Raw genomic sequence first — 144,179 nt, forward strand, 5'->3', positions numbered from 1 at the left:
GGAACATCTTCAGGATCTCTGAACGCAGAGACATCGTTCCTTTATTTTTCACCAATATTCTTTCTCCCATTCCCAACCTCTTTGTAATCGGCTTTTCTGTTGTCGCTAGTTGTATTAATCTACAGTGTGACCCAATGTCAACATGTCATCTCCATATATAATGTGCATGTCATTATTATATTCATTGTAAAAGGTTGAGTCTCCTATCATGCTTCACTTCTATTGTTTTTTTTGTTTGCATAAAGGAGTTGTCTTCAGACTTTGACCCTTAAACCAAAAGAAACTTGGGCAAGTGACCAAAAGTTCTTAAAGCCAAAAGGAACGTGTGCCACGTATGGATAATTTTCTCATATACAGATTCTAGTCTATGGGGAAAATTATAATTTTTTTCAGTATTCTTGTATGTATTCTTTGGAGAGAAAAAAAACAGACATGGCAACACATCCATATACACTGCTCAAAAAAATAAAGGGAACATGTAAACAACACAATATAACTCCAAGCAATGCTGCGTTTACACGTAACGATTATCGTTCAAATTTTTGCAATAACGATCGCATTTGAGCGATAATCGGCTCGTATAAACACAGCAAATACAATAGAATAGACAATAGAAAGCTTCAAAGTTTATCAGCATTTTTCCAAATTTTCAGAAGAATTTCAAAATCTGATTTTTCAAAAGACCAGTTCACGTTTGAAGTGTATTTGAGGGGGCTGTATATTATGAAGGCCCACAAAGCACCCCATTTCAGAAACTTTTCATTTTCATTGTAGAAATTATATTGTGATCTAATATCTCTCATAATAGAAAACCTATTTAAAGAGAAATGCACCACAATTTTTATTGCCCCATTTCTGCAGTTTATAGCAATAAATGATATGTGGCCCTACTGCGCAATTTGACACAACCACAAGTATAGTGAGCATATGGACATCACTGGTGACAGACACAATGTGCCGTGAAATTTAAAAATTTAATTTTTTTACACTAAAACTTGGTCTAGCCTTATATTTTTCAGGCTGACAAGGGGTTAAAAGGGAAAAAAAAAAACATTAAATTTGTAGAGAAATTTCCCCCGAGTACAAAAATACCCCACATGGGAACATAATGTATCATGCACGCGCAGGACACGCCTCAAAAAGGAATGAGCACCATTTGGCTTTTGGAAGCTGGATTTGGCCAAAACAGTGGAAACACCCCACAAGTGACCCCATTATAGAAACTACACCCCTCAAGGAATGTAACAAGGGGTATAGTGGGCATATGGACCCCACTGGTAACAGGCACAATGTGCTGTGAAAATGAAAAATTAAATTTTTTTACACTAAAAGGTTGGTGTAACTTTGAATTTTTCAAATGGCAGAGGCAGGGGACACTATCACCTCCGATCCAGGGGAGAGGGTAGGGGGAGAGGGTGGCAGGAAAAGGGAAAGGGTGGCAGGGGCGGAGAGAGGGTAAGAGGGGAAGGTGGCAGCGGAGAGGGGAGAGGGTAAGAGGAGAGAGGAGAGGGTGGCAGGAGGGGGGGGGAGAGGGAGGGTAAGAGGAGAGGAGCGGCAGGACCGAGGGGAGAGGATAAGAGGAGAGGGTGGCAGAACAGAGGGTGGCAGGGAAGCAGAGAAGGTGGCAGGAAAGAGGAGAGAGGGTGGCAGGAGAGGGGCGGCAGGATGGAGGTGAGAGGGTAAGAGGAGAAAGGAGAGGGTGGTAGGACAGAGGGTGGCAGGGGAGGGGAAATGGTGGCAGGAAAGAGGAGAGGGTGGCAGGAGAGGAGAGAGGGTGGGAGGAGAGGGTAGAGGGTAAGAGGAGAGGGTGGCAGGACGGAGAGGGTGGCAGGATGGAGGGTAGAGAATAAGAGGAGAGGGTGGCAGGACAGAGGGTAGCAGGGGAGGGGAGAGGGGCGGCAGGACGGAAGGGAGAGGGTGGCAGGGGAGGGGAGAGGGTAAGAGGAGGGAGGCAGGACAAAGGGTGGCAGAGGAGGGGAGAGGTTGGCAGGAAAGAGGAGAGGGTGGCAGGAAAGAGGAGAGGGTGGCAGGAAAGGAGAGAGGGTAAGAGGAGAGGGTGGCAGGAGAGGGGAGGCAGGACGGAGGGGAGAGGGTAAGAGGAGAGGGTGGCAGGGCGGAGGGGGTGGGGCTGGCAGGACGGAGGTGGTGGGGCTGGCAGGACAGAGGGGGGGCTGGTAGGACAGAGGGGGTGGGCTGCCAGGACAGAGGGGGGCTGGCAGGACGGAGGGGGGGGGGGGCTGGCAGGACGGAGGGGGGGGGCAGGACGGAGGTGGGCTGGCAGGACTGAGGGGGGGAGCTGGCAGGACAGAGGGCGTGGGTGGCAGGGTGGCGGCGGATCAACAGGGGGCGTCGGCAGCACGAGGAGGAAGCACTGGGGAGGCGGTTGGGGGTGCGGAGGAGGAGGTATCACGAGGGGGGGGAGGTGGAAGCACAGGGAGATCAGCTAGCAGCAGGGAGCTGCTAGCTGATCTCCTTGATACCGAAGGAAGAACGGAGGAGGAGGCATCTCGGGTGGAGGAGGCACCTGGCGCCTGGCACACTCCAGGACCGCACCGGGCGCTGGGTGCACACTGCTCCCATCATCTCCTCTGCTGCGGATTATCAGCAAGAAGAGAAGGAAAAAATTATTTTGTATGTTTGCTACACCCCTACAATATGGTGGCTAAACCCTGACTCCGAGTGCACTACTGTCTCTGCGCCTGAGGGTAAACAAGGGAATAAAATAGTAAGTAGGCTCTCTAGGAATAGGTATATGATATAGTATATATGGTCAAGTAAATATGTTGGTTGTAGGGATGAGCGAACCAAACCGTTACGAACCAGATTTGTTACGAACTTTGCAAAAGGTTCGGTTCGGTACCGAACCGAACTTTCAAGAGGTTCGTGACGAAGTTCGTTAAAACCGCAACGGCGTCGCAAAACTGTATTGTTTTCACAGAATGGAAGAGGATATAAGGAATTATTACTCCTATAATCCCTTTTATTCTTTTTTTATGTGAATATCAAGGTGTGTGACGTCACTCCAGGAACAGGAAGTGCCTGAGCGTCCATGCTCTTTCTCATTGTGTGTCTAGACTGCAGAGAGAGACAGGAGCTCCATGCTAGTTAGGGAGGGAAAGCACATAGATAGATAGGCAAACAAGTAGATAGCTACAGGGAGGTAGAGAGAGGTAGAGAGAGGGAGAGATAGGAAGTAAAAAACTTGTGATATCCAGAAAATAGTCAAACACTGAAATATCACAAAATATCTTTTTACTTGCTCGAAATAGTATAAAGCACAGGATAGTGGTTGAGGGGGGGGGGGGGGCAGAGGGTGTGTGACCACTAATCACAATCATTTATGCCAACAACAACCTTAGTATAAGAGGGAGTGCAGGCAGGACGCCCACAATTTATTCTTTAACGTCAAGCCAGATGTTGGTCTCCCTGCCCAGGCTCAATAGGGCCCTCTTGGCCTCTTGGTGGTGGAGTCATGGTGCGTGCCTCCGTCAGATGAGCTTCTTTATTCTCTTCATCCGATGAGGCCTCTGCTGTTTGTTGAGCTTCTTCATCTCTGCTGACAAATGAACAGTGGAAAAAATCTGTTATTACCAACATGTTAGCAACATTGTAACAATTCTCAAGAACCAATATGCATCCAATGCAGGATTTTACTTAGGCTTTTTGTGTCCTTTTTTATCCAGTATGTCCAATGTGTTGTTAGCCTTACCTTAGCGCATAATCTAGACTATTGATCAACATTCTCACGCTGCTCCCCAAAAATGATGCTCAGGGAAAATAATATGTCTGCAAAGAAATAGTAATTTATTCTCTTGCGCTAATTAGCCCTTGTCTCCCTAAAAATCTCACTTGAGAAATGAGTGGGACATTGTTAGGTCATATGTAATCATTGGGGCACATTTGTCGCCATTTATCCTGTCCGTGCTTTGTAGCTAAATCGAACTCCAGTTAGGTCTTACATCATCGACTTATTAAACAATTTGTAGTATCCAGTTAGGGCACGCTGCATTTATAAAGAATATTGAGTGTACAGCAGGGGGAGCATTATTGTTAGTAACTTTATTATTATCCAGTTCCAGAAATATATAGTTCCGCCTGCAGGAAGCTCGATGTATATAATCTCTGTCTACGTAACACATGTCTATGGGAGGCATTTATTAAGTCCGGCGTTTTTTACGCCGGACGTAAAAATGCCCCCGCAGCTCCGGCGCTACGGAGATTTATGTAGAGGCGGACTGCCTCTACATAAATCCCGTGCGCGCCGTTGCGCACCGCCGAAAACCTACGCCAGCTGAGGACTGGAGTAGGTTTTCGGCGTACATTTTGGCGGAACGGATAAATCGCGCGGACTCTGAGTCCGCGCCCTCCGTTCCGCCCACTTTCCGCCCCTTTTCCGCCCCCTGGCGTACTCGGCGGAAAGTGCCGATTTGCGAATATTTTATTCGCAAATCGGCCATTTGCGTATAAAAAAATACGCAAATCGGCACTTTCCGCCGAAAATCATCCGTTCGCCGGATGATACATGTGGCCCTATATGTCTGCACACATAACAGACTGAACTAATACTGACATCATCTGATCCTAGCTGGACAGATGCAATTAAGACACACACTTACTGGCGCCGTCTGCTGGCATTCAAAATGAAACGCAGCATTGGGGCAAAACGCAAAGAGCCGAGTTCTTCTTGTGAGGCCCCACACCTCATCAGCTGCCGTCGCTCCCTGATGAATCTGTCCCTCGCACTGGACCACCTGGTCTCCACATGTTTGGCTGAAAGCAAAAAAACCTACAGACATTAGTAATATATGAGCGTCAGGTGACCATAACAGTAGAGTTTCTTGTTTGACATAGTGGGTAAATAACTTACCAATGATCAACTTCTGTAATCTACTATGCTTGTCCCAACCTGGGTACACAATCCGGGCCTCCTCCCTCCATGCGGCACTCCGCCATTGCCGGCTTGTGTACCCAGGCGCAGGGCCGTCCCATAGCAGTGGCCGAGCATGGACCTTAATAAAAAGATAAATAAATAATATAAACCTTTTGCAAACAATGCTCGCTTGGTAAGGTAATAGCTAGTCGAGGCTTTTTCCTTGTTAGGGTACAAACACACACACCGTATACGCAGCAGATACGCAGCAGATCTGCAGCAGATTTGGTGGTGCAGATTTGATGCTGTGTTCAGTTATTTAGATCTAATCTGCTGCGTATTTGTTGCGTATTTGCTGCGTATACGGTGTGTGGGTTTGTACCCTTACAGGCAATGTTGCTGACTAAATATGACGTCACTTATGTGGGTGGGTTATGGAGCTTCCTGTGCTGCTAACTCCCTCCCTCCTCCCTCTCCCTCCATGATGTCTGCTGCCGGCCCATATCATATACACAGTACACAACTACTCCCATCATGTGGTCATAGTGTAAGCCTCAAATATTCCAAACATAAGGTAATAGTGAATTCGACACCACAATCCGGAGGGGGGAGGGGGGAGTGAGTTAGCAGCACGGGCAGCCCACTAACACAAACCATAAGTCACACCCTCGTTTCTCAGCAACATGTGATCAAACAAAGAAAATTCCTGGAAGAGATATTACACAAACATAGCGAATCAAACATAATTAGCGGCACATTGGCTACAATTGGAAATACATTGCATTATGTTTCACACAGACACATAGCCTAAGGGTACAAACACACACACCGTATACACAGCCTATTTACTGCTGCGATACGCAGCAAATACGCAACAAATACGCAGCAGATTAGATCTAAATAACTGAACACAGCATCAAATCTGCACCATCAAATCTGCTGCGTATCTGCTGTGTATACAGTGTGTGTGTTTGTACCCTCACAAATATAAATGTATAGTGCGATATAGAGCTAACCCTTATGGGCAAGCCATAGGAATTACACACAATCGTAGGGACGTGAACTACTATCAGCAATGTATGGTGACCAAAGTAGTCACACAGGGCAATAGGTGGGGGCAAAAATCCATAATAAACATAAAGATCATTCATGACTAACCTGTAATAGAGAAATTAGGAAGGAAAGAGCCTTTAACAACACATATATAAAATGAAGCAATGTAAAGTACCGGGACAGAAGGTAAGCATTATTGAGAACAGATATCTGATATATTCGAAGACCAGACCTGTACATTTAATGTTGACACTAACTCTAAAAAGTACATCAAGTGACTGTCACACACATCGCTTCTCAGACTCACAATGATAAGCCAAAAAGCGGTAAGCTGTTAGAACTCCACCTATGTCAACATTTATTAACTCATTAATGGCAAGGCGTTATCAAATACTCACTTCTAAGATTAGTCCATAAGTGTCGATGAGTGATTTATCGATAACCATATCTGCCTCCATCGATTTGCCTTCACAGTTCTAAATAAGCTAATTGAAAGAATTCCTTTCACTCTTCAGATGTGAACATACAGAAAATGGCGAAATAACCTTGGCATATACACACAGGAACAAAAGAATGATATATTTGTTATTTTGTTTCTCAAAACAATCATGTGACCCCCTAGATGCAATTGTATCATGGCCAGTGAACCTGCTTCGTAGGAGTAAGTAGATTTAGTTTGTCAGAACTTTGTAAGCCGAGGAACAAAAATAGAAATATAATCATCACTAGCAGTAGTGGATTATAATAGGGGCGTTTTGGGCGGCAACCCGTGGCCCTGAGCTCCTGGGGGGCCCATGACCACCCAAAAAGACTTATACTTTCAGTGGTGTACTGTCTCCTGGCTACACCTCTGCCATGATTTGCAAAAAAATCACAGTTTTTTTATGGCAATTTTGCACAAATCAGGACATCATGACATTATGACACTATTGTAGCTGCAATTATTCAGCCGTTAGAGCAAGGTTCGTTTTCGGTTCGGACCGATCCGAAATTCACGAAAGTTCGCCGGATCGAACCGAACTTTTCAAAAGTTCGCTCATCCCTAGACCTGACCAATACCGCCATACTGTGACTGGATAACATCGCCACACCAGACCTGACCAATACCACTATACTGTGACTGGATAACACTGCCATACCAGACCTGACCAATACCGCCATACTGTGACTGGATAACACTGTCATACCATACCAAATAACACCGCCACACCAGACCTGACCAATACCGCCACATTGTGACTGGATAACACCGCCATACCAGACCTGACCAATATCGCCATACTGTGAATGGATAACACCGCCACACCAGACCTGACCAACACCGCCATACTGTGACTGGATAACACCGCCAGACCTGACCAATACCACCACACTGTGACTGGATAACTCTGCCATACCAGACTTGACCAATACCGACACACTGTGACTGGATAACACTGCCATACCAGACCTGACCAATACCGCCATACTGTGACTGGATAACACCTCTATACCAGACCTTACCAATACCGCCATACTGTGACTGGATAACACCATACCAGACCTGACCAATACAGCCATACTGTGACTGGATAATACTGTCATATCAGACCTGACCAATACCACCATACTGTGACTGGATAACACTGCCACAGCACCTCCACCAACTCTATACTACAGGTATACAGAACCCCAAACTATACACTACAGGTATACAGGACCCCAAAACTATACACTACAGGTATACAGGAACTCCACCAACTATATACTACAGGTATGCAGGACCCTCAAACTATACACTACAGGTATACAGGACCCCCAAACTATATACTTCAGGTATACAAGACCTCCACCAACTCTATACTACAGGTATTGAGCACCTCCACCAACTCTATACTACAGGTATACAGGACCCCCTATACACAATGACACTTTATACCCGGGCAGCGCCGTGTACATTTTCTAGTTATCACTATATGGGGGACAATGCAGTGGGACATTATAACTATATGGGGGCAATGCAGGGGGACATTATAACTATATGGGGGACAATGCAGGGGGACATTATAACTATATGGGGGACAATGCAGGGGAACATTATAACAATATGAGGGACATTGCAGGGGGGCATTATAACTATATGGGGGACAATGCATGGGGACATTATAACTATATGGGGGGGTTAAAGCAAGGGGACATTATAACTTTATGGGGGACAATGCAGGGGGACATTATAACTATATGGGGGACATTGCAGGGGGACATTATAACTAAATGGGGGGGACAATGTAGGGGGACATTATAACTATATGAGGGGACAATACAGGGGTATATTATAAATATATGGGGGCAATGCAGGGGGACATTATAACTATATGGGGGGGTTAATGCAGGGGGACATTATAACTATATGGGGGGGGTTAATGCAAGGGAAAATTATAACTATACGGGCAGGTTAATGCAGGAGACATTATAACTATATGGGGAAAATGCAGGGGGACATTATAACTATATGAGGGGGTTATTGCAGGGGGACATTATAACTATATGGGGACAATGCATCGGGACTAGGGATGAGCGAACTTTTGAAAAATTCGGTTCGCTTCGGTTCGATCTGGCGAACTTTTGTGAAGTTCGGATTCGTATGAACTGAACCTAAAATGAACTTTGCTATAACGGCTGAATAATTGCAGCTACAATAGTGGGAGTCTGATAGGGTATAGTTTCGTTTAGTTGCAGTTGTTATTACAATGAAAAAAGTGGAAAAAATCAAAGTGCAAAAATAGTGAAAAAAAATTAGCCAAGGTGTAAGTGATTACATGGGACATAGGACACAAAGTTCCTTGGACCCAGTAGGGTGGAAAACAGACATTTGACAGTGGAACCAGCAGCAGTAATAGTACTTTATTGGACCCAGTATGGTTGAGAATAGACAATTGACGGAGGAGGAGGAGGCAGCAGCACTTGATTGCACCCAGCCCAGTATGGTTGAAAAGAGACTATTGGAGGAGGCGGCACCACTTGATTGCGCCCAGGCCAGTATGGTTGAGAACAGACTATTTAAGGAGGAGGCAGTACCTGATTGCACCCAGGCCAGTATGGTTAAGAACAGACAATTGACGGAGGAGGAGGAGGCAGCAGCACTTGATTGCACCCAGCCCAGTATGTTTGAGAACAGACTATTTGAGGAGGAGGAGAAGGCAGTACCTGATTGTACCCAGGCCAGTATGGTTGAGAACAGACAATTGACAGAGGAGGAGGATGTTCAGCCTTGGAGTGGTGGCCTGGGAATCCTCGCTGATGATGTTGTTCAGCGCACTTTCCAGAACACACACGAGTGGGATGATGTTGTTGATCCCATAGTCATGCCTGCTCACAAACAGAGTCGCGTCCTCAAAAGATAGCAACAATTGGCAGGACATGTTCGAAGAAACCTGTGCACTATGAGGTTTATCACATGTGCCATACAAGGTGTATGCTGCACTGCAGAGACAATGTTCCTCCCTTTGTGGGCTACAACACTCCCCACCGTTAGTTGACCTTTGGTCAGCCATTCATATATCTCCTCCCTGATGGTCCAGAGAAGCTCCTGCCCACTGTGGCTCCGTTCACCCAGGCTCACAAAATGGAGGACAGCCTGAGAGCGCCAGGCCTGACATCATTGGTAAGACACCGGGGCAGGTTAGACTGCAGTCATAGCGGCCGATGGTTGCAAGGTGGTCGAGGCAGAACTGGCCCGCTAAAGCACCGGGGAGGTGACAGTGGCAAGAATGGGCTAACTTTCTGGGGGAATGTTGACCCAATGGGCAGTAACAGACATGTCCTGCCCTTTCCCATAATTAAAGGACCAGACATCCGCACTGGGGTGCATGGTCTTGGACACCAAGAATCCCAATGAGTCGCCAACATTTTTCTACACAACTGTGCAGTGATGAGTCAGCCGATGGGACTTTTTTATTTCCCCTGGGACAGTGATGGGAGTTTTTTTTTGGACTGTTTTTTTTTTTCCTTTAACTTTTTTGGCTAAACTGGGTTCTCCTATTATTTTTTTGAAGCTTTGTTGTAAAGATATAAACAGAGATTTTCACTTAAAGTAGATCAGCTTGAACACTGAAGTTGCTTTTATGAGTCTTAGTTGATACTCACAGACAGCTGTCACATTACATTTTTGATTAGGCAGCACCCAGGTATATCTGAGGAGACTAATTTAAGGTCTCACCCTAACAGGAGTGACGTCACACATCCAGGATACAAGGGATTATAGGAGCAATAATCCCTTGTATCCTGGTCTATTCTGTGATTTTATTTGTTGTTGTTGTTTTAACTAGATTCGTTACGAACTTTCTCAAAGTTCAGTTCGGTAACGAACCAAACTTTTTGCAAAGTTCGTAACGAATCTGGTTTGTTACGGTTCGGTTCACTCATCTCTAATTGGGACATTATAGCTATATGGGGGACATTGCACGGGGACATTAAACTATATGGGGGCAATGCAGGGGGACATTATAACTATATTGGGGACATTGAAGGGGGACATTATTACTATATGGGGACAATGCAGGGGGACATTATAACTATATGGGGGACAATGCAAGGGGACATTATAACTATATGGGGACAATGCAAGGGGACATTATAACTATATGGGGGCAATGCAGGGGAACATTAATACTATATGGGGACAATGAAGGGGGACATTATAACTATGGGGGACAATGCAGGGGACATAATTAGTGTATGGGACAATGCAGAGGAACATTATTAGTGAATGAGGCAATGCAGGGGGACATTATTTTTGCTATATGGGGCACAGCAGGAGGCATTATTACTATATGGGGGCACAGCAGGGTATCTTGCATACAGGGGGCAACCTAGATACCTACTGACTTTAGTGCATCAAACAGCAGAATTATTACAGTTTGGGAGCCAATGGGTGGAAAAAAGTGTAGGAAGGCTGGTGGCTGGAGCCCTGTGCACATAGCAAATGCCGGCCTGCTCGGTGGGGCCCTTTAATGTGCACCTTTTGCCCTCTGGTTAAAGCGGCCCTGAAAGTAGATACTGCATCCCTGCGATTTATGGGCTGGAAAGTGTAGATTGCACAGAAGGTAAGGCGACAGGCATCAGCGGCTCCTTAGGTGTGAAACAGTTTGGATTGCAAGATTAGATGCTACTGGCCATAAAGGCTTAAATGAAAGGAACAATTGGAGTGTTCTCTTGTAAGATGTTTATTATTATCATTTTGCTTCACTATTTATGCATACTGCACTTTGCTTACCTGTATGTAAGCAATCCCCTCCCCGGTAGTGACATACCCTGGACTTGACAAAGCGTTGCGGCACAAAAACGTTTGTCTGCTGAGTCGCTCCCGCACCCTACCATCTCCTTCTCCCTGTGATGTCAAGTTAATAAAGCCGCACAAGAAGTCATAACTGGTGAGTGCCTTGATCCTTCTTTTTTTTCATTGTACATTATACTCTCTCCCTCATCTCGGCACCCCGGTACTTGGACATTGCGGTGCATTGCCGTAGGTTTCTGTATGGATTGCACACGTGCCGTCGCCCGGCCCGCAGGGTGCAAGAAACGGCCCTGAAAGTAATTATATGCACAAGCCTGGAAGACAGAAATGGCTGCACATCGCACCCATAGTTGATACAAAAGCCTATCAGCTACATTAAAAACCAACATCAGAAGTTAGTATATAATTTGATCAAACCATATTGCCTTATGTACCACATGCAGGTCTGTTGTTTAGCGTAGCTCCCTAGGCTAAACAACACTGTGCCGGTCAGGGCGGCCAACCCCTGCAAAACAATCGCAAGCAGGGAAGGGGGGCATAGAATGGCCCTGCAACCCCACTGTCACAGGACCAAACCCCCAGGGCCCCCCAAAACCCCTCTTTCTCCGCTTGCGGCGCCTGGTGGGTTTGAGAGAGAGCTTTATATCGTGCTTCGTGACTACTGAGATTGGGTATCCACTCTCAGCAAGTCTCCTCTCCATCTCGTCAGCTTGGAGGGCAAACGACTCATCAGTAGGGTGAGAGCTATCGTAATGGAGAAGGGAGTTGTAAGAGGTGGGCTTCCTATAAACCGATGTATGGACTTCATTATCTTTTACACTATCCAGCACCTCCAAGAATTCTAAGGACTGACCTCCCAACTTGGAGGTCAAGAACATATTGACCTGGTTGCATTAAGAAATTGAACAAAATAGGAAAATTGGGCTTCTGAACCTTGCCACGCAATAAAGATGTCATCCACAAAACGATAAAGTTTGAGAAATAGAGAGGTTATCTCTATAAAACTGAACTTCTTGTATTTCCTCCCTCTAACAAACCTAAACCCGACATCTCCCGCTCAGTCTGTGGTACTAGCATCACTCCTGTGCATCAAGCTCGATGTCTGGGGGTTATGCTAGACTCAGATCTATCCTTTACTCCCTACATTCAAGGTCTTGCACGCTTCTGTCATCTTCATCTCAAAAACATCTCCAGAATCCGCCCATTTCTCACCACTGACGACGCTCAGACTCTGACTGTCGTCCTGATCCATTCCCGTCTTGACTACTGTAACTCCCTGCTAATTGGTCTTCCTCTCTCTAAGCTCTCCCCTCTCCAGTCTATCCTTAACGCAGCAGCCAGGCTCATCTTCCTCTCCAGCCAATATACCGACGTCTCCCCTCTGTGCCAGTCCCTGCACTGGTTACCCATTAAATCCAGGATCCACTTCAAGCCCCTCACCCTCACCCATAAAGCTCTCCACAACTCTGCCCCTCCATACATCTCCTCCCTCATCGCCACCTATCATTCTTCCCATGCTCTGCGTTCTGTAAATGATCTAACTTAAACATCTTCGAAAATCACAACCTCTCATTCCCGCCTCCAAGACTTCTCTCGTGCTGCACCAGTTCTCTGGAACGCCCTACCCAAAGACATCAGACTCATACTCAATATTCACAGTTTCAAGCGTGCCCTGAAGACTCATCTCCTCAGGCTCGCTTATAACATTCCCTAAACTTGTTTCCCCCTTCTGTTGTTTCCCTCCCTCTATCTCTAACGGTTCCTGCACTTTTTATGTTTACTTGCAATCAGACATTGGCGTTGTTGCTGGCTCATCCTGTATTTCTAACTACGTACAATGGCTGGACCATGGACAAATAAAGCACTTATGCCTGGTGTCAACCCAAGTTGTTAGTCTGTAAGCTCCAACCAGCAGGTCTCATTTATACTTTGTATTTTTTATATTATTTTTATTCTAATTATTTAACTGTGTATTATGTACCTCTATACTGTATGCATAGAAAAAGCGCTGCAGAATCTGTTGGCGCTATACAAATAAATTTATTATTATTATTATTATGTGTTTTTGTGAATCTGATAAATGGATTTGTTGTACTAAACACCAGATCGTGTTCCATTTTTGCGAGGAACAAATTGGCAAATGTACAGGAGATGTACAGGAATGCCCATGGCAGTGCCGATCTTCTGTCGATACTACTTGTCCTCATAGCGGAATGCGTTGTTGGTTAGAATAAAATATACTGCCTCACTAATAAAGTCACCCATGGCCGCAAACTGCCGCACTGGGCGACGTACCAATTCACTGCCTCTACACTTGCATCATGTGGGATGCGGGTTTAGAGGCTTTCTACATCAATAGAGGCCAAGGCACAGTCATCAGTCCATGAAACATTGTTCAGAATTTTTTTAAATTCACTGGAGTCTTTGAGGTACGTAGGAGTGTGCACAAGGATGGGGATTAGGAGCCAGTCTATAAACTGTGGAAGGCTTTGTGTTACAGAATTGACTGCCGATACTATTGGCCGCCCAGGTAGAATCTCCAAGGATTTATGTACTTTGGGGAGAAAATACCACCTGGGTGGCCTAGGAGCATCAGGGAGGAGTTTTTCTGCTTACTTCTTGTCATGCGCACCTGTTCTACTGTGTTTAGCAGTTTTCTGAGCCCTTCTTGAATGCCTAACATGGGATCCTTGTCTAGGATAGTATAAGTACTACTGTTCCCTATTTGGCGTTGGGCCTCTCACTGATAGTATGTTTTGGACATTATAACTAGGCTTGCTTGAACAGCGGAAAAAGCTAGGTTAGATCTAACTCGAACCGAACCTTCCGCATTTGATTTCTGATGCCTTAATGCTCCGTGCGGAAGTAGGAGCCATCCCGGGGACCGCCTGGAATTCCGGGATTCAGCCTAGGTATGCCTCTTATCTAATCCTGCACCCCTGGTTAGTAGCCGTCAGTCCACGGAGAGGCTTGTCCACTAATACATACCATGGATCCCTTGTCATTGTGAGTGTGGTGCGGGTCAGCTGTGTCTCATATTCGCATTATAGTAGTTATATTCTTGTATATAGGAGCAGTATTATAGTAGTTATATTCTTGTATATAGGAGCAGTATTATAGTAGTTATATTCCTGTATATAGGAGAAGTATTATAGTAGTTATATTCTTGTATATAGGAGCAGTATTATAGTAGTTATATTCTTGTATATAGGGAGCAGTATTATAGTAGTTATATTCTTGTATATAGGAGCAGTATTATAGTAGTTATATTCTTGTATATAGGAGCAGTATTATAGTAGTTATATTCTTGTATATAGGGAGCAGTATTATAGTAGTTATATTCTTGTATATAGGAGCAGTATTATAGTAGTTATATTCTTGTATATAGGAGCAGTATTATAGTAGTTATATTCTTGTATATAGGAGCATTATTATAGTAGTTATATTCCTGTATATAGGAGCATTATTATAGTAGTTATATTCCTGTATATAGGAGCAGTATTATAGTAGTTATATTCCTGTATATAGGAGCAGTATTATAGTAGTTATATTCCTGTATATAGGAGCAGTATCATAGTAGTTATGCGGTTCAAGGAAGAAAAAGAGTGCTGCACCTCACACCTATGGCTGATACTAGTGCCCCTAGGCTAAATAAAAAACACATCAGAATTTTGTGTATGAATTGATGAAGCCATACTGCCCCATGTACCATCGTGCAGGTATCTGATACACATGGGTCCCTACACTAAGTCCACACCGTGCCAGTCAGTGGCCACCAACCCCGCAGGCGTGCACAGTCAGGGAACGGGGGCCGTGGGACGGCCCTACGACCCCCATGTCACAGGACCAGACCCAAAAACACCACACCAGAACCCGGCCAGCACCACTGGCAGGGAAGGTCGCCCCCAAACAGAACAAGTCTGGATGAGGTATTGCGCGCACCATAGCTGCTGCAGACAGAATGGGAAAAGACAGGAGGGATTAAAACCATGTGCACTCAGGTGTCTCCTGCTAATTGCGGTCATGTGGGTCTCACCAGGAGGAGTGCAAAACACGGAGAAAAGAGAGAAACAAAATGCGGTTCAAGGAAGAAAAAGAGTGCTGCACCTCACACCTATGGCTGATACTAGTGCCCCTAGGCTAAATAAAAAACACATCAGGACCAGAGGACCTGCGCGGTGGTACACGGGGCAATATGGCTTGATAAATTCATATACATACACTCTGGTGTTGATTTTTAATATAGGCCTAGCGGCATTAGTATCAGCCATAGATGGGATGTGCAGCCGTTCCATTCTCTCCAGTTCGTGTTTTACAGTTCTCCCTCTCTGAACAGCTAGCACTCCTTTATAAGACCCACATGACCAAAATTAGCAGGATATGCCTGTGCTCACATGTCTGGACCCTATGTCTTCCCCATTCTGTGAGAGCAGCAATGGTAAGTGTAATACCATATCCATACTTGTGTCGTTTGGGGGCAGCCTTCCCCGCCGGTGGTGCTGGCCGGGTTTTGGTGGGGCTTTTTGGGTCTGGTCCTGTGACATTGGGGTTGCAGGGCCATTCCATGGCCTCCCTTCCCTGCACGTGCACGCTTTGCGGGGTTGGCGGTCGCTGACCGACACGGTGTGGAGTTAGCGTAGGGACCCATGTGGACCAGAGGACCTGCGCTGTGGTACACGGGGCAATATGGCTTGATCAATTCATATACAGACACTCTGGTGTTGATTTTTAATATAGGCCTAGCGGCATTAGTATCAGCCATAGTTGGGATGTGCAGCGTTCCATTCTCTCCAGTTCGTGTTTTACAGTTCTCCCTCTCTGAACAGCTAGCACTCCTTTATAAGACCCACATGACTAAAATTAGCAGAATATGCCTGTGCTCACATGTCTGGACCCTATGTCTTCCCCATTCTGTGAGAGCAGCAATGGTAAGTGTAATACCATATCCATACTTGTGTCGTTTGGGGGCAGCCTTCCCCGCCGGTGGTGCTGGCTGGTTTTTGGTGGGGCTTTTTGGGTCTGGTCCTGTGACATTGGGGTTGCAGGGCCATTCCATGGCCTCCCTTCCCTGCACGTGCACGCTTTGCGGGGTTGGCGGTCGCTGACCGACACGGTGTGGAGTTAGCGTAGGGACCCGTGTGGACCAGAGGACCTGCGCGGTGGTACACGGGGCAATATGGCTTGATCAATTCATATACAGACACTCTGGTGTTGGTTTTTAATATAGGCCTAGCGGCATTAGTATCAGCCATAAATGGGATGTGCAGCCGTTCTATTCTCTCCAGTTCGTGTATTATAGTAGTTATATTCTTGTATATAGGGAGCAGTATTATAGTAGTTATATTCTTGTATATAGGAGCAGTATTATAGTAGTTATATTCCTGTATATAGGAGCAGTATTATAGTAGTTATATTCTTGTATATAGGGGGCAGTATTATAGTAGGTATATTCTTGTATATAGGAGCAGTATTATAGTAGTTATATTCTTGTATATAGGAGAAGTATTATAGTAGTTATATTCTTGTATATAGGAGCAGTATTATAGTAGTTATATTCCTGTATATAGGAGCAGTATTATAGTAGGTATATTCTTGTATATAGGGAGTAGTATTATAGTAGTTATATTCTTGTATATAGGAGAAGTATTATAGTAGTTATGAACTGGAGAGAATGGAACGGCTGCACATCCCATCTATGGCTGATACTAATGCCGCTAGGCCTATATTAAAAATCAACACCAGAGTGTCTGTATATGAATTGATCATGCCATATTGCCCCGTGTACCACCGCGCAGGTCCTCTGGTCCACACGGGTCCCTACGCTAACTCCCCACCGTGTCGGTCAGCGACCGCCAACCCCGCAAAGCGTGCACGTGCAGGGAAGGGAGGCCATGAAACGGCCCTGCAACCCCAATGTCACAGGACCAAACCCAAAAAGCCCCACCATTTTCCCATTCTGTTTGCTGCAGCTATGGTGAGTGTAATTCTTTATCCAGACTTGTGCTGCTTGGGGGCGACCTTCTCCGCCGGCGGTGCTGGCCGGGTTCTGGTGTGGTATTTTGGGTCTGGTCCTGTGGCATGGGGGTCGCAGGGCTGTCCCATGGCCCCCGTTCCCTGACTGTGCACGCCTGCGGGGTTGGTAGCCACTGACTGGCACGGTGTGGACTTAGTGTAGGGACCCATGTGTATCAGATACCGGCACGAGGTACATGGGGCAGTATGGCTTGATCAATTCATACACAAAATTCTGATGTGTTTTTTATTTAGCCTAGCGGCACTAGTATCAGCCATAGGTGTGAGGTGCAGCACTCTGTTTCTTCCCTGAACCGCATTTTGTTTCTCTCTTTTCTCCGTGTTTTGCACTCCTCCTGGTGAGACCCACATGACCGCAATTAGCAGGAGACACCTGAGTGCTCATGGTTTTAATCCCTCCTGTTTTTTTTTCCCATTCTGTTTGCTGCAGCTATGGTGAGTGTAATTCCTTATCCAGACTTGTGCTGCTTGGGGGCGACCTTCTCCGCCGGCGGTGCTGGCCGGGTTCTGGTGTGGTGTTTTTGGGTCTGGTCCTGTGGCATGGGGGTCGCAGGGCCGTCCCATGGCCCCCGTTCCCTGACTGTGCACGCCTGCGGGGTTGGTGGCCACTGACTGGCACGGTGTGGACTTAGTGTAGGGACCCATGTGTATCAGATACCGGCACGAGGTACATGGGGCAGTATGGCTTGATCAATTCATACACAAAATTCTGATGTTTTTTATTTAGCCAAGCGGCACTAGTATCAGCCATAGGTGTGAGGTGCAGCACTCTGTTTCTTCCCTGAACCGCATTATAGTAGTTATATTCTTGTATATAGGAGCAGTATTATAGTAGTTAATGCAGCCGAGAGGTACTACCGTGTTTCCCCGAAAGTAGGACCCCCCCGAAAGTAAGGCAGGGTGAGGGTTTCGGGGGGGTCCGCCAATGTAGGGCACCCCCCGATTGTAGAGCAGGGTAGCTGGGAGGGGGGAATGTAAGGCTGCATATGGGTGGGGTCCCTGGGGAAAGTACAGGAACTGCTACGGTACCTCGCTCCATCCAGGAGCCGCCCGTATTCCGCCTTCAGTAAATGGCCTGCGGCGCATCCTGCTGCTCGAGCTGCGATTGGCCAGTCAGCTCGAGCTGCGATTGGCCAGTCAGCCGGCTCGCAGCTGATTGGCCGAACGTCACCTCGTCAGCCCGGTACCGCAGAGGAATCGCGTTGAGACAGAAGAAAGGTAAGGTGTGTATGTGTGTCTGTGGAATGAGAAGGAACAGGGGAAATGGAGGGGAATGAATAAGAAGAAGGATAGGAAAGGAATAAGGAGGAGTGGGAGGAAGCATGAGAAATCCAAAGGATCAAAGAGGAATAAGGGGGAAATGAATGGGGATGTATACAGGAGAGGAATATGGAGGAGCGAGAGGAAGCATGAGAAGTACAGGGGGAATGAGGAGGAATGACAGAAAAAAGGAAGGGGAATGACTAGGAGGAAAAACAGTAGAGGAATTTCCCAATGTAAGGCCTCCCCCGAAAGTAAGGCAGGGTGGGACTTTTGGGAGTAAAATTAATGTAAGACAGGGTCTTACTTTCGGGGAAACACGGTAGTATCAGCCATAGGTGTGAGGTGCAGCACTCTTTTTCTTCCCTGAACCGTATTTTGTTTCTCTCTTTTCTCTGTGTTTTGCACTCCTCCTGGTGAGACCCACATGACCGCAATTAGCAGGAGACACCTGAGTGCTCATGGTTTTAATCCCTCCTATCTCTCCCATTCTATCTTTGATAGCTATGGTGAGTGCAATACCTTATCCAGACTTGTGCTGTTTGGGGGCAGCTTCCTCCGCCGGTGGTGCTGGCTGGGTTTTGGTGTGGCATTTTTGGGTCTGGTCCTGTGGCATGGGGGTTGCAGGGCCGTTCCATGGCCTCCCTTCCCTGACTGTGCACGCCTGCGGGGGTGGTGGTCGCTGACTGGCACAGTGTGGACTTAGTGTAGGGACCCATGTGTATCAGATACCTGCACGAGGTACATGGGGCAGTGTGGCTTGATCAATTCACATACAGAATTCTGATGTTTTTTATGCAGCCGAGAGGTACTAGTATCAGCCATAGGTGTGAGGTGCAGCACTCTTTTTCTTCCCTGAACCGTATTATAGTAGTTATATTCTTGTATATAGGAGCAGTATTATAGTAGTTATATTCCTGTATATAGAAGCAGTATTATAGTAGTTATATTCTTGTATATAGGAGCAGTATTATAGTAGTTATATTCTTGTATATAGGAGCAGTATTATAGTAGTTATATTCTTGTATATAGGAGTAGTATTATAGTAGTTATATTCTTGTATATAGGAGTAGTATTATAGTAGTTATATCCTTGGTGACGAACCGAACTTTTTGCAAAGTTCATAACGAATCTGGTTCGTTACGGTTCGGTTCGCTCATCCCTACGTAGTACCCATTCAATGTGTTTGGGTGTGATTTAAAGTTTACTTGTATCACTGTGTATAAGTATGTTATAATATGATGTTTTATTGTTGGAATGCTGAAAAAATTGTGATGTTTTATGGATTTGTAATGCACAAAAGTTAAAGTGGATGGATGCTTTGGCATCTGCACCCGTTACTCCCATTTACTTCTACGGGAGTTACAGAAGCTGTGTAGAACAGCTCATTCATCCGGCACCACTGGCTGCTACAGAGACTAGATAGGACTTGGAGAGCCCCATTCTAGAGATAGGAGTGGGTTTCTGTGATGGGAAACACAATATACAGTATCAGGCTATGTTCACACAGCGCCAAAAAAAGAAAAAAAGTGTCCACCTTTTCTATTTAAAAAGATGACCTTTATTGCCAGAATGTAATTGACTTCAATGCAATGCATTAAAGTCAGTGGAATGACATTTGTTCACTTGTTCACACTTGAGTTTTCTTTTTTTTTTTTTACTGTCCTTTCATCGATTTTACTATTAATTCAATGGACTTTTTCATTAAAGACAAACCCAAAGGGCGATCAGTCCACCCGAGCTAGAACAATATACCAACAGCCGTCATTGCACTGATGGGCAGCCAAACAGCAAAATAACGGACGTCATTTTTTCTTTTCAAAAACGGAGAGGAAAAAACGTTGTGTGAACATAGCGACAGACATTTATTACCTATACTGCGGATATGTCTGTGATGGGAATACCCCTTTACTATCAACTCATCAAATATACACTATATTGTTTTAATAACAAGACTAACATTTGAAGCAAAAGTTTAATGTACTATCATAACACCACGCCATCTGTTCCATCTTGTATGCTTATATACACATATTTATTCTATAGACCGAGGCTTGAATCACCGCTACAGCCCCAGTCTCTGCATTATTGTCCTCTACTGTCCATGGAAGGAGGAGTTGTAGATGTTCAGGAGCAGCCACTGTACGTAGTTACAGCGCTCTCCTCTGTGGAATGAAGGGAAAAGAATCAAACTGAGGGCAAACAATGAATACAAATACTATAACCCCACCAACAAATAACACTTCATACTATTGGCTATAGGTCTCCAATTTTATGGTCTTGAAATTACATTGTCCCATTTGTCAACGTTGCCTCTCCAAAGCTAAATTTTCTTTCCTCCCTTCCTTATCGGCATGCCCCTGGGCTGCATGGGGAGAGAGGAGCTGCTGGCACGGATGTTCTAGTCCCCGTCCCATTGAATCCCCACCTTGTCGCTAAAATAAAACTTTTTTTTAAGCCGGGGGTGGGGGGGACACATAACAACCATTCCTTACTTGCCTATCTCCCCAGGCCTGGCCTCGGGACCCCCGCCGGAACGCATTTTCCCCCAAGTTGCGATGACGTCCCAATTCGAGGGGAAAATGACCATCCCGGCTGATGGATTGGCGGCTTAGCCAATCACTGAGTGGCTGAGCGGCTAGTCAATCAAGCTGGTTGTGACATCCGCTATGGTTGAGGCCCCTGAGCTCGGCGGGGGTACCGGAGCAGTCATTGGGTTCTGAAGAGGCATAGGGAGAGGTAAGTTGAGGTGGTTTTTTGTTTCCCCCCCCCTTCCCCTGCCTTAAAAAAAAAAAAGTACTTGGTTGGATTTCTCCTTTAACATAAGTCCGACCGCGAAACCAGACATGGCATGCTGACGACTAGAATACGGTACTAGCAGTTTGGGGTGGGTGACGGCCGGTACAGATTCACTTTAAGCACTTACATATTCCCACAGATTACAGCTGATCACTGTGATTCTTGGCAGGGAGATACTTATTGTTATAAGACCCTTCTAGGGGCTGTGGTTTTCCGGCCTCTTTCTCACCTGTCTGATAATAGTCGTATACTTTTATATTTGCTGGTTTCAAGTCCTGAACCAGGTGTTTTCGAAGTATTAGAAAGCGACTTTGGTGTGATGTCTGGTCAAGCTTAGGAAAGATATAGAACAATATAATGTATTTGTTAATTTATAAAGAATGCAATTTTATATAAAGAAACTAAAATGACAAAACATGCTGACCCCACTATAAATCAGACCACCGGCCTAATGTCATGGAGGTTATGAGGTTCGGCCAGGGGCGTAGCTAATGTCTCTTGGACCCTGGTGCAAGAGATCAACTTGGGCCCTCTCTTTCTAGATGCTATTGGTATATATATATATCTCAAGACTGATATTACCAATAATATTATCACCATACATATTACCGCCAAACTGTTACTAACCAAATCCTGTTTACTGAGGCCAATATTGCCAATATTAACAGTACACAAGGGGAAATATTACCGCCACACCACAACCATCACCACCATATTGTTACTGACCAAATCCAGTATACTAAATCCAATAAAAGCCAGTACCAGATAACAAGTAACTAATACCACCACATACTAACTAACACCACTGCTGCTACTGAATAAGATCAGTGTAGTTATATCAAGTGACTCACAGGGGACGTCTTCTCTGATCGGAGTTCTTCCCTTTTCATCTTCTTCTCCATCCGTCCTGGGTCATCATAAGAACTTCTCCGAGCCACAAATCCACAGAATCTGCCAGACAGACATATTAGGCTCCTCACTCTGACACCATCCTCATCTCTCTACACACTGCACATCTGTACTGTCCCCTTTACACCCTCATTTTTTAGGTAGCCCTGACACTATGTGACCCCCCCTCTGTGCATGCCCTATTGTATACACCCCCCGTGTAGTCCACCTTATAGATGGCCCCCCATTTTATCCCCCTTACAAATGTCCCCCATGTTGTCCCCTCCTTCTGCCCCTTCATCACCATACTACTACCCCTTTCTTTCATCCTCCTGCCCCTCCATCATCATACTACTACCCCTTCATCCTCCTGCCCTTTCATCATCATACCACTACACCCTTCATCATCCTCTTGTTCCATCATCATACCACTACACCCCTCATCATCCTCTTGTTCCTTAATCATCATCATCATACCACTACACCACCCCTCATCATCCTCTTGTTCCATCATACCACTACACCCCCCATCATCCTCTTGTTCCATCATCATACCACTACACCCTTCATCATCCTCTTGTTCCATCATCATACCACTACACCCCTCATCATCCTCTTGTTCCTTCATCATCATCATACCACTACACCACCCCTCATCATCCTCTTGTTCCTTCATCATCATACCACTACACCCCCATCATCCTCTTGTTCCTTCATCATCATACCACTACACCCCCATCATCCTCTTGTTCCTTCATCATCATACCACTACACCCCCATCATCCTCTTGTTCCTTCATCATATCATTACACCCCTCATCATCCTCTTGTTCCTTCATCATCATACCACTACACCCCTCATCATCCTCTTGTTCCTTCATCATACCACTACACCCCTCATCATCCTCTTGTTCCTTCTACTTCATCATCATACCACTACACCCCTCATCATCCTCTTGTTCCTTCATCATATCATTACACCCCCCATCATCCTCTTGTTCCTTCATCATCATACCACTACACCCCTCATCATCCTCTTGTTCCTTCATCATCATACCACTACACCCCATCATCCTCTTGTTCCTTCATCATCATACCACTACACCCCCCATCATCCTCTTGTTCCATCATCATACCACTACACCCCACATCATCCTCTTGTTCCTTCACCATACCACTACACCCCCCATCATCCTCTTGTTCCATCATCATACCACTACACCCCTCATCATCCTCTTGTTCCATCATCATACCACTACATCCCCATCATCCTCTTGTTCCATCATACCACTACACCCCTCATCATCCTCTTGTTCCATCATCATACCACTACACCCCTCATCATCCTCTTGTTCCATCATCATACCACTACACCTCTCATCATCCTCTTGTTCCATCATCATACCACTACACTCCTCATCATCCTCTTGTTTCTTCTTCATCATCATCATCATACCACTACACCACCCCTCATCATCCTCTTGTTCCATTATACCACTACACCCCCATCATCCTCTTGTTCCATCATCATACCACTACACCCTTCATCATCCTCTTGTTCCATCATCATACCACTACACCCCTCATCATCCTCTTGTTCCTTCATCATCATCATACCACTACACCACCCCTCATCATCCTCTTGTTCCTTCATTATACCACTACACCCCTCATCATCCTCTTGTTCCTTAATCATCATCATACCACTACACCACCCCTCATCATCCTCTTGTTCCTTCATCATCATAACACTACACCCCCCATCATCCTCTTGTTCCTTCATCATATCATTACACCCCCCATCATCCTCTTGTTCCTTCATCATCATACCACTACACCCCCATCATCCTCTTGTTCCTTCATCATCATACCACTACACCCCTCATCATCCTCTTGTTCCTTCATCATATCATTACACCCCCATCATCCTCTTGTTCCTTCATCATCATACCACTACACCCCCATCATCCTCTTGTTCCTTCATCATCATACCACTACACCCCTCATCATCCTCTTGTTCCTTCATCATATCATTACACCCCCATCATCCTCTTGTTCCATCATCATACCACTACACCCCTCATCATCCTCTTGTTCCATCATCATACCACTACACCCCTCATCATCCTCTTGTTCCATCATCATACCACTACACCCCTCATCATCCTCTTGTTCCATCATCATACCACTACACTCCTCATCATCCTCTTGTTTCTTCATCATTATACCACTACACCCCTCATCCTCCTCTTGTTTCTTCATCATCATACCACTACACCCCTCATCCTCCTCTTGTTCCATCATCATACCACTACACCCCCCCATCATCCTCTTGTTCCTCTATCATCATACCACTACACCCCCATCATCCTCTTGTTCCATCATCATACCACTACACCCCTCATCATCCTCTTGTTCCATCATCATACCACTACACCCCTCATCACCCTTTTGTTCCATCATCATACCACTACACCCCTCATCATCCTCTTGTCCCATCATCATACCACTACATCCCCATCATCCTCTTGTTCCTTCATCATCATACCACTACATCCCCATCATCCTCTTGTTCCTTCATCATCATACCACTACATCCCCATCATCCTCTTGTTCCTTCATCATCATGCCACTACATCCCCATCATCCTCTTGTTCCTTCATCATCATGCCACTACATCCCCATCATCCTCTTGTTCCATCATCATCATCATCATACCACTACACCGCTCATCATCCTCTTGTTCCTTCATCATCATACCACTACACCCCCATCATCCTCTTGTTCCATCATCATCATATCACTACACCCCCCATCATTCTCTTGTTCCGTCATCATCATACCACTACACCCCCATCATCCTCTTGTTCTTTCATCATCATACCACTACACCCCTCATCATCCTCTTGTTCCATCATCATACCACTACACCCCAGTCATCATCCTCTTGTTCCTTCATCATCATACCACTACACCCCTCATCATCCTCTTGTTCCATCATCATACCACTACACCCCCATCATCCTCTTGTTCCTTCATCATACCACTACACCCCCATCATCCTCTTGTTCTTTCATCATCATACCACTACACCCCCCATCATCCTCTTGTTCTTTCATCATCATACCACTACACCCCCATAATCCTCTTGTTCCTTCATCATCATACCACTACACCCCCATCATCCTCTTGTTCCTTAATCATCATACCACTACACCCCCATCATCCTCTTGTTCCATCATCATACCACTACACCCCTCATCATGCCCTTTAAAACAAAAAAAATCTATACTCACCTGAATGGTTTCTCCAGTCTTCTAGCCATGCGCGCTGGCGGGCTTCCCGCGGCAGGGGGCAGGGCAGGGCTTCCCGCAGCGGAGGGCGGGGCTTTCCGGGACCTGTTTTTTTGCCCACAAGATGCTCCCAGCCCCGCAAGTCAGCCGGGGGCCCGTCCCAGCCTCCTCTTGTGATCGCAGGCAAAACATTGCTTGCAGTCACAAGAGGGAGTGGGAGGGGAGCAGTGCAGTGGCAAGGGGGGGGGGGGCTCACGGGCCCCCCCTTGGTAGCCGCTACGCCACTGGGTGCGGCCTTCATGGATGGGACTTGTTTCTATAGCACATCCCACAGGAGATCGATCAGATTGAGATCTGGGGACTTTGAAGATGAAGTCACCAACCTGAGCTCTTTGTCATCTTCCTCATTCCTGATCAATGTCTACAGTGTGGCCCCCAGGGCATTATCCTGCTGACCACTGCCATTAGGAATCCTGGCACCATTGTAGGGTTTTCCAGGAATAGAAAAAAACAGGGTCGTAACTAGAAATGGCTGGGCCCCATAGCAAACTTTTGATTGGGGCCCCCCTACCCCAAATCCACCCCCACACCATCAACACACCCAGATCTACACAGACTCTGTACTCCACATAAATTACAGTGCAGTTATGTTAAGTTACTCACAGGGGACGTCTTCTCTCATCAGAGTTGTTTCCTTTTAACCATCTTCTCCATCTGCCCTGGGCCATCATGAGAACTTCTCGGAGCCATGAATCCACAGAATCTGCCAGAGAAACATATTAGGCTCCTCACTCTGGCACCATTCTCATCTCTCTACAAACTGCACATCTGTTTTGGCCCCTTTGTGCCCTCTTTCAGTGGGTAGCCCTGACTCGTTGTAGTATATGAATATATCTATCCTTTATAGTATATGCCCCCCTCTGTGTAGACACCTTATAGATAGTCCCTTGTTCAGTCCTCCATATAGATGGCCCCATGTGCATCTACTATAGTAGAGATCCCCCTCTGTGTAATCCCTTTATAGTAGATGACAACCTCTGTGCATCCTCTATACCAGGGGTCGGAAACCTCGGCTCTCCAGCTGTTGCAAAACTACAACTCCCATCATGCCTGGACAGCCAAAGCTGTAGTTTTGCAACAGCTGGAGAGCCAAAATTACCTCTGTGTAGTCCCCTTATAGTTGACCCCTTATGTTGTCCATTCCCTTATATAGCCCCCTTATGTTGTCCATCCCCAGCCCCTATATAGCCCCCTTATGTTGTCCAGCTCCCCCATATAGCCCCTTATGTTGTCCAGCCCCCCATATAGCCCCCTTATGTTGTCCAGCCCCCCCATATAGCCCCCTTATGTTGTCCATCTCCCCCATATAGCCCCCTTATGATGTCCAGCTCCCCATATAGCCCCCTTATGTTGTCCAGCCCCCCCCATATAACCCCCTTATGTTGTCCAGCTACCCCATATAGCCCCCTTATGATGTCCAGCTCCCCCATATAGCCCCTTTATGTTATCCAGCCCCCCCATATAGCCCCCTTATGTTGTCCAGCTCCCCCATATAGCCCCCTTATGTTGTCCAGCCCCCCCCCCATATGGCCCCCTTATAATGTCCAGCTCGCCCATATAGCCCCCTTATGATGTCCAGCTCCCCCATATAGCCCCCTTATGTTGTCCAGCCCTCCCATATAGCCCCCTTATCGTGTCCAGCCCCCCCATAAAGCCCCTTATGTTGTCCAGCTCCCCCATATAGCCCCCTTTTGTTGTCCAGCTCCCCCATATATCCCCCTTATGTTGTCCAGCTCCCCATATAGCCCCCTTATGATGTCCAGCTCCCCCATATAGCCCCCTTATGATGTCCAGCCCCCCCATATAGTCCCCTTATGATGTCCAGCCCCCCCCCCATATAGCCCTCTTATGATGTCCAGCTCCCCCATATAACCCCCTTATGATGTCCCCCTCTGATAAATAGAAACAAAACACAACTCACCTAACCACACGCTCCCCTGTCGGTCGCCGGCGGTCTCCTCTTCTCTCTTCCTCCGCCCGATGTGCAGCTCTCTGGTGAAGTCCCGGGCAGTGCCATCACTGAGCTCAGTGTGCGCGGTGGCAGCGGCTGGGACTTCTGGTACAGGGAACGCAAACTGGAAGTCCCAGACGCCGTGGCGCACACTGAGCTCAGTGATGGCGCTGCCCGGGACTTCAGCAGGGAGCTGCTCATTGGGCGGGGGACGGCCAGAAACTCTTGTGATCGCAAGCAAAACGCTGCTTGCGATCACAAGAGTGATTGACAGAGCGGGAAGCCTATGGTTTCTCGCGCTGTCAACCACAACACTGAACACCCGGGAGGCCCGCTCGGCCCCCGGGTGCTTCAGGCAGTCTGCTCTGGGGGGCCCAGGCCACGGGCCCCCTGGTGCCAGGGGCCCCGTAGCGGCCGCTACGGCTGCAGGTCCGCCCCTGGAAAAAACACAGCTACTTTCTTGCAGAAATAGCACCACCCCTCCACCCAGGCTGTGTGTGGTATTACAATTCAGCTCCATTCACTTTAATTGAACAGAGTTGCAAAACATACACCCAAACTGAGGACAGGAGAGATGCTGTTTCTGGAAGAAAGCAGCCATGTTTTTCTAAACCTGGACAATGCCTTTGCGTGTACAATGTTTAGGTAAGTGGTACATATCACAGTGACCTCCACGTGATGCCAGGACACAACTTTTCAAACAGAACATTGCCCATCACATTACCCTGTCAGTTTGTCTTCTTCCTATAGTGTATCTCGGTGCCATCTCTTCCCGGGTAAGTGACACACGCGCACCCAGCCGTCCACATAGTAGATGCTGTAGATCGTCCATTGCTCCATGATTCAGGTGACAGGTCTATTACTGTCATAGCTACTGTAGGCACTTTTAGCAGTGATCAAGGTTCAGCCCTGACAATTTGATCAGTCAGCAGGTACACGGACCCATACCCAGCAGTTTCTCAGCAGTTTGCTCTACAGCAGCTCTTCTGTGGGAACGAACCAGACATGCTAGCCTTCACTCTCCCCACATATAAAGTAGCCGCGGGCCCCGTAACTAGAGGTGAGCGAAGCATGCTTCATTTAGCTTTGTAGAATGCAGAACCCTTGGCTCTTGAATCGCGATGTCTGCTCGCTCCGTGGAGACAGCATGAAGGCTGCCTGGAAAAAACATGGATACAGCCATAGGCCATAGGTTGTATCCATGTTTTCCAGGGCTGTAGCAATGTTTTCAAGGCGGTCCTCAGGCTGTCTTTACCTGGTTGGTTGGCACTCACCAGTGGCGTAGCTACTATTGAGGTGGGGTAGGCAGTTGCTATGGGGCCCATGCAGGAGGGTAGCTGGGGGGAGAAGGTAAGAGCGTGTGTCCTTCTGCTTAACCCCTTATCTACTGCAGTGTGTAAGTGACCCAATGTTTACTTGCACAGTGCTTTGTTTTGTGCATAGGTGAGAGGGGCCCCTTAAAATTTTTTGCTATGGGGCCCAGTAAATCCGAGCTATGCCCCTGGCACTCAACACCATGTACCACAATAGCCCAACAGGACCGGCCATTCCAGAGATATCATAATAATTTGGTATTTGTCAAAGTCGCTCAGATTCCTACCCTTTTGGACTCTTGACATTGTGTTGTACAAAATAACGACCTAATATATCTCACCCTCTGACGGGGGCCATTGTCATTAGAAACACACTGTAGTAGCAAAGGTTATTATATTTGGTTTCCTAGAAAGCGAACAATACAAAATGTTTAATCTATTCTTACATGACCTAAGAAACGCACTGACCTGCTCCAGGTAAATGATGACAGAATTTTGCTTGATTTCAACTCTCTTGACCAGAGGTAACTCCTTGATCTGTTAAACCATCGAAGATTATTAATTAACCATCGACCTTTACAACAGAACGCAACATACAGTGTTTTTTTTTTTGGTGTTTTTTTTTTTTTACTATTCTGGGATATACACTATGTAGATATAGAGATTAAAAAAATTGAAACAACCCCCAAAGAACATCTTATCAAAGAAGGTCATGGTAATAGGACAAACCACAGATCAGACTATGCTACTGTCTAACCTCTAATCCTGTTTGATCATATAGCTGGTATCCGGAAAGCATTTCCACTTCAATAAGGACCATGTTAGTAACCTTTCTATTTCCAATGTATCTGTGGCAAAAGAGATGGACCGCCAAAAAAAAATTACAGTCAAAACCATTCAGAAATCTTAAGGGTAAGTTGTGTAATGGGATGGAAAATTGGATAGATCATATATAGAGATGTATATATATATTTATATTAAGATGAACTTTTACCTGAATTGTATGAGAAGTTGTAATAGTTCTGGGCCAGAATTACAAGTCCCCGTTGCACTAATGGTAAAGTCGGAGGATCCTAATACCGTCAGAACGTTATATTTTAGGACACTCTGTTAGAGGTAAAAGAGTCTGAGGTTAAACAATAAAGTTAAAATCCGCTGAGTACCACATACATATATGTAACGGAGAACAATTAGTAAAGTAACTTACATCCCTGCACCATTTTTCTTCCCCATGAATCTATTCACGCTTTAGTTTCCTCTCTGAGAAGTGTTGGAGGCGGCTATAAATCACGTGATTGTGGCACTGCCACGAGGAGGTAGCCGATAGAGGGGGAACCCCTGGGCTGGCTGAGATGGAGGGTAGATCGCCCCTCTGCGATCACATTGCAGGCAGGCATTCTGTCCACTAGACAACCACGGATGGTAGAGCTGCCACAAGGAGGTACCCGGTAGCGGCATAACCCCAGGGCTGCCTGAGATGGAGGGTGCATCGCCCCTCCACGATCGCATCGCAGGCGGGCATTCTGTCCACTAGACAACCACGGATGGTAGAGCTGCCACAAGGAGGTACCCGGTAGCGGCATAACCCCAGGGCTGGCTGAGATGGAGGGTAGATCGCCCCTCTGCGATCACATTGCAGGCAGGCATTCCGTCCACTAGACCACCATGGATGGTAGAGCTGCCACAAGGAGGTACCTGATAGAGAGGGAACCCCAGGGCTGCCTGAGATGGAGGGTGCATCGCCCCTCCACGATCGCATCGCAGGCGGGCATTCTGTCCACTAGACCACCATGGATGGTAGAGCTGCCACAAGGAGGTACCCGGTAGCGGCATAACCCCAGGGCTGGCTGAGATGGAGGGTGGATCGCCCCTCCATGACCGTATCGCAGGCGGGCATTCCGTCCACTAGACCACCACAGATGGTGCAGCTGCCTGATAAGGCCAGGAAATGCGATTTTACCTACCTGCACCGTACCTATATGACTACACATATATATAGGCCTCTTGCTCAGAAGCTCCAACACATTAGAGAGTCCCTGATAGGGTTAACGTATAGTTGGAACATTTCTTACCTTGGAAAACGTCGGATATAGACACTAGAAAGAATGTTTAGTCTCAAGAACTATTTCCCTCAGAGACATGTTTATCAGCGTTCAAGGACATTCTCAGAGGAAAGCTGCCTGTCTGTTACAGTGGGAATAATGTGAAAGTATCATTGCAGAGAATGTATTGTTCTAACCTTTTTGACCTTTTTGAATAATAATAATGAATACTAATATAGATGCCATTGCGCATGACTGAATATCTAAATCACTAGCACCGCCTCATCTATGCCTTATTAGCATTTGTTACCACCCTATATTTTATCTGTCTATAAAATGTGATGACCATAATAAAACTTGGGCCATTTTCTCCAGGCTTATAATCATGATACATTGTCTTATCTGTGTCCATGACGTATAAGTGACGAGCTGGTAATACTGCAGGTTACACCTCTAGATATAATTTAAAAACCATCCTTTACCTGGGTTTTTGGCTTCTCTCCATAGAGAAAGGTCAACATATAAATTTAACCTTATCATTTGGCGCCCTTGGCAGGGACTCAGCCGCTTGCAAACCAGAACGCAGATAGACGGGATGTGGTGATTTATCCGTCATCGGACGCGCAGATATAACTGGCCAGGTAAGAAAGACTTTCCCTTTCTTACGTACTATCTGTGCCTCAGGGGAACGGATCTAATGAGATTCCCGTCACACCTGCGTTCTCTATATGTTTGTAAAGCTGAGTCTATTTGTTAGACAAAGAACTCTGTAACCCAGGATAGGACAAGGTTAAAGTGCTGCATTGCCGTCGCAAACTGTGGTGTGATTGAGATAAGCTGTTGCTGTATTTATGCTGAATTAAGGAAAGGGATTGCCGAACATGATCACTTGTATGTCCTTTTGGGGAGGCTGTGATTAATTCTTAACCCTTGTAATACAGCATGGCATCGAGAACAGCTGCGAGGTCACAGACAGTAGGCGCATAACTTTTGGAGTAAACGGGTTCCTGATAAGTGATATCTGTCTCGAGCAGCGGGAACAATACTTGTATTGATCCCATTATTTGTGCTTGTACTGTGGTAGAGAGCAGGTCAGAAGATCTGTGACTTACCCCCTTGCCCCCTAGGAGGAATTAGCAACGAGGGACAGTAGGCTGCTATAAAGCGTCGCTATAGTGTGTCACTATAAGCGTCTGGGTCTATAGTAGCTGTACTTGCCAAGACCTAAGGTTTAGGTTTTAGTCCCCAATACGCTACCTAGGGATTGGATGAGCAAGGATGAGACAGTTATTCTCTAAAAGAAGGGATCCCCAGTCTCCACAAGAAGTTTATGTGAAGCTGATGTGAAGCTAAGGAAGATATAGTTAGCGATGGGCATGAGAAGATGCAGTGCAAGATCTAGAGCAGATCTTTAGGCGGTTTGATATGAAGGCAGATACATGCCTTAGCCCCACCAACCTCTGGCTCTCTGACCAACACCTGGGAAACCCCTTACACTCCTGTGCACACTTATTTTTGCCTTGTTCAGTAGGTAACCAGACCTACATGTAACATGCAGGGCAAATGGGTCCTTGGAATTTCCAGGAACCTTAGGGTCAATGTAAGTACTATCCCTAAGGGGGGAATCGAGGATTAGAGTTCTAAGAGAGGAGGGTGTGGAGTAGATAGATGAGAGCCAGAGGGTCAGACAGAAGGAAAACATTTAGGATAATGGGTGGGAAGCACAGGTCCAGCTGGGTGGACATGTGCCGGTGACCAACAATATCTAGATAAGACAGAATATTGTAGTGTGTGTGGCAGACCCAAGCCACATCATTATGTTACACCATTGTACCCAGTTTATATCTGTATACAAACCCCAGATCCTGCAAAAAGCCAACCTACCTCCAATGGTGGCGTATAGACCCTTTGTTCTGCAGGAATCTTCCCCTTGGTCTGCTGTCAGCTGGTAGTTACTTTGATTTAAAGTGCCCCTGACCTGATTGTAAGACCAATGCCTTTTGAAGTGGGCAGCCTAAATTCAAATAGTGTATATTGCCATATTAGTGTCTAAGTACAATGCCACGTACTCAGACAAGGAGAACAGTCCAGCTCATTGCTAGATACAGTACTGAGAGAGCTGAAGAGGTTAATGAAGGCTGCATAGTGTAGCAGCATACAATGATTTGGCACATGAGATATTTTGTTTTGTTTTATTTTGATTTGTACAAGGTCTTTCCCTTAAGCGGCTACAAAGGGAGTGTAATGTCCTCTCCTACATTATATACTGTTGTATTTCAGCCAGTTTTGCTAAGCTGATGTCCCCTTTAGAAGTATGTTATGTGTTACAAAATGTTGATCATTTTCTGTTGTCCCGACTGTGGAACATTTGCTTATTTGTGTACGCCATCTGTATTATAATTGTGACGTCTCAAAACCATGCCTTAAGCCAACACCCCTATATCCGGTTATCTAGTCCGGTGGCCATTTTAGCTCCTGGCATTGCTGTCCTCCGCCCATACTGCTTAGTGTCACTGAGGGGGCGGGCACAGGACTCTCCGATAGAGTCTAACAACTGTTTTGCACATTTATTAATGAATATTATTACCTGAAAGTTAGGAAAGTTAGACAAAGGTTTGTTGAAAGGAAAAGTATAGAGACTGTTTGAAGGAGTCGAGTCTAGTAAACCTATTGTATAAGATTGTTATACGTAAGTGTCAGTAGGAGTCAGAGGGAAAAAGCACGTTTATTAGGAATGTCAAGAGGAAAGTGATAATTGGTAAAGATCAAACGCAGAATTTTGTGCACTTATTAAGAGCCCGGAGTAGTAACTTACTACTGTAATATATATTTCTTTATATATATCGGTGTATATATGTGTACACATCTATCCTAATAAGTTCTACGCAAATTGTTTTTTTTCCTACCAAAGTTATAAGTATGTGTGTCACTGTCCAAGGTTACAGTCTGGTGCATAAGAGCACAGCGCTGATATCTTCTGTAACTGCAAGGATGTTTGAAAAATTTTTAATCTATGATTTTACTGCGTTGCCTCTTGATGTGGATTCAAATGGGGGAGGGGATAGAGGTGAATGGAAATGGGAGCAGCCCATTCCGATGGAGTAGCCAATTTTAATGTTTTAAAAAAAAATTTTAAGCACCGTACAAATTTTTTATTTTCGAATAAGGATGTTTTTATTACTTATTGTGTTTGATATTTTAAATTGTGAAAGATGAAGATGTAATTGAAAGCCCAATATTAATGAAAGTTTAAAAGTTTTCATTGTAGATTATCTCAGTCTTTTAAGAGATGGATGACACAAGACGCAAGGATATTTGGTGACCGCCATGCAGCGTGACGTTCCACTGCAGAAACCGCTCCTGCCATAAGCTGGAGGTGAGGACAATCACTGAGACATGTAGGATGGTTGAAGGTAACTGTGCAGATGTCTATATGAAGCCCACCATTATGGGTTAATTGGCAGATTAGAGATTTGTTTGGTCCCTGGGCTTACCAAAAACACTTGTAGAAAAAAAAACTGTTCAAAGAAGAAGAAAAGCTGCCATAGAGCGGCTGACGCAACGTTCACGCAGACAAACCCTGAAGCCAAAAGGGTGATGGATGATGGATAAAGCTGGTGATGCGGTGGTTTCTGTGCTCTTCCCAAGGTAACAGCGTACAAAGCGTACAAGGGAATGGGGAGATGTTTCCGGTCTCTTCCTGAGGTAACCGTACATAGTGTACAGGTGGAGGGGAGATGTGGATCTGTTTGTTTTTAAGTCTTTTCCAGAGACGATCAGCAACAAGCTGTGAGACCAGCGGATGGAGAGGAGGTACAGGGTAAAGATGGCATGCAGACAGTAAGTAACTCACTGTTTTTGCCAACCGCCTTGTATCTCACTGTAAGTTATCTGACAAAACCAGCAGAAAGAAGCCATGTGTAATGTGGTGTATAGTATCCTCACATTGGGCGGCCCAGGGGTCAACAAATATAGCAGAGAGGGTTGTGTACGGCTGTATTATCTACACCTGCCATAACCTACTGTAAGTAACACCGTAAAGTGCCTGTCTGCATAGTCTGTCATCTTCCTGCCTGTTTCAGGGAATGTAAGTGGACGTCATCCAGCTGCCACAGGTGGTCCATATAGGTATGTCCTTGTCTGTACTGGTGTCTTCTTTACAGGTCAGCCAAAGCTATGGGAGAGAACAAAGCCAATGTCTGAGGTTATACGAGTGGCCTATATATAACTGAGGCCAAGAGTCCAAGTGTCTGTAAAGAGGCCTGTAAGTCAAAAGATGGGTTTAAGGATAAAGGATCCATACCAATGCTACTATTACAAAAAGGATCATATGATATATTATTCTCATAAAAAGGCTTTGAAACCTTAGGTGATGTATCGTTTACACTTTGTTTTTATTTCTATGGTGGTTATTTTATGTGTAATATGTGATGATCTCAGGGAGACAAGAGACAATTCAGTAGGATGCAAATATTATATCGGTAATAAGCGCCCAGTTACTTCATATTATTGGTGTATGTATTATACTATATGATTATATACAGGAAGAGATGTGACCATGCGACCAGTCATTAGTCCTGTGTGATCTAATCATAAAGGTACAAAATGAAGTAAAAAGACTAAAAAGAAGTGGAAATTTTGAGAATCCGGACTAAAGATTGTGAATTCACTAATTGGTTATTATAAGTGAATCTAGAGGTTACATAGTAGGTCACATTGTGGAGATTTTATTGCATTTATCTGTTATGCTGTTTTTGGTTTATGTATCAATGAACTTTTCATTTTTGCTTTTGCCATGAGATAAGATTTGCTCACATCTAAACTTTTCTTTTTCAGAAACTTTTTAAAGTTAGTTTTTGTGACTTTCCAATTCCCACATGATGCCGAAGTGGTAGAGTCCTTATGATAGAGTCACGTCTGTTATATACAGTAATAAGACAATAAGGTTTAATTATTTTGGATATTAAAAAAATCCAGAGAGGTATTTGTCATATATACATATATTAGTTTGGGTATTGATAATAAGCTTTTATTTGTTTTGTTGTAACTAAGCTGTATATTGATGTATACTGTACAGACTCACCCATTGTTTAGTATTTTCTTTCGGTTATTGCAGATCTACCTACCTCATCTGCTGTAAGTTTGTTCCGCCATCTATAACTTTCAATAAAATGTATGGTACTATTTTTGTCTATCCTATGGTGATGCCCATAAACTAATGGGAGTCCTTCAGGGTCTCATCCAAGTGGTCTTATGCATAATACTGATCTGTTAGTCAGTAAAAGTGTTTATGTGTATTTTCTTTCGCATAAAACCTCGAAAGAGGAGAAGATCAATTCTTAGATAAAGAGTAACTAACTGTGTTTTCCCTTCCTTTTCCGGTTCTCTTGAAATCTGTGTCGCCTGGACATTTCTGGAGGTTGGATGCTGGACAAGTACTTGGAGGATGGGTTCACCCTATGGAGAAGATGTGACCCCCTGAGCAACCCGCGGCTCAGACAGTATCTTTGGAACCTCCGGCTATGTACCAACCACAGTGATTCCAGTCCAAGGCTTAACGGATGTCAAATGGGGGACTGATAAGGCCAGGATATGCGATTTTACCTACCTGCACCGTACCTATATGACTACACATATATAGGCCTCTTGCTCAGAAGCTCCAGCACATTAGAGAGTCCCTGATAGGGTTAACGTATAGTTGGAACATTTCTTACCTTGGAAAACTTCTGATATGGACACTAGAAAGAATGTTTTGTCTCAAGAACTATTTCCCTCAGAGACATGTTTATCAGCGTTCAAGGCCGTTCTCAGAGGAAAGTTGACTGTCTGTTACAGTGGGAATAATGTGAAAGTATCATTGCAAAGAATGTATTGTTCTAACCTTTTTGGCCTTTTTGAATAATAATAATGAATACTAATATAGATGCCATTGCGCATGACTGAATATCTAAATCACTAGCACCGCCTAATCTATGCCCTATTAGCATTTGTTACCACCCTATATTTTATCTATCTATAAAATGTGATGACCATAATAAAACTTGGGCCATTTTCTCCAGGCTTATAATCATGATACATTGTCTTATCTGTGTCCATGACGTATAAGTGACGAGCTGGTAACACTGCAGGTTCCAACTCTAGATATAATTTAAAAACCATCCTTTACCCCGGGTTTTTGGCTTCTCTCCATAGACAGAGGTCAACATATAAATTTAACCTTAACATGCCACAAGGAGGTAGCCGATAGAGGGGGAACCCCAGGGCTGGCTGAGATGGAGGGTGGATCGCCCCTCTGCGATCGCATCGCAGGTGGGCATTCCGTCCACTAGACAACAACAGGTGGGGCTATAGTACGGTATAAATGCAGCTGCCACAAGGAGGTAGCCGGTAGAGGGGGACCCAGGGCTGGCTGACATGGAGGGTGTGCAGCTTGCATGTTTGAAGTGCTTTGTCCGTATATTATACATGTGCGAGTACAATGAATAGAACTTTTATGGAAAAAGCATGGATTGTGCTCTTCTATGATTGCTGCTGTCTGTGTTGTGTCGGTTGTCAAGAAGTTCCAAAGAAAGACCTGAAGTACAGATTACAAACGCCCTCTGTCCTGCCCGGCCTTGGGGTTCTGCCCTTCCAGCTACCTACTTGGAGCAGTGTGCTTTGCTGATCTTGTATTTTTGCTCTCATTTTTGCTTTGATGATCTAAATATAAACCCCATAGTAAGTCACCTGAATATACACGCAGCCAGTCCCTTGAACAAGAAGACCATATTGCTCGGGAATGTCTGGCAGGGGCGCCGTCTGGAGGAGAAGAGAATTGGTTTTATCCACCTTGAACACCTTCAAAGTTTCTTCCTTCTTAGAAACCGAGACAAGTAAGGAGTCTTCAGGACTGAACTTTATCCTTGCATACTTGGCCAGAGCTTGAATTGCTACTACTGTGTCCTGTAAGAGACAGAGATAGGAAAATCAGTCCTGAAAGGAGCAAAAGACACAACAAATATGAACAACAGGCCCGGACTGGCAATCTGGCATTCCGGGCAAATGGCCGCTGGGCTGCCCAGATTGCCAGATCGGGGGGCCGCCCGGCCTGCAAAAAATGTTGTGCCAAGTTTACATAGCAGCGCCACGGCCGCGCTACTCAGAGTGTCACTAGCTGCAGCGCAGCTCCTCTCCCGGCAGCCTTCTCCTCTGCCATCTTCCTCTCCGCGCTTCCTCCTCGGTCTCTCTCCGCTGTCATCTTCCGGCGTGGCAGTGAGGTACAGACAGGCTGTCCTTCCCTGGAGGTCCCGACTCCCGTCAGCCTCTATCGTTTATCTATCAAGCGCAGGCAGAGAAGTACAGACACTCTGTCCTTCCCTGGAGGTCCCGACAGCCTCTATCGTTTATCTGTGCAACACACACATAGATGAATGATAGAGGCTGCCAGGACCTCCAGGGAAGGACAGAGTGTCTGCCTGCGCCGGATAGATAAACGATAGAGGCTGCCGGGAGTCGGGACCTCCAGGGAAGGACAGCCTGCCGGAAGATGACAGCGGAGAGAGACCGAGGAGGACGCGCGGAGAGGAAGATGGCAGAGGAGAAGGCTGCCGGGAGAGGAGCTGCTGGGGATCGGGTTACAGGTGAGTTACTGTTTTGTTATTTTTCCGGTGGGGGCACTGCGCTGCATACTGTGGGGGTGGGGCGGCAATGATGGATAGTATATGGGGCACTATTGGGGGGGGGATTGGCTACTATATGGGGCACTATTGGGGGGGATTGGCTACTATATGGGGCACTATTGGGGGGGGATTGGCTACTATATGGGGCACTATTGGGGGGGGATTTGCTACTATATGGGGCACTATTGGGGGGGATTGGCTACTATATGGGGCACTATTGGGGGGGATTGGCTTCTATATGGGGCACTAATACTATGGGGGGATGACTATATGGACACTGATACTTTTGGGGTGGATTGGCCACTATATGGATGCACTATGCAATAATACTATTGGGTGATAGACTACTATAGGGGGACTATTGGGGGGGGGGGGATTGGCCACTATATGGTGCAATAATACTATTGGGCCATTGGCTATAACGTAGGCCACTATATGGGGCAATAATACTATTGGGGGGATTGGATACTATATGAGAAATTATTGGGGGATTGGAAACTATATGGGGTAATATTGGGGGGGATTGGATACTATATGGGAAATTATTGGGGGATTGGATACTATATGGGGTACTATTGGGGGGATTGGATACTATATGGGAAATTATTGGGGGATTGGATACTATATGGGGTACTATTGGGGGGATTGGATACTATATGGGAAATTATTGGGGGATTGGCTACAACGTAGGCCACTATTGGGGGGTTTGGCTACTATATGGGACACTATCGGGTGATTGGATATTATACGGGGCACTATATGAGGGATTGGATACTAAACGGGGCACTATGTGAGGGATTGGATACTATATACGGGGCACTATGAGGTATTAGATACTATATGAGACACTAGTGGGGGAATGGCTACTATGGGGGGCACTATTGAAGGGAAAAACTTGTATATGAGGCATTACTGGGAGGAGTTAGCTACTATATTGGGTGCTAAGGAGGGGATTAAAAATCTTTATGGTGCACCATTGGGGAGTTACTACTATTTTGGACACTTATAGGATTACCTACAGCATGGGGGAAATAATGGGGTAACTACTGTACGGGGGCATTATTGGTTTACTACTGTGCAGGGGCACTATTATGGGGTAACTTCTGTATGGGGCAGTAATAAGGGGTACTGTTAAGGGAACTATTACTGCATGGGCTACCGAGGAGGGCATTATTAGCATTTGGGGCACTTCGGATGGGCAGCTTGTATAGAGGTGGGTAGGTGGTGTTATGAAAGTGCAGAGCCTAAAATGTGTGTCTGACAGATTCTGTGGAGATGAGTGGTGACCAGAAGACGTCATCATGATGTCCTGGTCCAAGTGGGGAAGACAACAAAAGAGGAAGACTCCAGTCAGAGAAGACGTCCCTTGTGAGTCACTCAATGTACTGTAACAGTGCTGTACTGTGCTCACTGTATGGAGGTATAAATGGTCTACAGAAAGGGTTTTATACACAGTATGATGGTATTAGTCATTATGTGGTGGTGATGTGTGGTCATGGCATGGCAGCATTATTTGCTCCCTTTATAGTGTTATTGGTAATATTACCTTTTGTTTTATTTAGTAAGATTATAATGGTAACATATTACTGTATGTGGTGGTAATATCTGGTAATGGTGTGGTGTTATCATTTAACACTCATATACTGTTGGTCTGTTTGTACTGGATATGGTCAGTATGATGGTACCATGTGTGGGATTATACTTGTTCATTGTATACTCCCCCCATCCTTTATGGTGCATCACCTTCTCAGTCCCTATAGTTTGGTGAGGAGGTGCACACTATAAATAATGGGAGTAGGGTGTTGGTGCACTAGAAAGAATTGGGGTTCAGGGGTGTTAAGCCATGTGGTTATTGTGTGGGGACAGGAAGTCCGGGATCTGAATTTCTTTTGGTATTTGGGATATGTTAACATGGTGGTCTGCGTTTACATGGGTATGAATTTATTAAGGGGTCTGGGATATAAATTTATTCAGATGTCTGGGGTATGATTTTTTTTTAGGGTGCTTGAGTCATAGTTTAGAGATGGGATGAGAGAAGATGAAAGTCCCTGGCTGATGGAGTCCCTCTCCGCTCTCCTGACATCTCTTAAATGAAATATCTGTGCTGCCCATGAGTCCTGGAGCATCATAAGTTAGATTAATAATTAAAAAAGCATTGTTTTATCAAGTGGGTGAGTGCCGGGATATCTCTTCTAGTTGCTGCATCTTACACACAACTCTGTGTTGTGCTTTTCCTCTATAATTCCTCCCAGAAAGGTGAGATAACAGGCCTGGTCTATATGGAGACTTTTAGAGACACAATAATATAATATAACTACACACCATGTATGCCGGGCCTGAGTGACATCTGGGTGTTACCAATCCTCTGCTCACCAGGATGGGTCTCCAAGTCTGATAATGTGAGTGGTGATAGGACGGGGTCAGTGTTTAGGAACGAGGGGAACAGGAACAACAAGTCAGAAATTTATACATAGATTTCCAGGAGGAATAACAGGGGAACAGCACAATACAGAGGCAGGAAGGAAAGATGCCCCGGAATTATTTCAGTACTATAACTTTCTTGAGGTGCTGTGTTTCTTGAAGAATGGGCTGAATAGTTTTCAGAGCAAAAATACCTTTAACTTTATTATTATGAATGACAACTGACAGGAGAGCGCACAGATCCTCAGTTATTGTTCTATATTCTGCATCTGATCGCTGCTGTACTCTCCATAGTCTGCTGGGTGATATGACTCTTCAGCACCTGCGTACACCTGGTATCTGAAAAATTTGGTGTAATGGGTGCGGGGAGATTTATATGTGGGCTGGTGTGGGGTTTGTGTGCCAGGGCTGCTTTTCAGTGCCAGTCCGGCCCTGATGAACAATGCCGGGTGCGTTACCTGTGTGGAGTAGAAACCCCCATAGGGATTCTGCTGTTTGATTAACCAGCTGACAATCCGGGAGGCTTTTAGGATATCATTGGATGATGGGGCAGTAGTCAACGCCAGCAGAACATAGGAGGATAACTCTACGTTGGCTGAGAATAGTCCACCAGAATACAGTGGAATGTACTCCCAGTACAGGTCAGCACCTGAGAGAGAAAGAAAGTCAATGTACAGCACCTTAAAGGGGAACTATTAGCAGGTGAATCTAACCTGCTGCTATGTCCCTATTGCACAGGAGACGCCAAGGAGAAATAGGTCTCCTACCTTTCTCCTCAGCGCCATTCTGGTGCAGTTAGTAGCTTGCTCTGGTACAGGCCTTCCATGTCCGTGTTCCGTGTGGAACACAGAACGTATGAATACGGCCTGAGTAGCAATGTTCACAGATTCTCAATAGCGTTTAAGGGGTATGAAGACTTTTTCAAGGCACTATAGATGTCAGTACGCCAGTACCCTCCTGCCATGTGCCCTCCATAAAACTGGTGTCTTATATAGCAGAAAGGCCTATGGGCTTCCTCAGACATCAAGGACGGGTACAACTCCCTTCTCTGCACCGGCTATTTAATGGGTGCCAACACTTTAATCAATCGGACCTCATGCAGTGTAAGGACATGTTCACAAGCTGTATGAGACCGGCCGTTCCGTGACCCGGCCTGGTCTCATTAAAGATCATCCTGGCCAGCACTGCAGTACCAGCCAGATGTTCTTTAGCCCCACTGAGTTCTGATGCAGGCGCATCCATGCACGCTCGCATCAGAACTCCCCACAGCACACTATGGAGCGTGCGGCTCCATTGCGTGGAGCATGTAAAACGCATCTTCTCGGCTTACTCTAGAGTGAGCCGAGAAGAAGCGTTTTACACGTGAAACGGCTGTCGCTGTTTAATTTTTGCGGAAAGCACCTTTTGCTGATGCCTTTTCTCTCCCAATAAAGCATCTTTTAACCGATACTGGTGAGTGCCGCCTTCACTATAATTTCTATGGCAAGATACCTCTAAAAGTAACTGGTGGGAAAACCACAACCATTTCCAACCAACCACGACTAGAGATGAGCGAACCTGGAGCATGCGCGAGTCGATCCGAACCCGAACTTCCGACATTTGATTAGCGGTGGCTGCTGAACTTGGGTAAAGCCCTAAGGCTATATGGAAAACATGGATATAGTCATCCAAGTTCAGCAGCCCCCACTAATCAAATGCCAAACGTTCGGGTTCGGATCGACTCGAACCCGAACCCGGTTCGCTCATCTCTAACCAAGACCAAAACTACAACCATCAAACATCCATTTATTCCTATGTTCCTGCATGGGGTAATGGCACAACAACCCGTCACATCATTTCCGCTACATGGAGATATATTCTAGCTATTGTGGTTTGGGGAGGACCAGTCTCTAACAGTTCTGTATGATGGGATGGGATCAGTGACGTCTCCCTATAGAGCCAGTCATGCTGGGGCTGCTATCATCCACCATCAGCTTGTCGTTTCTGATAATCGGTACCACCTTTTGCCCACGGATCCTGATTATATTACCTGAGGACTTGGAAACCTTCATCAGTTTGTCCATCAGTATCGCTTTGCTTTTTAAATCCTTGGCCAAGGCAAAGGTGTACGCTAGTAGTGCCATAGTGTAGGGATTGGAAGACAGAAAAATTTTGGGTTTCAGACAGGAGAGAGCGCGAAGCAGCACAGGATCCTGGGAGATTTTAGAGATGATATTATTACTTTATAATGCTTTATACTGCCGATCTGTTAGGTCAGGTTGGCTGCTGTATACAGTATATGTGATGGCAGCAGAGTGTCGGCCATAACTGCCTAGTGTCAGGCATGGTAAATATATGCAGGTAGTTTGAGTAACGTGCATTAATAATTAAAGGGGTTGTCCAGGATGAGAAAAAGTACAGCTACTTTCTTTAAAAAAACAGCACCACCCCTGTCCTCTGGTTGTGTGTGGTATTACAATTCAGCTCCATTCACTTAAATGGAACTGAGCTGCAAAACCCCACACCCAAACTAAGGACAGGACAGGAGCTGCCACTAAAGGATACCTGTAATGTTCTTATAAGCCTGGATAAGCCCTTCAATGTGAGTAACATTTATTGATCTTTACCAACAACCTATTTTCAGCTCCTTACTCACATTTAGTCGGGTCCCGGCTTCCAGAAGGGCGGCTGTGATGTAAGCGCTGAGTGAGACATCATCTTCTACTCTGCCCTGAGAAACATAAGTAATTCATACACTTATAGATGAAGACACTATATAGTCTTTTAGGAGGGATGGTATTATTATAAGTAGAGAGAGTACTGTAATTATATTCTTGTATATAGGAGCAGTATTATAGTAGTTATATTCTTGTATATAGGGGGCAGTATTATAGTAGTTATATTCTTGTATATAGGAGCAGTATTATAGTAGTTATATTCCTGTATATAGGGAGCAGTATTATAGTAATTATATTCTTGTATATAGGAGCAGTATTATAGTAGTTATATTCCTGTATATAGGGGCAGTATTATAGTAGTTATATTCTTGTATATAGGAGCAGTATTATAGTAGTTATATTCTTGTACATAGGAGGCAGTAATATAGGATATTTAAAATGAAATGAACCATTGCCTCCTCTGAGAATCTGTAGTCAAGAAGAGTGATGTCACTCAGGACTGCATCTATCCAGTACAGAACTTTTGTGCTAATATATGGTGTTACTGTTCGGGACACCAGGCTAGCTGGAAAACTAACTGGAAAACTTTTTTGCTGTATGGTGTGACCCGTGATAAACAATCTTGAATTACACCGTGATCTCCGCATAATGCGAACCCACTTGGTATGGAATCCAGGTAGGCGTCTGTTTCTGACGTTATTGTATAGCGCACATGTTATAGACACACGTGTTTCACATTATTGAAGTTACGCTATAGGACCCAGGAGTATACATATGTAGATACTAGATATAACATGGTGCCTTATATAGTATACCACAATACCATCTGATATTTTTATGGTCCATTGCCTTTTCTATATGCTAAGCAATATGTAGGCGTATCATAGTGGATACATTGTAGTATCTCTGGATGTGATATAACATACAAAGCTGAGCTGGGAGTGAGGGCAGAGAGAGGTGGTGTGTGCTCAAGTCTGGAGTACACCTATGTGATCTGTCTAGGAGGACTGGTTGGACTGTGTTCAGACACATGGACTGTGTACAAGGCAGCTGCTGCTGTGAGGTCTGAACCAACACTTAGAACTTCTGTTACTGCTTTAACCCCTTAAGGTCAAAGCCAATTTTCGTTTTTGCGCTTTTGCTTATTCCATTTTAAGTTTAAAAGTCCATAGCGCTTGCATTTTTTCACCTAGAGACTTATATGAGCGCTTATTTTTTGCGAAACCAATTGTACTTTGCAATGACAGGCATTATTTTTCCATAACATATGCTGCGAAACCGGGAAAAAATCATTTGCGCTGTCAAATTGAAAAAAAAACTAATTTGTTTTGATTTCGGGGAGTTTTGCATTTACGCCGTTCGTCCCATGGTAAAACTGACTTGTTATGCATGTTCCTCAAGTCGTTACGATTACTATGATATATAACATGTATAACTTATATTGTATCGGATGACCTGTAAAAAATTCAAACCCTTGTTAACAAATATACGTTCCTTAAAATCGCTCCATTCCCAGGCTTATAGCGCTTTTATCCTTTGGTCTATGGGGCTGTGTGAGGTGTCAGTTTTTGCGCCATGATGTGTTCTTTCTATCGGTACCTTGATTGCGCATATACGACTTTTTGATCACTTTTTATTACATTTTTTCTGGATTTGATGCGACCAAAAATGCGCAATTTTGCACTTTGGAATTTTTTTGCGCTGACGCCGTTTACCGTGCGAGATCCGGAATGTGATTAATTAATAGTTCGGGCGATTACGTGTGCGGCGATACTAAATATGTTTATTTATTTGTTTATTTATTAATTTATATTTATAAAATGGGAAAAGGGGGGTGATTTGGACTTTTATTAGGGGATGGGATTTTTTATTAATAAAAACACTTTTTTACTTTTTTTTTTTACTGTAACTAGAAGCCCCCCTGGGGGGCTTGTATATACATAGCACTGATCTCTCATAGAGATCAATGCTGTGTATATACACAGCAAAGATCGATTAGATCGGTCATAGATTACTATGGCCTGCTGCAGGCCATAGCAATCTATTGCCGAGCCGGGATCAGCGTCATTCCGACGCAGAGGCCCGGCACGGGCAGAAGAACGGATCTCCCCCCCGCGATGCGATCCGACCCACTAGACACCAGGGATAGTGTGCATAAAGCACTTCAATGCAGCTGTCAGGTTTGACAGCTGCATTGAAGTGCTTAATTAGCCGGTGCGGCAACGGGACCCGCGCCGGCTAACAGAGGCACTGCCCGGCTGCACGTGTCAGCCGGGATCAGCGCCGTTCAGAGCGGGGTCCCGGCGGGACCCCGCTCTGAACACCCCCCGCGGCACCATGACGTATCAGATACGTCATGGGTCGCTAAGGGGTTAAAGGCCAAGCTGGAACTGCACTTATGTGTGATGGCAGCATGAAGGTAATGCTGGATTTTTGTTCCATTTGTTTTTGTGGTGTGAATAAACACTAAGATTTGAACTGTGAATTGCCTATTTTCCTCTGTCTGCTACCGCTACCTAGCTATACCTGAGCAACTCCCCTACAATATATATATATAATTTTTTTTAAGAGCCTGACAACTACTGCATTACATGATGAGAAGCTCATATCCTTTATTTCTTTGTTACCTTCATGACTGTTTGAAACAATTGCCCCCGGCGGATGAAGCAACCGTCTCTTTTCTGCTGTTTTTTCAGCCAGCTCATTCCCTGTTTCAAGACGTCCTCATCAATAAATGCATAGCCTCTAGCCCAATAAAAACACTTCATCACGAAGGCAGTGAGCCTGTGGACATAGAGTAGGATGTAAAGTATGGCAAACCATAGGATAATACAGAGATGGAATACAAGACAATGTGTTACCTCAGCCTAACAGTCATCTTAGAGTCTTTTTACACCTACAGATAAATCGCTTAGGCACTCAGTCGGCGAATGACAAGTGATGATTTTTTTCCTTAAACGTTAGCCATTTGGACGAGGATGTAAATCGCTATGAAACGTCATTAATGTGAATATATAGTGTGAATTATCATAATTTCCTTTGTACCAGGAAGTGGTGTATTCTTTCCAGCCTGAAGAGCAGGAATGCAGAGGTTTTCTATGGGGACTTGCTGCTGCTCTGGACAGTTCCTTACATGGGCAGAGGTGGCAGCAGAGAGCACAGTGTCAGACTGGAGAGAATACACCACTTCATGCAGGACATACAACAGCTGATAAGTACTGGAACACTGGAGATTTTTAAATAGAAGTAAATTACAAATCTATTTAATTTCTGAAACCACTTAGATAGATATATAGATATACTGGGAAATTTTTCTAATAAATGTAAATTACACATCTCTGGCACCAGCTGATTTGAAAATTTTGGTGAGCTACCCCTTTAAATATTAGGCAATGGTCTCGATAGGGAAAAGGAGCCTCAGTACATGACTGAGGATTCAAGTCAGAAAACTTCCCCTGAAGGAAAACTGACCCATCTATAGACAGATGATTTAGGTTTCTTGCCACGTTACAAACCAAGGAGTTGGCTGGCTGCAAAGAAAGGGACAAGGGTCCCAAAGCATCTGTCTACAGATGGGTCACTACTTCTTCTTTGATATTGTTCTAGCTTGGCTTATCGAATCCCTAGTCATGTCATGAGAATACCCAATAAATAGAAGGGAAAGCTACCTCGAAAAGGTGAGAATACAAGAGAGTCGCTTTGCCTGGTTTCTTTCCACAATGTGTAGGTTGTCAGACTGGGAGAGGAGACTAAATTTAATGTCAGGGTCCTACTCGAAATGAAGCCACCTCTTTGTAGTAGATCAGGGACATCATTTGAGCAAATAGTTTGCAAATAGCCTTACATCTATATTAGAGATGAGCGAAAACAATTCGATTGAGATGGTATTCGATCGAATATTGCGGTATTCGAAAGATTCAAATACAATCGAGTAGTGTGACGAATACGCAGGAAACATTCGAAAGCCCTCCCATCGCACTTGTCGCTTTTTTTAATCCAATCACCATGCAGGGAGGCCGTGAGGGACCCTGGGAGTACGCACGCAGAACGAAAACGGCGTCTACCCTCATTGGATGGCTGAACCACATGACCTCGAATATTTAATAATTGACTAATGCCCCTCGACCGCAGATGAGCTTTCAACCTAGCCAGGGAAAGATCTTGGAGCAGGGAGAGATAGGTTTTAGTAGCGTTTTGGTTAGGCAGGATTACTACAGAACCCAGAAGTCCTTTTCAGGGCTAAGATCCAGCGAAAAAGTCATCTCTGGAGTCTGCATCCAAAGCTTCTCAGTGCTAAGAAATAGATGATATAACAGCAGCAGCAGGTGGATTCATTCCAGTACCCTGTGTGTACAAGTGACTTATAGTGTCCCTGGTTTAGCCCACTAAGGACACGTAAACGTTATACATATTGTGCCAGTTGCCCAGTAAAAGGCAAGTGATACCTATTGTGCCAGTTGCCCAGCAAAAGGCACATGTAGCTATTGTTCCAGTAGCCTAGTAAAAGCCTAGTAACGCTTCGCAAGAAATACGAAGGAAATGTGTGAACATTGCCAAAAACATTTGTAAAGAGTTCGCAAATATTTTTCATTCGCAACTGTGAAGGGTGGCACATTATACTGCGATTTTGGGGTGTTGGGTTCACCCAGGCTTGCTCCCCCTGATGTCACAGTGTCATTCCGGAGGTGTTGGCATTGTTTAGGGAGGTTTCATGGGGGACTTGGTGACCTCCAAATGGTTGAATTTGGATTTCCAAGTGCCAAGAATTTTTTTCCAATAGACTATAATGGGATTGAATATTCGTTCGAATAGTCGAATCTCGGTGCCTATTCTTTTCGAATTCTCGAAAGTCTAATATTTCACTACTCGCTTATCTCTAATCTATATGTTTATTTACTATAGTTATTATGCAATTTGTATGTTTTATATCTACAGTAGTAATATATGTTAGCAAAGTGCACAGTGAGAGGTGAGCTGCCGACCTCTTTGTTTTATACCCCTTCTTCCCAAATTGAGAGTGACACCGGTATAAAGATAAGATGAGCTTATGCCATTTACAAGAGACTAATGTCACAGCTTTCCTCTTCCCCACACCTTCACATTGATCTGAGCACAGAACATGCCTAAAAAACTCTCCCATAGAGGTGAAACTGATTAAAACAGGCTAGAAAAAGGATATGCTTTGATATCAGTAAAAAAAAAATAATCTAGATTTGACATTAACTTTTGGACAAGGGGGAGGGGGGATTAAAAAGCATATTTACCAGGTGCTTCCTTCTTCACTATCCAATCCAAATGCGCTGTATGAGCCATCCTTTCTTTTGTAGGAGAGTTGTCGCTGATATCCTAGTGACAGGGAAAAGTAACAATAAAAGTTTATGGCTATTCGGAACAACAAAAACACAAGAAAAGTGAGAGATAAAGAACATTTAGGAACCAGAAATTAAAGCTTATACTACTCACAAAAGTTATGGATATTTGGCTTGGCATGAAAGTAGGGCAAAATCTCCAAATTTGCAAATATTGAGTACCATCCCACCACTGTAAGGTGGCCTCATGCCTGGGATGGAGCCTACACTGTACCCTGGCCTCTCCTTGGCTAATAATAAGCCTATGCTCTGGGCACACAGGATCCAACTAATACTAGTGAAAATACCCCCCAGGGTGGGATGGGTGGAGTGCATGACCAAGTAGAAGCAGCCCCTTGCATAACATCATTATTTCAGTCATTGTGCCTCTGCATCAACAACGCAGCCCTGATTTAATCTTCTTGGAAGACAATGCTCCAGCACATCAAGGTCGCATTATAAGGTAGACTGGGGTACCTGAAATGGAGTGGCCTGCACTTTTTGTTGGAGTATACCCTCCACTGTTGTTGGCTTTTGTATCATTAAATTATTTGAGGTGCTTCTACCTAAATGCCGTACTTTCATGATACTATGGTAACAAACAAGAGGGCACTTCCTATTGCAATACAATCAGCAAAGGTGAGCACACACAAAAATTATATTAAAATGAACTCACCTAGCCGAATTGTGCACAACTCTATAGAAGCGTGTTGCGGTATACATAGGTAACCGCAGTTCAAAGGAAGAGGAATCACCACTGGTGTAAGGAATGAGACGGACCATCAAGTCAGGAGCACAAATGACTAATAAGCGCAATTAATAAATCATTTGTGCTCCTGAATTGATGGTCCATCTCTACCATGTCTAACACGGACTGTGGTAACCACTCACCTGCACTTGGGATTTCATAGAGGATCAAGTGGCACGATAGGTCTAGATCGAGCCGTTCTGTCATATCACTGTAGCATGAACTTTTTATGTTTTCTATAAATTTTACCAGCAAGCCAAAAAAAACCTTACTTTTTGTGAGGAGAGTAATTGATCTTTACTGAAAATCTGATTCTTAGTAGAAACAAGTTTTGGATATGAGATGAACCCTCACTACCTCTTTAAAACAATTCCGACCACAATAAACACAGACTATTTAATAAATGCATTTTTTAGCCACAACTTTATTTAAATCACAGGACTAAGACAATTACAGGAGTCAAACTAAGTGCTAGACCATTGAGATTCTGACATCATTAGGCTATGTTCACACTACGTAAGTTTCCGGCCGTAGCGCGTTCCGTGAATAAGTGGCCGGAGACTTACTTAGTTTGCGTATAATGGAAAGTATACGAAGTACGGCTGCACAGTTCACACTACGTACAAACTTTCGCCCGGATCGTAGGCGGCGGCGTTAAAAAATGAACCAGACCATTGTTTGCGGACGAAAATGCCGTAACTTAGGCCCGTAGCGTTACATGCGGTCCCGTACGTAGTGGTGATTTCTTCATTTTTGCAGCTTTTTGTGCCGATCCAAAAGGTTCTGTGGGGTGTCCGGGGCTAGGCGAAGATTTCCAAGTAAAAGACCGCTGTCAGATCGCTACGTAGGGCACTCGGGAAGCGTAAGTAGACTTCGGGCGTAAGTTCGCGGTCCGTACATAGCCGGCCGCAAGTAGCGTATATCTCCGGCCGGAGTTTACCGCGTATATGTCCGGCCACGAAAATATGCGGCCGGACATATACGCAGTGTGAACATAGCCTTAAAGGGGAAACCCTACTAACCTTACTCCTATGCCTAACTATCATGTCTGACCATGGATGACGTTATTATGACATCTTTAATTCTGGCCACTTCTATGGCTAACCCTGTTTAACACCATAAAGTTTCATGTCCTCTAGTTAAAATGAGTCCACAATAACTTCCTCCTATATCACCAAACCAAAGCTGTGATAGTATATAAAATATGCCATATGTTTTTGTAACTGATGTATTTATCTACACATCTTTTGCACACTTAATTTAATGCCATTAATGTTTAACCTGGAACTACATGTTTAGGCAAAAACTGTAAGAATTGTGCTAAACGCAGCTAATCCTAAACTTAGAAAAAACCCTATGTGGAGGAAACCCTTTAGGAATCCATGGCTGAAGGATTGACCTTCCCTTGAGCTTAGAGGGTTAATGCCAAACTGTAATTGATCAAATGATAAAATAAAATTTTAATCATACTAGCTATACAATGACAACATAAAACAAGAGATATAATACTTGCATTGATATATATGCAAAACAGTTGTAGAACAAAGAGAGGAAAAGGAAGAGAGATCTATTCCTAAAGACCACACTCCTAGGGGACACTAGGGACATATACTCCTCACTTAAAGCAGAACCACTTGTGCTTAAATGTATACCGCTATACAGTGGTCCCTCAAATTACAATATTAATTGGTTTCAGGGCGACCAATGTATGGTAAGGCCAAAAATCTATGGAAAACTGGTAATTGGTTCTGGAGCTCTCAAAATGTCATCCAAAAACGAGAAAGAAATAAAGATTATAAGGAAAATAAGCAGATAACTAATATGGGAAAAGCAAGTCCTTACATACAACAGTCAGAAGGAGATACTGGGGACTGTACATTACTTTCTATGCAGAGAACCAAAGCATTTCCAGGGTCCTGTACAGATCACGCAGGATCCCACAAAAATAAATTGAAGCCACATTCAACCGTTGCCCAAAGGAGCAACTTATCCTGGCAGAGGTAAAGAGCAGTACAGGACATGTAGTATCACACTATACTGTAGAGAGGTGCTACTAGACAGCCAACCAGTGCATGCACTTTACTAATACTGGGGGTTCACCAGTACAATGACCACTTTTCTTGGTCGATCATCTAGTTAGTCACAAGTTCCGCAGATCCTGACTCTCTGTAGCGTTGTATGTTGACCTACGATGTAACCCGAGGCCATCCTAAGTTGAGGGACCACTGTACAGGCAAGACTGCAGGAGTTTCTATGCAAAGACTATCTTTGTCATAGAGATCAGCTCCAACAGTACCAAATGTTATTTAAGAGATAAGAGATATCTCACCATTTTGCAGGTAACGTATGGCTTTGGCTTTCTGAGTAGCCTCCACCTGTCTTGTGGCTTTTAGATAATCCAGCACGTATATAATGGTCGCCATGGTCGCCATGTTTTGCTCTCCGCAGCCATATGGCATTGTGATAAGATGATCGAGGTTCTGCAGCGCCGTCCCCAGAATGTCACCTGAGACAAAATGTTCACATATAGCATCTTAAATCCCTTTACAGATGAAATTCTGAGCTACCTTATGTTTTATACTCCAGTCACTTGCAGAATGGCATTGGAATTCTTTAGGGTCTATTGTTAGATTGTATGGGATCATATTGTAGACGGGCAGATAATTCTCCAATATGAGCTTTGATTGACTATATACAAGTGGATTGTTAATAGGACCGGATCGAATGATCACTGGATTGTTTGTGTGGTCCTTCCCTAAGATGTTCTGCTGACACAAGATGAGATCCCAAGGCCTCTTACCCCAATGGGTTTATGTCTAGACTGACCAGTCAAAAGTAAACGTCCCCCTTTTTGTGGATCATACCATCTTTTATCAAATGGATCTCTATTGGGATTTAGATTCTCTCACCCAGCACAGAGACGTATGCGCTCTCGGATTTCTCCACCGATGTAATTGGAAGCGTAAGTGAGAATAATCTTTTTGTGCTGTCTACAGAATCTAATACAGAGAAAGACATGTATTTAGTATATGCCATACTTTATGTTTATATACAGTAGACATCGAAAAATAAAGGCTGCCACACACATGTATAAGGGTTATCCAGCCATAACATTAAAACTAGTGGATAAAGAGAGAGATAAAATGTCACATGTCAAATGATCGGTCAGTTTTTGAAGTTGATATTGGAAATTTGACAAGTGTAAGAATTGGAACGACTTTCACAAAGGTGAATGGGGTCAGACTATCTCCAAAATGGTGTGTTCCTAATATGTACCAAAGGTGATCTAAAATAGGACAACCAGTGACCAGGAAAAGGGCACTTTTATATGTGACTGGGGAATAGTCTGATCCCAGAGAAGACCTGCTGCAGAACAGACTACTGGAAGAGTTCCTGAAGTCTGTGATAGAAAGGAGTCACATAGGACATGGCAGCTTGTTGTGTATGGGGCCCCGCAGACCATTCAGAATACACTTTCTCACGCCTGTTCACTACCAAAAGCGACAACAATGGAAAGTTAATAATTGGAATGGGCGTTCATGTTAAAGACCAATAATACTTACTGTTGTTGGTGCTCAGCAAACGTATAGTTAAAGTCCAGTGATAAAGTCTTCTTCAGAGGAGAACATGGAGCTGCAGCACTCACCAGTAAAACTTCTTTATTTCCACCTCAGGGTTCATGGCACAAATGGGGGTGCTCGTTTTTTTTCTTTGTCATGAGCCCTGAGGTTGAAATAAAGAAGTTTTCAGGATATTGGTGAGTTCCGCAGCTCCATTTACTCTTTTGAAGAAGATGGTATTCACGTTGATGTAACCATGATATGTACCACCTAGAGACCATGTGCCCCTTTCTTTCTGGCAACTGGACCCCCTAATGGCAGTAGCCTCAGCAGGATAACAACCAATTCGCTGCAGACGTGGTACAGGAATAAGGAACATGACAAAGAGATCAAGGTGGCGACTCTGCCTTCAGATTCCCCAGATCTCAATCTGACCATCTATGGCAGGGATGGGGAACCTTCGGCCTTCCAGCTGTTGCAAAACTACAATTCCCATCATGCCTGGACAGCCAAAGCTACGCTTTGGCTGTCCAGACATGATGGAAATTGTAGTTTTGCAACAGCTGGAGAGCCGAAGGTACCCCATCCCTGATCTATTGAACGTGCTGGAAACAAATAATTCTGATCCATGGAGGCCGCATCTAAGAGTTGACAGGGCTTGCTGCTGACCTCCTGGCTCCAGACACCAGAGAAAACCCTCAGAGATCTTGTGGAGTCCAGGCCTTGATGGGTCACCATGAGGTGGATCTACACAATCTTATGCTTTAATGTTACGGTTGATCAATGTACAGTAAATTAGTGGTCAAAAGCCACTAAAAACTACAAACTCTTCACACTCAAACTTCAAAAGAATTTATCCAAATGTTACCGTTCAGACATATGTACATGTTCTCGGTAAACTCTTTCTTGATGCCTCTAGTCTAGATCGGGAAAAAAAACGAGACCACTTAAATAACAGGTACATACAGTAAATAGCAGAAAAATATTTTTTTAAAAATCAGTTCCTTTATAAATGGATCCCATCGTAACATGATTGGTAAGCTATGTTCATACAGTAATACTGCAGATCTCTAACACTTACTTTGACCAGAAGTTGTCTTTGCAGGATGTCTAGCCTTCCACCGGCAGGCACATAGGGAGTCATCCCATTACATAAAACACTGCTGTTCACTGATTCTGCTGTCACCGTAAGGTTCACCAGTCCTAGGGCACATATGTGTATATAGGATAAAACCTTAGTGCAAAGCTTGTCATGCTCATCTACGAAAGAGCTTCAGGACCAGGCAGGCCACACTACTCTACAGCATTATACACTTATAAATTGACGATCAAGAAGGATTAAAAAGTTATTGGAAAAAAATGAAGAAGAATATGTGGGTCCATTGGATGCTTCCAACAGAGTCATCCTCCTAGACTTTCTTAAAGAACCTGCCTGACCACATGGAGGATTTTGCCAAAAGATCTATTAAAGTATCCAGTGTTTAACAAAAAAGTTATATAGCCCCAGTCCCCCACAGCTCCACTTCTTCTCCTTTTACTCTCCTGACCTTTTCTCTTCTTCCTCCTTCTAAAGAAGCCACCTCTGTCAATCACTGATGGCAGTGGTGGTTCCCGGTCATCAGGCCTGCACCAAGCACTCGTCTCGGACACAGGAAAAATAAAGAAGATCCAGAGACTGGAGGAAGGACAAGAGCTGTGGGGGATCAGGGCTGGGCAACACAACCAAAACAGTGTCCCAGGTACTCCCACCATGTAGCACTCACCTGTGGTGTTGACAGTGATATCCCAGTTATAGGTCGCTGCTTGATTGGAACAAACACAACTAGACTTCACACAGTTCTGGCAATCTTTCACTGAGAAATCCGTAGAATTGAGCAGGGTCACCTGAACCTAAGCAACAGAGAACATAAGATGGTGAAAACATAGAATGTTACTTTATATTGTAGAATATCTATAGCTTTACAGATTTAATGGTAAACCCCTAATGGAAGAATGTTGTTAGAAACAAAAAGTATCCGATTGAATCTGTGATTACAATATTACATGCATTGTGGTTGACAGCAAAATATTTTATTTTTTTTAAAGTTTGGAATTAAAAAAAAAAAAAAAAAAAACTGTCAAAAACATTTCTATATTCTACCTTGGAGACCAGCGTAGTTCAGCGCTGAAAATTTTAGACGCAAGGTCGCTGTAACAGAACAGTAGAACACTTCTATATAGGGTGAGCATATATAGTGCAAAAATATTTTTTACTTTTTTAAAAATCTTTTTATTATTTTCTACTTCCCTACTTCCATACAACATCTTGTGTATAACATTATTAAATCGTGTACTACTTTACATGTAAAACGGGTACTGATGTCAGAAAGTTATACAGATTTATAAATTACAAAATCCCCATAGAAAACCTCTACTGTTCTGGACATTTCCAGACATGGACAGAGGTGGCAGTAGAGAGCACTGTGTCAGACTGGAAGGAACACACCACTTCCTGCAGAACAAACAGCAGCTGATAAGTACTGAAAGACTGAAGATTTTTAAATACAAGAAATTTACAAATCTATTTTGGTCAAAGTTCCAACCTCCTTGTTTTGCCTCTGAGCTCAACCTGAGAATAAAGCTTCTAGTCTGGAACGGTCAAGCCAAATGAGAAGATTTTACCCCCAGTGCCTCTGAACCCGCAGTCAGTCATTTTTTCCTGAAGTTCCTGTGAGAGAAGTCAAGCTACAAGCAGAGAAAGCCCCTGAACCTATAATAAACTCATGCTATAAGCAAGAAAGTTCCCTGAGAGCTTCTGAATCTGATCACAAAAGTGTTCAGCTGCTTCAAGTCACTACTACAATTCTGTGGAGCAGGAGTTGCAATTTTACAATGTACAGTTTTCTTCAGACCAGGGTTGGATAAATTGCTGCTAAAGGGCTCCCTGGCATTCACTTATGTCTTCTGAGGCCTATGGTCAGAATCAGTGCTGATCGACTGCCTTGACGCTGATTATGGGGGTCACAGCGGTCAGAGCACCACCTATCTGACACTGAACAACTATCCAGTGGAAAGGCTAGGCAAAAACTTGTAATCGTGGGATAACCTATGGCCTATAAAGTACAGTCCCCAACATTTTATGACCCAACCAAAATAATAATGTAAGAACATGTAAGAAGGCAAATTTGGAATTTAGTTTTAGAGGATTTTTAAAGATATGTTGACAAATGCACAAGTGACATAGTATATATGAACTTTTATTTTTAGATTGTGTCATGCTTCTTAGGCTCACAAACAGAAATTTTTAGGTTTTTAGCAAAATATTACAATGTTTCCGTCAGTCTTTTTTCAATCAAAATCAGGAGTGGAATTGACAGGAAAAAACGTATGGAAAGATTTCTGTTTCTGTGGTTTCTCCTGGTTTTGATTGAAATACTATGTGTGAACACAGCCTAAAGCAAAAATAAGCTTGAAGGTACGGGAGTATAAAGTGCTGACTAGAGATTAGCGAATTTACAGTAATAACGAAGCAAAGTTTGCAAAGCGCTCATCAGCCGTCTGCCTTTTAATTTACTGCTGCTCTCCTGGGTGCTGGGAAAAGCTGGATCTAGTCCTGGGAAATTGGAAGAAGTTTCCCAGGACTGGGTATAGCTTTTCCCATCACCCGGGAAGAAGCGTCACAGAGCGGCAGTGAGTTATAAGGCAGCCGGCTGATGAGCGGATTGCAGAAGTGCTTCTCTTTTCTATAAGAGTGGGTTCAGACTACGGAATTCTCACGGATAAATTTACGCTCATGGCCACGCGCCTTTCCACCGGCTCCATAGACACCATTCTATGGGCTGGCTGATTTCGCTATCCGCCGAAAGAATTGACGTGTCAATTCTTTCAGTGGAATGCGGAATCCCCCCGTGCATAGAATGGTGCCTATGGCATGGACGGAGAGGCGCGGCGGAATTTATCCGCGAGAATTCCATAGTCTGAACCCACCCTTACTGTAAACTCACTCATCTCGAGTGCTGACTGCCATTTTCCCAATTTGCCAGATGTCATGTATAGAATGTTTTTGTTTTTTTTAACTTATTCTATATATGTCAGTACAGTAGTGTGAAGGTTTAAATTGCTTCGAGCTCACAGCATTATAATGAATGAGGATGAGGGGAGTTCCGAAGTCCATTCCGTAGCACATCATCCGTATATATGGACCGTGCACGGAACCTGTGAATGACCCCTTGCATCCCCTTATAACTCACCATTAAACACTGTGTGAGATAATTGTAGACAGTAGCATTTAGAGATAACGTCTCTCCTTGGACCATGGAATAGGGCAGAGCAACATCTACAAAGAATGGTTTGGAGACAGTCAGAGAAGCCTCAGGGGAAAGGGCAAAACCCTTGTCTCCCATACAGAAGGCTGTGGCACTGAATTCTGTGATGGCGTCTGGGACCGTGACGTTGATGCTTGATCGATCATTTTTGCTATAAAATAAAAGTGTCACAATTAAAGGTCTATTAATATTTATGGACACCCACACAAAAGATCATTGAGCCTCATCACCAAACCAGATCATAAAACTAAATAACTAATATTCTAAGAAAGAAAAGCAGAAACAAATCCAAAATACATGATACATAAATCCTAGAAAACAACTGATCTTTTAAATAAGTAAGTAAATGTATAGCATCCCGGACGAGCCCCCAAAAACAATTACATCAATTGACATGTCAATTCTTTGAGCTGAGAGGCACGGAGAGTGGAGGCGCTCGAGACCTCCAATTAAAAGAGATAGCAGCACAAAGTCCGCAGGCGGGGGTTCCAAGCAGAATCTCTGCACCAATTCTGTAGTATGAACCGGCCATTTCTGTCATTTCTGACTTTGGGAACCCCAAAGTCAAATTTCAATGAATTCACTGCAAGTTCCCCCTAAATGAAGCTAGCTTTCATGATTAGATGGGTTACTGGAGAAAATCTTTCTTTTAAATCAACTGGTTTTTATATATATATATATATATATATATATATATATATATATATTTTTTTTTTTTTTTTTTTTTCACTGTTCAGTGATTGTTGTGTTTTGTTGGTATATATATATATATATATATAATTTTTTTTTTTATTTATATAACTTTCTCCCCATACTTATCAGCTGCTATCTGTCCTGCAGTCTAACACAGTGCTCTCTGCTGCCACCTCTGTCCATGACAGGAACTGTCCAGAGCAGGAGAGGTTTACTATGGGGATTTGGTACTGCTGTGGATAGTTCCTGACATGGACAGAGGAGGCAGCAGAGAGTGCTGTGTAAGACTGGAAGGACTACACCACTTCCTGCAGGACATACAGCAGCTGATAAGTTTGGGAAGACTTGAGAGTTTTAAATAGAAGTGAATTACAAATCTATAGAACTTTCTGAAACCAGTTCATTTGAAAGAAAAATATTTTATTCGGAGTGCCCCTTTAACAGAGATTTGTATTGAGTTTATCTACAGTAGTAGTCCTTCAAATTACAATGGCTTTGGGCCGTACAATGGCCTTTCTTGGGCAATCATCCTTGCAATATGCCACATGCTGATCAGTTGTCTCGTAGCATCCCCGGGCTACAGTACAGGGATACACTCTACCACTAAAGCTAACATGCACATTAGAGTTATATTGATTTTGATTGGCCATATAATGTGTATGTGGGGATGGGGGAAGCTAGTTACAACCAAAAGAGCATTCAGGCAACAGCTGACAGGCCGCTCAGCCAATCACTGACTAGGACCACCGCGGCCACTGATTGGTCAGCTCAGACCGGCCTCTCTGAAGCTGCAGCCATGGCGCGGGGAGTGAAAGCAAGGTACTGGAGAGGACCAGGAGCGTGGAGATGTAATGTATAACAGTTTATTCAATTGTTAGCTGTCGGCATCACTATTACACATAGAGATGGGCAGTCTGCGGCCGATGATTTTAGGTCTGGACTTAAAGACATGATCAGCCGATTGTCATCGGCTGATCGTTGTCTCTACTACACGGAGTGATAATCGGCCTGATAATAGGGCACTTACACAGTGTTTACACTTAGGCTAAATGCACACGTCCATTGTTCTGTCTGCAATTGCAGACAGAACAAACAACCTATGGTATTCAATGGCCCCGTTCACACATCCGTAAGTGTGTACAGGGCCGCGATCTGTGCTGTAAAAAAAAAGACATGTAATGCGGACCGCATTTTGCGGCACGGATCGCTACGCTAATGAAGCGCCAATGTAGTGCTCCGTGAAGCACTACGGATGTGTGAATGTAGCCTAAAGGCCCTATTCCACGGAATGGCTATCGGCCGTATCAGGCCGTTATGGCCGATAATCGTCCCGTGGAATAGAGGGCAACGATCAGCCGACATCGTTAATGTCGGCTGATCGCTGCGTCGCTTATTTATCAAACATGTTGAAAAATTAGCGATTTTAATAGCAGCGACCTGCTGCCTGCCCTGCGGAATAGGAGCGACGGCAGCAGACCGCTGCTATCCTCTATGGGCTGCCTGGATGATCTAGCGATCACCCGGGCAGCCTCCTCGCGGCCCCTCCCACACTCACCCACTCGCTGCCGACACGCGGAATAGCGGCGGCAGCGAGCGGAGAACGGGGAGCAAATAAGTGCTGACAGCGCACGTTTGCTCCTCTGCATCGCCCCGTGGAATAGGGGCTTTAGTGAGAGAAGGTCATGACCCAAAGTTGCTGTCAAACGCAGCTAATCTCACAATAGACATCTGTACGTAAATGTAACAAAAGCGAAGTGTGAACCCGGCCTAATCCTTATAGAGCCATGGTAAATACTTCACCTGATTCTACTACTGCAAATAAAAGAATTATGAAGAATTTAAGGGATTTCCAATAATTACAGCAATAAAGTGTTATTTTGTTTAAGATTATTACCCAACGCGGACAAGTTTCCAGAGCCAGGTGTCGGGAAATGTTTTCCTAACCACGTCGCCATTCGATACAGGAGATGGGTTTGACAATATATTAGCTGCGGGAAAAAGATTTGGTGAAAAATTTCAGTATACAAAGTGACAATCTAATTTTCTGATTGGTTTTTAATTTTGAAAATCTTAAAGGGGTTATTCAGTGCTACAAAAACATGGCCACTTCCCCCCTACTGTTTTCTTCATTTTCGGTGGGGTTTTGAAACTCAGTTCCATTGAAGTAAATGGAGCTTAATTGCAAACTGCATCTGAACTGGAGACAACAGTAGGGGGGAAAGTGGCCGTGTTTTTGTAGCGCTGGATAACCCCTTTAAATTCTTTGTCTTAAATTGTTTAAAATGTTATTATTTGAAGTGATCTGTTCATTCTAAATTTTAGCTACTTTCGAAACATACAGTAATTTAGATTGATTCCCACGTTAGGGCTACGTTCACACAACGTAAACACCAGGCCGTTTCGTGACCCCGGCCGGTCTCAGCCTGGATCATCCCGGCAAGTACTTAAGTACCGGCTGGGAGAGCTCCGGCCGCATCAGCGTGCACCCGCATCAGAGCTTCCCATAGCATACAGTCAAGCAAGCGGCCGGAGCCGCTTGCTTCACTGTGTGAACTGACGGGTCTTTCTGCGGCCGGAATTCACTGAATTCCGGCCACAGAAAACGGACATGTCAGTTTTTTCCGGCGCCGCATGGGATCCCGGCCGGAGCGTATACGATGTGTGTACGCTCCAGCCGGGATCCCATTGAAAATAAGGCTATGTTCCACCCCTCAAAACTACGGCCGTAGTTCTGCGGAGAGAACTATGGCTGTAGTTTTATGTAGTGTGAACATAGCCTAGAGGTGTAACTTAGTTGCTTTGGGCTCTGTTAAAGCCTATGTATCCACAGCTGTATGCATAATTCTGCTGGAAACCGTCAACAAGCTTGTTGCAGCTTTAATCCTGACTGCTTAGTTAAAGGGGAACTATCATCAGGCTAGACATATCTAACCGGCTGATATGTCCATTACCTTCTTCCTTGGCTCCATTCCTGGGCTGATAACAGTGTAATCCTCGGTCCAGAGCCCCGTTAGGAGCATTACCCCACCCCTTCTAACAATAATCAATGGAGCAGGTGGACCAGATCAGCGCTCTGGAGGCGGGGCAGTGTTGCAAATCAACTGGTTTCAGAAAATGATATACATTTGTAATTTACTTCTATTTAAAAATCTCAAGTCTTCCAGTACTTATGAGCTGCTGTATGTCCTGCAGGGAGTGGTGTATTCTTTCCAGTCTGACACAGTGCTCTCTGCTACCACCTCTGTCCAGGACAGGAACTGTCCAGAGCAGGAGAGGTATTCTATGGGGATTTGCTGCTGCTCTGGACAGTTCCTGACATGGACAGAGGTAGCAGCAGAGAGCACTGTGTCAGACTGAAGAGAATACACCACTTACTGCAGGACATACAGCAACTAATAAGTATGGGAAGACTTGAGATTTTTAAATAGAAGTAAATTAAAAATCTATATAACTTTCTGAAACTAGATGATTTGAAAGAAAAAGAATTTTGCTAGATAACCCCTTAAAGGAGAGTAAGCGTTATGGGACACTTTTCCTGCTTATGCTGTTAATATACTGAAAATAAAGGACAATCTCTTTACTTTTCCTGGACCGTTTTTGTTGCGCACTCCCACAAAATGGACAAGTCTTATGCAAACTTAGCAAAAAAGTTGGCCTTATGGGGGTTCCTACAAACTGTAAAATAAAGTCAAAATAAAGCCACAAAATTTTGTGGAAAAATAAGTCTGTTTCAAAACAAGCCGTATTTCTAACAGATCAATTATAAAAAAAAAGATTTTTTTGTGACCAAATAAGAAATTGTACCTGTATAAGGCTATGTTCACACAACGTCAATGACCGGCCGTTCCGGGACCCCGGCCGGGTCACGGAACGGCCGGTTTCTGCACAGATCATCCTGGCCGGTACTGCAGTACTGGCCGGATGATCTTTATGGCCGCAGTGTTCTGATGCGGGCGCATCAGCGCGCGCCCGCATCAGAACACTCCACAGCACATAATGAAGCAAGCGGCCGGAGCCGCTCGCTTAACTGTGTGAACTGACAGGTCTTTCTACCACCGCAATTCACTGAATTAGGGCCGCAGAAAACTAACATGTCAGTTATACTATGTGCATGCGCTCCGGTTGGGATTCCATAGAACAAGTTCCACACTGCATTAAGTACGGCCGTACTTTTACGTAGTGTGAACATAGCCTAAGACTGTAAAGTTATAACCTATTGTCCTATAAAGATAAACAATAACCATGAAAGGTCTCTGGTTTCTTACTGTAATTAAGAGTAAATGGTAGACGAAGCGGCGGTGGCACTTTGCAGGTTACTGGCGGCGGCTGCAGGGTGTGAGTGTTTGTCAGTATCTTCAAACCAACTTCCTGTTATAGGAGAAAAAGCAATAGAGAGGAACGATGGAAGAAATGTTAAGTATATATACAAGTAACTGTGTAATGATGGAATGGAATACTATCATTTCCAACCTGCAACATATAAGTTCCTGTCGGGAGGTCCGGTAACCTGTCGGGAGGTCCGGTGCATGCCACTCTGCCTTCCGGGGGGTCCTTCTCCTTTCTGGGGCTATCCACTGCCATGCCTGCAATCCGCCACTCCCTGTCCGCCCATCCGCCTCCTCCCTGCTCCCCGTCTATATGCCCTGCCGCCATATGCCCTGCCGGGAGATCCAGGGAGGACCTTCTGCCTTCCGGTGCCGCTCACCGCTGTGCATGTAAACCGGCGCTCTGCTCCCAGACTGCCCTTCTGCGTCCGCCCGCTCCTCTCTGCTCTCCGTCCAGGACCTTCTGCCTTCTGCACCAGACCTCCCGACAGGCAGTAAGGAACTTGTATGTTGCGGGAGGGAAATTATAGAATGCCATTCCATCATTTCCCTGAAAGGAGTCCGGGATTTGATCAAACTCCTCATATACCCGTTTCTCCAAAAACAAGAACTACTCTGTAAATAAGACCTAGCTTAATTTTGCCGGCTTTTTGGAGTAGGCCTGAAATATTAGCCCTACTGTGAATATAAGCCCTAGTTACAGTCAGCTGACACCGGGTGCTGAGCATCAGCCAATCAGGGCCAGACTTGTTATGCCCTGCCCAGATGGCTCAACACAAGCTGCAAGGGAGGCAGGAGTGGTTAAGACAGGTATGGGGGACAGAGGGTACATAGGCCAATTACAGAGGGGGGAGGGTATAAACTATGGGGACTACCTGCAAAGGGGGGTGTATACAGTATGGGGACTACCTGCAAAGGGGGTGTATACAGTATGGGGACTACCTGTAAAGGGGGGTGTATACAGTAAAGGGACTACCTGCAAAGGGGGATGTATACAGTATGGGGACTACCTGCACAGGGGGATGTATACATTATGGGGACTACCTGCAAAGGGGGATGTATACAGTATGGGGACTACCTGCAATGGGGGATGTATACAGTATGGGGACTACCTGCAATGGGGGATGTATACAGTATGGGGACTACCTGCAAAGGGGGATGTATACAGTATGGGGACTACCTGCAAAGGGGGATGTATACAGTATGGGGACTACCTGCAAAGGGGGATATATACAGTATGGGGACTACCTGCAAAGGGGGATATATACAGTATGGGGACTACCTGCAAAGGGGGATGTATATAGTATGGGGACTACCTGCAAAGGGGGATGTATACAGTATGGGGACTACCTGCAAAGGGGGATGTATACAGTATGGGGACTACCTGCAAAGGGGGATGTATACAGTATGGGGACTACCTGCAAAGGGGGATGTATATAGTATGGGGACTACCTGCAAAGGGGGATGTATACAGTATGGGGACTACCTGCAAAGGGGGATGTATATAGTATGGGGACTACCTGCAAAGGGGGATGTATACAGTATGGGGACTACCTGCACAGGGGGATGTATACAGTATGGGGACTACCTGCAAAGGGGGATGTATACAGTATGGGGACTACCTGCAAAGGGGGATATATACAGTATGGGGACTACCTGCAAAGGGGGATGTATACAGTATGGGGACTAACTATAGAGGGGGAGCTTACAGTGTATGAGCCTAACAACAGTGGGACATACTGTATGCAGCTAACTACCATATAGCGTGGGGCTATAGAGGAGGGGTATACAGTGTGAAAATAAGACCTACCCCAAAAATATGCCCTAGCCTCTCTTCAGAGAAAAAACAGTCCCTGTCTTATTTACAGAGAAACCCGTCTCCTTGTAATATAAGGCGACACTTTTGTAATCAGTCTCCATTTACAAAACAAATTTCAACTAGATGGGAGATCAATGAGTGGAAAAAATCATGGGAGGGGACAGGGAAGATGATGCTGCAGAGGAGAGAGGAGTAAAAAGACTGTAGACCGTATGAAGAACATACTTGAAATAACATGAACGCGTCCACAAAACTACCAGCCACTGCTTGGAACTCTCGCAAATATAAAGACCACCCACAGCGTTGGTCGGATCCCTCCTGTATGACGTCCGAATATCCACCTTTTATTGAGCTTTTAACCATATCAAATACCTAGAAGGATGACATGAAAGAAGCCTTGTTTTCTTTTATGACAACAAGTAGCATACCCCATAAAATGGCCCCAATTCTATCAACTATCCAGGTTGTTGCTTGGCATTCCTAGAGATCTAATGTAATCTATACTGTAACTAGAATGGGACTATGCTGCAGTACCCTTCCCCACCGCTACTAATAGTACGGCCAATGTAAAGGTGGCCGTACACTTTTAATGACTGTCAGTTAGAGATAAGCAGAACTTGAGTATGCTTGGGCCCACCCGAACCCGAGGGTGCAGCATTTGATTAACAGCACATGAAGAAACTGAATGCAGCCCTAAGGCATCCTGGGAAACATGGATACAGGCTGTATCCATGTTTCCAGGACTCACTAAGGCTGCACCCAACTTCTTGCTCGAGTTGCGCTCACCTCTAATGTCAACCGAACGTTTGATCAGCCAACAGCCAGTAGCGGATTATAATAGGGACGTTTCGGGCGGCAGCCCGGGGCCCTGAGCTCGTGGGGGGCCCATGACACCCAAAAAAACTTATACTTTCAGTGGTGTACTGTCTCCTGGCTACACTTCGGTCATGATTTGCAAAAAATCACTGTTTTTTTATGGAAATTTTGCACAAATCAGGACATCATGACATTATCTATCCTTTACTATGAACGCCAGGCTAGTGCTGCCATATTTACAGTGGGGTGGGGGGGCCCAGGCTTGGTGAACAGCCCGGGGCCTATGGTAAAGTTAATCCGCCCCTGCCGACAGCTATCTCTCCAGACTCCCCCCCCCATGTACACGAATATCCCCTCAGCTGAACGATCACGTTTCCTCTACAGTGGAGGGGTGAGCCAAAGCCAGACAACTCTGGAGACTCCTAATCCCTCCGAGAAAATAAGTGTCAGGCAGTAAAAATCCGCCGCGGAATCGCACCGTGTTTACTTAATGACGACTAATGGTAAGTACTTGCTGATATATACGTGTGAACTGTGTCTTACATGGCAATGCTCGGAAACATACGGCACTGATTGGCGTCAGACCCCTGCCCATCAAATATTGGCACTGAACACCTAATTAGCATATGCTTTACAATACAAATTATATTTCCTTTCTACTGTTTTTATCTCACATTTTCCTCTTACTTTTTCGGTCGTCAACTCCTTGTCTTCATTGTTGATCTGAAGACTTTTATCCACTGCTCGGATTGCACACAAAGATCCGGCTGAGGATTTAATATGAAGCCTCAACTCAGATTTCGGGCTGGTTATTGTCCGTGAAAACCTCAACGAGGCCTGCAAGAGAAAAGACAATAGGCACGAGGGGGTGAGAAAGAAAAGAACACTGCAAAATCTCTCAAGCAGCATAAAAATGATGACAGGCTCCCTTCAAGGAGTACCAAATTTTCTCTTGAAATTTTTTAAAAATCATAAAATTAAAGAAGTCTGGCAAAATGTTTTATTAAAGTATTGTATTGCCCCCCAAAACTTATACAAATCACCAATATACACTTATTATTATGGGAAATGTCTATAAAGTGCTCTTTTCCCTGAACTTACTACTGCATCAAGGCTTCACTTCCTGGATATCATGGTGATGTCACTTCCTGGATAACATGGTGATGTCACTTCCTGGATAACATGGTGATGTCACTTCCTGGATGACATGGTGATGTCACTTCCTGGATAACATGGTGATGTCACGACCAGACTCCCAGAGCTGTGCGGGCTGTGGCTGCTGGAGAGGATGCTGTGTGTGTGTGTGTGTGGGGGGGGGGGGGGGGTTGTTCTGTACTGTGTTTCTGTACTTCATGGTTGAGCAGTTCCCAGAAAAATATTGGTTCCAGAATGCAATGCTTTCCCTCAGCTGTTCATCACAGTCCTTCATCCTGCTCATTCCCCGCCTAAATCTGTTGCAGAACATCTAGGCCGTGTTCACACATTGCAGTTTCATTGTGTTACTGAATTATTTGCAGTACTTTATCATTTAATTGTTGTCCCACCCACACAGCACACTGTATTCTCTACCTGTAACACCACACAGCACGCTGTATTCTCTACCTGTAACACCACACAGCACGCTGTATTCTCTACCTGTAACACCACACAGCACTCTGTATTCTCTACCTGTAACACCACACAGCACACTGTATTCTCTACCTGTAACACCACACAGCACGCTGTATTCTCTACCTGTAACACCACACAGCACGCTGTATTCTCTGCCTGTAACACCACACAGCATGCTGTATTCTCTACCTGTAACACTACACAGCATGCTGTATTCTCTACCTGTAACATCACACAGCACACTGTATTCTCTGCCTGTAACACCACACAGCACGCTGTATTCTCTACCTGTAACACCACACAGCACACTGTATTCTCTGCCTGTAACACCACACAGCACGCTGTATTCTCTACCTGTAACACTACACAGCATGCTGTATTCTCTACCTGTAACACCACACAGCACACTGTATTCTCTGCCTGTAACACCACACAGCATGCTGTATTCTCTACCTGTAACACTACACAGCATGCTGTATTCTCTACCTGTAACACCACACAGCGCTGTAATCTCTACCTGTAACACCACACAGCACACTGTATTCTCTACCTGTAACACCACACAGCACACTGTATTCTCTACCTGTAACACCACACAGCACACTGTATTCTCTACCTGTAACACCACACAGCACGCTGTATTCTCTACCTGTAACACGACACAGCGCTGTATTCTCTATCTGTAACACCACACAGCACTGTATTCTCTACCTGTAACACCACACAGCACACTGTATTCTCTACCTGTAACACCACACAGCACATTGTATTCTCTACCTGTAACACCACACAGCACGCTGTATTCTGTACCTGTAACACCATACAGCACGCTGTATTCTCTGCCTGTAACACCACACAGCATACTGTATTCTCTACCTGTAACACCACACAGCACACTGCATTCTCCACCTGTAACACCACACAGCACACTGTATTCTCCACCTGTAACACCATACAGCACTGTATTCTTTACCTGTAACACCACACAGCACATTGTATTCTCCACCTGTAATGCTGATATTGGAATAAAGTAAAAAAAACTTTTAAATTTTTTTTTTCTTTCATTTCCACATACATACTATGATCAAGCATCTTTTATCTTTAAAGTTGAGCCCCACAATAAGGACTTTATCCGATATTATGTTACATGGGATATACTGTTTATGCCTTGTTTTTTTCTCCAGGTGGGATTGGCAGTGCCGGCTCTGGTCCTCTCTTCCATTTAGCATAATATACTTGTGTTACTGCATCATTTTTGTGAAGACGTATGGTGAGAGTTCCGGCCGGCACTAACTACAAGGTACACCCAATGTGGGAAACCCGGGACTGGAGTATATAGCACACAGACTGTATCCAAACCGTGGAGCGGCGGTGCAGAGACAAAAAAGGCAGGATAAATGAACAAGGATCAAGAAACAGAGTCTCGCACTCACCGGACTGAAGATGCAAGTGGTTTATTTCCGATACATCAGAGTAGGCTAGGCGGGGAGAGGGGAGATGGTGAAGCAGGTGTGTTCAGCAGGAGCAACAAAATGTTTCACGCCTATAGAGGCGCTTCGTCGGACTATCTACACAAAGAAGTCTTAAAATATTGTTTACTTAAAGCCATTGTACCACCTTAAGGGCAATAATAAGATTTGGTGAATCAGCTAGTGCGGTGAATCAGCTAGTGTGGACCTTTTCTGAATTGGTCAGCTGGTTCCCATTACCTTTGCCATATTCTGAAATGCGAATGAGGTCCGTTGTACTCTGGAGGCCCTTCCTGTCACTGCGCCCTGATCTCTCGCACCGTCATCAGAGCGGGTATTTCCGCTGTCATTGTGTCCTGACCTCGAGCACCGTCATCAGAGTGGGTATCCCTGCTCTGATGACAACACTTAAGACCAGGGTGCAATGACAGGCCGGGCAGGAAACTGAAGGCGGGACTGAGAGAAATTAGAGGCGGGTCTGAATGAAAAAGGAAGCGCACCACACCTGAGGGGGTAGAGATATCTTGGAGTAGCTTGCCACCAATGCACAACGGACCTCATTTGCATTTCAGGGTACTGGGAAAGATAACAGGAACTAACCGACCAGTTCTAAAAATATCCACACCAGCTGACGTAAAGGTGGTATGTAAATCTTATTATTGCCAATAAGGTGGTACATTCACATTGAGCAGGAGCTGAGCTGCAGTTACAGGTAGACACTGCTACACGGTTAACGACAGACAGTCAACGAGACTGCTTCCTTTCCCATTCACTGTGTAGTGCAACAGCCGATCAGTCACTGGTGAGCTATTCTGTGGATTGCTCGTTGGTCTATTTTGGCAAAAACACCCCTTTAAAGTAGGAGTTCCACAAACTTTAAAAACGCGGACAGGCGTGGTTGGTTAAGAGAATAACAAACAAATGAACTCACCCATACCCGTGCCTCTGTAGCGCCGCTAACAGATCCTGTTTACATCAGCCAAGATCCTGCAGCTTCACTAACTGCAACATCACGATTGCCTGCCCAGCCAATCAGTGACTGGGGCGGGACACCACCACAGTCACTGACTGGCTGAGCAGGCAATTGCTCAACCAGGCCATAACATTGCTGTTCTGTTTCCTGAAGAAGATGAAAGCTGGCGGTGATGAATGGGACTCCAGGGCAGCGCAACAGAGGCACAGAGACAGGTGAGTTCACTTATTTGTTTTTTTTCTCACCCACCCACCCTCGCCTGCCTACCTGCCGTTTTTACCATTCATTGGACTTCCTCTTTAAAGGGTAAATATCAGCAGGTTAGACAAATCTAACCTACTGGTAGCCCCCTATAGCGCCAGGGACGCTGAGGAGGAAGGTATGTGTGTTTACTTACTCCTTCAGTTTCCTTCCCCCAATTCTCAACTGCTGCTTTCTGCTGAAGATACAAAAATCTGTATGTGTTCCTAAAGCAGAGGACAGTGGACCCCAGCACTGGAGCAAGGGGAGGTAGGTGCATGTTGTTATGTTCAACCTGGCTCTTTGGGAAAAAAATAGCCTGAGCCCAGACTTCTCCTTTAATAGATAGTAACAAAAACGATGAGGTTTCCTGGAGCCGAGCCCCTGCTATGTACTTTGATTTCTAACTTATATCTTTAAAGGAAACCTGTCACCCGGGATTCTGACGCTGAGCCCTCTCGACCCCGCGGTGCAGCCCTGGATACTTACCCTTTGCTGCAAGTTCCGCTACTGGACCCAGTCCCGGGACGGAGATCTCGCCGTCGGCAGCCGTGCGCGCGCTCCAGAAATGAGTCCAACGCCCATAGAGAATAACGGCTCCAGTCATTCTCTATGGGCATCGGACTCATCTCAGGTAATTTGCCTACAGCGCACGCTCAACTTCCGGCGCCGTTATCTCCGTCTGGGGACCGGGTTCAGCCCACAAAGTCCTTCTATATCAAAGAAAACACAGGTTTCCTATATTTACAATGTCTCACCTCATTCGGAAAACACTTCTCCACGTTGAAATGCAGTCTGTCAGCCGTCACAGATCCGTTTTTTAGGAATAGAAATCCCAAAATTTTAGGAGCTGGTCCAAAGTCGGACGTGAATTTGATCGGGATTTTGAAATGTCCATGAATCGCTAGTAAAAGGGTGGAAAAAAAATGGATTTGACGTACCTGCCTGTAAATAATGTAACCAGCAATCTGTTTGAGTGTTCTAGGTACACTGTATATCATTTAGAGGGACAGTAATAATCAAGATTCCCACCCAATATTCTCGTAAGCTGCATCTGAGCTTCTGGCCCAGACAGGATTCACCCACGGGCACTAAGGGAGTTTAGCTTATTACATAATGATAAGCTAGATCATCCCCTTAGGGTTCTATTATACGGGCCGATGGAGGCCCGATAATAACTGTAACTGTACTGGGTCTATTACACGGCCAGATAATTGTTTAACAAGGGCTGCATGGACATAGTTACCGATGTCCTTGCAGCCCTTGCTTAAACTGTATACATTACCTATCCATGCTGCAGGGCTACTTTTGCAGTCTGCTTCTCCCCGGGTCCCACGTGCTCCAGCTCCAGAGCGGCCTGTCTCAGCTGACAGGCTGCTCAGCCAATCACTGGCCGCGGCGGTGCCGGCCAGTGATTGGCTGAGCGGCCTGTCAGCTCAGACAGGCCACTTTGAAGCTGGAGCGTGCGGGACCCGGGGAGAAGCAGACTGCAAAAGTAGCCCTGCAGCATGGATAGGTAATGTATACAGTTTAAGCAAGGGCTGCAAGGACATCGGTAACGAACGGACGCGCACGGCTATTACATGTAGCAATGTGCGGTCGGCTCCCGACAATTAGAGGTCCAAACCTATATCAACGATCAGCCGATGATCGTTGTCGTCAGCTGATCGTTGTGTTTATTACACAGAACGATAATCGGCTGATTTTATAAGGGGAAAAAAAGAAGAGTTAAAATGTCAGCACTGTGTCCACAAAGCTCTGTATTAGGCTGAATTCTGTTGGATGACTGGGTCGCTCCTACCCCTCTGGTTTCAATGTTTTTGCGATGGTGGTCACCGGGTTGGGCGCCCACCGATTTTTACTTAGAGACCCACATGTATCAGGAACCTTGACGTGGTGTGTGGGCTTATGCACTTTGATCAAAATGTAACTAACTCCTGATGTTAGTAGTATATACTGCTGAAAAGGATCAGTGGTGTGTATATGGATGCGTCCATGTGTGTTTTTTCTCTTAAGAGTATCATTATATATTATTATATTACCATTTACATTCTTGTATATAGAAGCAGTATTATGGTAGTTATTTTCTTGTATATAGGGAACAGTATTATAGTAGTTATATTCTTGTATATAGGAGCAGTATTATAGTAGTTATATTCCTGTATATAGGGAGCAGTATTATAGTAGTTATATTCCTGTATATAGGAGCAGTATTATAGTAGTTATATTCCTGTATATCGGAGCAGTATTATAGTCGTTATATTCTTGTATATAGGAGCAGTATTAGGCTCGATTCACACGTTGTAAGAGTGCGGCTGTATTTGCGGCTGTAATTGTGCGGCGGTATTTTTGGTGGTTCGTGTGTATGCTTGGAAGTATAGGATATGCGGCTGCACAGTGCACACTATCTCTGAATCTACGGCCCTATCGTAAACGGACCCGTAAAAAATGAACAAGACCATTGTTTGCGGCTGAACATGCGGCCGAGGATTGACAGGCGGTCTGTACGGAGTACTTCAAAAATAGCCGGCAATGATGCCGAATGCCGATGCCTCTAATAGTTAATATATTAAATTAATCAAACACATTTTCTTTGTAATCAAGACACTTTCGTTGATCAATAATTTATTTCTAACGAATCCATCATTTTGCAATTAAATATACTGTTAAAAAAAATAGATATATAAATAAATGTATATTTATCTATATATTTATTTTTTGACAGTATATTGAATTGCACAATGATGGATTCGTTAGAAATAAATTATTGAACAACGAAACTGAATTTATTTCAACGAAAATGTGTTTTATTCATTAAATATTAATTAGTACAGGAAGCTCCATAAGCCGTTAATTCATATGCCGGCAATAGAGCTTTCTGTACTAATCATCACTTTACTTTAATGAAAACATCAAATGTTTCTTCTAATTATGTTATGACAATAGCATTATTAGAAGAAACATTTAGAATTATATGTGCGCTCAGCTGATTGGCTGTTCGGCTGAGCGCACATATAATGAGCCGGTCCGCAGTACAGTCACTTCATTGTGCTGCGGACCAGCGAAGAGGACACATCGGGGTTTGTATACAGCTCTCCCCAATCCCTCCCCAGCACTGCACCCCTCCCAGCAAGGAAGGGGGGTCACTTAACCCCTTCCTTGCTGGGATGGGTGCAGTCTGACATCAGTCTGGCCCCCAGGGGGTTAAGGGGGATGCAATACATCCTCCCTTAACCCCTTGGGGGTCAGACTGTAAGCAGCGATCTGTAAAGATGCTGCATACTGTAAGGAGCACAACACCGCTCACAATGATGGGTGTTGTGCTCCTGTTTGTGTGTTTTTTGTGTGTTTCTCCCTTTTTGTTTTTCAGATATCGGTATCCTGGGGATTACGTCGGATTCCATGGACTACGTCGATGACCAGCGTTTTTTTAATGTTTTTTTAAATAAAATGGTCAATGAGGGGTGTGGGGGTGTTTTTATTTGAATAAAAAAATTTGTAAACTTGTGTCTTGTCTTTATTTCTTTACTTTATAGACTTAGTAGTGGAAGCCATCTAATAGACGGAATCCATTACTAAGTTGGGGCCTAGTGTTAGCCGGTATAAAATGGCTAACACTAACCCCCCATTATTACCCCAGTACCCAATGCCACCAGGGGTACTGGGAAGAGCCGGGTGCCAGTGGTCCCGGAGCGTCAATATTGGCGCTCCTGGACCGGGCGGCAGCAGGCTGGTATGATTTAGGCTGGGGAGGGCCTAAACCAATGGCTCTTCCCACCCTGGTGTTACCAGGCTGCTGTCGTTTGGTTTTTAACCCGGCTGGTTATAAAAATAGGGGGGACCCTATGCGTTTTTTTTAAATTATTTATTTATTTTAAAAAAAACGCATAGGGTCCCCCCTATTTTTATAACCAGCCGGGTTAAAAACCAAACGACAGCAGCCTGGTAACACCAGGGTGGGAAGAGCCATTGGTTTAGGCCCTCCCCAGCCTAAATCATACCAGCCTGCTGCCGCCCGGTCCAGGAGCGCCAATTTTGACGCTCCGGGACCACTGGCACCCGGCTCTTCCCAGTACCCCTGGTGGCATTGGGTACTGGGGTAATAATAGGGGGTTAGTGTTAGCCATTTTATACCGGCTAACACTAGGCCCCAACTTAGTAATGGATTCCGTCTATTAGACGGCTTCCACTACTAAGTCTATAAAGTAAAGAAATAAAGACAAGACACAAGTTTACAAATTTTTTTATTCAAATAAAAACACCCCCACACCCCTCATTGACCATTTTATTAAAAAAAACATAAAAAAAACGCTGGTCATCGACGTAGTCCATGGAATCTGACGTAATCCACAGGATACCGATATCTGAAAAACAAAAAGGGAGAAACACACAAAAAACACACAAACAGGAGCACAACACCCATCATTGTGAGCGGTGTTGTGCTCCTTACAGTATGCAGCATCTTTACAGATCGCTGCTTACAGTCTGACCCCCAAGGGGTTAAGGGAGGATGTATTGCATCCCCCTTAACCCCCTGGGGGCCAGACTGATGTCAGACTGCACCCATCCCAGCAAGGAAGGGGTTAAGTGACCCCCCTTCCTTGCTGGGAGGGGTGCAGTGCTGGGGAGGGGGTGGGGAGATCTTTATACTCACCATCCGATGTCCCGATGTGTCCTCTTCGCTGGTCCGCAGCACAATGAAGTGACTGTACTGCGGACCGGCTCATTATATGTGCGCTGAGCCGATCAGCCAATCAGCTGAGCGCACATATAATTCTAAATGTTTCTTCTAATAATGCTATTGTCACAACATAATTAGAAGAAACATTTGATGTTTTCATTAAAGTAAAGTGATGATTAGTACAGAAAGCTCTATTGCCGGCATATGAATTAACGGCTTATAGAGCTTCCTGTACTAATTAATATTTAATTAAGAAAACACATTTTCGTTTAAATAAATTCAGTTTCGTTGGTCAATAATTTATTTCTAACGAATCCATCATTGTGCAATTAAATATACTGTCAAAAAATAAATATATATATAAATATACATTTATTTATATATATATTTATTTTAACAGTATATTTAATTGCAAAATGATGGATTCGTTTACATTTAATTATTGAACAATAAAAAGGACTTTATTACAAAGAAAATGTGTTTTATTAATTCAATAGATTAACCATGAGAGACATCGGCTATAGTGCAGAGGATCGCAAACCCCGGTAATAGCGATTCATGTAAACTGTTTCCCTGCTTTCCCAGATGCATCCAGAGGTGTTTGCATCACTTTCTTAAGATTTTATTTGTTATTTTTAGTTGAACCAGATTTCAAAGTAAATGACCGTATGTTTTGAGCCGCATGTCTATTTTTTCCCACGGCCGGAGTTTCATCCGCACATTTACAGCCGCATAAAAAATACAGCCGCACAGTTACAGCGTGTGAACCCAGCCTCATAGTAGTTATATTCCTGTATATAGGGAGCAGTATTATAGTAGTTATATCCTTGTATATAGGAGCAGTATTATAGTAGTTATATTCTTGTATATAGGAGCAGTATTATAGTAGTTATATTCCTGTATATAGGAGCAGTATTGTAGTAGTTATATTCTTGTATATAGGAGCAGTATTATAGTAGTTATATTCCTGTATATAGGGAGCAGTATTATAGTAGTTATATTCCTGTATATAGGAGCAGTATTATAGTAGTTTTATTCTGGTATTTAGGGGCAGTATCATAGTAGTTATATTCTTGTATATAGGAGGCAGTATTATAGTAGTTATACAGCTGGGGAAAAGGTTCTGAGTTTGCACCAAAGTCCAGTAACGTATAATGTATACCCACGAGCTAGGATATGTAGGGTGAGGATAGATAGGCTACGGTATGCAGCATAGGGGTGCAAAAAGCTATGAAAAGGTACAAGGATAATCCAAAAAAGGAGATAAAGAAGCTTGCATTCACCAAAAAACGCTGCGGTATAAGTCCGTTTTATTCCATCTTGATAGACATAGGTGGGAAGGGGAAGTGAAGGCAGGGGCATCAAGTGGCTACAGCCGTTTCACGTGACTAATCACGCATCTTCTGGCCTGGGGACTAATCACGCATCTTCTGGCCTGGGGACCAGGCCAGAAGATGCGTGATTAGTCACGTGAAACGTCTGTAGCCACTTGACGCCCCTGCCTTCACTTCCCCTCCCCACCTATGTCTATCAAGATGGAATAAAACGGACTTATACCGCAGCGTTTTTTGGGGAGTGCAAGCTTCTTTATCTCCTTTTTTGGATTATAGTAGTTATATTCTTGTATATAGGAGCAGTATTATAGTAGTTATACACGAACTGGAGAGAATGGAACGGCTGCACATCCCATCTATGGCTGATACTAATGCCGCTTGGCCTATATTAAAAATCAGAGTGTCTGTATATGAATTGATCAAGCCATATTGCCCCGTGTACCACCGCACAGGTCCTCTGGTCCACACGGGTCCCTACGCTAACTCCACACCGTGTCGGTCAGCGACCGCCAACCCCGCAAAGCGTGCACATGCAGGGGAGGGAGGCCATGGAACGGCCCTGCAACCCCAATGTCACAGGACCAGACCCAAAAAGCCCCACCAAAACCCGGCCAGCACCACCGGCGGGGAAGGCTGCCCCCAAACGACACAAGTATGGATATGGTATTACACTTACCATTGCTGCTCTCACAGAATGGGGAAGACATAGGGTCCAGACATGTGAGCACAGGCATATCCTGCCAATGTTGGTCACGTGGGTCTTATAAAGGAGTGCGAGCTGTTCAGAGGGGTTGCAGGGCCGTCCCATGGCCCCCGTTCCCTGGCTGTGCACGCCTGCGGGGGTGGTGGTCGCTGACTGGCACAGTGTGGACTTAGTGTAGAGACCCATGTGTATCAGATACCTGCACGCGGTACATGGGGCAGTGTGGCTTGATCAATTCACATACAGAATTCTGATGTTTTTTATGCAGCCGAGAGGTACTAGTATCAGCCATAGGTGTGAGGTGCAGCACTCTTTTTCTTCCCTGAACCGTATTATAGTAGTTATATTCTTGTACAGAGGGCAGTATTATAGTAGTTATATATTTGTATATAGGAGGCAGTATTATGGTAGTTACACACAGTATTAGGCTATGTTCGGACAACGTATATATATTCGTAAAATCGCGGCCACAGGGTATACGCTGGGGCCGGGATCCCTAGCGGTGCAGCAAACAACTGACATGTCAGTTTTCTGCAACCGCTATTCAGTAAATAGCAGCTGCAGAAAACCATGTCAGTGCACACTGTGGAGCGAGCGGCTCCAGCCATGCATAGCGTGCAGTGAAGAGTTCTGATGCGGGCGCGCACGGATGCGCCTGCATCAGAACCCAGCGGCCGATCTCTTACATAGTCTGCACATAGCCTTAGGCTGGGTGCAAACAAAGTATCCCAGTCAGTATTTGGTCAGCATTTTGCAACCTCAACCAGGAGTGGATTGAAAACACAGAAAGGATCTGTTCACACAATGGTGAAATTGAGTGGATGGCCGCCATATAACAGTAAATAACTGCCACTACTTCAATATAACAGCTGTTGTTTTACAATAACAGCAAATATTTGCCAATAAATGGCGGCCATCCACTCAATTTCAACATTGTGTGAGCAAAAGGCCCTATTACACGGGCCGACAGTGAGGAGCAAACAAGCGCTTTTCCACGCAGCAGGAGCGAGTGGGTGAGTCCGGCGGGGGGCACGGGGAGGTGCGAGGGGGCTGCCCAGGTGATCGCTGATCATAGGATATAGCGGCGGTCTCCTGCCGCTGCTTCCAATCCGTAGAGTGGCGGCAGCAGATCACTGCCATATAAGCCGTTTGTCTTCAACATGTTTAAAGACAAAGGACTTCAATGATCAGCCGACATGAACAATGTCGGCTGATCGTTGCCTCCTATTCCACGGGACGATTATCGACCTTAATTGTTCAGTGGAATAAGGCCTATAGCCTTTCTGTGTTTTCAATCCACTCCTGGTTTTGGTTGCAATATGAGGACCACATAACTGACTGAAATATATTGTGTGTGAACCCAGCCTTATAATGGATGGATTCCTTAAACCATGATACCCAGATTTGTGTGTGATTTGAAAAATTACAATTCCCAGCATTCCCTGGCAGTCCTTAGGATTTGTTGTTTTGCAATGAACAGAAAGTCAAACTTCCCGTAGATAGTGAGGCATTTTTGGAATACAATCGCAGCAGTGTTTTGACAAAATATATCTCCTTCCCTCGTATTCCACATTCATTTTGATTCGATTACAGTGATCTTACAATGGCCTCAAGATACAATATTTTCAACATAGAATGGTTCTTTCTGGACCATCGTAACTTGAGACCAGACTTAACATACAGTACAATGCTACAGACAGTCAGGACCTGCAGCACATGTAAACAACTAGATGATCAACCAATGAAAGTGGACATTTTGCTGATAAAATCCCAGTATTAGGCTAGGTTCACACTGTGTTTTTAGCATCCGTTTAACGGATCCGTTTTTTTTTAACGTCCAGAAAAATAGGGTCAGCAACGGTTTTTTTTATAATGGAAGTCAATGGAAAAACATATGCACACAAATGAATCCGTTTTTTGCAATCCGTTTTTCATGCGTTTTTTGCAAAAAACGGATGCGTTAAATGGACGCTGAAAATGCAGTGTGAACCTAGCTTTAGTGAAATGTATGCACTAGTTGGCTGGCTAGTAGTGATTCTCTAGAGTACAGTGTGATACTACATGTCCTGTACTGCATAGAATTTTGGACTCAACATACAATATTTTCAACATACAATGGTCGTCCTGGAACCAATAAATATCATATGTTGAGGGACCACTGTATTTCAAGCTTTGGCTTATAATAATGTATAAAAAATTACTACAAAAACTAAAAGCGCTTAGATGTTATGGTGCAGATACGTGGATTAGTGTAAGTAAATATGTGCTACGAATGTGTCCAAGTTCAAATAATCTATCCAATGAAGTAGCGTACTACGATAGGCAGTCAAGGCCTTTATGCTACCTCACTGAGATCCCATGGTTAGATTTTATATTACAGTGGTTGATGGAAAGTGCTGCAGGAAGATTTTTTTTAAACACATCGCCAGTATCAGATACCCAGGAAAGACTGAATGATTAGCAAAAGCTTCTGACAACATTATCTGCTGTCTGCACTTACTGCCCAGCTTGTTCAATATAATTATTCTTTGTCCATACAGCATGATCCCTTTTTTACCAATAACCTGCAAGACAAAACATATATAAGATTGAGTAGATCTACTACAATAAAGGTAAGTTTTATGATTACAATAATTAATTAATAATAACTACTATAATACTACCTCCTATATACAAGAATATAACTACTATAATACTGCTCCTATATACAGGAATATAACTACTATAATACTGCTCCTATATACAGGAATATAACTACTATAATACCGCCTCCTATATACAAGAATATAACTACTATAATACTGCTCCCTATGTACAAGAATATAACTACTATAATACTGCTCCCTATATACAGGAATATAACTACTATAAAAGTGCTCCTATATACAAGAATATAACTACTATAATACTGCTCCTTATATACAAGAATATAACTACTATAATACTGCTCCTATATACAGGAATATAACTATTATAATACGGTTCAGGGAAGAAAAAGATCAATTCATACACAAAATTCTGATGTGTTTTTTATTTAGCCTAGGGGCACTAGTATCAGCCATAGGTGTGAGGTGCAGCGCTCTGTTTCTTCCCTGAACCACATAACTACTATAATACTGCTCTTATATACAAGAATATAACTACTATAATACTGCTCCTATATACAAGAATATAACTACTATAATGCGGTTCAGGGAAGAAACAGAGTGCTGCACCTCACACCTATGGCTGATACTAGTGCCGCTAGGCTAAAATAAAAAACACATCAGAATTTTGTGTATGAATTGATCAAGCCATACTGCCCCATGTACCTCGTGCCGGTATCTGATACACATGGGTCCCTACACTAAGTCCACACCGTGCCAGTCAGCGGCCACCAACCCCGCAGGCACGCACAGTCAGGGAACGGGGGCCATGGGACGGCCCTGCGACCCCCATGCCACAGGACCAGACCCACAAACACCACACCAGAACCCGGCCAGCACCGCCGGCGGAGAAGGTTGCCCCCAAGCAGCACAAGTCTGGATAAGGAATTACACTCACCATAGCTGCAGCAAACAGAATGGGAAAAAAAACAGGAGGGTTAAAAACCATGTGCACTCAGGTGTCTCCTGCTAATTGCGGTCATGTGGGTCTCACCAGGAGGAGTGCAAAACACGGAGAAAAGAGAGAAACAAAATGCGGTTCAGGGAAGAAACAGAGTGCTGCACCTCACACCTATGGCTGATACTAGTGCCGCTAGGCTAAAATAAAAAACACATCAGAATTTTGTGTATGAATTGATCAAGCCATACTGCCCCATGTAGCTCGTGCCGGTATCTGATACACATGGGTCCCTACACTAAGTCCACACCGTGCCAGTCAGCAGCCACCAACCCCGCAGGCACGCACAGTCAGGGAACGGGGGCCATGGGACGGCCCTGCGACCCCCATGCCACAGGACCAGACCCACAAACACCACACCAGAACCCGGCCAGCACCGCCGGCGGAGAAGGTCGCCCCCAAGCAGCACAAGTCTGGATATGTTTTTTTATGCAGCCGAGAGGTACTAGTATCAGCCATAGGTGTGAGGTGCAGCACTCTTTTTCTTCCCTGAACCGTATTTTGTTTCTCTCTTTTCTCCGTGTTTTGCACTCCTCCTGGTGAGACCCACATGACCGCAATTAGCAGGAGACACCTGAGTGCTCATGGCTTTAATCCCTCCTGTCTGTCCCATTCTATCTTTGATAGCTATGGTGAGTGCAATACCTTATCCAGACTTGTGCTGTTTGGGGGCAGCTTCCTCCGCCGGTGGTGCTGGCTGGGTTTTGGTGTGGCATTTTTGGGTCTGGTCCTGTGGCATGGGGGTTGCAGGGCCGTTCCATGGCCTCCCTTCCCTGACTGTGCACGCCTGCGGGGGTGGTGGTCACTGACCGGCACAGTGTGGACTTAGTGTAGGGACCCATGTGTATCAGATACCTGCACGAGGTACATGGGGCAGTGTGGCTTGATCAATTCACATACAGAATTCTGATGTTTTTTTATGCAGCCGAGAGGTACTAGTATCAGCCATAGGTGTGAGGTGCAGCACTCTTTTTCTTCCCTGAAACGTATTTTGTTTCTCTCTTTTCTCCGTGTTTTGCACTCCTCCTGGTGAGACCCACATAACCGCAATTAGCAGGAGACACCTGAGTGCTCATGGCTTTAATCCCTCCTGTCTGTCCCATTCTATCTTTGATAGCTATGGTGAGTGCAATACCTTATCCAAACTTGTGCTGTTTGGGGGCAGCTTCCTCCGCCGGTGGTGCTGGCTGGGTTTTGGTGTGGCATTTTTGGGTCTGGTCCTGTGGCATGGGGGTTGCAGGGCCGTTCCATGGCCTCCCTTCCCTGACTGTGCACGCCTGCGGGGGTGGTGGTCACTGACCGGCACAGTGTGGACTTAGTGTAGGGACCCATGTGTATCAGATACCTGCACGAGGTACATGGGGCAGTGTGGCTTGATCAATTCACATACAGAATTCTGATGTTTTTTTATGCAGCCGAGAGGTACTAGTATCAGCCATAGGTGTGAGGTGCAGCACTCTTTTTCTTCCCTGAAACGTATTTTGTTTCTCTCTTTTCTCCGTGTTTTGCACTCCTCCTGGTGAGACCCACATGACCGCAATTAGCAGGAGACACCTGAGTGCTCATGGCTTTAATCCCTCCTGTCTGTCCCATTCTATCTTTGATAGCTATGGTGAGTGCAATACCTTATCCAAACTTGTGCTGTTTGGGGGCAGCTTCCTCCGCCGGTGGTGCTGGCTGGGTTTTGGTGTGGCATTTTTGGGTCTGGTCCTGTGGCATGGGGGTTGCAGGGCCGTTCCATGGCCTCCCTTCCCTGACTGTGCACGCCTGCGGGGGTGGTGGTCACTGACCGGCACAGTGTGGACTTAGTGTAGGGACCCATGTGTATCAGATACCTGCACGAGGTACATGGGGCAGTGTGGCTTGATCAATTCACATACAGAATTCTGATGTTTTTTTATGCAGCCGAGAGGTACTAGTATCAGCCATAGGTGTGAGGTGCAGCACTCTTTTTCTTCCCTGAACCATAACTACTATAATACTGCCCCTATATACAGGAATATAACTACTATAATACTGCTCTTATATACAAGAATATAACTACTATAATACTGCCTCCTATATACAGGAATATAACTACTATAATATGCACAAGCCAAAAAGACAGAAATGGCTGCACATCGCACCCATGGCTGACACGAAAGCTTGTTCAGCTACATTTAAAACCAACATCAGAAGTTAGTATATAATTTGGCCAAACCATATTGCCTCATGTACCACGTGCAGGTCTTCTGATACACATGAGTCCCTAACCAAACATCATCACTGTGCCAGTCAGCGACCACAATCCCCGCAAAACGTGCGCAAGCAGAGAAGAGGGGCCACGGAATGGCCCTGCAACCCCATTGTCACAGGACCAGACCCAAAAGGGCACCCCGAACCCCGAAGGCGCCACCGGCGGAAAAAGTGGACGCCAAGCAACACAAGTGTGAACAAGCTCTTACCTATAATACTGCTCCTATGTACAAGAATATAACTACTATAATACTGCTCCTATATACAGGAATATAACTACTATAATACTGCTCTTATATACAAGAATATAACTACTATAATAGTGCCCCCTATATACAAGAATATAACTACTATAGTACTGCTCCTATGTACAAGAATATAACTACTATCACACTACGTATATGTCCGGTCGCATATTTTTCACGGCCGGACATATACGTGTAAAACTCCAGCCGGGATTTACGCAAGTTGCGGCCGGCTACGTATGGTCCGCAAACTTACGCCCGTAATCTACGTACGCTTCCCGAGCGGCGTACGTAGCGATCCGACAGCGGTCTTTTACTTGGATATCTTCGGCTAGCCCCGGACACCCCACAGAACCTTTTGGATCGGCAAATCAAAGTGTAAAAAAGAAGAAATCACTACTACGTACGGGACCGCATGTTACGCTACGGGCATAAGTTACAGCATTTCCGTCCCAAAACAATGGTCTGGTTCATTTTTTACGGCGCCGCATACGATCCAGGCGTAAGTTCTTACGTAGTGTGAACTGTGCAGCCGTAGATCCTATACTTTCCATTGTACGCAAACTACGTAAATCTCCGGCCGCTTTTTCACGGAGCGCGATACGGCCCGAAACTTACGTAGTGTGAACCCAGCCTAATACTGTACATGGCTTTGCAGTGTTTGGAGTATGCATACAGTACTGTGTAATAAGTATTGCACTCTTACCATATAATACATAATGACACTTCCCCTGGGTCTGTTTAGGTCGCTACGACTTATAACATATTCCACTTGGATTTCAACTTTGTTCCCACATGGAATGGTTTCATTGATGGGCTCCATTTTTAGAAAGCTCTTAGTTTCACTGTAATAGGGGAGCACATACTGCTTTCTACTGACTGATTCAGCAGCGCCGGAGCTCACAGATGCCTGAAAATAAGTGAGGACATAGTAGTTACACTCCAAACGCCTAAGTAAAATAAATTGAAGAAAGGATCCAGCACTTCGGGACAGATGCAACGAATAATTTTATAGAAACGCAACAATAAAATCACCCAATGCTTTTTGATCAGTCAGATCAGTAAGACCTCCATGACCGAAATGCGTGAGCTGTATGGACTCAAAGTTTATTGTGCAGTTTCAATAAAATTATTTGTTGGGTCTATCCCGTAGTTCTTGGCCGCAGGAGAAGCAATGTCAGTGCTCGTATTCTGTGCCTTTTTCACGAAACAAGAAATCAAGAGCCCAGGCTGCACAAATGATAACAGTATTGTTCATGCAGCCAGGAAAACTGACAGCACAGATATGTATATATATTGGGGTCTGGGATATGTATATATTGGGGTCTGGGATATGTATATATTGGGGTCTGGGATATATATATATTGGGGTCTGGGATATGTATATATATTGGGGTCTGGGATATGTATAAATAGTGGTCTGGGATATGTATATATTGGGGTCTGAGATATGTATATATATTGGGGTCTGGGATATGTATGTATATTGGGGACTGGGAAATGTATGTATATTGGGGTCTGGGATATGTATATATATTGGGGTCTGGGATATGTATATATATTGGGGTCTGGGATATGTATATATATTGGGGTCTGGGATATGTATATATATTGGGGTCTGGGATATGTATATATATTGGGGTCTGGGATATGTATAAATAGAGGTCTGGGATATGTATATATTGGGGTCTGGGATATGTATATATATTGGGGTCTGGGATATGTATATATATTGGGGTCTGGGATATGTATAAATAGAGGTCTGGGATATGTATATATTGGGGTCTGAGATATGTATATATATTGGGGTCTGAGATATGTATATATATTGGGGTCTGGGATATGTATATATATATTGGGGTCTGGGATATGTATATATATTGGGGTCTGGGATATGTATATATATTGGGGTCTGAGATATGTATATATATTGGGGTCTGGGATATGTATATATATATTGGGGTCTGGGATATGTATATATATTGGGGTCTGGGATATATATATATATCATGGGTTCTGGGATATATATATATATATATATATATATATATATATATATATATATAGGGGTCTGGGCTATGTATATATTGGGGTCTGGGCTATGTATATATTGGGGTCTGGGATATGTATATATATATATTGGGGTCTGGGATATGTATATATATTGGGGTCTGGGCTATGTATATATTGGGGTCTGGGATATGTATATATTAGGGTCTGGGATATGTATATATATTGGGGTCTGGGAAATGTATGTATATTGGGGTCTGGGATATGTATATATATTGGGGTCTGGGAAATGTATATATATTGGGTTCTGGGCTATGTATATATATATATTGGGGTCTGGGATATGTATGTATATTGGGGTCTGGGAAATGTATGTATATTGGGGTCTGCTGGTATATGTATATATATTGGGGTCTGGGATATGTATATATATTGGGGTCTGGGAAATGTATATATATTGGGGTCTGGGATATGTATGTATATTGGGGTCTGGGAAATGTATGTATATTGGGGTCTGGGATATGTATATATATTGGGGTCTGGGAAATGTATATATATTGGGGTCTGGGCTATGTATATATATATATATATATATATATATATATATAGGGGTCTGGGCTATGTATATATATATATATATAGTGGTCTGGTATATGTATATATTGGGGTCTAAGATATGTATATATATTGGGGTCTGGGAAATGTATATATATTGGGGTCTGGGATATGTATATATATTGGGGTCTGGGATATGTATATATATTGGGGTCTGGGATATGTATATATATTGGGGTCTGGGATATGTATATATATTGGGGTCTGGGATATGTATAAATAGAGGTCTGGGATATGTATATATTGGGGTCTGGGATATGTATATATATTGGGGTCTGGGATATGTATATATATTGGGGTCTGGGATATGTATATATATTGGGGTCTGGGATATGTGTATATATTGGGGTCTTTGATGTGTATATATTGGGGTCTGGGATATGTATATATATTGGGGTCTGGGATATGTGTATATATTGGGGTCTTTGATGTGTATATATATTGGGGTCTTTGATGTGTATATATTGGGGTCTGGGATATGTATATATATATTGGGGTCTGAGATAATACACAGGAAGATGTGCGGCGATAAAGATACACTTTAAAGCAAGCTCTAAACAGACGATCAACCGACAGTCGTTTGCCTGGTCTCCGGCTAATTTCTAATGCTCCTGGCCAATAATCGGCCCATAAAAAGAGGCCATTAAAGTGACTCTGTACCCACAATCTGTCCCCCTCAAACCACTTGTACCTTCGGATAGCGACTTTTAATCCATGATCTGTCCTGGGTTCCGTTCGGCAGGGGATGCAATTATTGTTTTAAAAACGACTTTTAAACTTGCAGCGCTGTGCCTAACGGCCCGGGGCTTACGTTTGTATATGCATTAGGCTGGCACACCCTCTCTGTCCTTCCTCCTCACCCTCCTCATCATTAGGAATTCTCCAGGCAGATTGCCTCCTATTCCCCACCTGTGTGTATAATGAACATGGGCTGGATCATTAAGACACCTGTGCAAAGCTCAAACAGCAGTAAATGTTCCTGGAGCATTCCTAATGATGAGGAGGGTGGGGAGGAGGGAAGGAGAGGTTGTGCCAGCCTAATACATATACAAATGTAAGCCCCGGCCGTTAGGCACAGCGCTGCAGAATTGAAAGTTGTTTTTATGACAATAACTGCATCCCCTGCCGAACAGACCCCAGGACAGATCTTGGATTAAAAGCAGCTATCCAAAGGTACAAGGGGTTTGGGGGGTCAGATTGTGGGTACAGAGTAGTTTTAAGGCACAGGAGAAGCAAAAGGTCATGCTTTGTGCTGCAAACTCCGGCCCAGTAGAGGGAAGAGCAGACGTCCATGGTTGGCAATAACCAGGAGGGCAGCCAGGAGAACATACAATGAACACCGCACATTACACAGGGCTATATAGTTAGGCCGTTGTCACCCAGTGCACTTCCAGCTCAATCACATTGTGCTTGATATTTTGCTACACACACATAGGAAACGACGGCTTACATGGCAGTTCCCCTTTTAGGGTAGAAAACGTTAAAAGAAAATAAAAATTCTACTATCTCAATATCGATAAAAGAGTTGACTCAAGAAGACATTCGTTTCTCTCACTTGGATCTTGACGTGGCCGGTCCATTGTGATGTGTTCAGACTGAACTGTACTCGTCCCGTGTCATCCGTTACCCCATTTGCATTTGTAGTCCGGTTTTCAACAGTCACTTCCAGAGACACATCAGTAGGCGGGGGAATGACGTTGTACCGTCCCTGGGCTACCAGCTAAGATAGAAAAAATGTTAACACCTGGGTAATAATTATATAAAACATAGAGTGGCATTGTGGTGTCCCACCACGGGTGTTACTAGTATGTTACACCCCTTGCAAAAGTCTGTACTTCAAGTAACTGTGGTAGTGAAGTAGTACTTAAGTTTTGCCACAAGATGTCACTATAGTATGTAACTGTAGTTATGTTTTGAACAGCTGCAGATAACCAAAGGGTTATTGTTTGTTGTGATATGTACACCAATGAGGACCTTCTCTTCTTCCCCAACTCCTTTCTGTCTTTCCTTTATGTCCAGTGTAGTCTGAAGTGTAGTAGTAAACAGATGCACATGGGAGATGCAGACACCAGTTTCTTGAAAGCAGCACTTCTAAACACTATGCAGTGTTAAGCTACTCCAGGGAGAGAGAAACCCCAACCCACGCCGAGAACAAGTGGAACTGATCCGGATAGAGCAAAGTTGCTAGAAGCCTACATACTTTATCTTGCAGTGCGGGTATCACCAGGAAATCTTGGCCACTCTGCTCAACTCAGGTAACAAGGTCTGGGGCTTGTGTCACCCTCATAGGACGGGTCAACCGACACTGATGGGCAAAATGTGGTATAGCGACAAAGGTCGAAACACAGGCACAAGTAAATGTCTACTTTCAAGTCTTCAGTATTCTACTCCTCCTCCTTCTTCTTCTAAAGTTCTGGCAGAGCACATTACTACTTGGGTTGGGACACTGAACAGGTACACCAACTGCCCTAGATAATACCAACTGTGTGCCCTGGGTTGCCGCATTTTGACAAGTGTTCTGCTCCTTACAGTATGCAGCATCTTTACAGATAGCTGCTTATAGTCTAGCAGCAAAGGGGTTAAGTGAAGATGCATTGCATCCCCACTTAACCCTTTTAGTTTGCATGTAGAACAGTATGGCCCCCAGGGGGTTAGGTGAGGATGCAATGCATCCTCCCCTAACTCATTCATTTTTTACACTAAAACTTTGTTTTAGTCTAGAATTTTTCATAATCACAAGAAGTTAAAAAAACAGTTAAGTAAAAAAAACAAACTACATTATCATTATAATGAAAACATTTTAAGATGTCCTCAAAGCGATGCCTTTTCATAGCCATACGGGAAATTGGAGTGTTGAATTAGGGCCAGTTCAAACGGAGTAAAACTGGAACTCTCCGCCGCGGAATCCCGCCAGCCTCCCATAGAAAGCCAGTCTATGGGAGGGCTTGCACACCTCCTCTCTCCGCACCTCTACGCTCGGAAGAATTGACATGTCAGACCTCATTTTTACTTTGTGTGAACAGTTTTACTCCGTGTGAACTGGCCCTAATTCCAATACTGTCTAATTTGTTTAATTGTTTTTTACTAGATACGATCATAAACAGAAGCAAAGTTGGAACACTCTTCTCCTGCAACCAAGTTATAGTTTATTCAGCTAGCAAGCTAGTCATTAGATGCAGACAGATAACAGGTAGAGATGAGCGAACCTGGAGCATGCTCGAGTCCATCCGAACCCGAACGTTCAGCATTTGATTAGCGGTGGCTGCTGAACTTGGATAAAGCCCTAAGGCTATGTGGAAAACATGGATATAGTCATTGGCTGTATCCATGTTTTCCAGACAACCTTATAGCTTTATCCAAGTTCAGCAGCTTCCACTAATCAAATTCCAAACGTTCGGTTTCGGATGAACCTGGTTCGCTCATCTCTAATAACAGGCAACAGCTGTTTCACACGGCACAGCGTGCTTTTTCACAGCCCGGGCTGACTTGGTTGCAGTGGAAGAGTGCTCTGACTTTGCTTCTGTTTATGATCGTATCTTGGGGACAATCTATCCTTTGCCTTCGTGAGCACCCCTAGCAAAGGGGTTCCAGACATGGTGAGTCAGAGTGCCACGAACTAAAAGTAAAACGGACAGAAAACCCCCCCAAAAAAACAGCAAAGCGCCTGATCGGGTAGTACGCTCAGAACCACTGTAAGGCAATAATGTGACACCGATTAAAAGCTCACCTGATCAGGTTGTGTATAGCTGGTCTACAAGTGGTATGAGTGGTGCGGGGGATTTATCTCATACCAGCTTTTTTGTTTTTAACTAGTCCTAAATGTAACAGAAGAAGAAGCTGGGCCAAAAACTGCTGATCGTACAAATTTTCTCAGTTCCTTACTGAAAAAGATCTTGAAAAAGTCAATATTAGTGAAGCCTGTGGGGTTAAAGTAGATTCCTGATCACCCCACAAAATCAGGAATCTGGCTCAATATTTTTTTCTTGGGGGGGGGGCTGGGGTCTTAGACGCCTTCTTGGGTCATCATTACCACTGGAGGAGGAGGAAGAAATAAGGAACGTGGGATCTTCCTCCTCTGCCTCACTGGCTGTTTCAGTGTCAGAGGCAATAAGGGCATATGCTCTTCAACTGAAAAATTCTTATGGGCCATTTTTTATTAATAGGGGAATAGGTATGTAGTGTAAATCAAAATGTATTTATGTGTGTAGTGTAGTGTACAGTATGTATGGTGTGGGAGTAGTGATTTTATACTCTTTTAGGGTATATTCACACGGACGGGCTCGCAGCGAGATTCTCTCTGTGAGCCCGGCAGGTCCTGGCAGTTCCCATACACTACATACTTGCTGTGGTCTAAACAACCGCAGCGAGTATGTAATTATACCGCCCTTAACCCCTTCTGCTCCCCCGCTGTAAGCATACTTTACCTGTCCTTGCTGCACGGGCCCGGCGTCCTGCTCTCCCGCCCGGCCAATCAGTGGCTTCGGCTGGGCAACACACTAATTGGCCGGGCGGGAGAGCAGGACGCCGGACCCGTGCAGCAAGGACAGGTAAAGTATGCTTACAGCGGGGGAGCAGAAGGGGTTAAGGGCGGTATAATTACATACTCGCTGCGGTCGTTTAGACCGCAGCAAGTATGTAGTGTATGGGAACTGCCAGGACCTGCCGGGCTCGCAGCGAGAATCTCGCTGCCAGCCCGTCCGTGTGAATATACCCTTACTTTACTTTTTTTATGATCTGAAACTTATAAAAAGAAAAAAAAAAACCTGCCCTAAAAAATTAGCACTTGCAAACTTCTGTTGGGAAACAAATGGAGTAAAAAAAAAAGAAAAAAAAAAGAAAATAGGTAATCCAGCATTGTGTCTATAAAAGCTTTCCTTCGTTATTTTAACTCGTCCATTGCCTTTTTCCATCATCTCCTCCCCTCTCTTTCTGGTTTTCTCCTATTTAGAGTCACACACTCACCATGATCACACACTCACCGCTGATCGCTAACACAAGGCACCAGGGCACCAGGACATGTCAAAAGTTTTGATCTGTCCGGGTCTGAGCGATCAGACCTGTGCCAATTGTAAAAACAAGCTGGAAGAAGTCTGTGCTCAATGCGGTCCTCTCCCCAGTCTGTGTCAGGTGATGAGTTGTCTCATAAAGTAAGGGTAGTGTTACACGTGCCGATGGGGGCCCGATAATAACTGTAAATGAGCGCCGATCTGCTAGATTGACACTTGTTTACAGGGCCTATTACACGGCCCGACAATTGTTTAACAAGGGCTGCATGGACATTGTTACCAATGTCCTTGTAGCTCTTGCTTAAAGTGCATACATTACTTATCCATGGTCCAGGGCTCCTCTTGCGCTCTGCTTCTCCCCGAGTCCCATTCGCTGCAGCTTCAGAGCGGCCTGTCTTAGCTGACAGGCCGCTCAGCCAATCACTGGCAGCGGCGATCCCGGACAGTGATTGGCTGAGCGGCCTGTCAGCTGAGACAGGCCGCTCTGAAGCTGCAGCGAACGGGACTCGGGGAGAAGCAGAGCGCAAGAGGAGCCCTGGACCATGGATAGGTAATGTATGCACTTTGCATATAAAGAGGGATGATGGCTGACCTCAGGGAGATCAACCAAAAAACACCACAGAAACCCATCACAGGTCTTGACGTGAGTGTATTCTAGTACATTGGGAAATCAAATATGCAAAAGAACACTCCAGAGATCACCATTACAGGTCTCAACGTAGTGAGCTAGCCAGACCTTCCCTCCGGATATAGTCAGCCGCCGGCCACGCACCGCTATTACACGTAGCGATGGACAGTCGGCGCCCGACAATTATAGTTCCAAACCTATATCAACGATCCATCGGCTGATTGTTGTGTTTATTACACGGAACGATAATCAGCAGGATAGGGGCGGTTATCGTTCCGTGTAATAGGGCCCTAAGTCTTCGGAGTCCCACTCTTTCACTGACACAGAGCGGGGAATGGATCACACTTCCTGCTCGTTCTCATGATCAGAACAGGTGTGAACACACAGACCGATCAAAACTTTTGACATGTCTCTCTAACATGTCAAAAGTTTTTTAAATCAACAGTGACACTTCAAGGCTAGGGTATACAGTGATTCCTGACTGTGCAACTAGAAACTACAGTGTTGCACTGCCTGGTTCCATAACTCCATTACCCATACGGGGTTTCATTGTCATTCACAATTGTCCGGGAACCTACATTTGCAGAAAAATGAATCCTTGATGGATTTTTTGTGACTACAGGGTCCTGGGCTTTTGAGTTTCTATACAAACCCATTCACTTACATATGTTTTAGTTGTTCAACCAGGCCACATGGCCGGGAATGTACATGTAGAGCATCTTGCATGTTGGACCATATCTGAACTATATGGGGCATCTAATGGATATGGGTGTATAGGTATCCCCCTATAAGCTTACCGTTATATAATATGGAAATCCACTTTTGTAGAAATAATCTGTGTCTTCAAATCTCAGTGTTACCGTTGAAAAAAAAACAGGGACAGTTTTGTTGACAATTTCCAACATACCTATAAAAAGAGCAGAGTGTAGATTAGTGCCAAGGACGTGAAATGAGACCGATCATCGACACATAAGATATGGAGATGTTTGTCCCTCAAAATAAGCCAAAAGGATTTATATTTTAAATAGAGATGAGTGAGTAGTAAAGTACTCGAAGGCTCAAAATTGGATACGAATGCTGCGTAATGCTCGAAAATTCAATCGAATGGGGAATCCCATTGAAGTCAATGGGAGATGCATGCTCGTTTCTTGTAAACCTAAATTCTGGCTACTTGGAGGTCATAAAGTTGACGAAGACACCTCAGAAAATGATGCAAACACCTCTTGAATGAACCCGGGACAACAGGGGAAGCATGCCTGGGTGCATCTAACATTACACTACTATCACAGGTTCACACACTCCGAATACAATATAACCTCTATGCAAAGTGGAAAAAATGCAAGGACACCTTCTTTCCTCTACAATAGCATGGACAGAAAGTCAAATTGTAAGAAAAATAATTCCTGCACCCCTTTAAATCACGTAGCCTATGACAACCACAGATAGCATAGGCAAGGGGGGAAATCAAACAGCACCCACTGTAAACTGTCATTGTGTATGTGCGTGTGTGTGTGAGATGGGGTCAGACATGTTCTACACATAAAGTGGTGTGGGTTTCATGGAAACCCTGTAAAAATTGAGTTTAAGGCCTTTGAGGTGAGCCCACAATAATAATTAATTGAGTTTCAGGCCCTGGAGGTGAGCCCTCCAAAAATTAAGTTTGAGGCCCTTGAGTGAGGTGAGCCCACACTAATAAATAATTGAGTTTGAGGCCGTTGAGGTGAGTGTTGATATAATTTGAAATGTGACAATACTGCGATCCTGGTAAAACAGCAACAAGATCCTGATCCAAAGGTTTATTGGTAAAATTTTGCCCCAAACACTGATGGAGAGCCTCCTATTAATTAATTGTGCTTGAGAGCCTTGTGGTAAAGATTAATAAGAATATAGTATTCCTAAGAGGTCTGGCAATTTGAGTGAGCACACAGCTGAACTACCAAGTTGAGAACGTGTCCCAGGCATGGCACGTGTGGGAGGTGGAGGAGGGGTTGGTGGTGCAGAATAGACAGACAGCAATCTAACATATACCCATTTTTGAGGCGCTCTCATTAAACCCTTAGAAAACAAGGCCAATTTTTATTTTTGCGTTTTCGTTTTTTCCTCCTCGTGCTTAAAAGGCCATAGCGCTTGCATTTTTCACCTAGAGACCCACATGAGCCCTTATTTTTTGCGCCACTAATTGTGCAATGACAGGCTTAATTTTTGCATAAGGTATGCTGGGAAACCAGAAAAAAACTAAACAGGCGGTGAAATTGAAAATTAAATTTCGGCTGTGCCGGCTAATTGCCGCAGTCCCGGGCTGCCACGCAGCCCCCCTCTGAACCCCCCTAGTGGCGCCATGACGTACATTTACGTCATAGGTTGTCTAAGGGTTAAAAAAAAAACAGTAATATTAAAAGTAGAAATAAAATTTGGAATTGACGATTAAAAAACCACTCCGGGTTTAGGCCAATTTTGAGGAGCAGTTTCTGGGACTTTATATGGACAGTGTGTCACATCCGAGGCCGCGGCACATACCTCTCGCCGCGCCGCTGCTGCCCCATCTCCTGCTCTGTGCCGGGGTTCCTCCTCCTCCAGCTCCCTGTCAGCTCGACGGGCGCGTCCCTGTCTCCTAGGGAGCGCGCACACGGGCTCTGCTATAATTTAAAGGGTCAGTGTGCCTTTAATTGGCTGCTGCTCTGCTATAAATTGCAGCCCTGCCCCACCACAGGTGTTGGAGCCTCTGCATGCTTTCCTTAGTGTGTAGTCCTAGAGCGCCTGTATCCAGCTTGTGTATCCTAGCTGTATACTCCTGCCTGTGTATCCTGCTCTTGTATCCTGTCAAGCGGTTCCAGCCTATCTGCCTACTAGTCTCCTGCTGCACCTCGCCACCACCACTAGCAGCCAAGCCAGGGGTAGCGACCTGGGGGTTGCCTTCCGCAGCAAATCCATCCTGCATTGCGGCGGGCTCTGGTGAAGACCAGCGGCCCCTCCCTGGTGCGGCTTACGTCATCGCCAGTGGTGGCATAGGGGAACCACAACTCCAAGCCTTACACAGTGCTTTATTTAGACAATGTAATGCTTGGCTTGTTCCCAAATCTGCATGTGTCTCACCCTTATGTTGTTAATTTTTAAAAAAAAACACTCCGGAGAGTCGCTTCTGCCAACCTGGTTGCTCCTGTTTGAAAAAAGCTACTACTTCCACGGAAGGCAGAAGAGGTAGAAGTTATCATTCCCAACTTCCCAATTTAATTGAAAATAAATTAGAAGTCGTAGTGATGGCTCCCCTGCTCATATTTGCACGCTACAATATTGCAAACCACAGTCCAGTTTGTCTTCTGAGCTTTCCTTAAAAAAAATTCCAGACCAAAGAAGTCCTCCCCGAGTTCCCGGTAACTTGCCGCAAGTGGGTGCTCCGGGGAAGAGTTGCAAGACCACTTGTTACAGCAAATACGAGAACACATGCATATTCTGCAGAATTATAGGCTTTCACGTATGGCAGCTGCCTGGACGTGACAGAGTTAATTTTTTTATAAGTAGTGCAGGGTGCCAAAACTGGCCCAGCTACAATTAGAATATAACAGTAAAGAGGTCAATACAGGCGTATTCTGGAGAATTATCAGAACTGCCTGTCTGTCTAAGTAGATGATGTGCTGGTAGGCAGCCAATTAACTGTATGGTTAAACCTATATGCTGTTTAGTAGCCAAGATCTTTCCTTTAACTTGTCCTGTGACAATTAGAATGTAGGTGCAAATAGTTTTAGTGAAGCCTATTCTGCACGATTAGCAGCTGAGAATAGGTAGCTGATGTGCTGGTAGCCAGCCTTTTCACTGTATAGACAAAGGTATATGCTATGCTGTTTAGTGTATTAGCCCTAAGAAGGGCATTTGGGGTCTTGCCTGACTAAAATCCCCTAAATCCACTATCCCTACTCCAGGATCTCTCCCTCACTAGGTACTAGATGGCATCTGATGACGAGCTGTGGGAGCTGAGTTGTTATAGTTCGAGGTCACATGAGTAAGCCATCCAAACAATGTGGAGGCTGTTCTACGGCCCGTCACAGCCTCCCTGCATGGTTATTGGCTAGAAGAAAGCGCCAAGTGAGGTGGAAGGGGAGAATTGAATTTTTACCGCGTTTTCGCTCGTATACTCGATTGAAAACAAATTTATTGAATAGTGTAATATTCAATTGAATAGCTACTCGATTAAATACTACTCGCTCATCTCTCATTTTAAATTTGTCCAATAGGATAACTATAATTTATAATAAATAGAGATGAGCGAGTACTAAAATGATCGGGGGCTTGTTATTCAAGTTGAATTTTTCCCGATGCCCGGGTGCTCGTTTCGAATATGAACCCCATTGAAGTCAATGGGAGACCAAAGCTCTGCACAGGGAAGGTTGCCAGGAAACATGGTATGTTCACACAGTAAAGTAAAAACAAAACACAGCTGTAAAAATAAGTATAATACACAACTGGATTTGTGCCAGGTAGCAGCAGCTGTAAGACAAGAGCTGGAATCACTCACCTGTGTCGTCTATCACAGTTGAGATTAAGAAAACGCCGAAATTTACTAAAGAAGCATTACGGAGTTGCAAGTCATTTCCATCAACCGTTGCTTGAAAGCAGCCATCGTCATCTGTCTAGAAAAGCAAAGAGACCATGTGAGATGACAAAATTATCAATTCATGAAATCGACCTTCTGTGTAACCTAGGGCCAATGGGTTTTGTTGGTTGGGGTCTTCCTGCTGATATAGGCACATTACACATTACAGTTTATCAAATACATCAATGGGCACTTCTTGTATTCCCAATCCACGACAATTAATTTCCAGCATTTTTTGCACAAATGGCTACAGCCAATACGTCTGTGATATATTGTGTGATGCTGATCCTCATATCATCGCATCACATTCTGTTTTGCTTCAATTTGTAATGTAACCTCATTAAAATAAATATATAAAATTTCATTATATACCAATTTATCCTCTCAGCTGCCACCAATATCTATGTCAGGAACTGCAGGGCTGCCTAAGCTCTGTAGTTCCTGCTTCCCAGCTCGGATCCAATGCTATTGGTAAAGAGCAAGGTCCCTATCACGTACTTTATAGTTATTAGAATATACACAGGGGGAAGCTGCCTAACATTATTGCTGTGTGCCTACAATGAGCAGTGTTTACTGCCGGGCACACACTGATGTAACAGGCAGCTTTCCCCATGTTTTGTATATTGTAATGTATATTGTATAATGTCAAAAGCACTGGATAAGAGCAGGAGAACAGGAATTGCAGGGCTTAGATAGATCTGCAGTTCCCGACATGAACATTACTGGCAGCAGAGAGGCCTGTGCCACCCCTTACTGCTGACAATTATTCACGGACGTCTTTTGTAAATAACGGACGTTATTTCTTAGTTGTTACCACGCAGTTTTTCTTTTATTCATCGTCCTTTCACCGTCTTTACTATTAAACTCAATGGACTTTTCAATGAAAGACCCAAAGGGCAATCAGTCCACCTAAACTAGAATAACGTACCAACAGCCGTCATTGCACCAAACCGCCAAACTGCAAAACGATGGGCGTAATTTTTTTCTTTCATAAAACAGACAGACAGGAAAAAACATTGTGGGAACATAGCCAGCAGGTGTAAATTTGCACCAAAATGTACACTACCTATACCAACCCCCCCACCCCCCACAGAGGATGGTAATATCATATTACAGAGGGATTTGGAGAAGCTGGAGGCTTGGGCGGTGAAATGGCAGAAGATGTATAATGTGGATAAATGTAAGGTCATGTATTTGGGCCATAGAAATAATAAGTACAGTTATGTGCTTAATAATAAAACACTGGGTAACAATGCTACTGAAAAAGACCTGAGGTTATTGGTGGACAGTAAACTCAACTTTAGTGATCAGTGCCAGGCAGCAGCTGCCAAGGCTAATAAAATAATGGGATGCATCAAAAGAGGCCGAGATGCTTAAGATGAGAACATAGTTTTGCCTCTTTATAAATCACTAGTCAGACCACATATGGAATACTGTATACAGTTTTGGGCACCGGTATATAACTGGAGCGGGTGCAGAGGAGGGCAACAAAGGTCATTAAGCGAATGGGTGGGTTACAGTACCAGGACAGGTTATCACGCTTGGGGTTATTTACGCTAGAAACAAGACGTCTTAGGGGCGATCTGATCACAATGTACAAATATATGAATGGACAGTACAGAGATCTTTGTAGTGATCTTTTTACTCCTAGGTCTGTAACCATGACAAGGGGGCATCCTCTACGTCTAGAGGAAAGAAGATTTCATCATCAGCATCAACGTGGGTTCTTTACTGTACGAGCGGTAAGACTGTGGAACTCTCTGCCACGTGATGTTGTCATGGCCGATTCATTAAATAAGTTCAAGGGAGGCCTGGATGCTTTTCTTGAACAATACAATATCACAAGTTATGGGCATTAGATTTCCGGTGATACGCTGATCCAGGGATTATTCTCATCGCCTTTGGAGTCGGGAAGGAATCTTCTCCCTGTGATGGGGCAATTGTCATCTGTCTCATAGGGGTTTTTGCCTTCCCCTGGATTAACACAGGAGGACTTCTCCAGGTTTAACCTGATGGACTCTTGTCTTCTTTCAACCTTATTAACTATGTTACATCTACACTAGTGTAATGTGTGTGTGTCAGTGTTGTGTATGTACTGTATATGTGTTACTGGTGCCTCTGTGTGTGTTAGTGGTGTGTGTGTTTATGTATATGTGTGTGTGTCAGTATCTGTATTGTGAAACTAGTGTATGAAAGCCACCCTGTTTGATACTAGTATATCTAAGCCATGGTGTGTTATACCAGTGTAGATAACCAGTGTTAAAATTTTTTGCACAATACTCTCAAAATGTGTGCACAAAACACTGCAAATGTGGAGTTTTTTGAGCACATAGATGCAGAGTTTCCTAAGCATCGGGGTGGGGGGAGGAGTGTGGTGTTGTTTGCTTATGGGGGTGCCAGGGCACATTTTTGCCACAGGGGCCCTATGCAGCCTGTGTCCATCCCTGGTCCTAACCCTTACATTTTAAAGCCTGACCAAGGCAATGTGGCTTATTGGTGCCCCCCCCGGTATGCCCCAGCAGCCCCCTTTGCCAGAGCATCCATACCTATCATTCAAAGAAGTTAAACTGTTATACTATTATCATGTAATTGTAATGTGAACTCACCTTTCCACCAACTCTGGTGCAGATTCCGTTCTCACGCATATAAGGGTCTCGACAAAGTTCGACATATATGTTTCCTTTTACCCCTTTCCCATATGGAAATCTACAACAAAAGTTTCAAGATAAACTCATGTATAATGAGCGAACCTCGAGCATGCTCGAGTCGATCCGAACCCCAACTTTCGGCATTTGATTAGCGGTGGCTGCTGAAGTTGGATAAAGCCCTAAGGCTATGTGGAAAACATGGATATAGTCATTGGCTGTATCCATGTTTTCCAGACAACCTTAGAGCTTTATCCAAGTTCAGCAGCCCCAGCTAATCAAATACCGAACGTTCGGTTCGCTCATCTCTAGTCCAAACAAATATAGCAGTTTGTAAGCCAACATTTCTCCGTTTACCAATTCAGATTAATTATCTACATGATGAGAGATTACTATACAAAATCAAACTCTACAATGAGAAGAAACAAGGAAATACAATATGTGAAAAGAGTCCATGGAGCCTCATTTTAGAGTCTCGAAACACAGGACTAGCCAGATATCCCTCTGGGAAGGACCTAGCCAAGGGATGGCTCTTGAAAGGATACCACCAACACCATTATATTAAGTGGCCCTTTCAGTCAATATCCATCTCAGTTTACGAGTTTATGGACATGACAAGGGAAAACCACAGCCAGGTATCCATCCACAGACAGCTGTTTTGGGGTGTTGCCCCTCATCAGTGTGGAATGGAATTCTGGCTAGGTGGGAACAATACCTAGTAAAACCATATAGAAAACAGATCACTGATCTCAGGGAGACCAGCCAAAGAAAACACTGTCGGTTGCTGGTTAAAGCGCTCAATGCAGTAAAATCCTAAGTGCATTGCTCCCTGGGAAATACAATATGCAAAAAGAGTTTGTGGAGCCTCATTTAAGAATCTTGAAACACAGGACCAGACAGATTTCCCTCCAGGGAAGGACCTAGCCAAGGTCTAGCTATCTGTGGATGGATACCTGGCTTTGGTTTTCCCTTGTCATGCTGAGTAGGACATTGACAGAAAGGTCCACTTATGGTGGTTTTGGTGGTCTCCTTTTAGGAGCCATCCCTTGGCTGGGTCCTTCCCTGGAGAGATATCTGGCTAGTCCCATGTTTCGAGACTCTTAAATGAGGCTTTCCAGAATCTTTTGGCATATTTCCCAGGAGGCAATGCACCTTAACCAATAGCCGACGTGTCTTCTTTGGCTGGTCTCCCTGAGATCAGTGATCTGTTTACCATAAGAAATAAGTAAGGAATTCTGAGGGATGTGAGCTCTAAAATTGCTGAATCCTATGTTCACGATGCATATACAGTATGTGTCAGGTGTATGTGCCACAAACGTGTGCAACAAATCAACATGCAACATGTTTTTCTAGTTCTGTATAAACCCTTTAAATGTATGGACACGTCTACTGAAAATAATCACCTTCCACAAACTTTCACCGGGACTGTAGGATCATCATAAAAAACTCCAGATGGATTTTCGAAGGTGACTTCAAAACGAGGAGGCACTGAAACATGAAAAGGAAAGTTTATATATGAGAAAAGGTCATTTCTGACTCTGGTTCCAAAACACTGTTAAGCAATTAAAGGAGAAGTCCCAAGAAACTAACGTATGCCCCGTATCGCCGATCCCGGGTCTAGCTGACAGTTGCCAGCCTCCTGCAGCTCCTACAGCTGCAACATCACGTACTCGGCTGATTGATTACCCGCTCAGCCAATCAGTGACTGGGGTACTGACTGGCTGAGCGGGCAATTGATCATCCAGGCCATGCATGACGTTGCAGCTAGAGAAGGTGGGTACATGACGTCCCCTGTAAATGGCCATAAAAAATGTCCAATGACAACTTTTACGAGCCATCGTGACCCATTGAAACTATGACTTACTACATTGCCGCCAAGCATCTATGGTCCATCACCTCCCCAGTCTGAGCTAGCTTGAGCCTAAATAATGGGGTTCCTTCCACTAGATTGTATTGGTTCTGTTATATCAGAAGGTAAACCCACCAGAAGACCCTCTGCTGGGATAGTTTGACCCTGAACATTTTTTTTTAGTGTTTTAGTAAAATCTGCTCACCGGGATCTTCCACTACAAAGGTCTTATATGCCAGTCCATTCTCCACATCTATAGTATAGGTGCCCAAAATGGGACCCGAGGTCAAGTTAAAGCTCAAGTCTGCAACGCACATACTGGTCTTCACATTCACCCATCGAAAGATGCGATTAGTCTGAGGATCCTTATGGACAAAAAAATAAAAGAAGGTGAATGAGTTTAAATTGGCACACACCATCTTTACAGCTAGCTGGTCAAACAGTTTGGACCACTTTTATTTTTCCAGTAATTTTTACTCACACACAAAGGTAATTTAAAGACATAAAACTAACATAATAAATATAATAAATAATATAGTGAATTTAATTTTCAGGGAAGACATCGAGGACTGCTGCTCTACAGCAAAGACAGCAAAATTATTTTTTGGGGGGTCGTGTCTAAACTTTGTGGTTTACTTTCAAATTCTCTGATTCTATATAACCAGCGCTGGCAAAGACCGCAGCACACCATCCTCTGGGGAAGGGTCTGATAGGTAAGTCAGAACAACCTAAAAAGACAAATTGAAATCAGTAGGCTCAAAACAAAGGAACGTCCGACACAGTCTCCAGACTTAACTACAGTGAGCTTGTTTGAGATGAACTGGATAGAATGGTGAAAGCAAAGCAACAAATGCAGCACATTTATACTGGGAGACCCCACTGATCAGTATTCAGCGCCCCCATAACTCACCCTTAGTTCCACAACAAGGTACTGTAAGAGAAAAAAAAAAAACTAAAGTACTGTGCAATATTTAACATATATTATATACAGTTTTAGGCTAGGTTCACTCTATGTATCTATGCGGCTGTACTGCGGGCGGTAAATCATCGGCCGGATTTTTCCGGTTCATGCGTACGCTGGAAAGTATACGATATACGGCTGCACAGTGCACACTATGTATGAGCCTACGGCCCGATCGTAAACAGACCCGTAAAAAATGAACAAGACCATTGTTTGCGGCTGAAACTGTGCAAATTCACGGCCGTGGATTGACAGGCGGTCAGTACGGAGTACTTCAAAAATAGCCGGCAATGATGCCGAATGCCGATGCCTCTAATAGTTAATATATTAAATTAATAAAACACATTTTCTTTGTAATAAAGTCCCTTTCGTTGTTCAATAATTTAATTCTAACGAATCCATCATTGTGCAATTAAATATACTGTTAAAATAAATAAATATATATATAAATAAATGTATATTTCTATATATATTTATTTTTTGACAGTATATTTAATTGCACAATGATGGATTCGTTAGAATTAAATTATTGAACAACAAAACTGAATTTATTTCAACGAAAATGTGTTTTATTAATTAAATATTAACTAGTACAGGAAGCTCCATAAGCCGTTAATTCATATGCCGGCAATAGAGCTTTCTGTACTAATCATCACTTTACTTTAATTAAAACATCAAATGTTTCTTCTAATTATGTTATCACAATAGCATTATTAGAAGAAACATTTAGAAATATATGTGCGCTCAGCTGATTGGCTGATCGGCTGAGCGCACATATAAGTAGCGGGTCCGCAGTACAGTCACTTCATTGTGCTGCGGACCAGCGAAGAGACAACACCGGGGTGAGTATAGAGCTCTCCCCACCCCCTCCCCAGCACTGCACCCATCCCAGTAAGGAAGGGGGGTCACTTAACCCCTTCCTTGCTGGGATGGGTGCAGTCTGACATCAGTCTGGCCCCCAAGGGGTTAAGGGGGATGCAATACATCCTCCCTTAACCCCTTGGGGGCCAGACTGCAAGCAGTGATCTGTAAAGATGCTGCATACTGTAAGGTGCACAACACCGCTCACAATGATGGGTGTTGTGCTCCTGTTTGTGTGTTGCACCCCAATAATCATCTTTTAACCCCTCATTTAATAGTAGAGTACTTCTGGTTGATTTTGAATTTCTACGGGACGACTTCTGGGACTCCAGCCTCCAGAACTATTGTACTATGGATGTATGTGGCCTATTCATTAGTAAAAAATAAAACACTATACTAAATAACTAAGCAGGGGTGTCTGACCTCTGGGACCCCCTACAACCTTGGGATTGGGCTGCCAACTTCCTCTGTGGAATGGAGCAGCCATGCACATGCATGACCACCACTCTAATAGTGCTCTATAGGAGCTGCTGGAGATAGCCTACTCCGCTATATCCAGTGTTTCCCAAGGATAATGAATGCAATGATGGGGCCCATGCGTGACCACCACTCTGTTCTCTGTTCTGAGACTTGAGGGTCAGTTCGGGAGTCCCAGAGGTCAGACCCCCATGATCAGTTAGTTATCCTCAGGGCCGTTTCTATAGGCGGGCTGGCTGGGCGACCACACGGGGCGCCGAAAGCTAGGGGGCGCTGGTGTCACTCCTGTGCTTGTGCTCAGAGCCGGGAGAGAGGACGCGGGATGCAGGGCCTGCTGTGGTGCATTGAGGTGAGTATAACTGTTTGTTGTTTTATACAGAGAGCCTGGGGAGATGCCTACATGGGGGGGGGGATCTAACAGGGGATATGGCTGCATATGGGGGGGATCTAACAGGGAAGATGGCTGCATATGGGGGGGGATCTAACAGGGGAGATGGCTGAATATGGGGGGGATCTAACAGGGGAGATGGCTGCATATGGGGGGGATCTAACAGGGGAGATGGCTGTATATGGGGGGGATCTAACAGGGGAGATGGCTGAATATGGGGGGGATCTAACAGGGGAGATGGCTGCATATGGGGGGGATCTAACAGGGGAGATGGCTGTATATGGGGGGGATCTAACAGGGGATATGGCTGCATATAGGGGGGATCTAACAGGGGATATGGCTGCATATGGGGGGATCTAACAGGGGAGATTGCTGCATATGGGGGGATCTAAATAATAGGGGAGATGGCTGCATGGGGGGATCTAACAGGGGAGATGGCTGCATGGGGGGATCTAACAGGGGGATGGCTGCATAGGGGGGATTTAAATAACAGGGGGATGGCTGCATATGGGGGTATCTAACGGGGAAGGCTGCATGGGGGGGGGATCTAACAGGGCAGATGGCTGCATATGGGGGGGATCTAATAGAGGAGATGGCTGCATGGGGGGGTATCTAACAGAGGAGATGGCTGCATGGGGGTATCTAACAGGAGATGGCTGCATTGGTGGGTATCTAACAGAGGAGATGGCTGCATGGGGGGTATCTAACAGAGGAGATGGCTGCATGGGTGGGTATCTAACAGAGGAGATGGCTGCATGGGGGGGTATCTAACAGAGGAGATCTAACATAGGGTAGATGCCTAAATCGGGGTGAGGGGGCTAAATCATAGTGGGGATGCCTACATAGCAGGTGAGTGGGGCTAACTAACAGAGAAGATGTCTAAAAGAGGCAGGGGGCTAACTATCAGGGAGAGTGCTTACCAACTACCATGGGGATGCTATCTGCTGGGGGGCTAACTAACTACCATGTCTCCCACATTGGGGGTTACTATATATATGGGGGATGTTTAACTATCAGGGAGATTACTTACAGGGGTTATGGCTAAATGCCTAAGGGGGTGGGGGCTAACTTACAGGGGATTACCTAAAGAGGGAATACTACATACTGGTGGGCTTACTATTGGGGGGGATCCCTACCTGCTACGTGCTGTGGAGATTAGCTACATTGCGGATATTGCGGGCAACCTGCACAGAGAGGCCTAACTTCTATACACATGCACACAGGGGGGCCTGTGGACACTATTACTATATGGGGGTACAGCAGGGGATCGTACATACAGGGGACAACCCACACTGACCTACTGACTTTACTGCAGATGACACAAATAAAGTGGAAGTTGTTGAAAAAGTGCGGAGCCTAAGATGTTTGTCTCGCAGGTTCAGAAGAGATGAATTGAAGCTGCAAGAAATCATCATGGTGGTCTGGGCCGGATGGAGGATGAAAAAGAAAGTGACGCCTCAGAACAAAGAAGACGTCACCTGTGAGCTACTAAATGCCTTTTTTTTTTTTTTGCTTCAAATTGAAAAGGGTTGAATAACAGTGCTCTATGCCATAATACACACACTGATTCTCCCTAGTAACAAAGCCCCCCCCCCCCCGACACCACCTGGGGGGGGGGGCGCATTTAGCAAGATTCGCCCTGTAATTAAAATTACCTAGAAACAGCCCTGGTTATCCTCTATCCTGAGCATTGGACATAACTTTGAATGACATATCATTAAAGGGGACAACCAGACTTTATCCTTTTGGGATGTTTTTGAGCTTTACAATATGGCCATTTTAAGACTTTGTTGGGCTCCAGCAAAAGCTACGCTCTATTTCTGTTTTGATGTGTTTTGGGCCAATCACATCCAAAACATGACCACATTTTGGCACATAAATGGCTGAGAAAACAATTTTTTGCCAAAGTTTGTGTGATTTTTTTGACACTTTGCACAGAACTTGTCAAGTGGGTAGAACTTGGTCCAATATGGGCATGGCATCATATGTAAGCCAAATTTCATACAATTTGTATCTATAAAAAGGTATACAGTGAGGTAAGAGGTAAATCAATTTTTCTACGTAAGAAACATTTCAAGGTCCTGGAGCGGCCACCAGTCTCCCATCTTTGGAGGGAGCTAAAACTCAATATTGCCCCCAGTGACAGCCCTGAAACCTGAAATATCTGGAAAAGATGTGTATGGAGGAGGGGGACACAATCCTGCAAACCTGGTCAAGAACTACAGGAAATGTCCGAGCTGTAACTGCAAACAAAGGTTTTTGGACCAGATATTAACTTCTCTTTTTGGCTACCTTACACCTTATAGCATAAGGGCCCTATTACATGGCCTGATATTACACTGTAAACAAGCGTGTAACTGTAAACAATCTGCTAAATCAGCTCTCCTATACTAAGCCTATACATCGCTTGATTATCATTAACAATGTCCATGTAGCCCTTGCTTTGGTGTAAAAATAACAGAGATGTACTTACCTATCCTGGCTCCCCCAATCTCATCCAGCCTTGTTCCTTGCTCACCGCAGCTGCCTTGGGGACTTCTGATCCTGTCTTTGAAGTGACAAGCCACTCAGCCAATCACTGACTGAGATGAAAGAGAACCACGGCCAGTGATTGAGACGGGATCGGAAGTGGTATGTGGAGAACACAGTAACAATGCAGCAGGACACCAGGAGAGCCTGGACAGGCAAGTATGATTTATATATTTTTTTCTTTACCCTAGCATCATCCGTTGGCCTTGCATCACTATTACACATAGCGAGGTGCAGCCAGCAGCTGATGATTTTTAAACATATTAAAGGACAAAGATCAGCCGATGATCATTGCTGCAGCTGATCGTTGTCTTTACTATACAAAGCAATAATCAGATTATCGCTCTGTTTTATAGGGCCCCAAGCCCTGCTCATTTTCTCATCAGGGTTCACATAGACTAAGATAAAAAAAAAAGGCAGAGAGAAATAAGAAATAAAGCCCCTGTCTTAAACTTTTCTGTCCCTTTGCTATCTTGTTGTTGGAAAATTTGGGCACTACAGTAAAGTAGATAAATAACAGCATGACTATTCCTGTGACAGAGGTTGGTCCAGTTTGCATGGAGTTCAGACCAAATTCTTAAAGTGACAGTACCACCAGGCCCAGGCTGAAGCACTGGAGGTGGCCAACCCACCCTTAGTGGGAAGAAATTCTAGCCCCTCCATGACGTGACTCCATTAGAATCAATGGAACCCTATCATAGAGGGGCTAGGGTTTCCTCCCAATAAGGGTGGGTCGGCCGCCTCCAGTGCTTCAGCATGGGCCTCGTGGTACAATCACTTTAAGAACTCAGATTTTATCACTTTTGGGGCAATCATTCATTCAGCAGATTGGCTTGTTGGTGCTTCCCTTCCCAGCCCCCATCTGCTTGGGACAGCCTCCCCTCAGCCACAGCCACACCCCAGTGACTAATCTTTTAATGACATTCCCCTGCAAATTATACATAATATAAAAGTTGGACCCCACTTTCTCTGTACCTTCGTCTTGCTGCACAAAAAGTTCTCATCCAACGACACAATACGGAATTGTACTGTAAAAAAAAATATATATATATAAGCTATGACTGTCTGATAAAAATAATCTCCCCCACAGCCCGGACCCTCCCATTACCAGTGTCACTCGGCCGGTAACTGGGTTTATCCATCTGTACCACAACCCCGGGGGTTGTTCTCTGGATTAGCACGCTTTTACTCTCCTCAAACGTGATGTCTCCTGTAAGGACAATTTTTACCTTCCCGATCTCAGAAGAGAAGTCCTCAGGGGGAGGAACCTGGAGAGGAGGAGCACAAGATACATATATCACTGCAATACCTGGACTTCACTGCTGTCGCTGTGTACATTGGGTCTTATTTTAAGGGAACCCATCATATTAAAACTTTCTGTTCAGTCTGTAGGCAGCAACTTACTGGGCAGGAGGAGCAGAGAAAAAGATTCAGTAGATCCAGTCATCAATTCATTCACACATCACAGCTTCTCTCTGGTTATTCTGGCAAAACTTAAACCTTATTTAAAGTGCAGTCCACATAATAACTTCCCATGAGCAGAGATGCTGGAGCGATCAGGTGATCGCCTCATCATTTAGGTGAGTGCCTGATCCTACCAGCATCTCTGCCCTTGTGAAGTTTATATGTGAACTACACTTTAAATAAAGATTGAGTTTTACATGAATAACTAGTGAGTGCTACTTATTTTTTCTTATTTTGTAACTTTCCCTTATTTTGAAGTCTAGAGGGTGGTCCCACTGAGTGATTGACAGCCTTCCCCATTAGGTTAGGAACACATGTTGCAGAAATTCAGTACATTTTCTGCATCCAAAAATAAGCCAAGGAAGATGCTATAAAAGGAATAGGAAATGTGAAGGAAGCTGCTGTTTCCTGCTGGAAGGCTGTCAGTCACTGAGTAGGACCACCCACTGCACTCTTTTTTTTTTTTTTTTTCTTAAAGCACCCTTTTTTTTCTTTTTTTAAATAAAAAATTGTGTACACATATTACAATATACATACAATAACATCTTTTCCAAGAATGGGTTCTTAATCTCCCTCATAAGGCTCCTATATATGACAGACAATATATTCTTTCCAACTGTCGGGGATCTAAGATATTCCACTATGGGGTGTGAGACCAATTGCCAAACTTCTACATTATCGGTGTTAATAAACGCCCCCTTAATTTGCACATACCTTAAAAACTGTGAATCCCTAATATCAAACCTTTCTTTACACTCCTCAAAAGACAACACATCATCTCCCACTACCAATTGTGGGATATATTTAAGACCTTTATTATGCCAGAATCTTAATGAATTCGGGTAGAGAGCAATTCCCCCATAGTGCAGAAAATTCAAAACTACCGTGAGAATTACATATTTTTTTTATATCCCTCCAAATTCTGATAAATTTATTAACCTGTGACCCACCATTATACCCCCCAAAGCACAAATCCACCCCCCATCAGTGCATCCGAGTATTTCCAGGAGGCGTGATCCAATATATATTTTAGGTTTGGAGACGCTCTCCAATTTTTCAACTCTTGTGCCTCCATAGCCAAAAGATAAAGAAAAAAATCCGGTAGTGCAACTCCACCTTCCCTATCTGCCTGAGTCCAGTTTTTTTTTATTTCAAGCAAGTTCTTCTACCCCCCCCCTCCCCATATAAAAGAATTCATCATAGAATACCAATATCCTGGTATCCATAAATAATATAGAAGCTGCGGGAGAACACTCCTCTTAATGATGGCCATTCTGTCTGCCATAGACATCGGGAGATGGACCCAAAAATCCAGTTTATTCTTAATATTTTTTAATAAAAGATTAAGCTCTAAATATTTATGGACGTTGGGGGAGATTTGAATACCCAGATATTCCATAGCTTCACCAGGTTTAATAGTGGGAATGCCCGGGCACTCAATCACCTCCTTCTCCTCCAAAGACAAAAGCGAAGGCTTTCCCCAATTTACTTCTAGTCCTGAAATTTTACCGAAACTAGAAGCGATGTCCATGACCGTCTGAATGGCATCTTACCTTCCCCTGACAAAGAGCAAGACATCATCCGCATATAGTAACAATTTTTCCTCAAACCCCCCCCCCCTCAATCCAAATCCTACCACCTCCACAGATGGTCTAATCATGGAGGCTAGGGGTTCTCAATAAAAAACAAACAGGAGGGGGGGGGGGGGGAGAAGCCTTTAGATAACGAAAACCACTTGGTATAGTCGTCATTAATGAGTATAGCATTCTGATGCAGGCGATAATGTTCTCCCCCAAGTCAAAGCTCCTCAGAACTCTCCATAGGAAACCCCACTCCACCCTGTCGAAGGCCTTAGTAGCGTCCAACGACAGGATGGAGCGGGGAACCCCTTTCTCCAGCTGAACATTCGCAAGTACTCTCATGAATTAGCCTCCCAGGGACAAAGCCCGTCTGCTCCTCTCCAATCAACCCCGGGGCCACTACCGTCCACCCACTGGACTGTTCAAGGACGTTCAGTTCACCTGGGAGCACATTCTGCCATCTCCATCCAGATGTATGAAACCATTGCATACATTTCTATATAAGATCTAATGTGAGTGACTGTCCTGTAAGGAGTAGGACAACCTGCCATCACCTGCCGTCTTTATGGTGGATGGAAACATGGCCGAATAACTGGACGGCTAGGGCCGCACAATGATTTAATGCCATGAAGGCCGCTGGTATACATTTGGATTTTTGACCAATGACTATAAATGTGGCTGTGACAGGTGACCTGACGTCAATGGGAAGGATGAAGGAAATGGAAACCTGATGGATTTTTAATAAGAGTTCACATCGTTTACAAGGAAGGAATTCATTGTAAGGTGACATTGGACACAGAAATCCTAGCAATATACAGTGATTCCATTAGCAGAATAGTGAGTGCAGCTCTGGAGTATAATACATGAAGTAACTCAGGATCAGTACAGGATCAGTAATGTAATGTATGTACACAGTGTCCCCTCCAGCAGAATAGTGAGTGCAGCTCTGGAGTATAATACCGGATGTAACTCAGGATCAGTAATGTAATGTATGTACACAGTGACCCCACCAGCAGAATAGTGATCGCAGCTCTGGAGTATATTACAGGATCAGTAATATAATGTATGTACACTGTTACTGTCTCTCACCTTAAAATATTTGCAGCTAAAACCACTTATAGCTCTTCTATTATACAATGTGATATTCTGCCCTTGCACTTCCAGGGTTGCAGTCACAGTAACATCCCAGGCAGTACAGTCCCCATCCAGCAGCAGGCAGGCTCTCTCTGTGGATGGATAGGACAGCTGGGCCGGGATTAGTAGCATATAATTTCTAGAACAGAGAGGTAAATGTGAATTATTACTTACATGGATAAATGATCAGCAGATCTGCAGCACTGTAGTAACCTATGTGTATTAGTCCTTCACTATTCTCTATGCGTTCTATGGTGAGGCCATTGATCGCTCCTGCAGGCTCCTACTTACATGTCTGGCTGATAATCTGTAACTCCGTGACCAAGAGGAAGTAAAGCGAGACCCAGAAGGAATCCTATGAGGCCGGGACGCTGTGTGTTTCGGAACATCTTCTTCAGTCTTCGTTCTTCTGTTCCCAACCACTTCTGTAGGTAACGTACTGTTTCGCAGGTTGTATTTCTGTCATTCTGCAATGTGGCTCTTTCTGAGGCGTATATTATATTAACCCCAGGTCAGCAGTTAATTCAAGCCCCTTCTATTGTTATAGAAGTGCTATTGTTATTTCAGTTATTAATGTTGTAATTGATTGCATCCGCAGACCATGTCCACCTGCAAGTGATCAAAGTGTTTCCAGGCACCTGCGCTAATAGACTTTTTCTAAAAAGAAACTTGTGCCACATATACAAATGCCCGGTTATAGTCTTGTATATAGAGGTATTAGTACTTGTATATAATAATTTTATTATTATAAGTCTGCATTGTATTCTATTCCGAATTAAAGGGGTATTCCACTCAAACATAACTTTTGATATGTTGCTGCCTATGAAGACAAACAATTCTTTCCATACTTGTTATTATCTATTCAGTCTCCTTCCCCCAGTTCTGAGCTGCTGCTTTCTGCTGAAGACAAAAAAAACTGTGTGTGAGCTTTTCTCCCCCTCTGAGACAGCTGATGTAAGCAAGTCCCTGGCTGGCTTTATCTGCAACATTGTAGCTTCTTTGTAATGCTGGGAGGGTTAATCACAGTGAGTTCATTAGTAACTTGACCTCAGAATAACCCTCCCAGGATTACAAAGAAGCTACAATGTTGCAGATAAAGCCTACCAGGGACTTGTTTACATCATCGGTCTCAGAAGGGAGGGGGGAGGAGGGGGAGACAGAGAGAAAGGCTCACACACAGGTTTTTGTGTCTTCAGCAGAAAGCAGCAGCTGAGAACTGGGGAAGGAGACTGAATAGATAATAACAAGTATGGAAGGAATTTTTAGTCTCACCATGGGCAGTAACATATGAAAAGTTACGTTTGAGTGAAATACCCCTTTAATGGTGTCTTCTGGGGTAAGAATACAACACAGCTACCCTTTATTTTACCTAGGACCGCTCACCTAAGACAACAACCAAAGAATTAACCAAGGAATGGACAGATTCTCCCATAAAACCAGGACTCTCTCAACCAGTATTGTGTGATATAGCAAAAAAAATATTATAATAATAAGGGTGGGCATATATGTGTGCCGCATTTGGACTTGAAGAAAGCTAAATTTAGGCTAGTACAAATATTCCTTTTCTTCATTGTCCTCATGCAGCACAGATGGGACTTACATAGACAATAGTGGAAGGGGGAAATTACTGGTAGCGGCATTGAAGACTGTACTGAAGGTTGTATCTCTGGTCTGTATGTCAACTCTTTGGCTATTGATATTTGTTTGGGAAGTAAATTTCAGCGACAAAAGAAGGAAGTGTTCTCAATCAGACAAAAATTTGATAAATGGTTCGATTGAAGACGAAGCCTACTATTCACTATTCACACAGAGATTAAGAGATGGCTACCAAGAAAGGAACTTTGAATGAAAGCCATACAGTGTCGCAGTCATACAAGGACTTTGTAAGATATTTAAGAACTAGACATAGATTCCAAGATGCCATGGGAAGACGAAGAGTGGGTCCTTAAGTGTAACTATTAGAATTGAGCAAACTTCGAGCACTCAGGTTCATTTGATTAGCGGTGGCTGCAATATAGATGCAGCCTATGGCCTATGGCTGTATCCATGTTTTCCAGGACTCCCTAGAGCTGCATCCAACTTCAGCAGCCACCGCTAATCAAATGCAGAATGCTTAGATTCGGATAAACCCGAGCATGTGCAAAGTTCGCTCAACCTTATTAATTATTATTACTAGAAATGAGCGAACCTGGAGCATGCTCGAGTCGATCCGAACCCGAACTTTCGGCATTTGATTAACGGTGGCTGCTGAACTTGGATAAATCATGGAAATCATGGATATAGTCATTGGCTGTATCCATGTTTTCCAGACAACCTTAGAGCTTTATCCAAGTTCAGCAGCTCCAGCTAATCAAATACCGAACATTCGGGTTCGGATCAACTTGAACCTGAACCCGGTTTGCTCATCTCTAATTATCATGTAAAGTAGAAGTCCGACGAAAATTTTTATTAAAGTATTGTATTGCCCCCTAAATTTATACAAATTACCAATATACATTTATTACTGGAAATGCACATAAAGTGCTTTTTTCCCCGCACTTACTACTACATCAAGGCTTCACTTCCTGGAAAACATGGTGATGTCACTTCCTGGATAACATGGTGATGTCACAACCCGACTCCCAGAGCTGTGGGCAGTGGTTGCTAGAGAGGATGATGGCAGAGGGATGCTCAGTGCCCCTTTGTGGTATCCCACCACGGGTGTAACTAGTTTATACACCCTTCACAAAAGCCTGTACTCTAAGTAAAAGTGGAAATGAAGTAGTGTAGTATACCAGAGCGTAATCCCTGCAGCTGGGCTGAGGATGGCACCTGTCAAGAAGTATTTCATTATGTATTCTAGGAGTTAATATGTCTTATATTAAACTATTATGTGTATTTTTCTGTACCAGTGTAACTGGCAGGCAGAGAATGGGTTACAGGCTTTTCAGTTTTTATTGGCGTCACGAACAGGATAGGCTGTGTGCCTGTCACAAAGTACCGACACCTCAGCTGTGAGAAAACTGCCTTCAAGTGTGTGCTAACCGCAAAAGAGGGGGAACCCTGTACCCACAGAAACTTAAACTGTATGCTGCTTGTGAGAAAAGACTGCTAAAGTGTTTCTGCTACTTTTTTTACTGAGCTGTTTTGCGAGAAACTTTCCTTAAAAAAGGGGGAAGATGGAACCCATATCCCTGTGTGTGGATTTACAGATGTACAGCATGGACTTTGCTTTATTGAAAGGGACTTTACAAGCCACCATGTTTGCTTCACTGTGCCACTCTTACTGTGCTCTCAGAGACTTTGCCACTAGCCTAAAGAAGAAGGATTTGTTTGCTGCGTCACAGTTGCAGCGCACCGCCTCTCAAGGGGTTTACTACAGCTCCGCTGAAGTGCAAAAGAGCTTCTGCCTCACCTCAGAGCAGCTACGCAGCAGCACCACAACAGCAACGGTCGCCCGCCAAGTCTGCACAGACAGCGTTTCCGGAGACCACAGTTTGCCGCCATCTTGGGTGAGCTTCAGCCCCATAGGAAAAAAGAGCGCTTCCGTCCCACACAGGAAGTGGGCGGAAACTGGACCACCCGGAAAAGGAGGGGGTCCCGTAGCAAGCAGCATGGCGAGCCAGCAGCAACCCGAGACCGGAGTTTCCGCATCTTCCATGTCCGCCAACCCAGACGGCATGCCCGAGCCGCAGCCTGCCTCTATCTCCTCGGAGCAGGTCTGCATTAGTATGCCTCTGGACACAGCGCTTAAGACTACCAATCCAGACGTGGCAGGGGCGCTAGGGGCTCCACTGCGCCAAATTCCAGTCATCCCCTGGGAGGAAGGGGCTGCAATACAATGATGGACGGTCGGCCGAGCCCAGAGGAGTCTGTTATGCCCAAATGGTTTTTCGGGGACGAGGACTGTCTCCAGTAGATCCTCAAAGAGATCCGGGAAGCCTGTATGGTCCAGGGGACACAGCCCTGACACGAGACAAGCACCGCAACTGACCAGAAGTACCGGCAGTTTTACAAGGAGCGAGTGGACCGTGAGCGGGAGGTCTGCCGAAGGCTGCTGGAGCACAGCGAGCAAGACGCACGTCCCTTACAGCTGCAAGGGGCGGTCCGTGAGTTCGGCCGGGACAGGGGGTACGGGTTCATTGAGGACAATAACGGCCCAAAGTGTTACTTTGTCAACCGGGCCTTGGAAACGCCCGGATCTGCCCGAGTGCCTGCACTCCCTGTTCCCAGGAGAGCAGGTGGAGTTTACCCCCATGCTGGGACCCCGAGGGTGGTGGGCAGCGGGTGTCACCAGGGTACTGCCCCCACTTTACAGTGGCCTGGATGAGGACTGGTCGAAGGACCCCTGCAGATCCTCAGTAGTCCTCCGCGAGACCCCGGAGGGCCTACGTCTGTTGCCACTGCCACCCTCCAGCTTGGACGGAAGAGCTCCCAGCGCCAGCACTGCTGAACTGGCGCCTTCTCCCCCTTCAGCCCCAGTCCGAGCAGCAGCTGCAGGAGCGGCTCCGTCTGATCCGGTCCCTACTGTCCCAGCTCCAGCGGTTATACCATCTCCAGCTGTACCCACAGTCATCCCAGAGGTACCAACCGCACCAACAGAGGCCACCCTGGTGGTTGAAAAGCCTGTAGCAGCGACGTCTACAGTTACCTGGTCCACCAGCCCCCCCGGGAGTTCGGGATGTCGCCACCACCACCATTGTGGAGGCGAATGCCACCTGACATATGCACCTCGCACCAGGAGTGAAAGTGCTCAGTGGTCCCAGTGCTGCAGGAGTCTCGGCTGAGTCCTCCACCCAAGCACCATCTGGAGTAGCAGCGGCACAGCTTCCAGCATTTCCACCAGGAGAAGAGCCGACATCCTTATCCAGCGCTAAGGGCAGAGCCGCCATCTTGGTTCTCTATCAACAACTGTTGCGCTGAACTTGACTGAGGTACTGTTTGAACCATTGTTGGCAGGAATGCCCCAAGTTTACCTCATGGACTACAAAGAAGTTAACTGTTTACTGCAACGTTTAAGTAATACATGCCTGGCATCTGCCATGATTCTAATCCAACTTTTATAAAGTTTTATGTGTGCTGCAACGTTCAAGTGAAGTGCTTGGTCCTTGGACCATGAAAGAATTGCATTTAAGTGCTATTGTTTGGGGGGGGTTATGTTTTTGTTGGGGTTTAGTGTGTTAAAAAGACACACATTCGCCATGGACTGCCCCTTTTCGGTGAGACTCTAATGGACGCTACCCAGGTCATGTGCCAAAGAGTTTTGTTTGCACTATTACACTGTCATTGCAGCCATGTGTATTGCTTGTCTAAAGAAGCACTCTAATATGGACGCTGTGCTAAGTGCCAATAGAGAGACTTCAAACGTTCCCTGTTGAGTAAGAGCCCACTATCTTTACAAAGTTGTTTGCACTATATTTGCCTATATGCCTAACCAAACTTTTACACTTATTTTATACAGGTATGGTGCCTTTTATTTGTGTTTCCAGCTTTCATCTTCGCCCCAGCCCGTCGCCGAGGACAGCTTATTTTTAGAAGGGGGTTATGCAGTAAACCAGAGCGTAATGCCTGCGGCTGGGCTGAGGATTGGCACCTCACACCACAACAGCGACACCTACTGTCCTTAGTGGGAACTGCTTTAACTAGTGTTGTAAGCCTAGAAAGTGCTAGAAGGTGGGCGGAGTATGCAAATAGGCCCCCCATAAAAGGTGGGCGGTTGTAGTGTTTAGCAGAGACAAGTGACTAACTGTTGAGGGAACAACATCACCTCATGAGAGACCATCACCACAGAGCAAAGCTGCTGAGGGAAACAAGAGAGATTACCAACAAAGCAGCCTAAGAAAACAGCCAGAGGTGAGAGAAAAAGAGAGACTTTGAGAGACAGTTTGTCAGGTGCCCCCTCAGGAAAGGGCCAGCACATATACAGTCAGTGGGAATCCTAAAGCCAGACACCCAAGTGGAAAGACTTGACTGTAAAAGGGAGCAGAGTTAACGTAGGCCTCTGCACCCATCTTCCTGAAATTCAGGGGGGTAAGCCTCATTAGGACCCCTGGATACCTCTAGGACCTGAAAATTGTGGCTTAAAGAGAACCAATCATGGCCGAAATTTTTTATTTTTTTTTTGCTAATTAGCTGTAAATGAATATTTTATTAATATTTGTAATTGGAATTATTTACTTTTATGCCCGTGATTTTACCATATACACATTCTCTTTTCCTGTCTCGCGCCGGCTCTTTTCAAAAGAGCCGGCGCGAGACAGGAAGCTCCCAGCATGCCGAGCGGCCATGAGCCTTTGCCGCCGCTCTGTAAATACACAGTGATCCCGCGCTATACAGTGCGAGATCGCTGTGTATGTCTATTCTAACTGGGCCTATTAGTATGTCCCTGAAGGTACGCACCACTGTGACGTCATCAAGATGGCCGCCCCCGTCCTTACTGCTCCGCTTTACAGGATTAGGTAAAAGCATAAGATACAGACTGCACAGGCAGTCTGTATCTTCAGGAATAGATTTAGGGAGAGAGAATCTTTTATTATAGGGACAATTAATTTTAGGTGATTGGTTCTCTTTAAGGCCCGGCCTAGTAACTAAAGCAGGAATCTCCCTAGCAGACTGGGAGGGATAACAGACTCAAGCACCATTGGTCCACAGGATCACAGTGCCCACCAGCATCCCACATGTACTGACAGACCAGGATCTGAGGCAGATCATCTCTACACACACCACCAGACTCTCCACAAGCACAGTAACCCAGTCAAGGCAGTAGTACTTAAGTTTTTCCACTAGATGTCGCTAGTATGTATGTCTTGTATCTAAGTATTGCACAGCTGTAGTTCTCAAGGGGTTATTGTTGTTTATTTTTTCACCAATAAGAGCTCTTTTCTCTTTTTTTGCACTCTCTTCTTACCCACTCACAGCACATATTACATACCCTGTAGGAGGTTGTCGCATGGGGTTGTCAGTCTTAGTCTGCTCGCAGTACAGAGAGGACGCAAAACAAGTTGGTCGTGGTCCAGCTGGGCCCTGGCTTTGCCAGGTCCCCACTCCAGAACTAGTCTGCAGTCTTTGTCAGGTTCCTGTGCAGAGCAGACACACATGGGAGACTCAGACACAAGTTTCTTAAAATCAGTGCTTCTATACACTATGCAGTGTTAAACTACTCCAGGGAGAGGAGAAGTCAGAGAAAACCCAACCCACGCCGAGAACAAGTCTAAAGGTGCAGGACGGTATCCTATAGCAGAGCAACTGATCTGGATAGAGCAGAGCTGCTAGAAGCCTACGTACTCTATCTCGCAGAGCGGGTATAACCAGGAAATCTTGGCCACTCTGCTCAACCCAGGTAACAAGGTCTGGGGCTTGTGTCACCCTCATAGGACGGGTCACCCAACACTGGTGGGCAAAAGGTGGTACATGACAGCTAAGGTCGAAACACAGGCACAAGTAAGCCTCCACTTTCAAGTCTTCAGTATTCTACTACTTCTTCTAAAGTTCTGGCAGAGCACATTACTACTTGGGTTGTGACTCTCACAACCTACTTCTCTTTACTACTCTGAACCTGTAGTACAAACTTCTCTTTACAACTCAGGACTCACAGGACTCTCAGCACACACTCCTCTCCACTACTCTGAACTTGAAGCAGAAACTCTTCTCCTTTGTTCTGGACTCTCGTGTACAGTGTCCATATTAAGACTGTACTCGTGACATTCTCCTCTCTACTTCTCTGTACTCACTCTATGTCTCAGCATGCAACCAAGCCAGCACTGCTGTTCTAAAGCTCTCAGCACAAGTCTCGTCAGTCAAGTCCAAAGTATATTGTCAAGTCACAAGTCTACTGTATACTACTGTACCAAGTATTCCTAAAGTAAAGAAGAGTTTATTTATGGTAACAGGATTCAGTGATTATTACTTAAGCACCAACACAGTAATTGCACCTTCCTTGGGTCATCTCCCCTTTCTGTGGGTGGTGGTACCAATAGTCTGGGTGGCTCACAACTCCACTCTGTGTACCATCTGGAAAGTGACCGGTCGAGCCTCACAGCAGTCAGGCCCGGACTGGTAATCTGGCAAGGCGGGCAAATGCCCGCTGGGCTGGCCAGATTACCAGTCTGTGGGCCGCCCGGGCTGTCTAATAGAAAAAAAAAAAATCACCGCTGCGGCCCGCTCCTGACATGCTCCTCCAGTCCAATCAACGTGGGGCCGATGCGGCCCGCCGCTGTGGCCCCTCGTTGATTGGCGGAGCACGTCAGGAGCGGGCCAGCCGGGCCAAGGTGAGCGGGCTGTGGTGGCGGGAGGGGGCTGCGGTGGCGTGTCTCCGCCCCGTTGTTCCCCTCCCAAGTGCCGAGGGCCGCAGACGTGCCGCGCGCAGGCACGTCTGCAGCCACCTCCACCAGGCCCCCAGCGGTGACGTCACTTCCCTGACGCGCCGCTGAGGACCTGGAGGAGAGAGAGGAGAGCCGCCGCCGCCGTGGACCGAAGATCCAGCCGAGGAAGAAGCTGCTGGGAGCGAGGTGAGGTGAGAATTTTTTTTTTTTTTTAACCCCTTCACATGTGGCCATGCAGGGGGGCTATTCTATATGGGAGGGGGTGCAGGGGGGGGCTATTTTATATAGGAGGAGGATGCAGGGGGGCTATTCTATATGGGAGGGGGTGCAGGGGGGGCTATTCTATATGGGAGGGGGATGCAGGGGGGGGCTATTCTATATAGGAGGAGGATGCAGGGGGGCTATTCTATATGGGAGGGGGTGCAGGGGGGGGCTATTCTATATAGGAGGAGGATGCAGGGGGCTATTCTATATGGGAGGGGGTGCAGGGGGGGCTATTCTATATGGGAGGGGGATGCAGGGGGGGGCTATTCTATATAGGAGGAGGATGCAGGGGGGCTATTCTATATGGGAGGGGGTGCAGGGGGGGCTATTCTATATAGGAGGAGGATGCAGGGGGGCTATTCTATATGGGAGGGGGTGCAGGGGGGCTATTCTATATAGGAGGAGGATGCAGGGGGGCTATTCTATATGGGAGGGGGATGCAGGGGGCTATTCTATATGGGGGGGATGCAGGGGGCTATTCTATATGGGAGGGGGATGCAGGGGGCTATTCTATATGGGAGGGGGATGCAGGGGGCTATTCTATATAGGAGGAGGATGCAGGGGGGCTATTCTATATGGGAGGGGGATGCAGGGGGCTATTCTATATGGGGGGGATGCAGGGGGCTATTCTATATGGGGGGGATGCAGGGGGGCTATTCTATATGGGAGGGGGATGCAGGGGGCTATTCTATATGGGAGGGGGATGCAGGGGGCTATTCTATATGGGAGGGGGATGCAGGGGGCCAGGGTCGGAATGGGCCACCGGGGAGCCGGGGGATCCCCCGGTGGGCCCCACCCCCTCCTCCCTCTTGCAGGGCCCTTCCCCTAAGCCAGAGAGGGGCCTCCCGTTTGGAAGCTGCCTAGTATCGGGAGCTCAAGGGGCCCCCTGCTGGGTGAGTTAAGCACCGTATCAGGGCCCGTTTTTTCTGCAATCATGGGCCCTCCCCTCCCCCTGCTCACCTGACTCCCTTACATCAGCTCTGGGCCTCAGCGCTGCCCTCTTCCTGCCTGTCACCAGATGCCGAGAGCAGCAGCAGCAGCAGCAGGCCCCTCTGTCCCCCCTCCCCTCTGCAATCACGTGACTCTCCTGTTGCTGTGTGCAGTCGGTGCACAGGAGATGGGGAGAGGCTGCAGGCTGCCCGGCTGGGAGAAGAGAAGATGGAGACAAAAGACTGAAGCCTCCTGCCCTGCTGAACATGTGAGTGTGTGTGTGTATACTTGTCTATCTGTCATCAGTGTGTGTCTGTACATGTGTCATGTGTTTATGCATGTGAGTGATATATGTGTGTGTTTTCTATCATGTATATAGTGTATATATTATGTGTAATCTGCATGCTTTTGTATCTGTGTATCTATGTTGGTGAGTCTGCGTGTGTGTGTTAGTATGATTAGATGTATATATGTAAGGTGTGTTGTGTCTGCATATTTGGGTATGTCTGCAGTAATTCTATTTGTGTATATATGTATACAGTGTGTATGTCTGCAGTATGTCTATTTGTGTATATATGTATACAGAGTGTATGTCTGCAGTATGTCTATTTGTGTATATATGTATACAGTGTGTATGGCTGCAGTATGTCTATTTGTGTATATATGTATACAGTGTGTATGTCTGCAGTAATTCTATTTGTGTATATATGTATACAGTGTGTATGGCTGCAGTATGTCTATTTGTGTATATATGTATACAGTATGTATGTCTGCAGTATGTCTATTTGTGTATATATGTATACAGTGTGTATGGCTGCAGTATGTCTATTTGTGTATATATGTATACAGTGTGTATGTCTGCAGTATGTCTATTTGTGTATATATGTATACAGTGTGTATGGCTGCAGTATGTCTATTTGTGTATATATGTATACAGTGTGTATGTCTGCAGTATGTCTATTTGTGTATATATGTATACAGTATGTATGTCTGTAGTATGACTATTTGTGTATATATGTATACTGTATGGATGTGATGAGAAGTTCACACTTTGGAGGTCCAGTTGTGCAGGAGATCCGTGAGGCTTGGGCTCTGATCAGCTGAGGATTCTCACATCACAGATGATAGGTGTTGTAGTAGATATAACAGTAAGACTTTAATCAATAGATGACGTGTTTCATCAAATGAGATCATCAGATCTATTGAGGATTCCCTTAGAAACACATTATCCATTGATTTGTCTTACTCCTACGTCTACTACAACACCTATCATCTGTGATGTGAGAATCCTGACTCAGCCGATCAGCGCCCAAGCCTCACGGATCTCCTGCACAACTGGGACCTCCAGAGTGCAAACTTCTTCTCAACTATTGTACTGACTCAAAAATAAAGATATAAGCAGCAGACACAGACACAAGTGGGATAATGCCCCCTCACCAGACTGCACCCCTCCGGAGCAGCAGCAGTATTAGTGATAGATAGGATAATGCCCCCCCTCACCAGACTGCACCCCTCCGGAGCAGCAGCAGTATTAGTGATAGGTAGGATAATGCCCCCCCCCACCAGACTGCACCCCCTCCGGAGCAGCAGCAGTATCAGTGATAGGTAAGATTATGCCCCCCCTCATCTGACTGCACCCCCTCCGGAGCAGCAGTATCAGTGATAGGTAGGATTATGCCCCCCCCTCATCTGACTGCACCCCCTCCGGAGCAGCAGTATCAGTGATAGGTAGGATAATGCACCCCTCATCTGACTGCACCCCCTCCGGAGCAGCAGTATCAGTGATAGGTAGGATTATGCACCCCTCACCAGACTGCACCCCCTCCGGAGCAGCAGTATTAGTGATAGGTAGGATTATGCCCCCCCCCCTCATCTGACTGCACCCCCTCCGGAGCAGCAGTATCAGTGATAGGTAGGATAATGCCCCCCCTCACCAGACTGCAACCCCTCCGGAGCAGCAGCAGTATTAGTGATAGATAGGATAATGCCCCCCCTCATCTGACTGCACCCCCTCCGGAGCAGCATCAGTATCAGTGACAGGTAGGATTATGCCCCCCTCATCTGACTGCACCCCCTCCGGAGCAGCAGTATTAGTGATAGGTAGGATTATGCCCCCCTCATCTGACTGCACCCCCTCCGGAGCAGCAGTATTAGTGATAGGTAGGATAATGCCCCCCTCACCAGACTGCACCCCCTCCGGAGCAGCAGTATTAGTGATAGGTAGGATTATGCCCCCCTCATCTGACTGCACCCCCTCCGGAGCAGCAGTATTAGTGATAGGTAGGATTATGCCCCCCTCATCTGACTGCACCCCCTCCGGAGCAGCATCAGTATCAGTGACAGGTAGGATTATGCCCCCCTCACCAGACTGCACCTTCTCTGGAGCAGCAGTAGTAGTATCAGTGATGGGTAGGCTTATGCCCTCCTCATCTGACTGCACCCCCTCCGGAGCAGTAGTATCAGTGACAGGTAGGATTATGCCCCCCCCCTCATCTGACTGCACCCCCTCCGGAGCAGCAGTATCAGTGACAGGTAGGATTATGCCCCCCTCATCTGACTGCACCCCCTCCGGAGCAGCAGTATTAGTGATAGGTAGGATAATGCCCCCCTCATCTGACTGCACCCCCTCCGGAGCAGCATCAGTATCAGTGACAGGTAGGATTATGCCCCCCTCATCTGACTGCACCCCCTCCGGAGCAGCAGTATCAGTGACAGGTAGGATTATGCCCCCCTCATCTGACTGCACCCCCTCCGGAGCAGCAGTATTAGTGATAGGTAGGATAATGCCCCCCTCATCTGACTGCACCCCCTCCGGAGCAGCATCAGTATCAGTGACAGGTAGGATTATGCCCCCCTCATCTGACTGCACCCCCTCCGGAGCAGTAGTATCAGTGATAGGTAGGATAATGCCCCCCTCATCTGACTGCACCCCCTCCGGAGCAGTAGTATCAGTGATAGGTAGGATTATGCCCCCCTCATCTGAATGCACCCCCTCCGGAGCAGTAGTATCAGTGATAGGTAGGATAATACCCCCTCACCAGACTGCACCCCCTCCGGAGCAGCATCAGTATCAGTGACAGGTAGGATTATGCCCCCCTCACCAGACTGCACCTTCTCTGGAGCAGCAGTAGTAGTATCAGTGATGGGTAGGCTTATGCCCCCCTCATCTGACTGCACCCCTTCCGGAGCAGTAGTATCAGTGATAGGTAGGATAATACCCCCTCACCAGACTGCACCCCCTCCGGAGCAGCAGCAGAGGCAGCACTAAAGTAGTAAAAATTCTTGTGATTTTATTCACACTCTCTAGCGCGATGTTTCGTTTTAGCTCTGAGTAAGGCAAAACATTGCACAAGAGGGAGTGAATAAAGTCACAAGATTTTTGACTACTTTGCTGCTGTCTTCGCTGCTGAATTATTGTACCAAGTCTCCTGGTTCCGTTGAAAGGGCTGCAAGCGGCATCAAGGTGTATAAACCACCGCTAAAGTGACTGGCGGTATTGGGCTTGTAACATGACCGCCCAAGGTGAGCAGCAAGTTTAGCCACTTACACACATTTGTTCTGCAGTAATACGCTATGTGCGCCGCATGGTGTTCTCTCTCTTTTACTAGTAGATGTATAAAATGGCAGATTACATTTTAAAGCCAGGTTTACACGCTGACCACTGATATGCCTTTGGCGAGGCTAGAATAAACAGTCATGGGTCTCCTCTGCTGGAGATTGTAATAGAGGAGCAGACTAGATGGTCATTTTTTCCTTCATCTTCTGAGGCTGTGTTCACACATGACATTTTTTATGTGTTTTTACAGCAATATTGTTGGAATTTCATTAAAGTTTCTACATAAATGGTGCAGTTTTACCACAACTGCATGAATCAGTAACAACTGTATAAGTGACTGGCACTGCACTAGTATTGCTGCTCACATACACAGCTCTATGCAAATTCGCTGTACTGACGTGAAAGGTTTGGCGCTGATTATGTCTTTATATATTGGGTGGGCCCCAAGAATCAATTTCCCTGGTGGGCCAAGGTACCCCAGTCCGACACTGCAGGGGGCTATTCTATATGGGGGGGATGCAGGGGGGCTATTCTATATGGGAGGGGGATGCAGGGGGGCTATTCTATATGGGAGGGGGTGCAGGGGGCTATTCTATATAGGAGGAGGATGCAGGGGGGCTATTCTATATGGGAGGGGGATGCAGGGGGCTATTCTATATAGGAGGGGGATGCAGGGGGGGCTATTCTATATGGGAGGGGGATGCAGGGGGGCTATTCTATAAGGGAGGGGGATGCAGGGGGGCTATTCTATATGGGAGGGGGATGGACAGGGGGGCTATTCTATATAGGAGGGGGATGCAGGGGGGCTATTCTATATGGGAGGGGGATGCAGGGGGGCTATTCTATATGGAAGGGGGGGGGGTGCAGGGGGCTATTCTATATAGGAGGAGGATGCAGGGGGGCTATTCTATATGGGAGGGGGATGCAGGGGGCCATTCTATATAGGGGGGGGGATGCAGGGGGGCTATTCTATATGGGAGGGGGATGCAGGGGGGCTATTCTATATGGAAGGGGGGGTGCAGGGGGCTATTCTATATGGGAGGGGGATGGACAGGGGGGCTATTCTATATAGGAGGGGGATGCAGGGGGCTATTCTATATGGGGGATGCAGGGGGCTATTCTATATGGGAGGGGGTGCAGGGGAGGCTATTCTATATGGGAGGGGGGTGCAGGGGAGGCTATTCTATATGGGAGGGGGATGCAGGGGGCTATTCTATATGGGAGGGGGATGCAGGGGGCTATTCTATATAGGAGGAGGATGCAGGGGGGCTATTCTATATGGGAGGGGGATGCAGGGGGCCATTCTATATAGGGGGGGGATGCAGGGGGGCTATTCTATATGGGAGGGGGATGCAGGGGGGCTATTCTATATGGAAGGGGGGGTGCAGGGGGCTATTCTATATGGGAGGGGGATGGACAGGGGGGCTATTCTATATAGGAGGGGGATGCAGGGGGCTATTCTATATGGGGGGATGCAGGGGGCTATTCTATATGGGAGGGGGTGCAGGGGAGGCTATTCTATATGGGAGGGGGGTGCAGGGGAGGCTATTCTATATGGGAGGGGGATGCAGGGGGCTATTCTATATGGGAGGGGGATGCAGGGGGCTATTCTATATGGGAGGGGGATGCAGGGGGCATTCTATGTAGGAGGGGGATGCAGGGGGGCTATTCTATATGGGGGGATGCAGGGGGCTATTCTATATGGGGGGTGCAGGGGGGCTATTCTATATAAGGGGATGTACAGCAGGGGGGCTATTCTATAGGGGGGGGGATGTACAGCAGGGGGGCTATTCTATATGGGGGGATGTATAGATGAGGATGTTGCTGGAGCATGAAGCCTAAAATGTCTGTCTGGCAGATCCCGTGGAGAGGAGTCATGGCCAGAGAAGCCTTCATGATGGCCGGAGCCAGATGGAGAAGAAAAGGAAAAGTGGACGTCTCGTCATGCAGAGAAGACGCCTACTGTGAGTGACAGGATGTAATTGCACTATAATCACTTGTCAGGTCTTTAGAACCTTTATACAGCTGGGATCTACCTCAGTATCAGGGGTGTCACACTCCGGCCCTCCAGGTGTTGCAAAACTACAATTCCCGTCATGCTTTAGCTGTCCAGTCCTGATGGGATTTGTAGTTCTGTAACAGCTGGAGGGACAGAGTGTAACACCTGTGTTCTATTGTCACTGCTTTGGGAGAATATTGGTCTTTATATAGTGGCTGTTATTTGGTGCCAGTATAGTGGTATCCAGTCACTGTATGCTGAGAGTAGTGGGCATGGTGTGATGGTATAGGGGTATTATCCAGTCACTGTATGCTGAGAGTAGTGGGCATGGTGTGATGGTATAGGGGTATTATCCAGTCACCGTATGGTGAGAGTAGTGGGCATGGTGTGATGGTATAGTGGTATTATCCAGTCACTGTATGGTGGGAGTAGTGGGCATGGTGTGATGGTATAGTGGTATTATCCAGTCACTGTATGGTGGGAGTAGTGGGCATGGTGTGATGGTATTACTCGTATTATTGGTAATATTAGTGTTTTATATATGGATTGTATATATGGATATATATATATGGATTTTATATATGGATATATATGTGGATTGTATTCAGTCACAGTGTAGTGGTGTTAGTCATTATGTGGTGGTAATGGCTCATGGTGTGGTGATATTATTTGTTACTTATATACTGGTAGTATTGGCAATATTGGTGGGTTTGCTTAGTGACAGTGTGGCAGTAACGTGTACAGTGTGGTGATAATATTTGCTTACTGGTGTTATTAACTATGACAGTATTATCATGCACAGAAAATTCTTACCCATGTTACCATTATATATCCTTCAATTTTTCCTGGGGCCCTACTGATAGATAGATAGATAGATAGATAGATAGATAGATAGATAGATAGATGGATATCCAGTAGGAAATGGCTATCTAGCAGCTTATTATGTAGCTTTGACTGCCATTATATGGTGTGCAAACATAGTCAGGATAAAAGGTATTTAAAAAATATTGTAACTTTTGTCCAAAACAGCACCACCCTGTCCTCAGTGTATGGTTATTACAACTTGGCTCCATTCACTTCAATGGAACTGAGCTGCAATACCTCACACAAACTGAAGAAGAGTGTGGCGCTGTTTCTGGAAGAAAGTGGCCATGTTTTTCTCCTATAAAGGGAATCTGTGAGGTCCGTACCAGGTCTAGGGCTGTAGCTCTTAGCAGACAGGGGTGAGGGAGATATCACTGATCTTTAGTCCAGTGTAAACTTATATAATTGTCCTTTTCATTTCCAACTTAAGTTTCACAACAGCAGCGGCAGCAGCAGCACTAACCTATACGTCCATCAGTCAGAGCAGGAAGGGGCGGGGCAGAAAGTGCTGCTGTGGCTCCACCTCTGTGACACTTCAGCTGGTAATGAAAAGAAAGATTATAGAGGTTTACACTGGACTAAAGGTCCAGTCCCTGACCTGTACGCTGGGATCTACAGCTGTGCACCTGGTATAGACCTCACAGGTTCCCTTTAAGGGCACGTTCATACCTAATCCAATGCGGATTTGAGGCTTCTGATTTAATCAGTTGAATGAGTGCATAAATATGCTGCATCAAATCCACAGCAGATTATGTTATAGCATTATTTTTAGGTGCTGATGGTGGGGTTCACATGTTTAAGGGAGTAGTGGGGGACATGGCTAAATAAAGTAGAATTTGCAACAGCTCGTATTTTACACGGCTATCCATGATATATAGGGAGGGATATGGTATGTGGGCTGCTGGGGTTTGATTGCCAGGGCTGATTTTAAGTCCCAGTCCGGCCCTGACAGCAGTGCACCACACGTCCAGTGCCCTGTGTCCCTCAGTGTCATAAAGATCATCCAGCCGGTACTGCAGTACTGGCCGGGATGATCTTTGCAGAGACTGGCCGCTCCGTGACGGCCAGTACAATACGCTGTGTGAACATGGCCTTAGGCTGGGTTCAACCACAGTATTTTTGCGCAGTATTTTGTTCCTCATATTGCAACCAAAACCAGGAGGGGATTGAAAACACAGAAAGGCTCTGTTCACACACTGTTGAAATTTAGTGGATGGCCGCCATTTTATGACAACTAATCATCCAAGTAGGGTATGACCTGGATTCGCTGGTGTCTGAGAGGGGCTACAATAAAAACTGAGACTTTAGTCTCAGAGGGAGCGATGGGTGAAGTACAAAATTGTAGACAATGATAATTGGGTTCCACTGACACTTTCAGACATTTTCTTGATGCTGGATGGGGATATGGAAATCCACATCCAATAGGTTTATGGATACCACTAAATCTTCTTCCTGGTTATTTCTTGGGAAAGATCTATGACGCTATCTTCCAGTAAGAGTCTCTGTTTTTCCCGTAGCAACCAATCACAGCTCAGCTTTCATTTCTCATATTGCCCTGGTAAAATGAAAGCTGAGCTGTGATTGGTTGCTATGGGCAACAAACAGAATCTGACTCTAAGACGCCACCATAAATCTCCCTCTTGAATTTGGTCAGGTTGGGGACAGAAATAATTTTGGGTCACTTAAAAGTGAATATGTGAATATTATTTACAGAGGGTACAGATACAACACTCTGTATATTATATTATACTTGTATTTCACTATATTAGCTAATCGCACAGGAATGTCTCGTGTGTTACCTACAAATCACCAGCAGGTGGAGCTGTTGCCTAAGGCAAAAGCAGTGAACGTCACATGATGCTTTCCTTTTCCATAGTTTGTGATCAGTAGATGGGAATAGATTAGATAAATGGAAGGCAGATGAGGAGGAGGAGGGGAATGGGGGGGTCTGTAGCCGCTTTACTGCGATTATAATAATTAGCGGCAGGTGGTATATGAGATACATAATTATAAAAACGGAGATAAAATGCCAATGAATGGGGGATGCTCCGACATGTAAGAGGGGGGGGGGGGTAAGTGTTATTCCACCCCCTATGTAAAGACTGTGGTATATCCCCGGTTTGTGGACATTTCTTTATGTGTATGTGCTGTAATGTGACGTATATACTATCCCTATACTTTGAGTATAGTATAGTACAAACAGCAGGATGACTGGCCGTGGTATGCTGTGGCACCGCCATGTCCTGGCAGAGTCACTGGGCAGCAAGGACAGTAATCCTCCAGGCTGGCAAGGGGAGACTACATAGTTCTGTGTCTAAAGAAGGTCTGGACCTGCCCACCATGGCTATATCGGGGTGAAAGACAACAATCAGCCGACATTGTGCGTGTTGGCTGATCGTTGCCTTTTATTACACAAAGCGACTATCAGCTGTAATGGCCGATAATTCGGCCAAATATTCGGTAATCGCTTTGTGCAATAGGGCCTTCAGGCCATAAGTTTAAAGAGTCCCTGAGTAAGGGCCCTATTACACGGGACGATTATCATGCGAAAAATCGTTATATCGTTCGAATTTAAACAATAATCGTTCTGTGTTATTGCAGGCGACGATCAAAAAAACTGCTTGTATGTCGTTGATTTAGATCTGAACCTAAAATTATCGTTAATCGTTCGCTGTAATTCCACATTCGTTCGCTCAAGTTCCGCACTTGTTCGCTAATCGTTCAGTGTAATTGCACATTGTCGATTGTTTTGATGGGACCAGAAGGAATAAACGATTGTAGTAACGATCGTATCTAACGACCATGGTTCTGTGTCATATGGTGAATGATTTCAGGTTAACGATAAACAATCTTGTTTGCGATCGTTAATCGTTAAAAATTGCTCCGTGTAATAGGACCCTAAGGGCCCTATTCCACCGGACGATTATCGTTAGCATAATCGTTAACGATTAACGATCTCAAACGACTGCTATTGCGAAAGACCTGAAAACGTTCACTCATTTCCATGGAACGATAATCGTTACTTATGATCGTAATTGCGATCGTTTCTTCTTCCGTATTTCTTCGCTATTGCGTTCGTATCTATTGCGAACGACCGAACGATGTCTTATTCAATGCGAACGATTTGCGAACGTTTTGCGAACGAGCAACGATAAAAATAGGTCCAGGTCTTATAAAGCGATCAACGATTTCTCGTTTGGTCGTTAATCGTTAACTGCATTTCAACCGAACGATTATCGTTTAGATTCGAACGATTTAACGATAATCTGAACGATAATCGTCCGGTGGAATAGGGCCCTAAGTAATGTCACACTGAATGAAGAAGGTGATACCAACCCAGACTAGCCCTGGGAGAGACTCTCTGTACTCTGTAAGGGCTATATTTGCCAGAGCGAGACACACTGTAAATGAGTGACAACCTCATACATAACTGCTATGGAAGGTGACAGCCCTGGGAACTGTATAGTGGTCTGAATGTGTCACAGTCCTATAACACATAATGGGACTTGCATTACCTGGACAGAAAGTGGAGTGTGAGAAGAAGGTACAGCCAAGGTACAGCTGGTACTCTGCAAGCTGCGAGGTCATGGTTACCTTTGGCAAGAGGATATAGACCTGGAGGGAGAGATTGGAGGTAGCTGGAGTTCAAGAGGATGTCTAGAGATGCAGGGCCTACCAACACAGCAAGTAATCCCTGAAGACCCATAGCAGCCAATTACCGACCATTCAAGCTAATAATAGTTTAGCCTAATAGGACATGTTAAAAGGCCACGAGCTACAGCTTGTGCAACATTGCAGTTCCTTGGGTCATCTTGTGGCTTTATGACTGCTCTGTAACTATCAAGCTTATTGGGCCACTCTGCAACAATCAAGAATTTGTACCACTGTTCATGTTCAACAAAAACAAGCAATATGTTTAACCATCTGGTCTATGATACATTTCTATAGGGAAGCTCTGAGAGTGCATATACATACTGGTGACTTCTATATGGTATAGGAAGTAAGCACTGTGATCACTTTAATATGTGCACTGGCACCATTAAATGGACAGATATATTATTAGATGTAATTTATGGGCACTAGGGCTGGCATGATTATATGGGCACTTGTATTGGAACATATGGCAGAGTTGCCAAGGCTGTGGGAAAGTGCCTAAAAGCTGAATTCAGGATGGTTGGGATCTGCTGTTTATGGGTAAAAACCATGGGGCCCAGCTGTAATATACTGAATTTATGGGTTTCAGCCCCATTGCCAAAGGTGTATAAGACCCTACCAGTACAGTCACCTTTACATCTGTGAAAAAATTATCTTTCCCCATCAGCAATAAGCACTATTTTTGAGAAGTTGAAATGTATAGGAACCCGGCCATAAAGTGAGACCACGTAATGTTACAGAGAGGGGTCACTGAATGCTGAGGGACTTAGTGCATAAAAGACACCAACACTGCTTATTCTGAAACTGTGGCTGGCATTGGTTTGTATAGCTGAGCAGCTGCATGCAAGCCTTACATCACCAAGAACAACGCACAAGTGTCAGATGGGATTGGCATAAACCCTGACACTAGGCTAGAGCAATGAAAACATGTTCTATGGAGTTACAGATCACACTTCTCTATCTGACATCTGATGGACGGGTCTGGGTTTGGTGATGCCAGGAGAATATTACCCGCCTGATTGCATTGTGCCAGCTGTAAGGTTTGGTGAAGGAGCACTATGGGTTACTATGGGGATATTTCTCAGGGGTCTGCTTAGGCCCCTTGGTTCTAGGGAGGGGAAATCTTAATGTTTTAAGACAATTGTCAGATAAACAATTGTCACTTCATGATTGAAACATAAAGGTGAATAAAGACATGGAAGGGGAGTCTAGTGTGGATGTACATGAGCCCTGAGCTCAACCCTATCTAGATCTCTGAGATTAACTATGGATGAAGATTGTGAGCCAGACCTTTCCCCGCATTAGGGCCCTATTCCACGGGCCGAGCAACGATGCAAACGAGCGCCGATCTGCTAGATCGGCGCTCATTTACTGGGCCTATTCCACGGCCCCGATGATCGTTAAGCGAGGGCTGCAGGGACATCATTACCGATGTCCTTGCAGCCCTTGCAGCATACATTACCTGCAGGGATTCTCCGTCTTCCTCCCCGGGTCCCGCATGCAGCATCAGCTCCGGAGCGGCCTGACTGAGCTGGCAGACCGCTTAGCCTATCACTGGCCGCGGCGTTCCCGGCCAGTGATTGGCTGAGAGGTCTGACAGCTCGGTCAGGCCGCTCCGGAGCTGATGCTGCACGCGGGACCCGGGGAGGAAGACGGAGCGAAGGAGAAGCCCTGCAGGTAATGTATGCTGCTCTGCTAGAATCGTCCGTCGTAGCAATGTGCGGGTGGCGAACGATGATTTTAGGTTTAAACCTAAACGAACGATCAGCCAATGACACGATCATCGGCTGATCATTCTCTCTATGCCACCGATTGATAATCGGCCGAATCGGACCAAGTCGGGCGATTATCGCTCCCGTGGATTAGGCCCCTTAGTGTCCGACCTCACTAATGTTTTTTCTGGATGAACGGACGAAAATTCCCAGAGACACCTTCAAAATGTTATAGAAAGTCACCCCAAAAGAGTGGAAGCTCTTGTCTGCATTCACTACACTCCATATTGATGCCTGTGCACTCACAATTGGATGTCCTCAAAGTTCCCGTAGGAATCGGTAGGTGTCCCAAGACTTTTCTCCCCATAATGTTCATGGATTATATCCTATCTGCTTCTAAACCTGAATGTTTATGTCCAGCATTTGGCCAAGTCCTGGGAGACGTTAGACGTTACGCTCAATAATGTTCAGGTGGGGGCGGTGACAGACAACAAGACCGGTATAGGTTTCTCATACACAAAGGCATAGCTAGTGCAGATAGAGGAGTAATTGTCCCTCCCCAGGCCCTGGTGGCTCAGTGGGCCCAAAGACCTATCTACCATACCAGGGGCCACCGGTATGATAAATGAGACATGTTGGATTGGTCCCCATTATATATGTTGCATTTGGTCCCGGGAGCTACACATTATGCAAATAGGAACTAATGGAATACAGCTGGTATGGCCAAGACGCCTGGAAAAGACAATGATGAATGCAGAAAACGCTTTCCGACTCAATGGAGGGAATTTATCAATGCCTACACAAGAACACTTGTTAAAAAAAAATAAAAAAATATTTCACCAAAATCTACTAAAAAGAAAAATATTTGAAGAATTCATTTTTTTATACGAGACCCACTGTCCGTTCTACCCGCTGCTCACACAAGTCTGAGACCAATAACTGGAGGTTCTCATTCTGAAAAACTCTAATCGCTAAGTCGTCTGTTTTCTTCTATACTTTTCCCACCAGGGATCTCTTTCCTTTGTTTTCACATATCACTAGTGACATTTTTTAGAGGAAGGAGGCAGGCTCTGAAGCATTCCTCCTCACACACACATTCTACAAAGCAGAGACCACGGATACCATGTATCGGCATCTCACCACCAGGGGGTGTTTAGTATGGTCATTGTGATAAGTTTAAGAAGGCGGGGGGGGGGGGGGGGGGGGGGGGGGAAGGGGGACCGTATTACCTCAAATAACTCAGTCTCTGCTTGTAATGTGGAATTAACAACTTCCTCTTATGTACAATAACAAAACTATAATACTGCCTCCTATGTACAGGAATATAACTATAATAAGTGGGTGCGATGTGCAGCCATTTCTGTCTTTTTGGCTTGTGCATATTTTATGTATTCTGTCCCTTTTTTCATTGTGGCTAGCACTCGTGCTGTGTAAGACCCATGTGATCCAAATTAGCAGGAAGCACCTGTGTACATAAGGGGAGGATCTCCTAGTATTCTTCCATTCTACCTGCAGAGGAATGGAGAGAGGTAAGAGCTTTTTCACACTTGTGTTGCTTGGCGTCCACTTTTTCCGCCGGTGGCGCCTGCGGGGTTCGGGGGTGCCCTTTTGGGTCTGGTCCTGTGACAATGGGGTTGCAGGGCCATTCCGTGGCCCCTCTTCTCTGCTTGCGCACGTTTTGCGGGGATTGTGGTCGGCACAGTGATGATGTTTGGTTAGGGACTCATGTGTATCAGAAGACCTGCACGTGGTACATGAGGCAATATGGTTTGGCCAAATTATATACTAACTTCTGATGTTGGTTTTAAATGTAGCTGAACAAGCTTTCGTGTCAGCCATGGGTGCGATGTGCAGCCATTTCTGTCTTTTTGGCTTGTGCATATAACTATAATAATACTGCTACTATATATAATAACTACTATAAGGGTACAAACCCACTTGCCGAATCTGCAGCGAGTCTCCTTGCTGCGTTTTTGCAGGGAGACTCGCTGCAGATCCCAGCCCTATACTTTCATTAGCAGAGAAACTCGCAGCAGGGATGTACATCCCTGCTGCGATTTTGTCTGCAGCCCTCCCCATTAATCCCCTAGCCGCCGGACATTATACATTACCGGGTCCCCGTTCCTGCTTGCTTCAGGGCTCCCGGTGTCTTCACGGCCCGCCCGGCCAATCAGTGCGCTGCGGCAGGGCAGCGCACTGATTGGCCGGGCAGAACGTGCCGGGAGCCGCCGAAGCAAGCCCGCACCCCCCGGCCACAGGATCGCCCCCCGCACCCCCGGCCGCAGGATCGCCCCCCGCACCCCCTGGCCGCACGACTGCCCCCCGCACCCCCCGGCCGCACGATCGCCCCCCGCACCCCCCGGCCGCACGATCGCCCCCGCACCCCCCGGCCGCACGATCGCCCCCCGCAACCCTCGGCCGCACGATCGCCCCCCGCACCCCCCCGGCCGCACGATCGCCCCCCGCACCCCCCGGCCGCACGATCGCCCCCTGCACCCCCTGGCCGCATGATCGCCCCTCGCACCCCCCGGCCGCAGGATCGCCCCCCGCACCCCCTGGCCGCACGACTGCCCCCCGCACCCCCCGGCCGCACGATCGCCCCCCGCACCCCCCGGCCGCACGATCGCCCCCCGCAACCCTCGGCCGCACGATCGCCCCCCGCACCCCCCGGCCGCACGATCGCCCCCTGCACCCCCCGGCCGCACGATCGCCCCCTGCACCCCCTGGCCGCATGATCGCCCCTCGCACCCCCCGGCCGCATGATCGCCCCTCGCACCCCCCGGCCGCACGATCGCCCCTGAAATCGGACTCCCGAAATAGCTATCCCAGGTGATGCGCCTGCACCTACACTGATCCACCATCCCCTCCCTGCCACTACTTCTGTGCAATAAAGATTTGGAAGACTATATCGGTAAGTGCTTTAATTTCTCCTATACATTGTTTGCATCTACCTTTTCTTCTGAGCACCCTGTTGTCTCCATACAAGATACACCATATGCTCTACCCTATCCACCAGGGGTTTATGCTGTAAGCAGTGCGGGCTAGCTATACCTGCTACCAATATTCCTCCATAACTACTATAATACTGCTCCTATATACAAGAATATAACTACTATAATACTGCCCCTATATACAAGGATATAACTACTATAATACTGCTACTATATACAGGAATATAACTACTATAATGCGGTTCAGGGAAGAAACAGAGTGCTGCACCTCACACCTATGGCTGATACTAGTGCCCCTAGGCTAAATAAAAAACACATCAGAATTTTGTGTATGAATTGATCAAGCCATACTGCCCCATGTACCTCGTGCCGGTATCTGATACACATGGGTCCCTACACTAAGTCCACACCGTGCCAGTCAGTGGCTACCAACCCCGCAGGCGTGCACAGCCAGGGAACGGGGGCCATGGGACGGCCCTGCGACCCCCATGCCACAGGACCAGACCCAAAAACACCACACCAGAACCCGGCCAGCACCGCCGGCGGAGAAGGTCGCCCCCAAGCAGCACAAGTCTGGATAAGGAATTACACTCACCATAGCTGCAGCAAACAGAATGGGAAAAAACAGGAGGGATTAAAACCATGTGCACTCAGGTGTCTCCTGCTAATTGCGGTCATGTGGGTCTCACCAGGAGGAGTGCAATACACGGAGAAAAGATAACTACTATAATACTGCTCCTATATACAGGAATATACTACTATAAAACTGTTTCGATATACAGGAATATAACTACTATATACAGGAATAAAACTACTATATACAGGAATATAACTACTATAATACTGCTCCTATATACAGGAATATAACTGCTATAATACTGCTCCTATATACAGGAATATAACTACTATAATACTGCTCCTATATACAAGAATATAACTACTATAATACTGCTCCTATATACAAAAATATAACTACTATAATGTGGCTCAGGGAAGAAACAGAGTGCTGCACCTCACACCCATGGCTGATACTAGTGCCGCTTGGCTAAATAAAAAACACATCAGAATTTTGTGTATGAATTGATCAAGCCATACTGCCCCATGTACCTCGTGCCGGTATCTGATACACATGGGTCCCTACACTAAGTCCACACCGTGCCAGTCAGTGGCAGGGCCGGGACAAAGAGTAGGCAGGGGTAGGCGATGGCCTAGGGCGCCAAACAGCAGGGGGCGCCACCAGGCTGAACCCGGAAGCAGCACACAGGAGGTGATTACATCAGCCCCTGCCGGGAGATACACAGGTCTGTGAGTCTTCTGCTGCTGCTCCACAGGGTCGGGGGGAGGGGCGGCCGGCTGAAGACACTGCTCGGGCTGAGCTCCCTTTGCCAGGAGGCGTCTGACCTGGTGCAGGAGGCCAGTATGGGGGAATGTGCAGCATTACACATCCCCTAGGCTCTGGGAGCTGCTCAGCTGTCGGGCCAGAGAGGAGGAGGTGAAGAACAGCAGCCTGCAGAGACAGCACATGGGGACCAGGAAGTGTCTGCCTGGGCCTCTCCTGTCAGCTGCTCATGGCTGCATCATTATCATCATCATCATCAGCAGCAGCAGCAGACCCCTCCATGACAGTCCCAGGACGTTGAGGAGAGAAAGTGCAAGCAACCTAGCTGAGAGGTAGCTGTTTTGTGCCTGTGTATGTGTACAGCGACAACAAGAGTGTGTGTGTGTGTGTGTGTGTGTGTGTGTATATAAGTGTGTGTGTGTGTGTGTGTATATATAAGTGTGTGTGTGTGTGTGTATACATAAAAGTGTGTGTGTGTGTATACATAAGTGTGTGTGTGTGTATACATAAGTGTGTGTGTGTGTATGTGTGTATACATAAGTGTGTGTGTGTGTATGTGTGTATACATAAGAGTGTGTGTGTGTGTGTGTGTATATAAGTGTGTGTGTGTGTGTGTATACATAAGTGTGTGTGTGTGTGTATACATAAGAGTGTGTGTGTGTGTGTATATACATAAGAGTGCGTGTGTGTGTCACTCTGAGAGGTAGCTGTTTTGTGTCTGTGTGTCTGTGTACATAAGAGTGTGTGTGTGTGTGTACATAAGAGTGTGCGTGTGTATACATAAGAGTGTGCGTGTGTATTCATAAGAGTGTGTGTGTCACACTGAGGTGTAGCTGTTTTGTGTGTGTGTGTGTACATGTGTGAGAGTGTGACTGTGTGTGTGTATACATAAGAGTGTGTGTGTGTATACATAAGAGTGTGTGTGTGTATACATAAGAGTGTGTGTGTGTGTGTGTGTATACATAAGTGTATATACTGTACATAAATGTGTGTGTGTGTGTGTATATGCATAAATATGTGTCTGTGTGTAAATGCATAAATATATATACATAAAAATATATGCAACTGGGGGCAGCACACAGGGGATATATATACAACTTGGGAAGCAAACAGGGGGGTCTATATACTACTGGGGGAGGCAAACAGGGGATATATATACATATGGGGGGGGGGGGGGGGGGGGGGCGCCATTTGCCTTCTCTGCCTAGGGCACCAAAATTCCTTGTCCCGGCCCTGGTCAGTGGCCACCAACCCCGCAGGCGTGCACAGCCAGGGAACGGGGGCCATGGGACGGCCCTGCGACCCCCATGCCACAGGACCAGACCCAAAAACACCACACCAGAACCCGGCCAGCACCGCCGGCGGAGAAGGTCGCCCCCAAGCAGCACAAGTCTGGATAAGGTATTGCGCTCACCATAGCTGCAGCAAACAGAATGGGAAAAAAACAGGAGGGATTAAAACCATGTGCACTCAGGTGTCTCCTGCTAATTGCGGTCATGTGGGTCTCACCAGGAGGAGTGCAAAACACGGAGAAAAGAGAGAAACAAAATGTGGCTCAGGGAAGAAACAGAGTGCTGCACATCACACCTATGGCTGATACTAGTGCCGCTTGGCTAAATAAAAAACACATCAGAATTTTGTGTATGAATTGATCAAGCCATACTGCCCCATGTACCTCGTGCCGGTATCTGATACACATGGGTCCCTACACTAAGTCCACACCGTGCCAGTCAGTGGCCACCAACCCCGCAGGCGTGCACAGCCAGGGAACGGGGGCCATGGGACGGCCCTGCGACCCCCATGCCACAGGACCAGACCCAAAAACACCACACCAGAACCCGGCCAGCACCGCCGGCGGAGAAGGTCGCCCCCAAGCAGCACAAGTCTGGATAAGGTATTGCGCTCACCATAGCTGCAGCAAACAGAATGGGAAAAAAACAGGAGGGATTAAAACCATGTGCACTCAGGTGTCTCCTGCTAATTGCGGTCATGTGGGTCTCACCAGGAGGAGTGCAAAACACGGAGAAAAGAGAGAAACAAAATGTGGCTCAGGGAAGAAACAGAGTGCTGCACATCACACCTATGGCTGATACTAGTGCCGCTTGGCTAAATAAAAAACACATCAGAATTTTGTGTATGAATTGATCAAGCCATACTGCCCCATGTACCTCGTGCCGGTATCTGATACACATGGGTCCCTACACTAAGTCCACACCGTGCCAGTCAGTGGCCACCAACCCCGCAGGCGTGCACAGCCAGGGAACGGGGGCCATGGGACGGCCCTGCGACCCCCATGCCACAGGACCAGACCCAAAAACACCACACCAGAACCCGGCCAGCACCGCCGGCGGAGAAGGTCGCCCCCAAGCAGCACAAGTCTGGATAAGGTATTGCGCTCACCATAGCTGCAGCAAACAGAATGGGAAAAAAACAGGAGGGATTAAAACCATGTGCACTCAGGTGTCTCCTGCTAATTGCGGTCATGTGGGTCTCACCAGGAGGAGTGCAAAACACGGAGAAAAGAGAGAAACAAAATGTGGCTCAGGGAAGAAACAGAGTGCTGCACATCACACCTATGGCTGATACTAGTGCCGCTTGGCTAAATAAAAAACACATCAGAATTTTGTGTATGAATTGATCAAGCCATACTGCCCCATGTACCTCGTGCCGGTATCTGATACACATGGGTCCCTACACTAAGTCCACACCGTGCCAGTCAGTGGCCACCAACCCCGCAGGCGTGCACAGCCAGGGAACGGGGGCCATGGGACGGCCCTGCGACCCCCATGCCACAGGACCAGACCCAAGAATATAACTACTATAATACTGCCCCCTATATACAAGAATATAACTACTATAATACTGCCCCCTATATACAGGAATATAACTACTATAATACTGCTCCTATATACAGGAATATAACTACTATAATACTGCTCCTATATACAGGAATATAACTACTATAATACTGCCCCCTATATACAAGAATATAACTACTATAATGCTGCTCCTATATACAAGAATATAACTACTATAATACTGCCCCCTATATACAGGAATATAACTACTATAATACTGCTCCTATATACAGGAATATATCTACTATAATACTTCTCCTATATACAGGAATATAACTACTATAATACTGCTCCTATATACAGGAATATAACTACTATAATACTGCCCCTATATACAAGAATATAACTACTATAATACTGCTCCTATATAAGAATATAACTACTATAATACTGCTCCTATATACAGGAATATAACTACTATAATACTGCCCCTATATACAGGAATATAACTACTATAATACTGCTCCTATATACAGGGATATAACTACTATAATACTGCTCCTATATACAGGAATATAACTACTATAATACTGCTCCTATATACAAGAATATAACTACTATAATACTGCTCCTATATACAGGAATATAACTACTATAATACTGCTCCTATATACAAGAATATAACTACTATAATACTGCTCCTATATACAGGAATATAACTACTATAATACTGCTCCTATATACAGGAATATAATTGCTTTTATGTACAAGAATAAAACTATGATAACTATTATAATACTGCATACATGTAGACAATAGAAAAAAAAAGAAAAACTTCACTAGTATGTAATAAACAGTACAGAAATTAGGTTTATTTTTCTAATCATAAAAAAATGTCCACAAGGAGAGATAGAAAACATGGGCCGGCTGCCAGTCTGGTCTTGGGGAGATACCACAGTTATGTTGTGTATCTCTCATTCCTGAGTAATTGTTTGTTTGTAACACTCCATGTGATATGAGAGCATGTGACCTGCCAAAGACCAAATAACCGCATAGTTGATTTAATATTAAATCTGACTTAAAGGGATTGTCTGGTTTAGAGAACTCATATTCAAAAATCCTATTACAATGTTTTTTGTTACTAGACGGGAGTCTTTATTCGGGATCCTCAGCTATGGCCGCAGGCAGTAGATCTACACAGAATTAAGTGGGAAAGTTGCCTCCTCGTAGCCTCATGTTTCACTGTGTCTGTCATCGTCCCTTACTGGCCGCTGATGTATACTCTTGCACACAACAGGGCAGATGGGGAGCAGGTTGGTCATGTATGAAGAAGTCATGACTGATGTGTAATAAGTAACTTCAGCTGCTCATAAAGGGGTACTCCACTCCAGATTTAACTCTGTCAATCCCCACCCATATTCTAAGCTTGTTTGTAATAGGTTTCTTTTACATGAATTGGGCACATCCTGACTCACACCCTTAAGCTGCTGAAAATCTTCACTTCCTGGTCCACTCTGTCTCCATTCCTCTGTCCTTACACTCCCTTCTGAGACGGAGGTCACATGATCTATGTATCTTCTGTTATCAGGAAAGCTGTAAAACCTCAACAGAACCACAACAGAACAGTGACAGCCTCCTGAGCAGTATAGGGGAAGGGAGACACAGTTGTTTAATCTCTCTTTCCCTTTCTAATCTATCTATGGAGATGAATAGATAGATATTTTGTTTACAGTGTAAAGCAGAAGCAGATTAAACCAGCAATAGGAAGATACAACAAGATGAGGTGGATACTTGGCAGTTGGCTCTGAGATGCAATGCATGGTGGGATATTTAGTTTCCCAGCCAGCTGCCATGATGTTAAACTGGGATCATTTGTAAACATTTTAATCCAGGTCTAAAAGTAGTGTAGACAAGCAGGAAATGTGTCCAATGATTGATGGGGGATCGGTAAGTGCACCAATAAGCAGTTCTAACAAAATTAGTGGGTTTGTCTGGCCGTTTTCTAATGTGTATGGGGGTCTTTACAGCTGTTCATTCTTGACACGGACCAAAGGACTAATCTTTCTGTCACCATTCTAAAAACATTCTATGAACATAATGTATGTCCTTAAAGGGGGTTTCCCCTTACAAGTATGAGATTGCAGGGGGTCCAACCTCTGTGCCCCCCAGGTTTCCCCCTTATAGTGACCCGCCTCCTTTGTTAAGAATCGAGCCGCTAGTTGGCGCATGACCTGTGAAAAAGCTGAGAAAGGAAGATGCTGTACTCGGCTCCCACCAGCGGCTCCATAGAGAATGTATGGGCCAACGGGTTAGGTGCCGACTTGTGGCTCAATTTATACCAAAGGAGCCAGGTCGCAATAGGGAGATCCCTAAGAGGTACCGAGATCGGACCCCTGTGATATTTGTCCCCTATCCAACGAAATATTTTTAAACCAGAAATAACCTTTAAAGATTGTATAGTGGGATGAAAGTAGGCTGAAATAGTTTCGAACACAGCCCATTCCCATGCAGATGATGGCGGATAGTCATTGGTCGCCTAAAGAGATAATTCTGTCCAACAGTTGTAACGGTTCCAGTATTTGAATGGGGCTTCTTCTCTTACTATTCCGTCCTGATATCAACACTTGCTTCCCCCTTTTATTCCTCATTAGGTGTGTTAAAGGGGTTATCCAGTGCTCCAAAAACATGGCCACTTTTCCCCCTACTGTTGTCTCCAGTTCAGGTGTGGTTTGCAATTAAGCTCCATTTACTTCAATGGAACTAAGTTTTCAAAACCCCACCCAATCTGGAGACAAGAGAGGGGGAAAGTGGCCATGTTTTTGTAGCGCTGAATAACCCTTTAAGCATTTTTTCCAGGCATATTGCTGTGAGGGTTACGTCTTCCTCAGTCTACCTATATGTTCTCCTTTTAGAACCCTCCCATGTTCCTTTAACTTCCAGCAAATTTTACCCACAGTGATTGGGAACAACTATCATTAGTTGTTCCTCGTATATGTGCATATCCTAATGTTATGTGTGTGGTCAGGATGTACAGCTGTGGGCAGCATTCTTCTGCAGAGGAAACCTCTGGCCAAATAGAGAGAGAAACTTGAATTTAAGGGGCAAATCCATACCAGTAAAGGAAATATGTGATCAGAAAATTATCTATTTAGAATAAAAAAATATAAAGTTGGCCTTGCACCGGTAAACAGAGGATATTCACCAGGAAACCCAGGGACAGCAGGGACGTTCTTGCTTAAAGTCCAGTGAAACAAAACAGCAAATGAAGCTCAAAGCTCAGCCTCCCCCTCCCTGTGGAATGACCTTTACAAAGGTCACAAAGTATGCTCAGTAATATTTCCCATTCATGTCAGTGGGACAACTCCTGTCTATTTGTTACTGCTACTGTAAAGCATATTCTAAATGCTGTTAAAAACAGCTCAGGCACGATGCATAATACATGTACAAAATATAAAAAACATACAATCAGAAAAAAGAACAGAAAAAAACAATTAAAATAATGTACAGTGACCCTTTAAGATTTTTGTACATTTTTATCTTATTTTTACAGTATGAAGGTAACATCCTGCACAAAGACTCGTGACCTGAAGAAAGAAAAACAATGGTGGGAACACAACCCTAACCTCATGTCTGACTGCACCCTCGTGGAGTATTCCTATACTCCTGCAGTCGTTCCCAGTAAAATCTGGGTCATACATTCATGTACTAAGCAAATCCGTTCAAGTTAAAATATTGTATTAAAAAAAAAATGTCAGCATTTCAATTGAGGTTATACCATGGACTTGTCGGTCAGCTCATTGCTGCAGGTTCGGCTTCTGAAAACCTGGAATTAGATGATATCACCGAGAGAAAGTTGGGCTGATGAAAGGAAAATTTGAAATTCGTATGAATGGCAAGGCTGCCAACCATCAGTGTATCGGAACAATTTGCAGAAGGTAAGGGTTCTTCTTCTTAGCAAATACAGCACATGATCCAATTCATGCAAAGAAATGAGGCAGCCAGCAGGGGTGGGCAGGAGAGGAGGCAGAATGAGGTAACCTCACAAGTGCATGGGCTACTGTCTATACCGCATACGGTTTAGTAAATTAGAGTCTTATTCACACTGTATTGTATAGGGAATTGTGGCTAGCAATTACTGGGGAGTCTATGGTTGCAAATTATATTAAGGAACCGTAATAATATAGAAATAATATAGGAAACCATGACTGGCGATTAACGTTTCTTCATTCATAAGATCTTTGTACAGCATATGCCTCCTATTTAATACAAAGTTTTCTTGGAGCCTTAACAGTATCACTGATGTTATAACTTTCAAAATCTAAATCAACAGTAGATGTGATATAAAGCAAGTTTGCAATATACATTAGGTTTTTTTTATCATGCTGTAAAACACCTTACCAGAAATCCAGGTCCAGTCTCCTGAAGGCAGCTATATAAAAGCTATACTTACTGTATCCAGGTCCAGTCTCCTGAAGGCAGCTATATAACAGCTATACTTACTGTATCCAGGTCCAGTCTCCTGAAGGCAGCTATATAACAGCTATACTTACTGTATCCAAGTCCAGTCTCCTGAAGGCAGCTATATAACAGCTATACTTACTGTATGCAGGTCTAGTCTCCTGAAGGCAGCTATATAACAGCTATAGTTACTGTATCCAGGTCCAGTCTCCTGAAGGCAGCTATATAACAGCTATACTTACTGTATCCAGGTCCAGTCTCCTAAAGGCAGCTATATAACAATTATACTTACCAGAAATCCAGGTCCAGTCTCCTGAAGACAGCTATATATCAGCTATACTTACCGTATCCAGGTCCAGTCTCCTAAAGGCAGCTATATAACAATTATACTTACCAGAAATCCAGGTCCAGTCTCCTGAAGACAGCTATATATCAGCTATACTTACCGTATCCAGGTCCAGTCTCCTGAAGGCAGCTATATAACAGTTATACTTACCAGAAATCCAGGTCCAGTCTCCTGAAGCATTTTAGATTTGTGTTGGTTGAAAAAAAGAGACTAAATACATGAGGTTCCGAAAAGTACAGAGTCACAGCTTAATGAGTCTATCAATCACATAACTGCCTTCTCTGTGAGCGCTTAGATGACCTGGGAAACGCAGGACTTCCTGTGTTTAAAATAAAATAAAAAAAATTTAGAAAACAGGAAGTGCCATGTTTTCCATGATAATTAAAAAAAAAATATGAATGTAAATTGCAAACTTGCTTTACATTACACCTACTGCTGATTCAGGTTTTAAAAGTTAAAATGACAGGTGCATTTCAAATCCTTTTTACTCGGAGTGATTATCTGCAGAATCAGGCAGATATTGCTCCACATAATAAAGACAATGATCAGCCAAGGAGCAAGCAATCGCTCACTTTTTGGCTGATCATTGTCTCGCCGGCCAGGCATCGCTCCGTGCAATAGGTGATGTGCGGCCGATGGCTGATTCAAGAGGTGCCATTAAATGCCAAATAATATAGATTATGCTTACCTGTCGAGGCTCCTCTGGTGTCCTTCTACCTTGTCTCTGGGTCGCTCTGCAGTGGCAGCCAGTTTAGCCAATCAGCACCAGGACAGCACCGAAGCCAGTGATTGGCTAAGCAAGACAGATTTGAAGTAACGCCTGTGGTCAGCGGGGGGACCCATAGACAAGGCAGTAACCCTTTAAAGTAAGGGCTGCACAGACATCACTTAGAATGTCCTTCTGGAAATTGGGTCTTAGGAATGTGGGTGGGGGGTCTATTAGTCTGACCCAAAGGATTATCCATTTAAATGTCCTCTACTGGCTCTACTATACCCACATAACTCTCTCTAGATACAGAACAAAAAGGTTTGCTTTAAAAAATGTGGGAAAGAATGGATGGACCTTGCTCATTTAGTAAGGTTCTGTACCAAAATAAATGAGTTATGGATAAAAATTATAGCACACACTCAGGGCAGTTTCTAGGTCATTTTGGCAACAGGGCGAATCTTGATAAAAGCGCCCCCCCCCCCCCCCCCCCCCCCCCCCCCCCCGGTCAATTCAGCCCTGGGGAAGGAAAAAGGGTTACTTGGGTTACTAGGAAGAAGCAGTGTGAGTATTATGGCATAGAACAGTGTTGCACCCCTACCAAATAATGTTCTACTTAATATAAAAGTGTCATTCAGTGACTCACAGGTGACGTCTTCTTTGATCTGAGGTGTCACTTTCCTTTTCCTCTTCCTCTTGCCCGGACCACCGTGATGATTTCTTCCAGCTACAATTCGTCTCTTCCCAACCTGCCAGACAAACATCTTAGGCTCTGCACATTTCCAGCAACTTCATTCCCTTTTCCACCTTATAGACTCCAAACTGTAGTAACTGTGCTGTTAGGTGCAGTAAAGTCAGTAGGTATGTGGGTGCCCCTTGTATGTAGGATCACCTGCTGTGCCTCTATATAACAATAATGTCCCCCTGCTGTGCCTGTATATAACAATAATGTCCCCCTGCTGTGTCTCCATATAGTTATAATGTCCCCTGCTGTGCACCCATATAGTAATAATGTCCCCTGCTGTGCCACCATATAGTAATAATGTCCCCTGTTGTGCCACCATATAGTAATAATGTCCCCTGCTGTGCCACCATATAGTAATAATGTCCCTTGCTGTGCCACCATATAGTAATAATGTCCCTTGCTGTGCCACCATATAGTAATAATGTCCCTTGCTGTGCCACCATATAGTAATAATGCACCTGCTGTAGCCACCATAGTAATAAAGTTTCCCCCTCTGCCTGCAATAAACCTGCCCCACACACTCTATATCTCTCTCCTGCCCCC

The 144,179-nt window shown here is 45.1% G+C and overlaps 2 protein-coding genes across 2 annotated transcripts; both read right to left on the reverse strand.

Annotated features, from left to right (window-relative positions):
• Positions 1-20,343: 20,343 nt before the first annotated feature.
• LOC138799971 (alpha-2-macroglobulin-like protein 1) lies at positions 20,344-53,966 on the reverse strand. The gene is made up of 14 exons (XM_069981776.1): positions 53,810-53,966; positions 52,578-52,667; positions 51,998-52,174; positions 48,837-48,918; positions 46,200-46,356; positions 43,551-43,625; positions 42,945-43,107; positions 41,374-41,564; positions 37,563-37,778; positions 29,789-29,901; positions 29,552-29,642; positions 29,263-29,331; positions 21,520-21,622; positions 20,344-20,656 (listed from the first exon to the last, which is right to left on the reverse strand). Exons 1-14 carry the CDS (start codon positions 53,964-53,966, stop codon positions 20,619-20,621), a joined length of 1,722 nt encoding a protein of 573 aa, XP_069837877.1. The 3' UTR covers positions 20,344-20,618.
• A 98-nt stretch (positions 53,967-54,064) lies between these two features.
• On the reverse strand, positions 54,065-109,403 carry LOC138799972 (alpha-2-macroglobulin-like protein 1). Its single transcript, XM_069981778.1, has 22 exons — positions 109,306-109,403; positions 108,970-109,153; positions 105,945-106,104; positions 105,812-105,864; positions 100,531-100,551; positions 99,826-99,985; positions 99,175-99,259; positions 97,733-97,832; positions 95,049-95,163; positions 91,336-91,445; positions 86,460-86,624; positions 82,986-83,189; positions 78,697-78,760; positions 70,237-70,382; positions 65,873-66,022; positions 64,595-64,741; positions 62,491-62,593; positions 60,120-60,213; positions 57,458-57,683; positions 54,992-55,118; positions 54,310-54,431; positions 54,065-54,148 (listed from the first exon to the last, which is right to left on the reverse strand). Exons 1-22 carry the CDS (start codon positions 109,401-109,403, stop codon positions 54,065-54,067), a joined length of 2,718 nt encoding a protein of 905 aa, XP_069837879.1.
• Between the last annotated feature and the right edge of the window lie 34,776 nt (positions 109,404-144,179).

Source organism: Dendropsophus ebraccatus, chromosome 8 (genome assembly GCF_027789765.1).
Source record: "Dendropsophus ebraccatus isolate aDenEbr1 chromosome 8, aDenEbr1.pat, whole genome shotgun sequence".
Taxonomy (NCBI): domain Eukaryota; kingdom Metazoa; phylum Chordata; class Amphibia; order Anura; family Hylidae; genus Dendropsophus; species Dendropsophus ebraccatus.

Excerpts from the sequence above, each read along its gene's own strand:
- LOC138799972 (XM_069981778.1), bottom strand. The coding sequence starts at position 109,403 with ATGTTCCGAAACACACAGCGTCCCGGCCTCATAGGATTCCTTCTGGGT. Across the intron at positions 86,625-91,335 it reads GATTTCCATATTATATAACG|CTGGTAGCCCAGGGACGGTA; the intron begins GTAAGCTTATAG and ends TTTCTATCTTAG. Across the intron at positions 78,761-82,985 it reads GTGTCATTATGTATTATATG|GTTATTGGTAAAAAAGGGAT; the intron begins GTAAGAGTGCAA and ends TTTGTCTTGCAG.
- LOC138799971 (XM_069981776.1), bottom strand. The coding sequence starts at position 53,966 with ATGGTGACCCATCAAGGCCTGGACTCCACAAGATCTCTGAGGGTTTTC. Across the intron at positions 37,779-41,373 it reads GGGGTTTCTACTCCACACAG|GACACAGTAGTAGCAATTCA; the intron begins GTAACGCACCCG and ends TGTCTCTTACAG. Across the intron at positions 21,623-29,262 it reads TCATCATTTACCTGGAGCAG|CTTGACCAGACATCACACCA; the intron begins GTCAGTGCGTTT and ends ATCTTTCCTAAG.